Genomic DNA, 144,179 nt, shown 5'->3' on the forward strand with positions numbered 1-144,179 from the left:
CAGGTTTTTTCTGTATCTTTTTACCCATGTCATCTCTTCTTAACCGCACCTCAGACCTGTTTCAGTATTTACCTCCCCTGTTTTTCAATCTCCTTGATTTTTGTTCTTCCCTTGATTACTTACTGTTCTTTCTAAAGCGTACGAGGGCCATGTTAAGACTATTATATTATAGTGTCTTGAGTTGAAAACGATGAAAATTCTTCTTCTCTCGTAATGGTTCCATGGACGTCAGTATGCTTTTCGTAGCTTTGTGATCCTTTCTTCAGTGGATGTCGAGTTCAGTCCTGTTTTCTATATAATCTCTCCCAGGTATTTGAAACTTTCTACTCGTTTAATATTCTCATAGTTTGTTTTAGTAGGTATATGTTCGTGGATTTTGTGTTTATGTACTGCATTTTTTGTGCGAGTCTTGTAGTCCTATTTTGGCTGAGATTTCGTGTGATGCCTTTGGGGCTTCTTTCAGGTCTTCTGTGTTATTTGTTATGAAGGTTATATCATCAGCAAAGGCCAGACACCGTATGTTGACGGTTCTATCCTTGTGTCTCCCCGCATTGCGTCCTTTGTCCCACATACAGATTATTTTCTCCAAAACAAAATTAAATAGAATCGGTGCCACACCATCTCCCCATCTCACCCCTGCCTTGATTTCGAATGGTTCCGAGACCTCTCCCACGAGCTTCATTGTATTAGTATGTAAAAACTGGCGTGCCCAACAGTTGCGTATGTAGCGGATGCACGGCAGCCCCGGTACTGGTGCTCAGGCTCTCCTACCCACGCTGGTACAACAACACACCTGCAATTTGTGTCCAGGACCGGTTCGAGAACATTCCCCCCCCCCCCCCCCTCTCGCACGCTGCACCCCGTCCCTTTACCCTCATGGAGTTTCATCCGTGAAAATTATGTATTTGGATGCCACTGACGCCTCTCTCACCCTAGCGCCTCAAGCGGAAGCTATTGACTGTGATACGTTCTTCTTCTTCTTCTTCCGTCATGCATTAGGCTTTCCCTCAGGCTGTTGCAGCTGCACCTGGCCCTTCCATTGCTTTGCTGGTCTTCCAATACATCTTTTGCCTTGCGGACTATATCGCCAAAAACGTAGTGGTAATTTTGATTTGTCCATTCGCAACAGATGGGATATCCATTTTTGTCCTTTTCGTCAACCTTACTCTTTATATCGAAAGTATTTAATTCCTTTCTGATATCTGTATTTCTTTTATAGTCTAGCTTGGTGTATCCTGCTATGTACCTGAAGAATTTCATTTCATTAGCTTGTAATATTATTTTATGTTTCTTTTTCATTACCCACGATTCACTTACATATAGTGATGTTGGCACTGACATAACTTATAAAGTTTTCGATATGTTTCTCTTCTTACTTTACGTTGGAGGGCTCTTTTGAGAGTGCCATATAGTAGTTAAATTTCTCAATTTTGTCTTTTTGATCTAGGTCTCCCCTGTACGACACCGCAGTTCATAGAAATTTCGATCTATCAACTTGCTCTATAATCTTTTTGTCTACAATTACTTTTGTTGTTACTGGATTTTTTTTCCACAGAAAGCCACGGATTTTGTTTTTTGTACTGATATTGACATATTAAACAGGGTGGTCCATTGATCGTGACCGGGCCAAATATCTCATGAAATAAGCGTCAATCGAAAAAAATACAAAGAACGAAACTTGTCTAGCTTGAAGGGAGAAACCAGATGGCGCTATGATTGGCCCGCTAGATGGCGCTGCCATAGGTCAAACGGATTTCAACTGCGTTTTTTAAATAGGAACCCCCATTTTTTATTACATATTCGTTTAGTTGGTGAAGAAATATCAATGTTTCAGTTGGACCACTTTTTTCGCATTGTGATAGATGGCGCAGTAATAGTCACAAACGTATAAGTACGTGATATCAAGTAATATTTCTCCAGTGCGGACAGTATTTGCTTCGTGATACATTACCCGTATTAAAATGGACCGTTTACAAATTGCAGAAAACGTCGATATCGTGTTGTTGGTTGGCTGTTGTGATCAAAATGCCCAACGGGCGTGTGCTATGTATGCTGCTCGGTATCCTGGACGACATCATCCAAGTGTCCGGACCGTTCGCTGCATCGTTACTTTATTTAAGGAAACAGGAAGTGTTCAGCCACATGTGAAACGTCAACCGCGACTTGCAACAAATGATGATGCCCAAACACGTGTCTTGGCTGCTGTCGCGGCTAATCCGCACATCAGTAGCACACAAATTACGTCAGAATCGGGAATCTCAAAAACGTCGGTGTTGAGAATGCGATTGCACCCGTACCATATTTCAATGCACCAGGAATTACATGGCGACGACTTTGAACATCGTGTACAGTTCTGCCACTGGTCACAAGAGAAATTACGGGACGATAACAGATTTTTTGCACGCGTTCTATTTGGTGACGAAGCGTCATTCACCAACAGCGGTAAAATAAACCGGCATAATATGCACTATTGGGCAGCGAAAAATCCACGATGGCTGCGACAAGTGGAACATCAACGACTTTGACGAGTTTAGGTATGGTGCGGCATTATAAGAGGAACGAAATTGGCCCCCATTTTATCCTTGGCAATCTAAATGGTTCATATTATTTATGGTTCATATGTTGAAAACAATAGACTGGTTGGGTGAGATTAAGATATGTGAACACAAAATAATCAGTATTGCATATGCGGATGACTTAGTTGTGATCGCAGATTCGATTGAAAGTTTGCTAAGTAATATTTCAGAGCTAGATCAGAAATGTAAGGACTATGATATGAAGATTAGTATCTCCAAAACGAAAGTTATGTCAGTGGGAAAGAGATATAAACGTCAAATCGGAGGAACAAAGTTAGAACAGGTGGACAGTTTCAAGTACTTAGGATGCACATTCTCACAGGATGGAAAGTGGAAGCGAGGTGTAGCAAAGTTAATGCAGTGAGTGCTCAGCTACGATCTACTCTCTTCTGCAAGAAGGAAGTCAGTACCAAGACTAAGTTGTACGTGCACCATTCAATCTTTCGACCAACTTTGTTGAATGGGAGCGAAAGCTGGGTGGATTCAGGTTACTTTATCAACAAGGCTGAGGTTACGGATATGAAAGTAGCTAGGATGATTGCAGGTACCAGTAGATGGGAACAATGGCATGAGGGTGTCCACAATGAGGAAATCAAAGAAAAACTGGGAATGAACTCTATAGATGTAGCAGTCAGGGCCAACAGGCTTAGGTGGTGGGGTCATGTTACACGCATGGGAGAAGCAATGTTACCCAAGAGACTCATGGGTTCAGCAGCAGAGGGTAGGAGTCGGGGCAGACCAAGGAGAATTAAGAATGATTTTGAAGTAATAGGCTTAACATCAGAGGAGGCATCAGTGTTAGCACTGAATAGGGAATCATGGAGGAATTTTATAAGGGGGATTATGCACCAGACTGGACGCTGAAAGGCATAATCAGTCTTAAATGATGATGATGATGATGATCTAAGTGGTGCAATGTATGCTGATTTCCTAGGTAATGTTCTACCGATGTTACGACGAGATGTGTCGCTGCATAACATAATGGCGATGTACTTCCAACATGATGGATGTCCGGCACATAGCTCGCCTGCGGTTGAAACGGTATTGAGTAGCATATTTCATGACAGGTGGATTGGTCGTCGAAGCGACATACCATGGCCCGCACGTTCACCGGATCTGACGTCCCCGGATTTCTTTCTGTGCAGAAAGTTGAAGGATATTTGCTATTGTGATCCACCGACAACGCCTGACAACATGCGTCAGCGCATTGTCAATGCATGTGCGAACGTTACTGAAGGCGAACAACTCGCTGTTAAGAGGAATGTCGTTACAGGCATTGCCAAATGCACTGAGGTTGACTGACATCATTCTGAGCATTTATTGCATTAATGTGGTATTTACAGGTAATCAAAAAAACGGCTGTGAGCACTATGAGACTTAACTTTTGAGGTCATCAGTCGCCTAGAACTTAGAAGTAATTAAACCTAACTAACCTAAGGACATCACATACATCCATGCCCGAGGCAGGATTCGAACCTGCGACCGTAGCGGTCGCTCGGCTCCAGACTAGCGCCCAGAACCGCACGACCACTCCGGCCGGCTACAGGTAATCACGCTGTAACAGCATGCGTTCTCAGAAATGATAAGCTCACAAGGTACATGTATCACATTAGAACAACAGAAATAAAATGTTCAAACGTAACTACGTCTTGCATTTTAATTTAAAAAGAGCTACATGTTGCCAACTGTTCGTCTAAAATTGTGAGCCGTAGGTTTGTGACTATAACAGCTCCATCTATCACAAAGTGGAAAAAGTGGTGCAACTAAAACATTCACATTTCTTTACGTACTACACGAATATATAATTAAAAATGGGGGTTTCTATCTTAAAAAACGCAGTTGAAATCCGTTAGACGAGTGTCGTTCTTTGTAGTGTTTGCGTTTGACGGTTATTTCGTGAGATATTTGGCCCGATCACTATCAATGGACCACCCTGTATATCCTGGCATGTTTGGTGTAGTTCGTAGGCAGCTCTCTGCAGTCCATGTTCATTATTCGAAATTAACACTTGGTCATCTGCGAATAACGAATTCATACCGTAATTTTTTTGGTTGAAGCTATATGTATCGTTCTTCAGTTTCATTCTCCATGGCCGTTTAATGTCGACAGAGTATATATTAAAAAGTTGTGGAGAGAGGCTGAAACCTTGTCGAACTCCTAAATTAATAACCTTTGTTGTTTCTTTAGTATCTCCAACTATTTGGATTCTTGTATTAGCATAGATCTTTTGAACTACCTGTACAACGTGTATTGGTATACCTCTTCTTATTTAAATTTCCCATAACAGCTGTCTCTTTCCTTCATCAAAAGCCTTTACATAATCGACGAAAAGGATATGTGTTTCTTAATTGAATTCCTTTTGTTTTTCTATAATTTGCTGTAGCATAACTATGTTGTCTGTACAGCTTCTCCCGTTCTGAATTCATTTTGTTCTTCTGACAGCAGGCACTCCATTATGGGTTTTAATCTATCGGTTATTAATCTAGCCATAGATCTTATACGCTGCATTTAATAATTACATGCCTCTATAATTTTCGGGTTTTGATCTGCCCCCTTTTTTAAATATTCATTCCATAAGTGGTATCTTCCATTCCCAGCATTGTGATAGGTTCTGAACGGAAATAATGCAGTTAAGGCGCCTCTCTCGGCATGGCGCCTCAAACAGCTGCTTGTGTCTCTTGAGCCTTAAGCCGGCCCTGCTTGTATCCAACACCAGACTCAAGTGACCACTTTTATGTTAAACGTCCAGTGGCGCAAAGTGCGGGCCGAGTCTCCGAGCTTACGGTGACGGCGTGGTCAGAGATGAGATGAAAGAGGATCCCAATACCGAGTTGTCCGGAACCGTGCGACTGCTACGGTCGCAGGTTCGAATCTTGCCTCGGGCATGGATGTGTGTGATGTCCTTAGGTTAGTTAGGTTTAAGTAGTTCTAAGTTCTAGGGGACTGATGACCACAGCAGTTGAGTCCCATAGTGCTCAGAGCCATTTTGAACCAATGCCGAGTTCAAAGTGAGTATTCATAGCTTATTCCTCACCTCTAGTTAGCTGACGTCGACGTTACCACTCTGCACTACTAACATTTGCCTACTAACCATCCTAACAGTGGGACGGTTCATCTACATCTACATCCATACTATGTAAGGCACCTAACGGTGTGTGGAGGAGGGTACCTTGAGTACCTCTATCGGTCCTCCCTTCTATTCCAGTCTCGTATTGTTCGTGGAAAGTAAGATTGCCGGTATGTCTCTGTGTAGGCTCAAATCTCTCTGATTTTATCCTCATGGTCTCATCGCGAGATATATGTAGTAGGGAGCAATATGCTGCTTGACTTCTCGGTCAAGGTATGTTCTCGAAACTTCAACAAAAGCCCGTACAGAACTACTGAGCGTCTCTCTTGCGAAGTCTACCACTGGAGTTTATCTATAATCTCCGTAACGCTTTAGCGATTACTAAATGACCCTGTTACGAAGCGCGCTGCTCTCCGTTGGATCTTCTCTATATCTTCTATCAACCCTATCTGGTACGGATCTCACACCGGTGAACAGTATTCAAGCAGTGGGCGAACAAGTGTACTGTAATCTACTTCCTTTGTTTTCACAGTGCATATACTTAGGATTCTTCCAAAGAATCTCAGTCTGGCATCTGTTTACCGACGATTAATTTTATATGGTCATTCCACTTTAAATCACTCAGAAAGATGTTTGTTGATAGGATTTAACTACTCCTGGTGTGCATGCGCTCAGGACACTTTGGTGTTATTCTGTCCCTCGCCTCCCCGACAGCGGACATCTCGTTGTGCGACCGTGTGGCGAATGTACCTAGCTCAGGACAACAAAGTGATCGGCAGTTCAGCATGGAAAGAGGAGAGAACGTTGTCGTTTCGCAGTTAGGCGTAAGTACAATACGGCTCCATTAGCAACAGTAGAGTACGTTCATACGTTCCTCGTTAACGTGCAGCACTGACTTCGGTTTACAGGAATGTAATGGTGCTTACACTTTCCAAAGCAATCAGCGTAATACAATCCATAAAAAAAATATGTATAGGACAAGAACAGATCATAACAACTATGTTACAGATGACAATTGTCGTCCGTAGCCGGAATCTAAGGTAACACAACGATACAACAATTCACGAGACAGAAGATGTGAAAGAACTCGTACCCTTATGAAACTTGTTGGCAGATCAAAACTGTCTGCCAGTAGAGCACTTGCTCCCGAAAGGCAAAGGCCTGGAGTTCGAGTCTGGGTGCGACGCACAGTTTTAATCTGCCAGGATGTTTCATGCCAACGCATATTCCTCTGCAGAGTGAAAATTTCATTCTGGAACTCGTTTTTCTGACATGTTGTTGCCATATATAGCTGTCCCGTAAACAACTAGATGTCAGTCACTTTGTTGTTCTGATCCAGAATTCAGATGTATATTAGGGTCCATCATTTTTTATTTTTTGGCAGCCTTAAGTTAAGATTCTCTACCCATTTCTAGTTGTCCAACATGTGCCCAAACGCTCAAACCTTTCTATTTTCCGCCACATCACTTCCAAAACTGAAAGTCACTGTTGCTTGTCATCTAGTATCTAGGTTACTTAACATGGTCTCAAGCACATACTTGGTAAGCTAAGCAGACACAGAAGAGGAAGACTGACACTTTATGACGATTTGACATTTCATTGTTCCTGAGTGTGTCTGGCAACCTGTGCACTTTCTTGTATTACACGAGGTGGACAAAAATGTGGAAGCATCAATAACGTATTACCATGCCCCATATGGTGTAGGAAAATCTTTAGCAGTCAAAACGGTTTCCAGTCGTCTCCGAATGGATAAATACAGGCTAGGTATGGTTTTCAAGGGAATCGTATATCATTCTTCCTGCAAAATGGTGGTAACGATGGTAGAGGTGGATAGCGATCGGCCACCCTTGTATCGAAAGTTGACCACAAAGGTGCAATAACAGTGAGCTCTGGTGCCTGTGATGGTCAGGGGATAGGCGACAGTTCATCCTCCTGCTCATAAGGCCAGAAATGGACGATGCGAGGTGTCTAAACAGGGCCATTGTCGTCTTGGAAGACAGCACACCATTGGGGAACAAACATTATACCATGGGTTGAACCTAATCAGCCAAAATGCTAGCATAATCCTTGTCAGTAAAGTCATCTAGTAGAGTAAGCATGGAGCCCCTTGAGTACCACGATATGGGTCACCGAACCTCCGCCAGTTTCATTCCTGGAAGGTGAACTATGCCGGAAGTTGGAACAAGTGTGCAAAAAGACTCATCTGACCAAATGACATTCTTCCATCGCTCAATGTTCCAAGTTTTATGGCTTCGGCAACAGGTTATTGTATTACGGGCATTTACTTCACTGATGTGTGTGTGTGTGTGTGCTGTTCTTACCTTAAGTTAGTTTAAGTAGTCTGTATGCCTGGGGACATTACCTCAGCAGTTTGGTCCCTTAGGAATACACATACTTTATTTTTAAACATATCTAATCTTCAGCATTCTTCCGTGTCACCACGTGTCAAAATCTACTGTTCTATTCTTGTCTGTATTCCTAGTCGTCCATGTTTCACTTCCATTTAATGCGACATCTAAAATAATATTGTTGGAAAATACGAGAGCTGGCTGAAACGTAATGCCTTCGAATTTTTTATTCAGTTGTCAGTATCAGTTGAGGTGTTACATGTCATGCTTACTGTGCGGTCGACTTTCCTGCTGAGGCCAAGTTGCAACCATTTACTGCTAGAGGGCTCCGAAGTGTTGTGTGCATACGGGAGTTTGTGACGTAACAATGTCGGTGCGTGAGGAACGGCATGCTGTAATTTTGTATGGTGCAGATTTTCCTTTCGATCCACGAAGGAAACTGAGTTAAATATACGTTGTTTGGAAACTGCATAATACTTTTAGTTCTGGGCTGTCACAGCAGATCTCGTTGACACCAAAAAACCTTCTTAGAGCTTCATAAATAGGCATTCAGACACCTGACTTTAACGAATAAGTATCTCTTCATCACTCAAAATAATTCCTTTCCGCAAACTGTGTCCCGTTCGTTAATGGCCATAAATTTTCGCAAATCATCTGCCTAGTGTTTGGTTCCAAGAAATTAACCAGATGAAAGTGATGCTGGCTAGACTGCAGACTATTCCATATTACTTCTTCACGGCAGGTGTGGCAGTTATTGCTGCTGGAATGTTCTCCACGTAGGCTTCTACAGTTCCGTAGGGGCCTTTCACACATTTACTTATATGGATATGGTGTCTGTTCTTTCGGACAGTGATGACCTGTAGCCGTCTAGAACGAAATTAGAATTATATATTAATACCTACAGCTGCCGCCGGGCGTTGATATATCAATATATATGTGGATATGGTGTCTGTTCGTTATAAGTATATAGTTCTGGCAATACCGGCCATGACCTTCTCCCTTCTGTGTGAATGCACACATATAGCCCGAACTATTACGGGACCTGGTAAGAATGTCTTCCACGAGTAATGAGTGTAATGGGTAGGGACACTACGAATGTAGTGTGTGGACATACAAGGTGAGAATGTGGGTCTTGCGGGAGGCGTTCACGATATAGTCCCTGCAGTCGCAATATCCTCGGTGGGTCAGCTGGATGCCGGCACGGTAACTCAGCGTGTTCGGTTAGAGGGTTAGCTGCCCTCTGTAATAAAAGAACTGAGTTAAAGGATCAACCACGAACTGAGTCGGGTGTCTTTAGACGTCCGCCAAGAGCAGATACAACGAACGAAAACAAACAAAATGAGATTAAAAAAAAAAAAAACACGAGATGGATAGAGCATCTGCCATGTAAGCAGGAAATCTCGGGCACACATTATTTTCACTTATCCCCGTTGATATATATCAACGCCCGTCAGCAGCTGAAGGTATTAATATATAATTCTGATTTCACACATTTTGTCAACTATGCTTACACTTTTCTTGGTTTGAGAGAGTTCTTTTTTCGCAGAGATGCATCTTCTGTCGCGAAACTGGTCGTATCACTTCTTATGTGATATGGCAGGAGGATGAAGCGTCACATTTCCGAAACATCTGGTGCGTCGTTACACATTATTCAATAATCGAATATCACGTAATCCAGAACTCCGCCACGATGTTACAATAAAACAATAGCGAGGGCTGGCCCTTAACTCCCGACACCCTATTGCTTTTCTTATTTTAATTATATTTCATTTTTCCATTAATATTCTATATAGTTTCATGCGGCCCGCCACAAATTCCACTGCAGTACCAGTCTCTTCATCTCATCCCTTTGTGGCTTCCTTTATTATCGTAGCAGTTATTCTATGACAGTTGAACTTTTGACCCGTGATCTTTTTCTTCGGGTTAGTGATATTTACATACAATCTCACCGAGCGAAACATTGGACGCCCCAAGCGAACTCATTACAGCCATCTTTAATACAGTGTAATTCTACTCCTGGGCTTGATAATGCCCTAGATTCGGCAGTTGTGCAGGTGCGTCGTACCCAGGTTAAGTCACTCTGTTAGGATTTCATCGCGCAGTTCCACCAAATTGCGGGGATGCTATGTCAGCGTTTTGTTAGAACATGCCCCATAGATTTTATATGGGGTCAAGTCAGGTGATATTGCAGGCCATTCAAGATTTAACAGGGTGGTGAAGTGTTCAGAAAACCAGTCACATATTCTTTCATCCCAATCAACTTTGCTGTTGTCTTTAAGTGCCTGTGTGAGTGGTCCCTTGCGAGGTGACCGGCTCCATATGTCCATTGCATCCAAATCCCGTCCAATGTTCACTCACTAACAGGTTGCGATGGACGTTCATTCGTGGCTGCAGCAATCCCTGTCGGGTTTGAAAGCAATTTCGATTCACAGCCGTGAAACGCGTCTCCTGTAACTCTCTCACTCAGGATATTTCTCCGACCACAATTCTGATGTCGTGTTTAGCGGTCACGTCTATTACAGTGCTGCCTGTAGACACGCTGAACATTCCGTCGCTAAATACTAGCAAAACCAGCAGCTTCACACACCGCACGGGCACCGAAGCGGCCAAACACGATGATCCACTTTTGCCACTCTGTCACGTCCTTACATTTACTCATATTTAAGACCAATATCCGCTTAAAACATAAATGTCTCACGGCTCGCTAAGGCTTTATGCTCACGACGAGGCAGTGCGCGCGCAGTAGAGGCCGTGACTCGATGGCTGCGTCATCTGTAAAGGTTTGACGATTCAACTGTGGGTGCACATGGGGGTGACAATTTTTTTTCGGTGAGCTTATCTTTTCCTGCCAATTCTTTGCAGAATCTTCTCGTTTCTTATCAGTCTACTTATTTTTTCAGCATACTTCTGTAAGACCTTATCTTAAATGTTTCCATTCTCTTGCGTTCCGATTGTCTCTTAATTCACGAATCAATTACGTCCAGTATCATGCTGCAACAGGGGGTGCGGTCCGCACTGGGCACCAGCTCCGTGGTGGTGACAATGCTTGCTGGGTCCTGTGGCAAGAGTTTTGTCATTTCATTCCTCGAACTTAGACGATAAGAGGTACTTTACAGGAAATGTGATATAATATTGATTCATGTGTACTACCTAAATAAATGGACTTATTCGTCGATATTTTTCGTATATGCTTTTTTCTACTCTGTCGTTATGAAGGTGACAAGGAATTTCTTTTTTCTTTATGGAAAATCCTTGAAAATTCTTGCGGAATTACTCTGCGACGATGATGAAAGATATGTGAGACGTTTGTCTGAAACTGAACGTGATGATAACTTCCGGTGTTGCAGTGGCGTCACTCCAAGTAATTACGAACTATCCTAGGTCCTATATCAGTAAAACACGACTCTTTAGTATGCCTATTTCCTCAATCGAAGTTGTGTAGCTAAAGATACCGGTTCTGATGACGAAGTTTCCAATTTTACAGAAGGAACAGTTAGAAAGAAGATATTCTAAGTTGCTTATGTTAAACTCTCCTATTGCTACGAATATCTTTGTTCATTTGTTAAGTGTGTCATTCATAAAAATGTGTTTTACTTATGGTTAATATTAATAGTTAACATTCTACTTTGTTTGCTGAACCAAATGTATCAAACTATTTCTTTCCCAAAAAAGAATTATTTTATGCTTGTGTGGGGCTGGTGGGAGAAGGTGGTGGTGGGGGTGGGGGCTGGTGTCAAGTTAAATCTCAGCACCAGCTGGCGCTGAGATTTAACTACGAAGCTACCTAGCTACGCCACTGTGCTGCAGACCTGTTCTGTATTCTGTGAAATTCCATTCTTAAGTTAGGGCGTATCTAGGAAGCGAGTAGACTTATTTTAACGAGGAATGCCCTCGTTGCCTGTTCTAGTCTGCCTCTTACGTTCTCAGTGCTTCGTCCATCATGTATTGCTTTGTCTCCAATGTTCCTGAATTCCTTCACTTCGTCCATTACGTGATTTCTCACTTTCGACACTATGTTTATAACTAACCTCATTTGTGCTGTCATTGCGTTTCGTGTACACTGATGAAGCAAAACATTTTGACCACTGTCCATCACGAGACTGTATGCTGCCTTGCGGCGCCAAGTGAGAGTGACGCGGTAAGAGAAGAGCATGAGCGGAGCAGAGACGAATGCGGAATCATTCTGGTGACGATAAGCGGCACAAATACGGGAGTCCACTGAGTTATTGAGAAAAGCCGGTGAACCGTCATTTATTATCAAAGAATATTGTTAAGCATTTATTTTATTTACAAGCGATTCATCAAGAACATTAACACATTTAATCACACTCTGTAAGCATGGATGTAGTTGCCAGGGAGTAACTGATGAAATCATAACCAAATTCCTTTTAATAAATGGAAATTTTATACACTTTAATAGGGCCTAAAAACATTTTTTAAAAGAAGCAGATTTAAAATTATAATCAGAAATCACCCTCTGAATATCAAAGTTACAATTTATTCAGAGTCAGTAAGAAACAAGTTTTGACTGTATGAGCTTTCGGGGAGAGAACCATGCCGCTCCCTTTTGACACGGCTGTAGTTACGACCGCTCACAACAGCCTCTGAAAGACTACCTGGTGCAAATCTGCAACACACCAGATTACTTTAAACTAAGAGTTTTAACAATTTACTCAAGCACACAAACTATGCACCCCCCGTAGGAGGGATGGAAATGGTACAAAACATCGAAGGTGCAACTTGATTTTAACTTCTAAGAACAGTCTCACGGTGAAAGGGTGGCAACTTTATTTACTAAAATGATCATTTAAATAAAATCCCATGGAATGCAATCTTATATAAAATTCTACAAGGTTGGCCAAACAATAGTTAAGATGCTCTACAGGACACATACACAGATACCGCCTCTCAAGATCACAGGGAATAATATCAAAGTTTCCAAAGATCAAAACATATATCAGGTATTAGGCCGTTACACTACAAGCAATAAATTCGTTAACACACCAAATCCGAAAAAGATGACAGAGGCAACTACTAACGTACGTTAGACTGATAGAGAGATTACCGAACAACCCAACTGCAGGTTGCTCTAACCCGCTCCTAATCCACAAGGGAAAAACGGACCACCCAATTTATAAACAACCACCTTCCCGCGGGTGAGCAAACGGAGAAAAACGGTGGGACGACCTCAAAGCACAACGGCTGGTGAAAACAAGTAGAATTTAACAAGAGTAAATCAAACAATATACCACCAATCACTTTACTTCTAATAAACTGCGATTTCTCGAGAAGACCTGGCGCAGCACCCCCAAATCGCTCTCCCGAACCGTCCGCTGCCAGCCGCTTCAACGGACGCAGGAAGGCGCGCAGATCTCCAGTCTCCCGGCGTCGCACCTCGCACCGGCCAGACTGATGTGGGTTGACTCCTGATGCTCTCGTGTCGACCACGAAGTCACTACCCCTCGCTATACGCCGCGGTCCACTGAACTGACGTGGCGACCTCACATGCGCCGACGCTCAAGACGGACAAGTCATCTTGTGCGTCAGTGCGCGACCAACCAACCGATCGATCCAACCGCCAATGACCATTGCCTGAGCAAACTCGAGCAGACTGGCGGCCTAACGCGCAGGCTCAGATGCAGGAACTAAGTCCCGACCGGGCGACCACTCGCTGAGTTGTCTTACTGGCGGAGTGGAAAGACTCTCATTTTGCCAGCTTTAAAGGTTGATCCGAACGACAGACATACTAGCACTCCGAATGACAGACAGACACTAACTACCTAACAAATGCGAATGAGAGACAGAATAGCAAGCTGGGGACGAGAGTATGACCCAGACTGACTGACTGGCGAGCTCATAGCGCCACTTAAATGCACGTGAACAGGCAACCTTTCCGCTTTCCCACCAGAGGGAGACACCAAAGCTGCGATTGCCACAGCGGCGCCACTGCCAGAAACGGAGGGCGACTGCTTCACACTACGCGCTCTCCAAAACGGCAATTTTTACCACGGCTCAGCCAAATTGTTGTGACCCAGTGCTTGGGAGAGAGCGTAAAGGAAACGGCGACGCTGTTCGGCTGTTCGCGTGCCACTGTCGTGAGCATCTATGGGAAGTGGTAGGCGACAAGAAGTTGGAGGTCCATACCTCATCACAGGACATAGAAATCGGAGGCTTGCCCGCTCTCTAAAGCAGGATAGGCGGCGATCTGTGGTAGATCTGACCAAAGAGCACAGTGCTGGCGGAGGTACAAATGTTTTGGAGCACACCGTTCGGTACAAAGTGTTGAACATGGTGTTCTGCAGCAGAGGACCCCTGCGTGTTACCATGTAGAGCAGACAACATCGTCAACTATTATTACAGTGGGCACGGAATCATCGGGATTGGACACCGGATGAATGGAATCGAGTCACCTGATCGGAAGGATCCCGTTTGTTGTTAAACCAGGTACGCCGTCATGCAGGCGAATGGCCGCTCGAAACACACAGCTCGCCAGGCCAGTGGAATCAGTATTACGTTACGGTGGACATTCACCTGGGTTTCCACGGGACCTGCGGTAGAAAATGAAGGCACCGAGACAGCTGTGGACTACGTGGACGTTATTAGGGACCACCTGTAACCCCTTATACTTGATGTCTTCCTCAACAGCGATGGCATCTTCCAGCATGACACTGTCCTTGTCATAAGACGAGAATTGTGCTGCAATGGTGGGAGGATCATGATAGTAAACATGTCTTCTCCATCAAATTCGGCATATATGAATCCGATTAAATCCAACTGGGAGCCAATCGGACGCCAGCTCCGTGTCCAAAAACCAACCACCCGTAAATTAGGGCAAGTGTGTGCGTAGACGTGTGGTGCCACAAATTCTGGAAACCTGTCAAGTACTTGTCGAAGCCATGGTACGCAGAATCACTGCTGAACTGCGTTCCCAAAGTGGATCAACTCTCTTTCAAGTAGGTGGTTATAATGCTTTGGATCATCAGTGTAGGAGGATTATTCCATACGTCATGGAAACTATTGTATATCTTGAGATAATGCGATGACATAAGAATTCCAAGATGTGCTCTGAGCGAGTACGGCAGTGTGTCTCTGAATGCCAACGTAAAAAAGGGTTCCAATACATGAGGTCACGGTAAAGGTTGAAATGAAACGCACGCAATGGAACTCTTTGTAAATTTATTGCACACGAGTAAGAACGGTACAATAATGAATCAAAATCAACTACTGTGAGTAGAAATAGTCCACCAATGCATACACGCAACGCTGCCAACGATGGGGAAGGGCCGGCCGGAGTGGCCGTGTGGTTCTAGGGGCTACAGTCTGGAACCGAGCGACCGCTAAGGTCGCAGGTTCGAATCCTGCCTCGGGCATGGATGTGTGTGATGTCCTTAGGTTAGTTAGGTTTAGTTAGTTCTAGGCGACTGATGAACTCAGCAGGTAGGTCGCGTAGTACTCAGAGCCATTTGAACCATTTTGATGGGCAAGGTGTTGAATACCACTGGTATTGCCACCAATGTCTGCCACCTGTCACCAAAATCCTTCGAGGACATGCCTCCTGTTTGCAAAGGACCTCCCACACAATGTTATCCTCAGTTGTGGAGTGAGGTCGGAATCGCATGGACTGAGGGGTGAATGGGGAAGGATCCATCTTGTGTATGGTCAACTTCACATTAAATATTTCAGGCGCTGGTAGCGAGCCATCCTCGCATGCCGTAGGAATCTGTCGGCTAATTTTGGTAATTTTTGTAGTGGACTTTCGCAAGCCGTTGTTGCCGAGCGGTTCTACGCGCTTCAGTGTGGAACCGCGCGACCGCTACGGTCGCAGGTTCGAATCCTGCCTCGGGCATGGATGTGTGTGATGTCCTTAGGATAGTTAGGTTTAAGTAGTTGTAAGTTCTAGGGGACTGATGACCTTAGAAGTTAAGTCCCATAGTGCTCAGAGTCATTTGAACCATTTGTAGTCGGCTTTCGAATATATTTACTGCAATTATGATGATACCACACGTTCACTCGACGTACCATAATTTCCATGACTTATTTAGTGACCCTCTTATATGTGTCTACTTTCTGCACTCAGTAGTTTATTCATTCCATTCAACAGGTCCAGTAGCTCTTCCTCACTTTCACAGAGAAACAGGGTTAGCAGCGAATTTTACCAGTGATACTGTTTCACTTTGAATTTTAATCTCTCTTTGAATCTATTTTATTTCCTTCGCTGCATCTTCGTTACACACGCAGAACAGGGAATATGATGACACCCCTGCCTTGCACCTTGTTTTAATGCGAGCGCTTCTCGCGTGGTCTTCTATTTTCTTCGTTATCTCTTTGTTTTTATCAGTACAGTGTCTCAATCGTCTTCCCCTACAGTTTAAACCAATCTTTCTGAGAACGCAAACATATTTCACGTTCGATAAAGTCTCGATTTCGTCTGTAGCCATGACGCCTTCTCCACGTAATATAAAAAACCGTCAGTCAACACCTTGGGGTCTGACATATTCAGCCTGCAAGAAACCAATCATCGGTTGTCGTTAAGAGGTTAAGACAGCTGTAGCCGCCGCTCATACTGACTCAGCTCGTTTCGCTCTGCAGTTGAAATGACCGGCAGTACGAGCGGTATTGGGTAATCTTACATCTTACTGAGCAGGGACAACGAATGACCCACTGTCACGACAGAGCTACCCAAGGTCTATGCGCAAACGTTCTTCTGCGAATGACGCTCGTAAATCCACCTCGCCACCTGTAAACTTTTCGCCTTAGTAAACAGGGATCGCCAACGCATGCTAATTCTTTTTATGCTTAAGATTGTGTGTTAGAATCTCGGTTCCATATATTACGGCACGATTATTTGTCCCTCAGTTGGGAGAGACCACTGGAACAAGCGTTCATGTCATAATTTCATTTAAAAATTGCTTTTCGATTCCCATGAATTGGGTTCGTGACGTATCACATGTAACTGTGCATCAGAATGAAAAGCGTTGAGCTGCCTTCGTCACCATATCACTCTCATCGACACGCAAGTCGCCGAAGCGGCGTCAATTAATAAAACTTGCACAGGTGACCGGTCTACTCCACGGGAGGCCCTAGCCGCACGACATTTCATTTCATTTATCCTCTCACAGACGCCTTTTCCAGAACACAACGCTCGCGAATTACCTACGCTCGGGTAGAGGGTTAGAGCAACTGGTACGCTGTTAATGATGTTTAAGCCCGCAAGACAAAATGTCACCCTCTTAAAAAGGCAGATTGGTCGCATTGAAGTGCTGGAAATGGTGTAGAACTAGAGCTGCGATCTACCAAAACTACGGTTCAGTAATTTTGATACACCACATAAATGACACACTAAACGGTGGGATTACCGGCGGTAATGGTAGCTTTGGCAGGGAAAGAAACAAAAATTATTGTGTAAGAGACTTCTCTTGAAGCTTTCGTTTGTTACGGTGTTTGTTTTGCACGTAATCAAAACCGCACGACATTCAGTGTTGGTCCATTGTGTATTTTATGTCCTTACAAAATATGAATTCCATCTTTTAAATGATAAAAAATTAGCTGATCACGTAACTTCTACGTTTTATGTAAACAAAGCAATTACTTTTGATGCAAACGCAGTTAACGTGCGCAAACATAAAACATTATATATATACAGGGTGAATAGTATTTAAACCGACACACTCTGGGAGGTTGTAGGGGACATCAAAACAAATATTTTTCCCTAATGTCATTTTTTGCTATGAGGAGTATTTAAACTGGTAGAGGAAGATTTCTGTGGTGGTAAATTAATTAAACCAACAAACACTTTTTCAATTTTTTATAACCAAGAGACAACACATTAATACAACCAAATCTCAATTACATTAGATTTTCAAAAATGTCTCCATTGACACGTAAACAAAGGTTACACCGTCGGTTCATATTCTGTCTGACACGGGCAAAAACCCCACGAATATCCTGAATTGTTCCTGCTGCTGTTACTATACGGGCAACCAGATCCTATTCTGGTGCAACATGAGTTGCGTAAACAAGGTTGCGCACCTCTCCCCACACAAAAATGTCCAGAAGGGACATATCTGGGGATCGAGCACACCGCGCTACAGGACCACCTCTGCCAATCCACGTTTCTGGCAACCGTCTGTCCAGGAATCGACGCACACGATGACTGAAATGTCCCGGCGCCCCGTCATGTTGGAACCACATGCGCTGTCTTGTAGGGAGCGAGACGTCTTCCAGCAATTCTGGCAATGCTTTGGGACAAAATTGTAATAGTGCCTGCCATTTACTGGCCTAGGTAGCAGATACGGCCCAGTTAAACAGTCCCCAACAACACCGACTCACACATTAACGAAGAACCGCACTTGATGAGCGCTAGTAACTGTGGCATGTGGTTTATCCTCACTCCAACCACGCGAATTGTTCGTGTTGAAGACTCTATCACGCCTGAACGTTGCTTCATCGGTAAACAACACAGAGGATGTAAATGCAGGATCGATTCCCCACTGTTCCAGGTACCACTGCGAAAACTGTGCCCTGGGTGTATAATCAACTGGTTCCAGGTTGTGGACACGTTGTAAGTGAAATGGACGTAACAATTGCTCTCGAAGGACTGTTCTTACATTCGTCTGATTCGTCCCCATGTTACGTGCAGTTGCACGAGTGCTGATTGAAGGATCCCGCTCCACATGCTGCAGGACAGCTTCCTCAAATTGCAGCGTTCTTACTGTGCTACGGCGTCCCTGTCCAGGTAATCTGCTAAATGACCCTGTCTCACGCAGACGTTGGTACACAGCAGCAAAGGTCATATGATGCGGGATACGGCAATTAGGATATTGTTGTTGATAAACCCTCTGTGCAGCTCGTCCGTTGTGGTGCGCTACGTAGTACGCACCAACCATATCAGTGTACTCACTCCACGTGTATCACTCCATTACGAAACAGAGACAATGCGCTGCTACACTGGTGGACAGCAGTTGCCTACAACTGAAGAGCGTAATACCGCCTCCACCGGTTTAAGTAATCCTCATAGGAGGTTAGGTTAGGTTAGTGTTGTTTCACGTCCCGTCGACAACGAGTTCATTAGAGACGGATCACAAGCTCGGGTTAGGGAAGGATGGGGAAGGAAATCGGCCGGGCCCTTTCAAAGGAACCATCCCCGCATTTGCCTGAAACGATTTAGGGAAATCACGGAAAACCTAAATCAGGATGGCTGGAGACGGGTTTGAACCGTCATCCTCCCGAATGCGAGTCCAGTGTGCTAACCACTGCGCCACCTCGCTCGGTAAATCCTCATAGGAAAAAATGACATTAGGGGAAAAATATTTGTTTTGATGTCCCCTACAACCTCCCAGAGTTTGTCGGTTTAAATACTTTTCACCCTGTATATAATGATCAAAATGATAAATGCGAAAATTGTCTATCAATAATAGGAACACGTTTGATATAAATTCGATGAAGTATTGAAGCGATGACTGATATGGTTTTTTTTGCTTTTTTTATTTTACCTTTTTGTTGAGGTACTTGCGTTTTCTATCGCCATATAATAAGTCTATATTAGTTTCTTCATTTTTCCTGCAACGACCTGTTTCGTTACAAATCAACAATTTTCGAATAACACCTGAATTAAAATTGACAGTTTCAATTTTGTTATAAATACTGTTTGCTTGTAGGTAAGAGACAAGAGGATAACTATTAGATAAAAATATTTCCGTAGGTTACACGGCTCTGTATATATCCTCTAAGTTTCTAGACGGTTCACCGCATTCGGTTTTTAGGACGAATCTGCTAAATACTAAGTGCGTATGTAAAGAAAGCGATTGTTATGAGATAACGCCCTTTAGGTATGAAGCACACGTAATGTACAGTTAACACGGATACAAGCTTAACCGACCAAAGCTGTTAGGAAAACCGTCGAACTGATACCAAGTGTTCATGCGATGTTTCACCGCTGACGTAAGTTATGGCAGGGCAATATTGTGTATGTGCCAGTCAGTTGCATGGATTAAGCAGTGAAAACAGAATTTTTTTTTTTTTCGAACTTTGTGGTAAGTTCCTAGGGACCAAACTACTGAGGTCATCGCTCCCTAGACTTACACACTACTTAAACTAACTTAAGATAACTTACGCTAAGGACAACTCACGCCCGAGGGATCGGAACCTTCGAGGGGGGGGGGGGGAGAGAGAGAGAGAGAGAGAGAGAGAGAGAGAGAGAGAGAGAGAGAGAGAGAGAGAGAGAGGCACCTGAGACGGCGCGGCTATGACACGTTTATCATGATCAGATGTTGAACGAAGTTGCAGTATTTTCTGGTGTATCTCCGAGTACCGTGTAACAAGTCTCCAAGGAATGGTGTACCAATAGCAGTCACGTAACAGAGTGTGAACGGAGGATGTAAATAGAGACTAGCCGAAATTAATTGTACTTCCCTTGTTAACATATTGCCTAATGTATAATCGGATATTTTCCTGGGTTTTGTAATTTGGATGCAGTTCGTGAATAACGATGAACTACATGAAAATTATCATGTATGGACGCTTGGCCAGTAGTTAATGTCGTTTTTCGTACCTGAGAATAATACGTTGCTTGTCCAAGGCTTGTGGTTTTCAAATTATTTAAATGCTGTAAATTAACATTAAAGATCCCTTTTACTCTTATGAAGTGGATGTCTACAAGAAAGTCGCAAAGCCAGGAGGCTGTATCAGTTGGTAAAAGGAACTGCAGAGGATTGGTGAATGGTGCAGGGAAAGGCAATTGATCCCGAATGTTAATACGTGTAACGTATTGCGCGCACACAGAAGCTCTACTACTACTCAAATACAGTATTATGACAAATTGCTTTAAAGAGTGTGTACTGTAAAACATCTAGGAGTAACCACTCCAAGCGACTTTAAGTGGAGTGACCGCGTAAAATAAATAGTATGGAAAGCGGATGCCGGACTGAGATTCACAGCAAGAATTTTAAGGAAAAGTAAGTCATCCACGAAAGAAGTGGCTCACTCGACACTTGTTCGATCTATTCTTGAGTATTGCTCATCACTCGGGACCCTTAACAGGTAGGACTAATTAATAGATGAGGTAGAGATGATCCAACAAAGAGCAGTGAGTTCGTCACGGGGTCGCTTGATCTGTGCGAGACCATTACAGATTTGTTCCATTAAGTTTCGGGTGTGCAGGCGCAAGAAATCTCCTTCTTCTTCTCATATTTCGGCTGTATACCGTCCAGCCATCTTCAGAGTGAGTCGCAAGACTCACTTGCAAGACTCACTTGCGACTCACTCTGAAGATGGCTGGACGGTATGCAGTCGAAATATGAGAAGAAGAAGGAGATTTCTTGCGGCTGCACACCCGAAACTTAATGGAACAGTCTTTGCGCCGCCAAAACCTGAAGATGCACATTACAGATTTCTTCAACAAACTCCAGTAGCAGATGCTACACTCATGTTCAGGAAAAAGAGAACGGCTTGAACGACTAGGGATAGGGCGTTCATATTCACAGGACATGTGCATTAACATGATCTGCAGAAATGATTAGCATTTGAACCATGTCGGCTCATGGGTATCGCGACGCACACCACCCACTGGTAAAATGTGCCTGCTGCTCCTGTTGTCGCTATAAACCGAAGGCAGTGGGTCAGCGTGACTTGAGCAGAAGTTCAGGGTGCCTTGCAGACGGATGTGTGAACCGTACCGTCAAATCAGTGAGTTTGAAAGAGGGCGCATTATTGGCAAGAGAGAATGTGATGCATCCAACCGGGAAATTGCTGCTCGTGTGGGGCGAAGTGTTTTGGCAGTGCAACGGGTGTGATCAGAATGGTTCACGCAAGGACGTAGAACACGAGATTGGCCAGGTCACACCATCTAGACCTGCGCCCGAGAAGATCGACACCTCATCCAAATGGCATTGTAGGACAGATTTGCGTCCTCCTCGCCTCTGGCGCAACAGAGGAATGGTGTGACACGTCGTATACTACCAGGGGCGACGGTCCGTCGCCGTTTATTACAGCATAGGTCCACTTCTGTGCCTCCCTTTGACGAATGGGGACAAACGTACTAGACGGCAATGGTGTAGGGGACGATGTCACTGGTGACAGGAATGGCATCAGATAGTGTTTTACGACGACTCCACATTCTGTTTGTTTGAAGATGACGGCCACAATTTGGTTCGCTGCAGACAAGGGAAGCGGCATCGTAGTGACTACATTCGCAGAACTTTGGGGGACCAGGTGATACAGCATGAATGGCTATGCCACAGGACGCCATTCGCGCCTTACACGCACACACCGATGCCATCAAGCATGGAACAAGTCCTGTGTGTACAAACGACAGACACATGGTGAACAGAGATGACTGAAATGCTGACCATTTCTACATAGCATATTAATGTACGTGTCCCGTGGATGTGAACATCCTGTCTCTAGTCGTTGAAGGTGCTTTGTTTTTAGAACACGAATGTACAAGAGAGGCGTCAAGCAGCACGGAGTAGTGTACTACTGAAATTTCGTGAGAGTATGATCCGGGTCGAGCCGAAATACACATTAGTTCCTACCACATACCCCTCGCGAGGTGACCACAACGAGAAAATTCGAGAAATTACATCTAATACAGAGGTTTACCAACAGTCATCCTTTCCACGTGTCATTTGTGAATGAAGCAGGGAAGGTGCGATCAGGTAGTTGTACTAGAACTACCCTCCGGAGCACACAGTCAAGTGGCTTGCAGAGTATAGACGTAGAATGCAGTAGATGCCCTCTTCAACAGCAGAGTGACACCATTCCGGGGAGGGTACAACTACTTTTTTCTTAGCCGTGGGACCAGCTCTTATACTATGCACGGTGACAATCTACACGAGCTTGAAACCGGAATTATGGTACCATGGGTAAAGCAGTATGTGCTGTTGGATAGTCCAGTACCACGCTCCTGTGACGTTGACGTCGTGGTTACGATCTTCCTGCCTTCGTCTTGACTGCAAGCAGTCGATAGTAATCACAGTGTGGAAGGGACGTCGAAGTTTGTGCGTGTTGTTGCACGTTTTTGGCAAACTGCTCAGCGCGTTCGCTGCCACCTAATCCCGATGGCTGATGGCTCTCAGCACTATGGGGCCTAAGATCTGAGGTCATCAGTCCCCTAGAACTTAGAACTAATTAAACTAAGGTCATCACACACAACCATGCTCGAGTCAGGATTCGAACCTGCGACCGTACCAGTCGCGCGGCTCCGGACTGAAGCTCCTAGAACCGCTAGGCCACCATGGCTGGCCCCTAACACCGGTCTGATTCGGTATCCACTGGCAAAAGATCAATAAAGGTGGATCTTTCGGTGTAATGAGGTACCTTACGACAGTGGTCGTCAAACTACGGGCGGTGGGCCGCATGCAGCTCTAATCGGGTAATCGTTCGGCCCGCGGTTGTCGGCGGTATTTTATAATAATACGCGTTTCGCAACAACATCAGAATCTTAAAATGTCATATTGGCCTTCCAGCACTAATATTGCTTTTCTTCAGCCACATTATGTTAAAAATTTACCGCACACAATTTTTTTCAGTTGAAAAGATTAAAACTGAACTAGGCCCACTCATACAAATAATTAGGTGTAATATTTATTTTTTATTTTTATGAAATGGAACAGTCACCTAGAGTCAATCGTGGATAAAGCGTGTGCCAGACGTCGGCTCATTGTTAAGGTACTCGGAAAGTGGTTCGGTCTAGAAATGAGGTTACTTAAAAACACTAGTGCGACGCATCCTAGAATATTGTTCAGATGTGTGAGACCCGTTCCAAATAAGACTAACAGGGGATTGGTTGGTTGGTTGGTTTGGGGAAGGAGACCAGACAGCGTGGTCATCGATCTCATCGGATTAGGGAAGGATGGGGAAGGAAGTCGGCCGTGCCGTTTCAGAGGAACCATCCCGGCATTTGCCAACAGGGGATTATTGAACAAATATCCAGGGTGCTTCAAAAATACAACCCCAATAACACCACTTATCTATGCATCCGTTTGTAGCCTAGATATCATTGTGCTGCCAGGAAATCTTGTTTACATTCGTCATTCGTCTGTATTAAAATGTTCAAATATGTGTGAAATCCTAAGAGACCAAATTCCAAGGTCATCGGTCCCTAGTCCTACACACTACTTAAACTAAGACTAACTTATGCTAAGAAGAACACACACACTATTGCCCCAGGGAAGACTCGAACCTCCGGCGTGGGTAGCCGCAAGAACCGTGGCAAGACGCCCAGACCGCACGGCTACCACGCGCGGTCGTATGTATTCAATGTGTCCATTTCTTACTTATACTACAGGTAGTAAGGTAACTGAAAGTTTTCTGTCTAACATGGCAAGATATTCAATTCGTGAGGAGGCTGACATGGGTTTTATGTACAGCTGCGCGAATGGTATGGACATGAGATTGCATTGCTATGTCACAGCGCCGGCCGTTGTGGCCGAGCTGTTCTAGACACTTCAGTCCGGAACCGCGCCGCTACTACGGTCACAGGTTCGAATCCTGCCTCGGGCATGGATGTGTGTGATGTCCTTAGGTTAGTTAGGTTTAAGCAGTTCTAAGTCTAAGGGACTGATGACCTCAGACGTTAAGTCCCATAGTGCTTAGAGCCATTTGAACCATTTGTGTCACGCTTTTCTAGACCGAAGAGAGACGCGTTATCCAACCTTTGGTATTACGTATCCGCAACACCACAGACTATTGGTCATACGTCTGATCAGGAAGAGCACGTTCTGCAGGCTGACGAAGAAGAGCCAGGTATCAGCACAAGACAAGTGGCCTTAGCACATGGTACATCGCCAACTCCAACATGCAGGATACTTCCCGAGCAACACATGAATCCGTTTCATCTTCATCGTGTGCAGGGGCTTTACGACTGCCAGTAACCCACCACGGGAGAACTTTTGCTGATGGTTTGCTCCATAAACTGGCAGTCCGTTGCCTGTCTCTTCAGTTTTCTTTACAGACGAGGCAACTTTTGGCAGAGATGGAATATCAAATTTCCACAACTAACACATATGGGCCGATCGCAGTCCTCATGCTACAGTACAGGCCATACATTAGCATCTGTTTAAGAATAATGTGTTGACTGGAACTCTAGGTGACGACCTGGCATGGTCATACACTTTTCTAGGTGCTCTCCAGGTACTTGCTGTCTGTGGTGTCTAGGAAGCCTACCTACTCGGATCACTAGATAAACACTCAAAGAAATGAGTTTTATTACAAAAAGAAAATTGCAATACTTAACTTTGACAATATACAAATGTGTCGCAAGCAAAGGGTGACATACGAAATAATGAATCTTCTTCAGTATAGACACTTCCAAGTCTGTGCTACATAGACAGTACAAGCGAAGTAACTATAGTTGATGCTGTTATAAAACTCGCTAATCTTGAAGCTTCTATTCAACTGGGCGTCTCCAGTCGGTCTCGGCGCTTATGTCCTCTTCGCACAGGGGCCGCTGCTGTTGCATTGTCTTCCAGGAGAGGGGTCGGTAAGCGTGCGACTGGCTGACGTCTTCTCACAGCCCTCTCTTCTCTGCCGTTCCCGACTGGCGTGCCGGCGATTGACTTTATGCCGTAACACTGACTACCCGACTTTATTCAGAACATCCCCCAAGATCTACTAGAAGATGTGCCCCTGCAAACAATAAGAAACATGTAATTTATGCATAACGCAGCTCTAGAACATTTCAGTCTCAGTGTACGAGGTACACCGGCTGGTATCTAGCCTCACAGATGGATAGTAGAGGTCAACCGGTTCCATTGTCTGTACGTTTTCTCCACCTCATGTTTTCGGACTGTTATCTCTGGAGCACCTTAAGCAACTGGTCCATGCAGCAGACCATTCGGATGTAGAAACTCTTCATCGGCGTGCCATGAAAGCCCGCGAAACCAGTCGAAACAGTCACAGAGTATTTGAAAGGGTGCAACACCCCGTGAGTCGACAAGTGCATGAGGACATTTAGAGCGTTTATTATGAGTTTGTGTGTTCATGACTTCCAGTCACCTAAATTTTAGACTTTCGTTAACTAATCGCAAACGAAAGATTTTCGAAAATATGTTTCTGTGCACTTTTTTCTTGTTTTGTTGGTAGAAATGTAAAAGTGTTTTTGAAATACCCTTACAGGTCATCATCATTCGTCACAGATTTGTACAGCCAACTGGAGAGCATCACGGAGATATTGAAAAAACTGAACTTGTAAACACTTCAAGATCGACGCAAACAGCCCCCTGACATTATTTCGAACAGCGGGCAACCGCAGCCAAATGTCCACATTTTCATAAGAAGACCAAAAAAACTTCACTCGGGCTGTAAAAAGTTTCTTTTTAAAAACCACGACCCGTTTCAAGCCAATTTAGGTGCATCTAAGCAGGGTTTAGAAAGGAACTATTCTACAATCTTTCTTTTTACACTGGCTTAGTAAATATTGCTGTATGGAGTAGTATAGTACTGCGCATTAGGTACTTACACAAATCGTCTCTACAAAATTATTTTACACGCCGCCACGAAGCCTCTTCCCGTCCTTCATGCCACTGATAAATCAAAACTCCCTGGAAGCATTTGTCAAAATGATATAAAGGGAGTTCCCTAGAAAAAGCAATATTTGGTGCAGAGAGAAGAAAATGAGTCCTACCAAGTGTACGAAAATGTACATAAGCATCATTAAAAACACTCCATATACAGGTGATGCGGGCACGGAGATATTTTTGATTGAATAGGCGAATTCTTGGCCGGCCGGAGTGGCCGAGCGGTTCTAGGCGCTACAGTCTGGAACCACGCGACCGCAACGGTCGCAGGTTCGAATCCTGCCTCGGGCATGGATGTGTGTGATGTCCTTAGGTTAGTTAGGTTTAAGTAGTTCTAAGTTCTAGGGGACTAATGACCACAGCAGTTGAGTCCCATAGTGCTCAGAGCCAAACCAACTGCGAATTCTTGGTTTCAGAAAACATAATTCTGGCTTATGATATGCCTATGAATAACGGCTAAAAATGTAAACAAATGGAAAGTATGCTTCGGGATAGGTTTAAATTATCGGGTGCCTACTGCATCTCTTTTCAGCAACGTGACGCCAAATATATAGGTCAAAGCGACAGAAGTACACTCCTGGAAACTGAAATAAGAACACCGTGAATTCATTGTCCCAGGAAGGGGAAACTTTATTGACACATTCCTGGGGTCAGATACATCACATGACCACACTGACAGAACCACAGGCACATAGACACAGGCAACAGATCATGCACAATGTCGGCACTAGTACAGTGTATATCCACCTTTCGCAGCAATGCAGGCTGCTATTCTCCCATGGAGACGATCGTAGAGATGATGGATGTAGTCCTGTGGAACGGCTTGCCACGCCATTTCCACCTGGCGCCTCAGTTGGACCAGCGTTCGTGCTGGACGTGCAGACCGCGTGAGACGACGCTTCATCCAGTCCCAAACATGCTTAATGGGGGACAGATCCGGAGATCTTGCTGGCCAGGGTAGTTGACTTACACCTTCTAGAGCACGTTGGGTGACATGGGATACATGCGGACGTGCATTGTCCTGTTGGAACAGCAAGTTCCCTTGCCGGTCTAGGAATGGTAGAACGATGGGTTCGATGACGGTTTGGATGTACCGTGCACTATTCAGTGTCTCCTCGACGATCACCAGAGGTGTACGGCCAGTGTAGGAGATCGCTCCCCACACCATGATGCCAGGTGTTGGTCCTGTGTGCCTCGGTCGTATGCAGTCCTGATTGTGGTGCTCACCTGCACGGCGCCAAACACGCATGCGACCATCATTGGCACCAAGGCAGAAGCGACTCTCATCGCTGAAGACGACACGTCTCCATTCGTCCCTCCATTCACGCCTGTCGCGACACCACTGGAGGAGGGCTGCACGATGTTGGGGCGTGAGCGGAAGACGGCCTAACGGTGTGCGGGACCATAGCCCAGCTTCATGGAGACGGTTGCGAATGGTCCTCGCCGATACCCCAGGAGCAACAGTGTCCCTAATTTGCTGGGAAGTGGCGGTGCGGTCCCCTACGGCACTGCGTAGGATCCTACGGTCTTGGCGTGCATCCGTGCGTCACTGCGGTCCGGTCCCAGGTCGACGGGCACGTGCACCTTCCGCCGACCACTGGCGACAACATCGATGTACTGTGGAGACCTCACGCCCCACGTGTTGAGCAATTCGGCGGTACGTCCACCCGGCCTCCCGCATGCCCACTATACGCCCTCGCTCAAAGTCCGTCAACTGCACATACGGTTCACGTCCACGCTGTCGCGGCATGCTACCAGTGTTAAAGACTGCGATGGAGCTCCGTATGCCACGGCAAACTGGCTGACACTGACGGTAGCGGTGCACAAATGCTGCGCAGCTAGCGCCATTCGACGGCCAACACCGCGGTTCCTGGTGAGTCCGCTGTGCCGTGTGTGTGATCATTGCTTGTACAGCCCTCTCGCAGTGTCCGGAGCAAGTGTGGTGGGTCTGACACACCGGTGTCAATGTGTTCTTTTTTCCATTTCCAGGAGTGTATTTCAATTCGGTTTAAGGAGCATACCAAGGGCGCGTATTCACCGATCACCAATAAGCACACATTTACGCGGTCCAGGACATCAGATCAGGGATATACTCGACAGAATACAAATCATAATTTTGGAGAATAAAGGTAACATCGTTAATAATTATATCATTATAAAAACCTCCTGAGTTCACCTTGAAACCCACACAGAATTGAGGCACAGAAATATTTTAGGAAACTTTTGGTACCTGAAGAGACAGCCCATTGTTCTTGTTCTTTGACAATGTATTTTGCTGTTTATACGAGGTATAAACTTTTACTGTTTGTAAATTCTCTGCTGGTTTCCGAATTGCGTGAAATAATATCCATTGTAGACATCAGTAGTCTGCATCATATGGGAGTTACGGTATTAATTTTCCTTCCGCACATCATCCATGTTTCATATCACTTGCTGATTTAAATTGTAATTTATTTTTACAAAACCTCCCCCTCTTCCACGCTTCGCAGTTCGGCCCACTTGCCCCACATTCTCTAGCGTCATCTCGCCGGGTTATCGGATACCACAGTCAATGTAATTTACATCATGGCTTCTTGCTTAATTGTATTCTTATGGCTCTCCCCACATCGCTTCCAGCCGATAATATGTGTGTTTTTATTGGTGCTAATAGACATTTTCGTACGCTTTGAAGGGCTTATTTTATTCCGTCTCTCCAAAGACATGTTTTTAAGGACACCCACTTTTTATCAATTTGACAAACGCTTCTAGAGGGTTTTGTATTATCAGTAATGGGTAGGATGAGGAGAGGCTTCAGGACAGCGTAAAATAATGTTGTAGACACGATTTATATGAGTACCTAATACACGAGTCTAGTTTACTACGTATATAACAACATTTACTGATACAGTAGAAAAAGAAGGCTGTAAAATAGTTCCTTTTTAACCCCTCTATAGAGCACGTCAGCACTCGCATAAACTGGCGTGAAACCGATCGTGGTTTTAACACATAAAACTTTCTACAGCCAGAGCGGAGGTCTTTGCTTTCTTATGAAAATATCCCGTGAAAGCCTACTTACAAATTTTAAAGAGCGGGAGGAATCTGGGACTCACTAAGCCTCGCTAAGGTAAAGGTGGGCTAATTACCACAGAGATGTTTAAGAAATCATTCAGCCCACGCTCCATGTTGTAGTACCTCTGAAGTAGCGCGGTGTCACAATGAAAGCTTGCCGCCTACACGATGCACGTGATACTGTAGGTAATTAAACTAATGAGTTTATTACATCAGTATTATAAAGTGTTTGTTTGCTTTTAGTTGTTGCTAGTATTTTGTGGAGGTCGCGAACACTGAAGCCTGTATTTAGGGCAGCACAGGTTTGTCACGCCGACGGCCTTTCACCACAAAAAGTAGCCTGAAGCAACACCACAGCTCCCACGGCGATTACGATCTGTCAGCGAAATAAAAGAATGAAATTTGATTGTAGTGTATGTCTGGAAGAATGTATTCAGTCTCTCACAGGCCACTCCAGAATAAAGTTAATTTTTTATGGAATGACTTTAGCTTTAGTATTACGTAGCCTACCACTGTATATCGTTGGTGAAAATAAGCCCTATTTATGTAAAAAGCTACTATTCGTTGTATTATGCATACCACCTTATGTATCCTAGAGGCAGATTATTGCAGTTGTGGTTAATATGAAATTTTATATATGATAATGTTATTAAATTTTGAGAAATTATAAAAGTCGGTAGTATGGCTTTGGTTATACACTACTTCGACCTTGTTATTTACAAAAAAACATATCTTTGTGTTACAAGGACGTAAGAGATACCAGCTGAATTCTGATGAAAAGTCAAACACCTGCGAAATAATCCTATGGTACATTAATTTTTAAAATGTGTGGGAACAGTGCAGAAACCGATTCACTAATCTTGTCAAGTATCTGTTTAAACTGCATCACACACTCTCTGCAAGGCGGAGAAAATCAATGACTGAATTTTACGACAGTTTCTGGAAGTGACCAAAAATCTAAACTAAACTTCTTCCGAACAGGCCATGAAGGCCCAACGGGACAGACCGACCGCCGTGTCATCCTCAGGCGACGGGCGTCACTGGATGCGGAGATGGAGGGGTATGTGGTCAGCACACCGCTCTCTCGGTCCTACGTCAGTTTACGAGACCGGAGCTGCTACCTCTCATTCAAGTAGCTCCTCAGTTGGCCTCTCAAGGGCTGAGCGCATCCTGCTTGCCAACAGCGTGCGGCAGACCGGATGGTCACCCATCCAAGAGCCAGTCCTGACGGGAACCGGTGTTACCACTGCGGCAAGGCTGTTGGCTCAGGAAAGGACCGTAGAAAGGAATATTCCTTTCCTCGCCATATTCTTTCTCAAACGAGACGAACCTGCAAATAATCACGAAATCAACCATATATGGTCAATTTGTGTGTACCTAATTGTGCTGGTAAGTAGACAACATACACACAGAATATCACAAACTGTACGCTTTACTAGCTTCACACAGCTAGCACAAAGTATCTGTGCTGGATCACCTCTATATAATATGTAGTGAGGATCAAGATAACACATGACATTCTCGATCGGCGTTACGTTACACCTCGCTTTTGGAAGGAGTCTCCAAAGATCGATTAAAACCCTGATGTTCTCGAGCTGCAGCCAAGTCTCGCCTCATAAACTTCGCATAGTCTTCAGTCTTCTTAGGCACTGTAGTGCACTGAGGAAGACTCGACTATTTTCTAGGCAGATTTATTTCTAAACAAAACTAAATCAAAATTTAATAAGTAGCCATCCGAACCAGAAATCAAGCTCAATTAATTCGTTTTTCTTCTATTTCTTTTCCTTTGTTGTATTTCAATTCCCGGTTGGGGCGGGCTGGCAGCAGCATATGCGCTGCTCTTCAGCCGAAAGACATAGAACAAACAATAGAAGACATTTAAAAATAACAAAGGAGAAAACATGGTGAACATACATACAAAAAGGGGGAACATCATGGAACACAATAGACAAAAAAGGGGTCGACTGTAAAATGGAGATAACAAACTAAAAAAAAGTAGCACACACAAAAAACCACACACTGGGACAATTAAAAGAAAGAAGGCGCAGTATGACCGGAGCATAAAAGTATAGATGGATGGCGTAGCACATAACAAACACTGACAGTAATACTAAGTACACGGCCAGCACACAATTAAAATCACATCTCTCGACGCACAGGAGAAACAGCACTAAACACAACACTGACGTGGCACACTGACGATCATCAAAACGGAGGATCTGCCAGGCGCAAGGAGACGAGAGAGAAGGGAAGAAAGGATGGAGGGGAAGAGAGGGGAGGAGATGGGTGGGGGGCGCGCAAGAGAGGGCCAGGTAGGGTTTTTTTTCTAGCCAAGGAGTCAAATACAAATAAATTTTATCCAAAGTATCAAAGAGATTTTGTTAAGTTTTAAATAGGCATTGCGAAATCAGAAAATCTGTATATCCTAGCCAAGTAAATTCAGCGTTAGTTTGTATTTGTATATATAAGATTGCACTGATTAATTCTCTTACTGATGCAGAGTACCGAAAATAGTTGTCACTGAGGTATAAAAAACTAACAGCTTCATCGATTGGTTCTTTAGAGTACTAAGAAACTAAGAGTGTCATCTATTGACTCTTTGGCGTGCTACGACGTGATGATAGTGTCAATGAGGTGAACATTCGAACTACTAACAGTGGAAGATGGTTCAAATGGCTCTGAGCACTATGGGACTCAATTGCTGTGGTCATCAGTCCCCTGGAACTTAGAACTACTTAAACCTAACTAACCTAAGGACATCACACACATCCATGCCCGAGGCAGGATTCGAACCTGTGACCCTAGCAGTCGCACGGTTCCGGACTGCGCGCCTAGAACCGCGAGACCACCGCGGCCGGCAACAATGGAAGACAACGATGGTGGGATCACGGATTTACTTCAAATTTTGTGCACCTTTAGTAGGCCACTAAAACAACATAATGTGCAAGAAGTAAGGCGCACTATTGTGGAAATTCCGAGAAAATCTCAAAAGAAAGATTACACGTCTGTTACGTAACTGGTGTACCTATGAGTAGATGCTGGACGTTAGAGTTCATGGTGGTGAACCCTGCACGGTAGCTCAGCGTGTTCGGTCAGAGAGCTGACTCGTCTCTGTAATAAAAAAGCTGAGTGAAGGGATCGACATCGAACTTCAACGCATGTCATTTGATGTCCGCTACGACCTAACACAAAAAAAAATGAAGGCACATTCGGTCAGAGGGTTAGCTGCCCTCTATAATGAAAAACTAAGTGAATGGATTGACGATGAACTTGAACGGATGTAGAGGGACGTCTACGCCGAACAAATGCAACGAACACTAAGGAATACAAGAGAACATTTTTTTTAAAAAAATGTTAGCGTTCGCGCTACGTAATACGAACGAATACGTGGCAATGAATGGACTCTTGCTCAAGTTAAATTTTTAATCTAAACTTTTTTTCATCACTGGTCATATTATTTAATTTATATGACAGTAGAGAGCTAATATAATTAAAAAAAACTGCATTTGCTTGAAGTTTTAGTGAATTTTCAAAATTTGACTACTTACTATTTTCAATTAAATTTATTTACTAGAAAAACCTTCATAACTATAGACAAGTAAATGAAGAAACGTGCAGAGTTTTCCTGAAAATGCACAAGTGTCATACTCTGCTGCAGACACAGAGGCTGCTCCATTTTAACAGTTACCCTGCGTAACGGTGAGACGTTGCTAATGTAGCAAGAACCAACGGTGTAGGTGCAAAAATTTTTAATATCACAATATTTACACTTGTACTACAAAAACGAAGGTCTGAGTGGGAGTCGAACCGTCTGAAGGAACTCGAATATCAACCAACTTTTTCTGTTTTCTTATAAATCTCATTTTGTTCGTTGTTGCCCGAACACTCTGAGCTACGGTGCTGACTATAAACCACTTGACCACCATGAGCTCTAACGTCCGGCTCCTATGCAGAGCTGCATCAGTTACAATATAAATGCGTAAGACTTCTCTTGCAGATTTCCTTGGTGTTGCCAGAGTAGAGCACCTTATTACATGTTCGTTGCGTTGTTTTAGTGGCCAACTAAAGGTGTACAAAGTTTGAAGTAAATCCGTGACCCCAACGTCGTGGCCTCCACCCGTAAGATTATAGTTTTTAATTAAGACACCTTTTTCTCTGTGATACAATTTTGATCAAATAAAGTCTGTATGTTGTCCCGAGCTATATTCAAGTAACCTGTGAAAACCTCATGAAAATTCGTCTAGTGGGTTTGGAGACTTTTTTTTAAATAGTCTTATTTATTGTGTTACACTCTGTGCATCATCTACTATCAGTTTCTGACAAATATTTTTAATGTATACACATTACAGTTTCACAGTTTTATTACTAGTATGGTCATATAAATCAACGTTTGATATTCAAAAGGGGTAAATTTCACCTTCAGCTCTTCCAGTTCCCAGATACCTCCGTATCCCATTTCTTTGCGAATTCATTCTTCCTGACTAACATCTTAAACTTCAACCTACTCTTCATCATTGCTATATTGTGATTTGAGTCTATATCTGCTCCTGGGTATGCCTTATCATCCACTATCTCATTTCGGAATCTCTGTCTGATCATGATGTAATGTAACTGAAATCGTACCGTATCACCGGATCACCCGAACTTTTCCAAATATACCTCCTCCTCTTGCGATTCTCGAATAGAGTATTCGCTATTACTAACTCAAATTTATTAGAGAATTCTCATTCCTTGTCCAAAGCCCGCACTATGATGTCACTTTTTCTTGTACTGGTTCCCCTACAACTTCATTCAAATCCCCCATGACTATTAGATTTTCATGTCCCTTTATGGACTGCGTTACCCTTTCCATATCCTCATATAATTCATCTTCATCACGCAACGTCGGCATGTATACCTGAACAGTCTGAAGAAGATCTGAAGATAAGTGGAAGAGCTGAAGATAAGTGGTACTGTGAGAAGTACCGCCTACCATGCACTTTGCAGTGGTTTGAAAAATATCGATGCAGCAAATGGGATCAAAATACAATAATAATTATTTCTTTTGACGATTGTTTTATCAAAATGTGGATGACGAGGGTATGGCTGGTGCTAAGACAACGATGACGATGTTTCTGGCAAATACGGCGATGTCAGCTCCCAGTAAATCGTGTGTAGCTGGGAAGTAAGTGTGGAGGCGTGTTTGTAAAAGTATAAAACATGAAGGTATTTAAGAAATGAACAGCGATATTGTCATTCAAACCGTTGGAGTTGCATCTATCCGTTTGGTTTGGAGCCGCCCGCGAACTACACAACCTGTGTGGATCTAGTTTTGAGTTTCTCTTTGGCTGTATAGAGATGGGGCCCCTCCACGCCCGCACCAACGTGGTGACCAAACCAAAAGTTCTACTGTGACCTCCGTCAACATGTTAATTATCTAGTAAGTGGATCACGTCTGGGTAAGACTACGCAATAACACGGTCCATCAAGTGATAGATAGTGGACGAAACGCGAGTGAGGGTAGCAATTTGAAGAGCAGAGGGAAAAAAGTGCCAAGGCTCTGCGACAGCGGGATGGGTAGTAAGAGCAGTAGTGGCTTATTAGCTGCGATAGTTCCTGCAAGGTTGGATTTGTCAGTATGGGTATCATGCATCATTACCGTGGCAAGGGATGGCGATGTATCCCAGTTGCTGCAGCCGCTACATTCCTGGAACAATCAAGATCGTTATACAGTAGTGGGAGATCGGCCATAGATCATGTGATTTTTCAACCATTTGAAACTTCGCCGAGTAATTGAAAGTTTCAGTTTTCTGTTATCGGCATATCCGACGAGGAAAGTAAAAAGCACGTGACGCGCAGTCATCCGGACTACGCACTTAGTGTCAAGACTTGGCGCCTGGTCGATGACAGGCGCCAGTCGACCAGACTTCCGACCCGGGCCGGCTCGATCCGACGCGACCCGACCTGCTCCGACGGTCGCACCTCGGCCTGCGCGCCCCTCAGTCGCGCTCCGGAAGCCACAGGTGCAGCACGTGTCGTGCAACTGGTGCCACCTCAGCGGATCCGACGGCCGCCACGCCCGCCCGCGGGAACACTGCTAAAGCGCACAAGACACCGACCGACTTCAGACCGCTCTGCCACCGTAAGTTTCCGAAGGCTGGGCTACTTCAGCCAGTGACTAATGCAAGCTTACGTTCTGTCTGTAATAGCTTATGGTTAAAATGTTGTCTGTGCCGTTCCAGTCATTACACAGTACGTGGAAGAAACTATTTTTTTATTATAAAATATGTTCCTTTACTTTCCTTCCATTCAGGAATGGAAGGTGTTAAGACTGTATGCCTACATACTTGTTTATTAACGTAATTTGGACACATTTGTAGTATGCAAACCACTGTGAAGTGCATGATTGAGGGTATTTCACACTGTACAACTCATTACGGCTTTTCGCAGCTCCATTCACGTATAGAGCGCGGGAAGAAGACAGTTGAAATATTTCTGTGTGTGTATTATATTGTTTTAGATCCCTAAGGGAGCGATGTTTATACGAATGCAATATATTCCTAAATTCCTCATTTAAAGTAGGTTAAGAAATTCTTTAAGTGGGCCATCACGGCATAGCTTACGTCTATCTTCAAGCGTCTGCCAGTTGAGCTCTCTCAGCATTTTCGTGACACTTTCCAGTGCGTGAGACGAACGCGCGATCATTCGTACTGCTCTTCTCTGTATCCTTTCAGTATACCCGGTTAGTCCTGTTTGGTACGGGTCTCACACACTTGAGCAATATACTGGGACACCGCGAATATTTCGCATGTATTCTCCTTCTTGGTCTGATTGCATTTCCCTATTAATGTACAAATGAACCGCAGCCTGACACCTGCTTTGACTACAACTGAGCGTATGAGAGCTTTCCATTTCGTGTCCCTATAAATTGGTAGCCCAAGTATTTGTATGAGTTCACAGATATCAAACTGATTCAAATGGCACTGAGCACTATGGGACTTAACTTCTAAGATCATCAGTCCCCCAGAACTTAGAACTACTTAAACCTAACTAACCTAAGGACATCACACACATCCATGCCCGAGGCAGGATTCGAACCTGCGACCGTAGCGGTCGCGCGGTTCCAGACTGTAGCGCTTAGAACCGCTCGGCCACACAATCCGGCATGACAGATAATCAGTTGTGACTCGCTGATATTCTAGTCAAAGGATACAACTTTTTTCCGTTTCGCAAAGCGTTCAGTTTTACGTTTCTGAAGATTTAGAACAAGTTGCGAGTCTTTGCTCCACTTTGAATATTTATCAAGTCTCACTGATTATTTGTGCTTCTTCTTCAAAAATGTTTCAAATGGCTTTGAGCACTATGCGACTTAACTTCTCAGGTCATCAGTCGCCTAGAACTTAGAACTAATTAAACCTAACTAACCTAAGGACATCACACACATCCATGCCCTTGGCAGGATTCGATCCTGCGACCGTAGCGGTCGCTCGGTTCCAGACTGCAGTGCCGAGAACCGCACGGTCACTCCCGCCGGCTACTTCTTCGAGACAGCGCATCATTATAGATAACTGCATCATTTGCGAAAGTGAGAGTTTACTGGTCATTAATACACAACACGGACAATAAGGGTTCCAGCACACTTCCCTGCAGGACACATTTCTACACCTGTCGATGTGTCTCCATTCAAGATAACTTGCTGCCCCCTACTTACCAAAAAGTTCTCAATTTAGCCTCAAATTTCACTTGATACCCCATACAACTGTACTATTGTTCATAAACTTGGATCTGATGTTGACTTATATTCCTTTCGGAAACCGAGGAATACTGAATCTGACTGCCTGGTCCATGACTTTGTGTGTCATCTGAGAAAAATGCGAGATAGGTTTCACATGATCTGTGCTTTCGGAATCCATGCAGGTTGTCATGGAGGAAGTCCTTCCGTACGAGATACCTCATTACGTTTGAGCTCAGGATACGTTCTAATATTCTACTACGGGTGGATTTCAAAGACACTGAACGGTAGTTTTGTGCGCCACTTGTGCTACCGTTCTTTGCGTAGACGGGCGTGACCTGCGCTTTCTTCCAGCTATTGGGCATGATTCTTATATTCGAGAGATGTACTTAATAGTTGAAAGAGGGGCTAACAAAGCAGCAATTTGAGTACAGAATCTCATAGGCATTCCATCACGCTCTAGAGCTTTGTTTAGTTTTCGAGAACTGCCGTAACAGCATGTAAAGGACGCTGCATGACTTCTTTGAAAAATATCAAGTAACAGAATCTCTTTACCGGTGGGAATATTTCGAACAAAACTCCATTTTTAAACTTCCTATCAGATTAAAACTTTGTACAAGAGCGAGACTCGAACTCGAGACCTTTGCCTTTCGCTGGAAAGTGCTCTACCGACTGAGCTACCCAAGCACGCCTCACGCCCCGTGTTCATAGCTTTACTCCCTCCAGTACCTCGTCTCCTAGCTTCCAAACTTCACAGAAGCTCTCCAGCGAAACATGCAGAACTGACAGACGAGGTACTGGAGGGAGTAAAGCTGTGAGGACGGGGCGTGAGTCGTGCTTGGGTAGCTCAGTCGGTAGAGAACTTTCCAGCGAAAGGCAAAGATCCAGAGTTCGAGTCTCGGTCCAGCACACAGTTTTAATCAGCCAGGAAGTTTCCTATCAGGACATACTCCGCTGTAGCGTGAAAACTTCATTCTTAAAACTGCATTTTGCTTGTAATTTTTCATAAGTTAAAATTTTTGTCAAGTGGTTCGCTGACTCTAAGATTAATGGTAATTAACTTTGCAATTTTAATTTGTGCTGTATTCTTTTTATTTTTTGCGAGTTCATTGGGTGTAGCACCTAGAGTTCGTGCCACGAGAAGACACTGACTCACATTCGAGCGGACATTGGTTCAAACCATGCCGAGGCATCCACATTTCGTTTTTCTTTTTTCTTTTTTTTTTTCCTAAAATCGTCAAAGACAGAAGCCATGATGATTCGTTTGATAAAGTTACGAGGGATTTCTTTCCGTTTCTAATGATCCTAGCGTCGACAGAAGGATAAACTAATTTTCGTTAATGTGGTAGTGAAGAAAGTTCTAGACTCGCATTTGATAGCTGGGTTGAAATTTGCGGCTGGCTATTCGGGTATAGTTTCTGGCTGGTTTCGTTGAATGCCTTACGGGGAGTTTGAGGCAGTTTGTCCTCGGCCACGGTCGATTTCTTCCAGTTGCAATCTTTCCCAATTCAGATCGCCTTCCATCTCCATTGAAATATCTCCGGAGATTCTGAGCTCTCAATTTCATAGATTCCTTTCGCTTCCTGCAGACACTGGGAGCGCGCAACTTTATTACCCTTTGTTTGGTTGCGTAACTGTTATTGAGAAAGAGAAGATAAATTGACGAAGCCATTATGAGAAGTAAACCATACGTTAGAATGTGTTCTCCGCGAAATATTTAGCTGGTGTCATTAGAAACACGTAGCGTAAGGCCACACGTGAATAAAGTGTATCTCCCATTCGTCGGTCGGACCAGCGCATCGTTGCGAATGGCGTCACAGGATGTTCTGTGTGCGCTGCTCAGGAAGCAGTTCACGGTTCCCGACAACAGGCTGTTGCAACTTCGGTGGAGTGCTGACTACTCATCTAACTTCCCGTTTGGAATAAACGTACCAACCGTCCGCAACTGTACGTTTACCGAGAGAGATGGCATAACGGATAGCACACTGGACTCTTATTCGGGAGGACGACGGTTTAAATTCGCGTCTGATCACCCAGATTTAGGAATTCCGTAATTTCCCTAAATAACTCCACGAAAATGCGGGAACCATTGCTTTGAAAAGATACGACCAATTTTCTTCCCCAACCTTGAAACAATGCGAGTTTGTGTGCAGTCTCTAATGACCTCGATGTTGCGGGACTGTAAATCCTAATCTTAGTTACGTTCTGGAAGAGGTACCTGTGATGTTCTATAGAGACGATGCGAAAGAACTTGCTTATCTTCTAGAATCAGTTTATCGTATGTTACTGGAGCAGAGAAGGGTATCTAGCGACTGAAAATAAGCGCAACTCCTTCCCTTCTTCAATAAAGATTGTCGAGCAGGCGCGCATAATTATAAGTCTACGTCGCTGACGTTTTTAGACCTGCGGAACGCGTTTTGTGCGCACGGGTTATGACGTTCTTGCAGAACGAAAATCTCCTCCAAAACTTGGCCAGGTACGAGCAGGACTCCCTCACTGAGGGTTTCTTACAAACCTGATTATGTATCTAGACATTGCATCCATTCCAGGAATCGAGAATCGTCGCGATTTTTGCCTGTTATCGACACTGTTGCTGACAAGATATTGGTCCTAGGGATCTCAGGACTTTCGAGAATGTTTTACTTCGACGTTGGACTACAAATAACAAAAGAAGTACTTTTTTGTGCGATATAATTACAAATTAACAACTTTCAGATGCTTTCCCTTTACTCGTACTGAGAAAACGTTCTTCTTGCCAAATTTTATGATTATACGTCAAGGGGAAGTGCCCTATACGTTTTAATGAGTGAGTTTGCAAGCATCAAAATATATTATATAAATGAACTAATCTTTTGACTGCGTCAACTTCGACACTTAATTTTTTTTTTTTTGTTTTGCTTCTAGAGCACTATAGGCCTCAGTATGTGACATGAATTTAAACTTGATACGTCTACTCACTCCTGAGAGAAAGTGGTGTTAAAGATGGAGGAACAGAGAGTCGGATAACAAATGACAAATATTTTTTTTTCCGTGTGATGTAATTAAAAGTTAACAGTTTCGGATTTTCCTCTTTACTTGTGCTGTGTAACCTTCCATCTTGACAAATTTCATGATTCTAGACGAACGGGGTATAACTGTAGGTTTTGATGATTGAATTCGCGAATATAAAACTATGACATAAATAGCCGTGTCTCTTAACTGTATTGACCCAGAAGATAGTTATTTCGCCAAGGTGCATAGACCTTACTACGTGATACAAATTTCAACTTGATATGTCTAACTACTACAGAGAAAATGGCGGCTTAACAGAGGGACGGCAGGCAGTCAAATAACAAACGTCGGTTCTTTTTCGCGTGATTTAAATAAAAATTAACAATTTTCGGATGTTTCCCTTTGGTTTTAGTGTGAAACTTTGCTTCTTCGTAAATTTCATGGTTCTACATGAACGGGAAGTACGCTATAGACTTCTATGACTGAGTTTGTCTTGTCTTTTGATTGCACTGACTTAGAAGGTTCACTTCTTTACATCGCCAAGGAATCGTAGACATCAAGATGTGAAGCAATTTTGAACTTCATGCGTTACCTGAGGAAAAGGGTTCTGAACAGTCGGACAGGCAGGCAGGCGTACGGACGGACAACGAAGTGGTTCTTTAACGGTTACGTTTTCACCGATAGAAGTACGGATCCCTAAAAATCAACATCTTACGAAAATGAGTTAGTTCTCTCCGTTCATGGGATCCAGAGAAACGTAGACAAAAGGACTTAGTTTCATGCCGTGTTTATTGAGTTCGGGCAGCCATTCCACAGTTCCCACACAATCGTTTAATGAGAAGAATACGAGTATACCGAGTATCGGACCAGAGTTGTGACTGCAAACAGGACTTGTTGCAGATAGAACTCAACATGTCGTTCTCAACGGAACAAAACCGATGGATGCAACGGTAATTTCGGGAGTACTCCAATGGATGGCTGTACGGCTCTATAAACTACCACTTATATTCAGAATGAGATTTCCACTCTGCAGCGGAGTGTGCACTGATGTGAAACTTCCTAGCAGATTAAAACTGTGTGCCGGACGGAGACTCGAACTCGGGACCTTTGCCTTTCGCGGGCAAGTGCTCTACCAACTGAGCTACCAAAGCACAACTCACGCCCAGTCCTCACACCTTTACTTCCGCCAGTACCTCGTCTCTGGAAGGTAGGCGACGAGATAATGGCGGAAGTAAAGCTGTGAGTACAGGGCGTGAGTTGTGCTTGGGTATCTCAATTGGTAGAGCACTTGCCCGCGAATGGCAAAGGTCCCGAGTTCGAGTCTCGGTCCGGCACGCAGTTTTAATCTGCCAGGAAGTTTCATACCACTTATATTAATAATGTAATAACCCAGTGGAGAAAGTTGGAATCTCCGTGTGGCTATTCGCTAACGAATTTTCTATAAGAAGATTGCAACACATGCAGAGTAAGGAAATGCAGGAATCCGTCCAGAGGAGTGACGGACGATAGGTGTAGGGGTTGGCAGTTGACTCTGAACCAAAATAAATGCAACGCTTTGCACGCAAATAGGCGAAGGGGTCCGCTACTGTCCGATTACACTTTTGCCACAAATCAGTGTAAACTACAACTACCGTAAAACCTAAACAAAAGTGGAATAACCACTTAAAACAACTTGTACGAATACCAGATGCCAGCCTGCGATTCATTGGGAGAATCTTAAGGATGTGTAATTCATCAACGAAATAAGTGACTTAGTCTAGCTTCCCGTACCAACCTAAAGTGGAATAACCACCTAAAACAAATTGTGGGAATAATAGATGCCAGCTTGCGATTCATTGGGAGAATCTTTAAGAAGTGTAATTCATCCACAAAATAAGTGAGTTAATGTGGGTGCCCTTACCCAGGTGGACTAATGGAGGAAATAGACAGATCGAACGAAGAGCGGTGCGTTTCGTCACGGCATCGTTTAGTCGGTGCGAGTGCGTTACGGAGATGCTCAACCCGCCCCAGTGCATCGTGGAGTTGACTGTTGAAATTTCATCAAGAGCGTACGTCCCAACAAGAGTCTAGCACCATATTACTTCTTCCTGTATACGGCTCCCAAAATGATCACGAAGATCAAATCAGGAATTTTATGTGGTACCGAACTTTCGGCATTCGTCCCACACGTCATTAGCGAATGGAACGGAAAGTGGTGAACCAACAGCGGTACCAAAAGTACCCTCCGCCACACACCTTAAGCCATCTTTCGGAGTATGCAGGTGGGTGTAAACGTAAAAGTGTAAGAAACAAAGAGGAACTGTTAATTCGCAGAAACACTAGCTACATACAATGTCACGTTGAAACTTTCAAATAGAAAGTGTGGAATAGCCTAGTCATGTCTGCGATTTTTAATATTATTTCGGTGGTTCCTGTGGACCTACATACGCTGCATACTCGTTCCTGATGAAAATTTTAACTTATCTGCTACTGACTAGTTATGCGGGTTTGTATAGTAACTTCCGCTCCACCCCATAGCTTACAGTAGAGTTGGCAGATTTCCCTTATTTTACGGGGTCTCCCGCATTTTACCCACGTTTTGGTCCTGTCTCCCGTTTTTTCGACGTACCTCTCATATTTTACTGGTTTTCCCGTATTTTACCCATCTAACGTATTTCATGTTTTTCCTCGTGTTTCATAAAGTTTTATTTATTTGTGCTAATATTTCAGTACGTATGATACATTTCGCGTAGCTATGATTCTAAGGAAGCTGTTGTAATTAAAAAAATTTAACGACCATGTACAGAGACGAATTCTTGTTAATTTTCAGCTTCAGAGAACACTCATTATTCGTGTACATTTTATGTACAGTTGCATATAACTGCCTCCTAAAGGTAGAAAATGCTGATAATTCCACAGTCGGCCTATTCCAATACGTCCCGTATTTTCAGCTTGAAAACCTGGTATCCCTAGTTTATACTGTAATGAAAGTTCTTTGTTCCTTCAGACACAAAAATAATATATAACTTTGTCGCACTTTATTCAGCGAGTGAACCATAAGAAAAAGTTTAGATTGTAGCATTTAAAAGAATGAAAACGTTCTGGAAAGAGAAAAGGAATCAATTCCAAAACTCCTTTGTACAGTTTCCGCTTCAGTTTCGAAATGTCAGCGGAATGACGAAAAAGGTTTAATAGCTAGTGATCATATGAATAGCATTCTGCAGTGCACTTCATGCCAGGGACATAAAAAAAGGAAAACCAGTCATATCTTTAGCCTCATTACAAAACCCGCTTTAAACTGTGAAGCTCATGTCACAAGCACCTGAAAAGCATCAGTTGCAGTTTTCTCGATCTCTTAATCTGTCTTGCCGCTTTTGTGGCTTAGTATATCCACGTCCCGCTTTTGTAGCTTCGTGTATCCGCAATGAGACGTTCAGTTTTGACAATAAATAGGATAAGAGTTTCTAAGAAATGGAAGGCCAAAAATATTTTCTTCGGTGAAGCGTCGTTGCGAAGTCCACACGCCAAGAATCATCCACTACGTCGTGAGTTACGTTTTAGAGTATCCGTGCTAACGCGCAAGTCATGTTCAGCTACTCAGCCTTGAGTAATTCCATGTCAGTATCTAGCAAGGTAGAAGACACGTCTTCAGATACAAGAAATGTGAGTCCCCTAACATGTGGTCATACGCCACGACTGTTTGTTTCTAATGCCTGGTCCTCTTGTTTGAGGCGTGGTACAGTACAACATAGTATGCAAAACATCTGCAGGAAAAGTAGGCTCTTCTCTTTAAACCACTTAAGCGCTATCGTCTGTTTACAAAGACAGCGCTGGCGTAAACTGGTACTGTAGGACGGGAACAGAGAGAACGTAATTTTTAATTGCCTTAATTGTCGCATGAATCTCTTAATATACATTGATGTACAAAATCAAAGCAGCAGACCACTATTTCCCCGGCCTTTGCCTAATTCACAATATAATCATACAAGCTGTTCACAGATATCCGTACGATCTTGTTCTGCACGGAAGATGGCATTCCCGTCAAGGGGCAACCATGGCAGCGATGACGTCAGGGTTCCTATCAAATCTACATCTACATCCATACTCCGCAAGTCACCTGACGGTGTGTGGCCGAGGGTACCTTGAGTATCTCTATTGGTTCTCCCTTCTATTCCAGTCTCGTATTGTTCGTTGAAAGAAAGATTGTCGGTATGCCTTTTTGTGGGGGGTCTAATCTCTCTGATTTTTCCTCGTGGTCTCTTCGCGAGATATACGTAGGATGGAGCAATATACTGCTTGACTCCTCGGTGAAGGTATGTTCTCGAAACTTCAACAAAAGCCCGTACCGAGCTACTGAACGTCTCTCTTGCAGAGTTTTCCACTGGAGTTTATTATCATCCCCGTAACGCTTTCGCGATTACTAAATGATCCTGTAACGAAGCGCGCTGCTCTCCGTTGGATCTTCTCTATCTCTTCTATCAACCCTATCTGGTACGGATCCCACACCGGTGAACAGTATTCAAGCAGTGGGCGAACAAGTGTACTGTAATCTACCTGCCGGCCTCGGTGGTCTCGCGGTTCTAGGCGCGCAGTCCGGAACCGTGCGACTGCTACGGTCGCAGGTTCGAATCCTGCCTCGGGCATGGATGTGTGTGATGTCCTTAGGTTAGTTAGGTTTAAGTAGTTCTAAGTTCTGGAGGACTAATGACCACAACAGTTGAGTCCCATAGTGCTCAGAGCCGTCTGAACCATTTTTTTGTAATCTACTTCCTTTGATTTCACACTGCATATCCTTAGGATTCTTCCAATGAATCTCAGTCTGCCATCTGTTTACCGACGATTAATTTTATATGGTCATTCCATTTTGAATCACTTCTATTGTCTACTCCCAGATAATTTATAGAATTAACTGCTTCCAGTTGCTGACCTGCTATATTGTAACTAAATGATAAATGGTCTTTCTTTCTATGTATTCGCAGCACATTAAACTTGTCTACATTGAGATTCAATTGCCATTCCCTGCACCATGCGTCAATTCGTTGAAGATCCTCCTGCATTTCAGTACAATTTTCCATTGTTACAACCTCTACATGTACTACAGCATCATCCGCAAAATGTTTCAGTGAATTTCCGCTGTTATCCACAAGGTCATTTACATATATTGTGGGGTAGAGTTGTCGGGTAGTCTCACATCTAGAATCGCTGTGTGCACAGTCGCAGACGGTACCGTACGGTACAGAAGAGACACCTACCTCGGTGGGGCCATAGGAAAAATGGAAGCTGGACAGTCGCAAACTGATGTGGCTCCATGGTTTAATTTGAATCGTTCTGTTGTTTCTCGGATGTGGCGACAGTTTATAGAGAACAAAAGCATAACCGGAAGACCAGGGTAGGGCTGACCACTTGTGACATCAGAGAGATAGGATTGTTGTTTGGCTGTAAAGGCATAGCGGTACCGAGTTCGTACTGCTCGGCAACTGGCATCTGACCTTGCAGCATCCACTGGACGTGTTGTATGGAGACGAGCGGTGTACAGAAGGCTTCGGGAGAGTGACCTTCATTGTCAGGGACCTGCTGTACGTGTACCTTTAACGCGTCTTCACAGAATAAATCGTCTAGAGTGGAGTCGTCAACAAGCCACGTGGATGGTCGCCACAATGGGCCAATTTTACTTTTTGGAAATGAGTCCCGATTTGCTCTGGAGAGTGATTTTCTACGTATTTGAATCTGGAGGGAACTTAGAACACGATTTCGGGTCCAAACGGTGTGGAAAGAGACCGATATCGAGGAAGATTCCTCATGATGTGAACAGAGAATATTCTGGCTGCTCGAACACCTCTTCATGAAATTGTACTGGTGAATCGGCAGAGTTTAATCGCTGCTAATTTATAGGTGCTGTGGACCCAGATCTCGTATTCATGGTCGACAATGCTCGACCTCGTAGAGCACGGGTGCTTGATGTTTTCTTGGAAACTGAAGATATTGCACACATAGCGTGACCTGATCGCTCTCCAGATTTTAATCCCATAGAACATGTCTGGGATACACTAGAAAGACGGGCTGCATCACATCAACATCCACCCACCATTCTACAAGACTTTCGAGCAGCTCTGCAAGAAGAATGGGCGTTATTGCTTCAACATGAGATTGATGACATCATTCGCAGCATGGCCCGTCTATGTTACAATGGTGGTCACACCCTGTGCTGAGCACGTTAACCAGTTGTCGGAATGTGTGTGCAAATCCGTTGAAAAAAAAAAACTAACAACATTTTTGTCTACTGTTATGCATGTCGCAGTTGTTAATGTTCTTTATTTTGCACATTGTTTCTACTTTACTGTTACCTACTTATACTGTTTTGTGGTAAAACAAACACAACATTCCAAAATTTCCGTTTGTTGCTTTAATTTTGGACACCAGTGTATGTGGCTGTAAGTAGTGGGACCTGCATGGTTCCATCCAGTCACTGGACTGTCACATCCGACAACTGTCGAATCAACTACAGGTGCAAAAAGAATACAAAGCTCGTCGTGCTAAAGGTAATTTTAGACCAGATTCAATGGAAGAATCGCCACTTGCCAAATTGGGCTGACCAAGGTGAGTGTGTCTAAGTAGACTGTACTACAATATACGCACACAATTCTTCACAAAACCTCAAGTGAAAGGAATCAAAAAAGCATGTTCCATTTTCCACGCAAGCCAAAATTTATAGCCACCAATACTTTTCCGTCGCTCACAGCACGTCAGTAGATAAAGCAGCTTTAATCAAAAGTAAAGTGATCACAATATGCAGATTTTATGGGAGAGCTAAATCTCAACGAAGCACATGGCACGCAAAATGCACGAAGTGAAAGAGAGTTGTTACTCTGCAAACATGGTAGTTCGTCCGGATTTGTCCAGCAGGACTACAATAGTGACATCAGTTTTCTGTCACAGGCCTACTTGGCAAACGTAAAGAGAACCTGGCATGTTGTCCCTTGTATGTATCTGCAGCGTATTCCCCAGGGAAGCGTCCTGGGACCTCTACTGTTCCTGATCTATATAAATGACCTGGGTGACAATCTGAGCAGTTCTCTTAGACTGTTCGCAGATGATGCTGTAATTTACCGTCTAGTAAGGTCATCCGAAGACCAGTATCGGTTGCAAAGCTATTTAGAAAAGATTGCTGTATGGTGTGTCAGGTGGCAGTTGACGCTAAATAACGATAAGTGTGAGATGATCCACATGAGTTCCAAAAGAAATCCGTTGGAATTCGATTACTCGATAAATAGTACAATTCTCAAGGCTGTCAATTCAACTAAGTACCTGGATGTTAAAATTACGAACAACTTCAGTTGGAAGGACCACATAGATAATATTGTCGGGAAGGCGAGCCAAAGGTTGCGTTTCATTGGCAGGACACTTAGTAGATGCAACAAGTCCACTAAAGAGACAGCTTACACTACACTCGTTCGTCCTCTGTTAGAATATTGCTGCGCGGTGTGGGATCCTTACCAGGTGGGATTGACGGAGGACATCGAAAGGGTGCAAAAAAGGGCAGCTCGTTTTGTATTATCACGTTATAGGGGAGAGAGTGTGGCAGATATGATACACGAGTTGGGATGGAATTCATTACAGCATAGACGTTTTTCGTCGCGGCGAGACGTTTTTACGAAATTTCTGTCACCAACTTTCTCTTCCGAATGCGAAAATATTTTGTTGAGCCCAACCTACATGGGTAGGAATGATCATCAAAATAAAATAAGAGAAATCAGAGCTCGAACAGAAAGGTTTAGGTGTTCGTTTTTCCCGCTCGCTGTTCGGGTGTGGAATAGTACAGAGATAGAATGATTGTGGTTCGATGAACCCTCTGCCAAGCACTTAAATGTGAATTGCAGAGTAGTCATGTAGATGTAGAACCGGGAAGTCTTCAATGTGGTTTTGTGTTCTGTTTTCAGAGATCGTTTGCATAAAGAACAAACCATTGGTCAAACAGAACAAATACGGATAACAAATTTTTATCTGCAGATTCTATACTTTCTTGAAGCGATACTCCATAAAATTTCATGGTAACTTTTTGACGCTTACAAAAACGCACGCGCGAGGAAGTGTGTGTGTTTAATGGTGAAGTAAGGGAAACTGAGCGGTTCCTTGTGTCTCTACTCTAATAGCAAACCGTTTGTTAATGTGCTCAGTATGGGTATGTGACCACCTCTGGCAGCAGTACAGGCCTGACAACGACAGACCATGCTGTGAATGATGTCATCAATCTCCTGTTGAGGCAATAACGCCCATTCTTCTTCCAGAGCTGCTCGATAGTCTTCTAGAGTGGTTGGTTCAAATGGCTCTGAGCACTATGGGACTTGACTTCTGAGGCCATCAGTCCCCTAGAACTTAGAACTACTTAAACGTAACTAACCTAAGGACAACACACACATCCATGCCCGAGGAAGGATTCGAACCTGCGACCGTATCGGTCGCGCGGTTCCAGACTGCAGCGCCTAGAACCGCTCGCCCTCTCCGGCCGGCAGAGTGGTTGGTGGATGCTGGCGTTATGCAACCCGATTTCCTACTGCATCCCAGACATGCTCTGTGGCATTAAAATCGGGAGAGCGATCGGGTCACGTCATGTGCGCAGTATCTTATGTTTCCAAGAAAACATCAAGCACCCGTGTTCTATGTGGTCGAGAACTGTCGTCCATGAGTACGAGACCTGGCTCCACAGCATACATTGTCACGCCGAAAAGAATGTTTGATACGTTGTCTGATAACCATTTCTATCTACTAATGTAAAGCAACTACGAAAGAAGTTGCCAGTGTACCGGTGATAACACAGCGGTCAGTAAAGGGGAAGGTACGTCCGTATGACTGTTCAGTGTCCCGTAGCATCTAGCGGCCGAAGATCGTTGTGACAGCGCTGAAGTTCATCTTCTCTGCGAAGGCTGTAGCTTGTAAAACTCTTTCGCGACTCTAAGTCATGATAGATTCTCTACGAAAAAAATCACATATAGAACAACTGCTTGATTAATGAAAGCTATGAATATTCACTACTGGTGTGTGGAGCTCACTAAAATTTAGCCAGTCTGAATTATTGCAATAAACATTCAGAGAACCTGCTCTGCAGATTCTAAGAACCACGTGCGTAAAACGCAGAGGCCATAGTATGTAAAGAGTAGCACAGCCCATTCAGATGGAAGAAACATTTAAAGTTAAAAGGTCGAGCGACATTTAGGTCCTATTGAAAGGAGATAGTTCAGGGTTTTCTTTAAGCGTTTTGGGGTTGGTCGGACACTTCCCAAAGTCGGGTCCCAGAGTAGTATTAGTACCTCATTACACTAGGTCTTTCCTAAGATGCTGCAATCGCGAATCGAAGGGATTAATACTGGTGGAAGGTGCCAACTGATTACACCACTGATTTCTTGCAGAACCTGAATGTGCTAACAAATCTGCTTCAGTTCCACATCCTAACTGGTATACATTACATAATACGGGCACCACCCTTTCGTACGAGTTTATTTCTTATGTGCTGGGTATTCGCTGCCTGGTTGCTGAACACACATTAACAAAGAACAATGAAAACTCAAAGCGAGTCGGTTTGGAACTTTTCAAAAATTCTACAAATGCAACGTTGGAGAGAAAAATGCCACGCTATCAGACAAGTGATTAGGTACGAGTGAGTAGCTTAAAATAGCACCATTAGTCACAGGCTTGAGTCAGAACTAGTGAGTCAGATACACAGGCTTAACAACGGCAGAAGGGGGAGCTAAAGGGGTTACACGTCACAAAAAGGATTAGTCATCACATTAACACACACGTTTACGTAGCATTCACCGAATATTCGAAGAATATTCGTTGAAGTCATCACAATGCTTCGATTCCGCCCATCTCCCGAGTCCTATTTGTAAAATTGTATTCTGCCTGCCTGATAACATCTTATAGTGCAGCTGTGTTTAAATAAATTCTTAGGCCAGAATATAGCGGTGAGAACGATCTGCTGTGGCAGCTGTTGAAGTGTCTCAGAATTCTTATACTTGTAATCTGTACCTATATCCCATGGAATTTGCCGTTAGTAGCGTGGATTCGTTCAAAAGGAACTCCAGCGTTCGCTCAGTGAACGAAACAGGAAATCGAATAGCGTTTTGATAACAATTGCTTAAGCACTATATGCGCGAGGAATTCTGTTCTACCGACGTCAGTGGTTAACGTTACATTTAGAATTTAGTCAAAGCTTCCTTGAGACTCGCTCCTTGTATTCCGTGAAAGAGTCAACCGTGTGTTACATCCAACTACAACATACGGTTTTCACTTGAAGTTTTCTTAACCGTTTCAAGTAAACTGCTTCTTTAATATAACGAGGATTGTTCGTTTTCCATTTTTGTTGCCGTGCTACATGTTTAGTTTCTAAGAAGTTACCATTCAAATCTTTTGCCCTGCCTGATAAGAAAGTGAAACACCCATAAAGGGAGGAGAAGACGAAATGGAGCTCCACGGCTGGATAGGCTTATGTTACTGCAGTGCTTGCAAAATCGAGTCACATTCCCAAAGAACTTGGCAGTATGAGTCTAGTCATAAGTTTCATACACGAACAGCATTTGACCGGCGTTGCCTGGTAAAACGTTGTTGTGATGCCTCGTTTAAGGCGGAGAAATGCGTACCATCACGTTTCCGGCTTTGATAAAGGGCGGATTGTAGCCTATCGCGACTGCGGTTTATCGTATCGCGACATTGCTGCTCGCGTTGGTCGAGATCCAATGACTTAGCAGAATATGGAATCGGTGGGCTCCAGAGGGTAATACGAAACGCCTTGCTGGATCCCAACGGCCTCGTATCACTAGCAGTCAAGATGGCAGGCATCTTATCCGCTTGGCTGTAACGGATTGTGTAGCCACGCCTCGATCCTTGAGTCAACAGATGGGGACGTTTGCAAGACAACAACCATCTGCACGAACAGTTCGACAACGTTTGCATCAGCATGGACACTCAGCTCGGAGACCTGGCTGCGGTTACCCTTGGCGCTGCATCACAGACAGGAGCGCCTGCGTTCTGTGTACAGCATCATGATGGTCGCATCCGTGTTTGGCGACATCGCGGTGAACGCACATTGTAAGCGTGTATTCGTCATCGCCATACTGGCGTATCACCCGACGTGATGGTACACGTCTCGGTCACCTCTTGTTCGCACTGACGGCACCTTGAAAAGTGGACGTTACATTTTAGATGTGTTACGACCCGTGGCTCCAGCCTTCATTCGACCCCTGCGAAACCCTACATTTCAGCAGGATAATGCACGACCGCATGTTGCAGGTCCTGTACGGGCCTTTCTGGATACAGAAAATGTTCGACTGTTGCCCTGGCCAGCACATTCTCCAGATCTCTCACCAACTGAAAACGTCTGGTCAATGGTGGCCGAGCAACTGGCTCGTCAGAATGCGCCAGTCACTACTCTTGATGAACTGTGGTATCGTGTTGAAGCTGCATGGGCAGCTGTACCTGTACACGCCATCCAAGGTCTGTTTGACTCAATGCCCAAGCGTATCAAGGCCGTTATCCTGATTTATCAGGATCTGTGCACCGAAATTGCGTGAAAATGTAATCACATGCCAGTTTTAGTATAATATATTTGTCCAATGAATACCCGTTTATCATCTGCATTTCATCTTGGTGTAGAAATTTTAATGGCCAGTACTGTATGACGTTGCACTCCCTCTGCTGCATCCATGGATGAAGCCGTTGCATCCTCTCCTGAGGCGAGCAGGCCCACAACCGTTGTAACTGGTCCTTGATATTCTGGATGCAGTCTTTGTAACGGAGTTGACGTCCGACCCAGTCCCACACATGTTGTACAGGGGAGAGGTATGGAGTTCTTGCTGGCTATGAGAGTACTTCACCATCACGCAGACATGTTATAGAGACACGTCCCATCTGCGGACGAGAATTATCGTGTTGAAAACTGGTACCAGAATACTATAGCACGAGAAGCACGAGAGGTAACACTTGAGGACGTGCCTTTGTGCTGTAACAGTTCCCTCAGTCGCTACCAGCTGAGGCCTGAAATCACACCTCATGGCACAGCACACCATGACGCCTCGAGTAACATCGCTGTCCCTCACTAAGATATCGGTAGACTGGGATCGCTCCCCAGCAGAACAGCGCTCTACGAAAATAACGGTTTCGTTGTTTTAGTACACTTCAGAAATGACGTAGTAAATGGTAGTATTAACGGTAGAATTGGTTGTATTGGTAGGCAAAGAAACATAAATGATTGTGTAAGAAACTGGGATCGACAACTGCTCTTTGCTGTTTGTTGATTTTATTATTTTGCACATGACTGGAACCGTACGTCATTCAGTGTTAGTTCATTGTGTATTTTGTAACCTTAGAGAATATACTGAATTTTATAAGTAAAAAAATTAGTCGATCGCACAACTTCTGCGCTTTTACGCAACCAAAGCAATACGTTTTGATATAAGTACAGTTACGTGCACAACCACAAGACGTAAAGCGGGACTTATCACTGAACATAATGCTACTCCAGTCAATGAGATTCCAGGCTGAAGACGTGTCTAGAGACCCTCCGGATAATAAAGGGATACCAACGCGACAGTCGCCCACTATATGGCCCGACAGCCAGGTGTGATGGTGTGGTGCGATTTCTTTTCGTAGCAGGCCTCTTTGGCTGTCATCCGCGACACTCCTGCAGCACAGCGGCACGTCGGAGATATACTACGCCCCGTTTTATTGCCCTCCATAAGCAGGCCATCCTGGGCTTACATTTCAGCGAGATAATACTCGTCAGCAGACGGGAAGAGTTTCTGCTGCTTGTCCTTGTGTTTGTCAAACCCTGCGTTGGCCAGCGAGGTCGTCGGATCTCTCTAGAATTGAGAACGTTTGAAACATTATGGGCAGGGCTCTCCAACCATCCCGCACTTTTGACGATCTAACGCGGCAATTGGACAGAATTTGGTGCGGTATCCCTCAGGACATTCAACAACACTGTTAATCAATGCTAGCTCGTATAATTGCTTCCCTAAGGGCCAAAGGTGGACCAACGTGTTATTGACTTGCTCAGTTTGTGAAGTTCTTTCTCTTTAACTATTGATGGTTCAAATGGCTCTGAGCACTACGCGACTTAACTTCTGAGGTCATCGGTCGCCTAGGACTTAGAACTAATTAAACCTAACTAACCTAAGGACATCACACACAACCATGCGCGAAGCAGGATTCGAACCTGCGACCGGAGCGGTCGCTCGGCTCAGACTGCAGCGCCTAGAACCGCACGGCCACTCCGACCGGCTAACTATAGATCCTATTTTTATGAAATTGTTATCATATGTGTGTCTGTACATGAACATCACATCTACACATCGTCCCATCGGATAATTCCTTCGAGATACGTCGTTTTTTTTTTCTTGAGGTACGTCATAAGCTAACTTCGTTTTTTTTTTGCGATGATTCTCCTTTAATAAAGACGTACTGATTGCTGCAAACTCGGAGGTCTTAGACTGTTGCCCCTTTATAATACGGACGTAGATACGGTTTTAAACGTTAGCTAGACATTTTAATGCAACTCTACATGACTTTTCAGCGCGTATATACATTTATCACGCTAAATCTATGTATCTGTTTATGGTATTGGGATGGTAATGCTCGGTCATTGACCACACTTATTTGCCGAACTGAAGCACTTTTGCCGGCCGGAGTGGCCGAGCGGTTCTAGGTGCTACAGTCTGGAACAGCGAGACTGCTACGATCGCAGGTTCGAATCCTGCCACGGGCATGGATGTTTGTGTGATGTCCTTAGGTTAGTTAGGTTTAAGTAGTTCTAAGTTCTAGGGGACTGATGACCTCAGAAGTTAAGTTCCATAGTGCTCAGAGCCATTTGAACCATTTGAAGCACTTTTGTAAACACAATTCCACGTTTTTCTCATTGAAAAGGCGTGGAATGCCAGACAAGGAAGTATTGCAGTATAGCTCTGGGGTCGGTTTCCGCTTCCTATGTGAATGCGATCGCTGAAGTTACGTAAAGTGGCCAGCCGTTTTACCGGCTTTTCCTGCTGCCGTGCGCTTCTGACAACTGCGTGTTTCCTTTGTATCGGCTCGGCACAATGTTACTTCTGTTAACAACTGCTTACCTAACCTAGTCACGGCCTCACCTGAATTGTTTTCCCAAAGTCTCAAGTATCGAGTGCCCGTCAGCCTGCTTGTTTATCCATAGTCCTGTCTGTAAGACTTTTGGCTCTTGGCTCTACAACGCAAACGAATTTTGGTAATCATCTCTGGGAGCCTATGACTGAGAAAGCCGGTAAGTGACTGTGCTAACCCTATTTCGCTTTGAAATCAATTAGGTAGCTTGCGTGTTGCATCATCATTTGCCACAGCTGCTTCTCATTTGATCTCACGCGGTTGTTATTCGCCTTTCGAATCTCGTAATCGCACAAAATTCTAAGGAAGTCTACTGGCCTCGATCACAGAAATTGAGTTGTTGGCTAGCGTCCCTAACCAGTTTTTTGTATGTATGTCACTAAAAATGTGGTTCTTCGATACGGTATGTTCAAATACATCACAATATTTCAGTTCACTGAAATAAATAACAATTAGTGACAATGAATAATGAATATATTGGACCATCAGCTGTTTTATTGAAACCCTTAAGAATCAACCGGTTTCGGTGTTAGATCATCATCAAGCGATAGAACGTTAAAAACAATTAAAGTAAACAATTGTGTTATGCGTGATGAATTTCAGTATAGTAAATTCTGCACAGGACAGTTATGGGGCACTCAGTAGTGATATCAGATGACAGCAGTTAACAAGAGTCCGCAGCTCGTGGTCGTGCGGTAGCGTTCTAGCTTCCCACGCCCGGGTTCTCTGGTTCCATTACCGGCGGGGTCAGGGATTTTCTCTGCCTCGTGATGACTGGGTGGTGTGTGCTGTCTTTACGTTAGTTAGGTTTAAGTAGTTCTACGTTCTAGGGGACTGATGACTATAGATGTTAAGTCCCATAGTGCTCAGAGCCATTTGAACCGTTTTTGAGTTAACAGGACAGTATATACACTAATGAGAAGGCTATAAAAGCAAGTACGATCATGGTACAAACACTGAACTGTCTTTGGGGACCTCTTCCCTAGTGTTCTAAATTAGTGCAAAAATAGTATTGAAGGCCTAAAATATGCGATCTGAAGGCGTTTTGGTGATGTGTAGCAGTCCGTCACAATCAAGAAAAAATTCGTAATTAAAAAGAAAGTTCAGATATGCATTGAATTGAAAACAAACTTCACGTAGTCATTCATAAGCTCAATGCACGTAAAAGAAAAACTTTGAACTACTGAACACAAATAGCCTTCTCTATGTATAAAATACAATGTCCCGACCGACTAACTCACTCACTGCCTCATCATCTGACAGCCCAAACCGCTAAGGAAAGAAACCTGAAATTTTCCGAGGGTGTTGATTTTATACTGTAGGCGCCGTTTGAGAAAGGATTTTTTAATACTCCATCCCAAAGAGGGTGAAACAGAGGATGAAATATTTTTTGACATATTTGTTGCTCTAAAGGCAATTTGAAGCTCTACCTAAGAAGATTGTCATCTAGTTTCTCTGTCAGAAATAAAGAAGTAACTTTTTCGGCATTTTTGGAACTTAACTCCTGTAGGGTCAAAGTTTGTTTTGAAAATAAATCATTATTGAAGAGCTCCTTAGGTACTTTAAGGCTACATCTATGAAAATTGCCATTTGACTTCCACAGTTGGAATTTTTGGAAATTCAGCGAGTAGGAGGGTAAAATATTATGTGAAACTTTTTTAAAGTAAACCATTATTAAAGAACTTCTAAAACATTTTAAAGATACATCTTTGAAAATTGGTATTTGAGTGCTTGGATGGAAATGAAAAAAAAAAACGTTTCAGTGTTTATCGAAATTTAACCTCCCCAAAGGGAGAGAGATTGGGAATGAAAATTTTATAAAATTATTTCATTATGAGAGAATTTCCAAAGTTAAATCAATGAAAATATACATTAGGCTTCTCTGCTGGAAATAAAAAAATACGTGTTTCATTATGTTTGGAAATTCAACCCCAAGGGGGTGAAATAGGGGATGGAATATTTTAAGAAAATATTTCGTTTTCAAGAAAACAAAAAAAAATCTAAATGTATAAAAAGTTGTATTTCACTTTTGAATTAGACATAAAGAAATACACTCCTGGAAATTGAAATAAGAACACCGTGAATTCATTGTCCCAGGAAGGGGAAACTTTATTGACACATTCCTGGGGTCAGATACATCACATGATCACACTGACAGAACCACAGGCACATAGACACAGGCAACAGAGCATGCACAATGTCGTCACTAGTACAGTGTATATCCACTTTTCGCAGCAATGCAGGCTGCTATTCTCCCATGGAGACGATCGTAGAAATGCTGGATGTAGTCCTGTGGAACGGCTTGCCATGCTATTTCCACGTGGCGCCTCAGTTGGACCAGCGTTCGTGCTGGACGTGCTGACCGCGTGAGACGACGCTTCATCCAGTCGCAAACATGCTCAATGGGGGACAGATCCGGAGATCTTGCTGGCCAGGGTAGTTGACTTACACCTTCTAGAGCACGTTGGGTGGCACGGGATACATGCGGACGTGCATTGTCCTGTTGAAACAGCGAGTTCCCTTGCCGGTCTAGGAATGGCAGAACGATGGGTTCGATGACGATTTGGATGTACCGTGCACTATTCAGTGTCCCCTCGACGATCACCAGAGGTGTACGGCCAGCCAGAACGATGGGTTCGATGACGACTTGGATGTACCGTGCACTATTAAGTGTCCCCTCGACGATCACCAGAGGTGTACGGCCAGTGTAGGAGATCGCTCCCCACACCATGATGCCGGGTGTTGGCCCTGTGTGCCTCGGTCGTATGCAGTCCTGATTGTGGCGCTGACCTGCACGGCGCCAAACACGCATACCACCATCATTGGCACCAAGGCAGAAGCGACTCTCATCGCTGAAGACGACACGTCTCCATTCGTCCCTCCATTCACGCCTGTCGCGACACCACTGGAGGCGGGCTGCACGATGTTGGGGCGTGAGCGGAAGACGGCCTAACGGTGTGCGGGACCATAGCCCAGCTTCAGGGAGACGGTTGCGAATGGTCCTCGCCGATACCCCAGGAGCAACAGTGTCCCTAATTTGCTGGGAAGTGGCGGTGCGGTCCCCTACGGCACTGCGTAGGATCCTACGGTCTTGGCGTGCATCCGTGCATCGCTGCGGTCCGGTCCCAGGTCGACGGGCACGTGCACCTCCGCCGACCACTGGCGACAACATCGATGTACTGTGGAGACCTCACGCCCCACGTGTTGAGCAATTCGGCGGTACATCCACCCGGCCTCCCGCATGCCCACTATACGCCCTCGCTCAAAGTCCGTCAACTGCACATACGGTTCACGTCCACGCTGTCGCGGCATGCTACCAGTGTTAAAGAATGCGATGGAGCTCCGTATGCCACGGCAAACTGGCTGACACTGACGGCGGCGGTGCACAAATGCTGCGCAGCTAGCGCCATTCGACGGCCAACACCGTGGTTCCTGGTGTGTCCGCTGCGCCGTGCGTGTGATCATTGCTTGTACAGCCCTCTCGCAGTGTCCGGAGCAAGTATGGTGGGTCTGACACACCGGTGTCAATGTGTTCTTTTTTCCATTTCCAGGAGTGTATGTATTAGGGGATGAAAGTTTCTAAATACCACCTTAAGAGCGCAAAAGGCATGACTAACAAAAACTTTGAACACCAGCTACGAGAAATGCTTTTTGGTCAGAATTACATCCGGAGAAGACCATTCTTTTATGGCCTTAATTAGCGTAAAAAGTTTAGAAGATGTTGCAATGTGTAGACAGTATAAAAATTCGAGTAAAGAAAAACAGAAATATCTGTGCAGGCCATACATTTTACGTGAGTGAAGCAGCGGGCGCTAAGCTGGTTTGCGTATATTCTGCAAAAACATTTACAGTCGCCGAGCCTCGTAATATCCGATCGCTAATTGGACTTCAAGCGAAATCATGTAACCTTATTAGTAATAATAGAAATAATACGTCAGTCGGGAGTGCATACGGGACAAATGCTTAAAGACTTGTGTGCGCTTAGTCTGAATCATATCTCGTGGCACGACAACACCGTCTGCAGGCTCAGCGCTGTCCCGCCCTTTGGCGCTCGCCTCCCCCGCTGTTGCATCCTCCGTCTAGGTACGACATCCTCTCGAGGCTGCACCTGCTTAACGTCTGGAACCTTCACAACATGTAACAAATTCCTGAAAAACAAAGAATTTTCTCCCACATGTCGCCCTCATCGCACCATTCAACAAATGTTTCCAGTTCAGCATTCTACTTTTACGTTTAGGTGTGGGTAAGAATTAGAGTTTAATTGGATCTTTATACACCTAAGTTAATCTACCGTTGTGATCAGGTCTGTGTAAAGAGAAACATTGGGCAATATTACCAGACAACTCGATGCGATTGAAAATTTGGCGCTACAGGACTTGAGTTTACTCACCTGTCATGTGCCAACGACACGAAAAGAAGCAAAACGAATGTTTTATTTCTTCTATTGCTTTTACAGTGAATCAGTCTTTGACCTATATGCGATCCACTACCATAGATACCCAGTGTCGGAAACCACTAGTTAACCTTTGATATTGACTCGTACAGATAAAATAACACAGATAATATACAGTCAGATAACTGCACGCAGAAAGGATGTTATTATTTTCGAAAAAGGAAACAAATTGTGCTAACTTTTAACGTACTGTAATATCAACACCTTAGTTTTCTCTTTTTTTCGATACAGATGACTAAGCTGTTCCTCTGATGTTCTGGCTAAGACATTTCTGGTCTACGTACTTCAAACATCGACTGTGTGAAGTAGTCGACTTTCCAACTGTATAATGAAATACCGATCTCCCGAGATGCTGTGTGTCTACAGTGGGAGAATTAATTTTGTATGGTACATGTTATCTTTGTGTATAATGTCCAGTAGGTCAGAACAACAAATTTTGAGTTCAGTTTTGAACATATTTGTCTCTTATTTACTTTCGTTACTGTTTTGGTATAGTTCAGGATCACAGTACTGCTAACAAGTAGTACACTCATTATGACGTTATAAAATCAAGTGCGTTTTAAGCACTTGGAACTCTTCCGTGTATTGGAGTTTTGGGTGAGGACATTCCTGTCAACACCTTCCAGCTTAAATTGAAAATAACAAACCACAGCGGAAAAATAAAAGTTTGCATCTGTTACGTAAATAAACAATGGAATGCGCAATGTAAAAGGACTTATTTGTAGATTTTGCTAATTCACAATCAACTTATTATATTCCAAACTAACTTATACTTCGGGCTGCTTTAAATAACATGTACCATAATTTACATTACATATAATTTTTGGTCCACGACCCGCCAGGGTAGCCGAGAGCGCTAATGCGCTACTTTCTGGACTCGGGTAGGTGCACTGGCCACGGATCGAATCCGCCAGTCGGATTAGCGATGAGGGCTGGTATGCTGGCCAGCCTGGATGTCGGTTTTAGGCGGTTTTCCACATCCCTCTAGGTGAATACTGGACTGGACCACATGTTCCACCTCGGTTATACGACTCCCAGACATTTGAAAAACGTGCACACTATTCCATGCCTTACACTAGACGCAGACAGCTGGAGTACACTAATTCCATTGGGGAGGGGGGGGGGGGTTCGAGGTGGCGGCAGAAAGGGCGTCAGCCACCCTCTTCAATTAACACTACCAAATGAAGAGTAGCACGGCTGACCCCCATTGAAGCGGGATAAAGGCCCCAAGAAAGAAAGAAAGAAAATAATTTTTGGTGCGCCAGACCCTTTGATTATTTTGTATCATGTCGATATGCTTCCGCAATAGTTTTGCAGTATTTCATGAGGTCTTTTGATAAACAAATCTGTAGGCCAGGCCGATGTCGCTGCCTCCATGTCGTAGGGTCACTGTAGGTCGCGCAATCCGTGACGTGGCGCCTCAATATGCGCGTCCACTCCGTGCGACTCGTAAGAGTTGACGAACTACCGTTGTAGAAATTCTCAAAGGGTAAGGGCAGCTACTGGAAGCGATCTACGCACAGATGCAATTACCAAAGCGGCCCTGGTTTATTTGAAGTTCCAACACGTCAGGTGTTGTGCGGCCCCTTTTTTATAGCTTATTAGGCCCCTCTTCCTGATTATACGTACTTTCTGTACCATTTTATGGGATGATGTTGACCTGCACTCTGTTTGCATCATAGTCAGTAGCGAAGAAATCGCATAGCTCAGTGCTATGCGATAGCAGATGATGCATGTTCACTACACGATACCTAATCGGAAAGGGAAATGACGCTTTGAGGCTCATTGGCAACTGTGTGCCCGTGCGTGTGACGTCAAACGCTATTATTGGCGTGATTAAGTTCAAAGGTGTGAAGAAGTGTCCACTAACGAGTCAGTTTAATCTGAGACGCAGGTAACCTCTCTTGCTGCGCGTCGTAAGGCGGAAACAAACAAATCTGTAAGGGTGATGCTAAACCAGTCAGTCAATACACTTGTTATTCGGAGGAAGATAACCGCCCGCATTAGTTTAATCCTTTGGCCTACACAGCGGTTCACTGTGCTGGATCTAGCATGGGCCTGACACTCTGTGTCTCTGAGCCCATATGTCTTGCCAATGTTTAATGCCACCTGTTACCAGCGGTATGTGACGTCCTGCAGCGTCTTTTCTATACACGATTGTGTATAGTAAAAATGTAGTACCGTACTTTCCATGTTAATAACGACTGTATCCCTGAAACCTATGTCCGAACTTGGTGTTTCAGTGGATTGGGACTTTGGTCCTCAATTGACGCATATTTAGGTCGAACCCAAATAATCGGGACCTTTACAGTGCCGGCCTGTTCATAATTCGCTGTACCTCTCGGCAAAAGCGATCACGTACAGCACAGCTCAAAGCAGTGCTGAGATACCTCATGTCTAGCCAAGCTGTACTCAAGACACTGTTGTGAGACAGGGCAGCAAAAAAGGTACTTTTTCCTCACCGAGTATGTCCTTTTCCCTTGCGTGCTTCGAATGGCCACACCTCTAGAGCGCATATCCGACAGAAGCCGTTTAAACACTTCGATTTGCCTTACGTGACACTATGCAATACCTAGAGGTCTGGAAAAACGCACAGCGCAAATTGCAAATTTTCGCCGTATGAGTAACACTTCTGTTTCTGCGTGAGCTTTCACCTTAGTGCCTTACCAAAAATGTCTTACAATCTACGAAGCACCTCGTTCGGTTATACTTCTCCTCCGTAGGGCCTATGCAAGCTTCAGCATCTCTTTTACGATGTAGTTCTTACTCTATTAAACTGTTTACGTCTCTGACATCAACGTTATATTTCTGAGTGCCGAATCGCAGGGAAAACAATCAGATACCTCCACCTTTGTATAGAGATTTGTGTAGCAACGGTGTACTATTCGCAAATGCATAGCGGGCTGCCTACATCGCGATAGTTAGGGATCGGAACGTACCTCACGAATCCTAGTAAGCCGACTTTCATATCTCAGCGCTATGCACAAATCACTGCGTGTCTGCACTTTATACCTCACCTATTGTTTGATACTATGCATTGTATTTCAGTGCCAAATGTGTAGCATTGTTACCAGGAGTAGTCAGTCAGTTCCGTAGTATTTGTGACTACCTGGGGATACGAGCTCCAGAGTGCGACATTTTGCACCTATGTACAGCACAGTCGTTAACATTTCCACTCAACAGACAAATGGTTTAGAAAGTCGCTCCATAACACATTACGAGGAATTGGATTTCTTCAAGGATATCAAGTGGACTCATAATAAATATTCTCTGCAGTACCAACGGTGAAAAGAGTGTGGGAAACACTAAGTGGGAGTGACGGAATGATACAACATTTTGGAAATACTAACTGGGAGAGACAGGATGATGCTACATGGCTAATGGAAATAAATTTCATGGTCTTAGAACGGGCCGGAGAGTTAAAAATTACACAAACTACACATAATGTAGGACGTTCGGTGTAAGTGCTACGGTAAGATCAAGAGATTCCCACAGTATAGGAAATGGTGACGACAACACCAAACCAGTCAGAAGATAACAACACAAAAGCATATTGATTCGCCTGGTGACCTGTAACTTTGTCGTAACTACATCTTCCTCTGCTAACTAAATGACAGTGCATTATTCCACCGTGATGTAAATTGTCTTTGAGTCATGCGCATTAACGATATTGGTTTGGAAGACAGGTCTTAAATGTTGGTAGTGATACTTATCACCCTTCCTCTGTCCAAACGTTTGTCGTTCACTATTGCACTGTAGCCTAATGGCTTATTGCAGTAAGCGCAACCAATAAGTGTGTATAGTGGAAAATATGGTAAATTTTAAGTGTCACGCGTTATAGCGCTCTTTACGGGTCAGTAGTAAAACATTGACAGATTTTACATCACAGTGGGTTTTCACTGTTTTGCACTACTTCTGTATTTAAATTTTGTTCTCTTTGCTCGTCTAAATAAATTCCGTAATATTCAGAATTCTTTTCTGTAGTCTCTCCTTCGGTCTTCTATTCTGTTACAGTGTAACACCCATTGCTGCGTATGTGATACACCTCTAAAGGGTCTAAATGTGTGTGAATTCCTAACTGCTTACGTCATCGGTTTCTAGACTTACACACTACTTAAACTAACTTCAACTAAGAACAACACACACACTCATGCCCGATGGAGGACTCGAGCCTCCGGCAGAAGTGGTCACGCAGTCCATGACATGACGCCTCAAACCGCCCGGCTACTCCGCGCGGCTAAAGGGTGTAATTTCGACTTATAGCCGAGAGACCGCGAGATTCTATAATGTATGACCTGGTTAATTTCTTACTAGGGTCTTTACTTATTATCCACTAGCATATTACCTCTGGTTGTCTGGTATTTACACCCGTTATTTCACATGAGATAAGAGAAGGTACAGACACGTGAGTAAATACGGTATACAAATTATGAAATTAAATGTTAGAAGCTAATTGTAATATTAACGTAACAACAAACATTCGACTCTACATAATATTTCCGGTTGTCCCTCAAAGTTCAAGAATAAATATATCTTGGGCGAATCCATTTTTGAGCAAGCAAGACGCATTACTATGCATTAGAGAATAATATTGTATATATTCGATTATTCTTACGTGTTGGTTACACTTCGCCTATAGAGTGTGCAAGAGGTGCCTTGCCGAAAGAGTGTGTATTTACACGTAATATATACGTATACGTACCAAGTTTAAACTTACTTGAGTTCCATAGCTGTGCTGGAACACGGAATCTAAGGAACCCGTGGTCAGAAATTTACTGTTTGGATGTAAAACATGTTTGAGGATCAGAATCTCCCACTCCGCTGTGCACACACAAACTGAGAAGAGAGCGCCGTCGGTAAGTCCCTGTTGTAATTAAGACATCACGTACCGATTTCGTCCGACAACACCGGCAGTGAGAAATGGGTACGTTTGCAAATAGGATGGTTGATTGGCGATCCATGGGCGCACCCCACTCTAAAGTGGGCGACGACAAGGACTGAAAACATTACTCATTCCCTGTATGAAGTTGCGCCTAAAGCACATTAGTCACCAGTTACTTGCAACACGTTATCCAAACTACACAGTTTGCCTGTGCGTACTTGCATACCTACTTGTCTTTACAAGAGCACTTGTTCGACGAGTGTGGGCAATAAAAAATAGGTGGACACACATAAGTAGTTAACATAGTGTATGGGCGGCCTGTAGTTATCTTCGGTAGTCAGCTATAGGAATTTGCGTTTTTCAGCTGGTTCGCATCGCTCGCGCTATTATTTATTCGCCTTAACCTGATGTGGCCCTCGGGTTACGGTTTTGTGCCAATCGTCACCAAAAAAGCGTTGGTATTACAGACAGTCATCAGGAATTATTTCAACATAGGCTCAATAGCACTACTTATATAGTGTAATAAAACGACACTGACGCACTTACAGAGGTTGTAGGGGGTGTCTTGAGGCGCAAATTGAAACCATGTCCGGCCATCGACCGGCGCTACAGATATTCGACGTCTTTCGACCAACATTTCGAGGGCAAACTTGAGTCTGTGCACTGCCAGCAGCCAGCGGAACTTTTCGAATGGTCTGACAGCATTCAAGGTCGTATGATGTCGTAACGCGTCCACTCCTGTCACACCACGATTTAGAGCGTGCAAACTCAAGTTTCTGCCGAAGGGATGGTCTTAGTAACAGGTGTTGCTGCTTATATGGTGCAGGAGACGGTGGAAGTGGCCGTGTATCCTTAACAACCGATGTAAATATAATGTTCGTTTGTTCAAAATTGTCCATCGCCGAAAGTTCTCCACGCATTTGTTTGAAACTTTGAAACAACGTTGCATTCGAATACGGGCCTAAATTTATATATCTACTGGACCACCATACGCTATATAAATAAATATGTAGATTAATAAAAACGATACGTTGTTAACAAAAGAGTTCATGTCGTTTGTACAAAATCACAAACCTACGAATGTTCTTCACCGTTCCCTTGGAAATGTTGACACAATGTTGCATTCTAATACGCACATGTTTTATATACCTGTATTTAAACATATAATATATATGAATACATACGTTGAGTGTGAAGGGGAAAAGTTATTCCCAAAAAACTCTAAAACTTCTCTACCAGTTTACTTCATATTTTTATACAGTACTCTAATGAACATTCGGACGGATTTAGGATATATATTTTTAATATACACAATACATAAATACATATGTAATATGTGAAAGGAACACGCTGTTACCAAAAATCTCGAATAGTACTCTACCAGTTTAATTCAAATGTTTGTATGTTTGTTTAAACGTTTTGCTAAATAAAGTTCATAAATTTTTTTATATAATCGAGAAATGTTTTTAGCAAACAGGAAAGTGGTATTAATGGCTTATTAGCCTACGATTGGGATACTACTACAGAATTTGCCATAATAATAAACAAGGGTCAGGATCAGACAGTGGGAGTAAGAGAAGACGGAGAGAGTGATGGGCCAAAATGGACATAGAAAGTGGAAAGGAGGAGATCGATAGGTAGGGGGCAGGAGGAGATGGAGAGAGAGGCCGGAGAAGATGGAGATGACTAGGAGGAGGTGATGGACAGAGAGAGAGGAAGAGACAGGTACAGGAGGAGGTGTAGAAACATGTGTTTTCCACTTATCTTTTTCTTCCATTCCAGCAGACTGAGACACAGTAATGAGTGAACGGTAACAGCTAGTTTTTAAATGTATTTGTTAATCAAATTTAATAATTCCGAGCCCATAAACAAGGCGAACTTAAGTAAGAAATTCAGCACTCAAATTATCGAAATGCAAAAGTTAATATCTACAGAGCTCACGGTAAAATCAACTTTTATCCTGACAGCGGCACCCCCTGCTGTCGTACACGACCTGCCGTGTCCAGCAAAGTAAAAGATGCGCCTAACCCTTGCCACAGCAGGGATGCTTAACAAGCAGTGAAGACAGCTGCTAGGCTGTGCAGAAATGTAACTGTGCCACGAGTTGTAATTACACCGCACACATATTATGTCGACGGCATCGAGCGTCGTTGGAAAAAAGTTCCCACCCTCAATTCATTCTTCTCCACAATTAACTGGTATAAACCTACAGTACTCCATATTTAGTCCTTCCATAATTCTCAAGGAACTATTTTTGTAATTCATAAAATATTAACTGAAATATTATGGGTATACATGCTACAGGGGCTCTTAATTTGTCACAAGAATAGAATCATTAGTCACATACCCCTGCAAAGACGTTTTTGTTTCCTCCTCAGTGCTGCAACTGTACTTTACCGCTTTTCGTACTATTGATTTCCATTACCTGAACCAACCAATCGAGTGATAAGACGATACACCTAAAATTGTCAGTCAGAGAGGTCGGTTGTAACCCATGCGCCACTATCCTGTGAATTCAATAGTTCCTTCATGATCTATACAGCTTTGATTAAAACATTTCTTCATGCTTCATATATAGGTTTTGTTAAATTACTGCGAACTGTGTTGACGCTGTTGGTTTGCCGGCAGGAGGAGCCATGATTCGTCGGAGCCTTCTGTCTGTGACCGCTGCATTGGTGCTGCTGTCTGTAAGCTGCTCGGCGCAGGAAACCATGGGGTGCGCCGACAGGAGCGCCATTAATGACTTCAACGCCACGCTGGTAAGGCTGATCGCACACAACTCGCAAAGAATGCATCACCACGTAACTTATCTCTACCAAAAAAATCTCCCCTTCCCATAGATATACACAGAAATTAAATTTAATGATAACTACCTTGGGCGTGATGTCTTAATTGGTATTCTTAAATGATTCCAGTCGAGCTTCGTGACTGTGGATTAATGGGTCCTCTACTTCTGATCATATTGTAGAGTTCTTTCAACCATGGCAAAAAAAAAGAAGAAATGTAGAATGCTAATATTAGGAATATCTCGGAATTATCTGCTAAGTACTTTCATACACTCCTGGAAATAGAAAAAAGAACACATTGACACCGGTGTGTCAGACCCACCATACTTGCTCCGGACACTGCGAGAGGGCCGTACAAGCAATGATCACACGCACGGCACAGCGGACACACCAGGAACCGCGCTGCTGCGCAGCATTTGTGCACCGCCGCCGTCAGTGTCAGCCAGTTTGCCGTGGCATACGTAGCTCCATCGCAGTCTTCAACACTGGTAGGATGCCGCGACAGCGTGGACGTGAACCGTATGTGCAGTTGACGGACTTTGAGCGAGGGCGTATAGTGGGCATGCGGGAGGCCGGGTGGACGTACCGCCGAATTGCTCAACACGTGGGGCGTGAGGTCTCCACAGTACATCGATGTTGTCGCCAGTGGTCGGCGGAAGGTGCACGTGCCCGTCGACCTGGGACCGGACCGCAGCGACGCACGGATGCACACCAAGACCGTAAGATCCTACGCAGTGCCGTAGGGGACCGCACCACCACTTCCCAGCAAATTAGGGACACTGTTGCTCCTGGGGTATCGGCGAGGACCATTCGCAACCGTCTCCATGAAGCTGGGCTACGGTCCCGCACACCGTTAGGCCGTCTTCCGCTCACGCCCCAACATCGTGCAGCCCGCCTCCAGTGGTGTCGCGACAGGCGTAAATGGAGGGACGAATGGAGACGTGTCGTCTTCAGCGATGAGAGTCGCTTCTGCCTTGGTGCCAATGATGGTCTTATGCGTGTTTGGCGCCGTGCAGGTGAGCGCCACAATCAGGACTACATACGACCGAGGCACACAGGGCCAACACCCGGCATCATGGCATGGGGAGCGATCTCCTACACTGACCGTACACCTCTGGTGATCGTCGAGGGGACACTGAATAGTGCACGGTACATCCAAATCGTCATCGAACCCATCGTTCTACCATTCCTAGACCGGCAAGGGAACTTGCTGTTCCAACAGGACAATGCACGTCCGCATGTATCCCGTGCCACCCAACGTGCTCTAGAAGGTGTAAGTCAACTACCCTGGCCAGCAAGATCTCCGGATCTGTCCCCCATTGAGCACGTTTGGGACTGGATGAAGCGTCGTCTCACGCGGTCTGCACGTCCAGCACGAACGCTGGTCCAACTGAGGCCCCAGATGGAAATGGCATGGCAAGCCGTTCCACAGGACTACATCCAGGATCTCTACGATCGTCTCCATGGGAGAATAGCAGCCTTCATTGCTGCGAAAGGTGGATATACACTGTACTAGTGCCGACATTGTACATGCTCTGTTGCCTGTGTCTATGTGCCTGTGGTTGTGTCAGTGTGATCATGTGATGTATCTGACCCCAGGAATGTGTCAATAAAGTTTCCCCATCCTGGGACAATGAATTCACGGTGTGCTTATTTCAATTTCCAGGAGTGTATAAATTAAAGTGTGAAAGTTAAAAAAGGCTCAAGCTTTTCACAACCTGAATAGCCTCGTTTAGTGTCACAACTCATCATTATCTTCCCCCTCTCTCCCCCTCTCTCCCCCTCTCTACCCCCTCTCTCCCCCCTCTCTCCCCACTCTCTCCCACCTCTCTCCCCTCTATCTCCCTCTTCCTCCCCCTCTCTCTCCCCCCTCTCTCTCCCCCTCTCTCTCCCCGTCTCTCTCCGGCCTCTCTCTCCCCCTCTCTACCCTCCTCTCTCTCCCCCTCTCTCTCCCCCATCTCTCTCCCCCCCTCTCTCTTTCTCTCTCTCTCTCTCTCTTTCTCTCTACCTACCTATCTCTCTCTCTCTCTCTCTCTCTCTCTCTCTCTCTCTCTCTCTCTCTCCCTACCTCTGTGTGTGTGTGTGTGTGTGTGTGTGTGTGTGTGTGTGTGTGCCCCTGTCTCGTTTACAGGTTAGTGTCTTCTATACAGTCTTTCCTTCCTCTCCTCTCCCCCCTTCCTGGACCAAAAGGGCTGGGGATTCTTTTGTGTACTATGCACGAAGACTGCAGTAAAGAGAGGGCTGGAAGTGTCCTGGTCGGCTGGCGATAGCCAACTGAGGCCGCCACCTCTTCGGGACGATAAGGTGGATTCGCCCAGTGCCAAGGACCAGCAACTTAATTTTAACGAGCTGTACCGCCCATTAGGTTTACGACTTGAGTAGATGGTACAGCTTCCAGTCTAGCGCCATAGCCCAGAAACAGTTCTCAGGATTTATACGGATGGGCTTCTCTTGTGCACTCTGCCAAGGCTTCCTAGATTGTCGCGCTCAAACACGAGCCATACACGTCGTTGCACCACGGTCAACCAGAGCTCTTGATGTAGTCATACAGTCAAGTTGTTTCGGGTTTCCTCTTCGACAGTGAACTGATAGTTGCCCTGTATCCGTCAGCTCAAAAACGATTACTTTGTGAATTTTTGAAGTCCTTAGCAGTTTTAGACATACTTCTTGGGGTGCAAATTGCTTGTACAGGTTTATCTGTTACTAGTCTCCTCATAGAAAGCAACAGGTACCAAGTATACGGTTCACTAACACTGTCATCTTCAGGGCTGTTACACACAGTTCATCATTTTGGGGCATTGAGCATTCTCGTGAAAACCAGGATACTACCTCTACTATTTCGACGGCATCATTTGGTACTGAATTACGCAATTACAATTCAGCAATGTCCTAGCAATCCAAATTACCATTATTTTTCAACTCTAAGAATGGTTACACCATGCTCCTCCCCGTCTCCCCGACAATCGCCACGGAGTAGACTCCCAATTGACCACTGATGGAAGATCAAGTGGACAAGCCTCACGTTTTATAATTAGCTTCGACCATGCGATCATAGGTTGGTTAGGAGTGGCATAGTCGTGAAACTGATTGCCGCATATTGATGTTGAGCCCTGAAAGGGGGGGGGGAGGCTCAGGGAGAGGGAGAGCTTGACTATTTGTGGCCCACTTACGCCTCGCCCTACTTTTAGCGACCTAATTATTTCAGGGACAGACAGGGTGGACAGGTTGAAATACACGAAGAAAACATTTAAAATTTCGAATACTGAAAATGAGAACCTTACATATTGCTGTTAGCAGCCTTCACAACCTATAGTTACTACAACGAAATGACTGCAGAAAATGTCATGCAAAACATTGGTAAACACGGGGGGAAGAGGATGGGGAGGCATTATTGATGAGATTCTAAACAGGAGGTAGTAACAAAGCGGCAGGCAACGTGCCGTTACACTAGAGTTCTACCTCTGTCCTGGTAATACTATGCAGGAAAAACAGCAGGTCCGGAAATTGAACACATGATAAGGCAGGCGCGGTGACAAAGAGAGAGGGTGGGGAGGAGCCAAAGTCTTCTTATTAGATGGTGAAGCTGATGGTGGTTTGCAGCAGTCGATATCCAGCAGGCTGCAACAACGCTCCTGCGCGAAGTTGCTCTCTCAGAGTTAAGTGGCGCTTTACTGTGGGCGTCATTAATGTCTGTGACTAACGTAATGAACGGCGGTGCCATAACGAGACTCTAGGCTGCAAGCGCCAGGAGCCGATCGCACCAGGTACCTACGACGGCATAGATCCGAAGAGAAAATGGGCTGACGCGGCCATACTTCTCGCTTTTATGACCTCAGAATGACCCGTCCCCATAACTTTTTCTTTTTAAAGGACATTTCTTTTTAAAGGACATCATATTCGCCATTGAATGTATAAATTATTTATTTCACTATAGAATTGCAATTTCGGCCTGAAGATCATTACAAGCGGTACTGCAGAAGATTTTGTTACAGCAAATGTAAAAACTTTATAATACATACCTACATGCCATCATCAGCGGATATTGGAGGATTATAAAGTTTGATATGAGCAGAAGCAAAAACTTTATCAATACCACTTGATACTGGCCGTAAGGACGAAATTCCAACGGCGAAATAAATAATTTCCACAGTCAATGGCAAATGTGATGTCCTTTAAAAAGTTGTGCATGACTCGGAACCCCAACCGTGAGGAGTTATTGACATCTGAGTAACCTTCTGATCTCAAAAAAACAGTTCTCCTGCCAACTGCCGAAAGCGGCAGCGACATTGTCCAACCAGTTCAGATACAGAAATCAGGTCTCGATGTCAACCGACACCATGCCAGGCTTTTTTTCCTAACAAAGCAACTCTTTGAAGGAGAAAGGGTCCGTTCAGATTTTTAGACTATTTTAACGACTGTTGTATGTATAAAACACGATCTTTCGTTTTCTGGGGACATTCTTTTAATTGACTCTGAATAACACGCTATATCTTCCTTTGTATGATACGGTGAAGAATTTTGACTATGGTAGCAATTACATGGTGCAGGGTAGCGGAAGGTACTGCGTTCCCGTGGAGTAAAGTTTTAAATATAATAACTATATTTTGTTTTCCAACGGTCTCCACAAAAGAAATTTAGCACAGCCATTTAAAAGGCACATTTCAGTTGGTTAAACACAGAGTGAACAGAACACTCTGAACCAGCCAAAGTATAATTAAATAAGAAGAACTTTATTGTTGAAGCCAGCAATCAATTAAAATTAATAAAAATAATTTTAAAAATACTGCCCAATAAGGTTACAATCCCAAGTAAGCAATTACGAGTAAAATTAACAAAACTTTTAAAACAAAAAAATGAACAAAGTAAAACACTTCAGTTACAACTATAGTGATCTGATTATTAGCAATATTGATAGGCGGGCAAGTTTCAAATGAAATACCTCATTCGCGAATCCTCTGTAGTAAGGGAACACATCAAATAAACTTGTCTTGGTACAGGTGGTGTGCGTGTCTTACAAGTTGCGAACACCACTAGCAGCAATGGGCAACTTGACTACAATATACAGAAAGCAAAGTTACACAAAAGCCGTACTCTTAAATGTATAAGAAATATAACCACAATAAAAGATGAAATGAATGCCGAGAATAATTACTGATTAAGCTGAAATTGACTGCACACTGAACGCGGTAAATCACAAGTCCACAACTATCAGTGCCTGGTCGGTTTTTACTTTAAGTTAACGAGCTTCTGATAACCAACCAGAATATAAACTGGTTCCACAAGGAGAACATGCACTTAACAAAATGTTCCACAGAAATAAATTCCTTAACATCAAAGCACTGCCAGGGACAGTGAACTGAAAAGGGGTCTCCCACAGAAAAAGACACACTGGCTCATATTAACAAATAAGTGCGCACCAAATGGAACACAATCCTCCCTCACAGATGGGGAGGCCATAAATCATCAGTGCATATGGCTCAGCAAGCTGCAGCCAAATTTAAACCTTGACTGGTAGAAAACTTCAATGCAAGCCACGCAACATGCTGCCGTACTACATTGTTCGATAACATAGTTCCTCACGGTGCATCACACCATCTCTGCACTTTTCCATACCGAGCGGCGTACCAAACAAACAAGCACTGGAGCAACACGGTCCTTGACAGCATCCTACCTTTACCAGATTGCAACAGCAACTGCTACTGTGCTTCGCGCACCCCTACGTACGATCGATTCTGCCACTCAGGCAGCATCTTTGGTTCAGTGGTGTCAAAGACACAATCTCTTCCGCATATGATAACCATTTCATGTCATTTTCCATTAAATATATTACAAAATCGGGCTCCTCGTACAAGTGGACCCCTCACATCCCTAAATTCTGTTTGTTGCAGAATCCTTGAACATTTTATCAGTTCGAATACAATAAACTCGGGGCCGAACTCCACAACGACCCTAGGTTCGGTATTGGGCGGCGGTGAGGTGGGCGGACTGCTGTGGCCTGTTGTGGGGTTGTGAACCACTGAGGGATACGGCGGGACGAAGCCTCTTCGTCGTTTCTAGGTCCCCAGTTCACTACACAATACACACAATCCTTGTAGGTGCAGTGGCCAGATTAGATTATAATATTCACTGACAGGTTGAAAAAGCCGATCAACCATACATGGTCTGTCGTGACATCGAAATAGAACCAGTCATTCCCACTTTTAAACATATCATACCTGTAGTTTACCGCAGAAGCGGTGGCCATCGCGCAAATTTACCTGTTTGAAACGGCTCTTGATTATTTCTAACTCGTTAAGTATGCTATCAGCTATCAACGTCTGGCACTACGGAAGAATTACAACATACACTTTACGAAAACAAGGCAAATGGCGGCTGATGTGCAGCGGAATGCAATTGCGCTGAACATTTTCTGTATTCTATCGCACCAAAGATTCCATCAAAATGTAGGTACTTCAGAAAGTAATTTTCCTCAACAAATATATATATATATATATATATATATATATATATATATATATATATATATATATATATATATATATATATATATATATACTTGTTGAGGAAACGTCTAAATTGCACAGAGATTCACCGTGAAACTCTGTATTCAGGGGTATGATCATTCGTAGCACGAAAGTCTGCTAAACAAGCGCCCTAAAATGCATACCTTAAGAGCTATGTGCACTTCGCTACTGTGAAAGACGTCTTCTACTGAATGAGGGCTTATAGCTCATAAGATACTTTCATATTTACTAGACGTTTTTCTTGCTTTGGTCCATACCACTACTCCCAAATAAGGAAACTGAATAGCTTGCAATAGAAGAGATATTTTTCTCAGTATCAATGATGAAGCATTCTTAGCTCTTAAGGTACGCATGTTACAGCCCACATTTACTAGAGTTTCGAATGATCGTTCCTGTTATTTCCCTCAATATTGCCCATTCGTCCTGAGATACACTGTATGTACCAAATGCGATGTCGCGTCGAGACATAACGAAATGATGCCTATAATTTCAGCGTGGTTGCACCGATGTCAGAGGATGCTGATCGCTGCACAGTTCAAACTTGCACCACGTGGTTTCAATCTTTTAGGCACATTGGCAGAACATCTATTTTGCTATGACGACAATGACGTCGACGACGACGACGACGATCATGCAGTGGCTCTTGAATATCTCCGTGACCAAGGAGCGGATTTTTGTCATTGAGGAACGGAACGAGTAGTTCAGATTTCTCAACACAGATTTAATGACTGTTTGGAAGGCAGAGTCTCGCAATTGTTACACCGTAGTGCAGCATTCAATCTGCCATAGTATTGTGTAACTTACTTTCCAGGTCGGTTCATACATCCTCACAATGGATGAGTTGCACACTACAGCTACTTGTGCCAAATGACAGTTAACAGGTCGAAAGAAGAATGAGGTGTGCAGCCTCCTTCCCACCCCCTCCCCGCCATCCCCCTTTCGCGTCTCCCCTTTTACGTCGCCCCCTTCGGGTCGCCCCTTTCCCCTCAAAGATAGTGATTTAAAAGCTAAACATGTGACACAGTACCTGAAGATCATACGGACGTGTTTCCATCATGGGAAGTTTGCAACCATCTACACAGGACAGCAATCGGACTCACAAGCTTTTTCGCGGCACTCGCTATGTGAGGGTAATTCAGATCAATCTTTTTCGTGGTAGCGTCGTTTTGTGCAAGATATTAAACGAACTAAAACAGCAACTCCCCTCTTGTATCAACGCTATCTTACATCGAACAATACAATGTACAAAATGATCACCCACTTTTCAAGTCACTGCTTGATGTACAGACAAAGTCTGTTCCTACTGATTGTGAGAGCTTCTGGACAATACCGTCTGTACGCCAGGTGCCGTATCTGTGTGTTCCTTAATTTTTACTTTGCAGTAACCTGTGTAAAAACAGAGGATAATGAGTCAATATCACATCAGGTCAATTGTGCTTGTACTTTTACGTACATTTTTTCTTAAATCTGAAGTAACTGTTTAGTATTTTAATACCACCTAATATGTACACTGTTTGAGCTTAGATAAATTTGGTTTAGTAATCGCATGGATTGCTTTTCTAATTTGGTGCTGACTGTCTGATATGTAAACAAAATGATAAAAATAAAAGTAAAATAGTCCAGACATTGTTATGGGTGGGCCCTGTTCTAATGACGGTTGTCGAACACACATATTTTTCGTACCAAAACTGAGAAAGGATCTTCTGGACCAATTTAAACTTACATTTTCAAACAACTGCGCTTGCACCTGCAGCGTCATGATACTATACTATACACGTATTGACTAAAAACTGGAGTAGTTTTGATTTATGACACAGTAATCAGCTCCCACTGTGTCACAATAAATTTACATAAAGTAGCAAAGTTCTTATTGAAGCATTCGGAGTAACGAAAATCACTTGGTTCTTGCGACACTCGCTGCAAATAACATTAAAATTGGAAGTACATCCACAAAATCTTACTCTCAATCTTTATCATCCCATTGCGCGCTGAAGGTCTTAAAGTATTACTAATAAGTTAGTGTATACAGGGTCATTCAGCTGCCCCTATTCTTGCTTTTCAGCAATCCATAAAGCATTCACATAGTGCGTGCAAGATTTTCTTATTCTCTCGCACGCTATGTGTGAACTGTTAGTCCTACGAAAAATGAGCAGGACGTTTGTGGGAAATTTAGTTAAATCGTGTACTGGGATAAGTTTTCACTGGAGACCGTAGTTCTCGAATTATTCAAGAAAATCACACTTGAAGATCACCCTTGTAGGTTTTTCTTGAGTAATTCGAAAACTACAGCATTTAGCGAAAACGTATCCCAGTGGTATTTGAAGACGTCGCAGGTAGCATAATACCCAGCGGTAGAGGCAGCTGAATCAACCTGTTCATGAATAAAAATTGTGTGGCTAAAGATGGTGTTTGTGATTGATTTCGCAGTACATGGGGAAGTGGTACGAGTACGCCAAGATGGGCAGCATGCCCTTCGAGGAGGGCGGCGTTTGTGTAACGGCAGAGTACTCCATGGCGAGTAACAACATCACAGTCGTCAACTCCATGAAGGACAACACGACGCACGAGGTGAACTCCACCACGGGCTGGGCAGAGTTCGCGAGCGAGCTGCACAACGACGGGAAGCTCAACGTACACTTCCCGAACTCTCCCAGTGTTGGTGAGTTTACCCTTCCCCCCCCCCCCCCCCCCCCTGTAAACTGTCTCAAGCAAAATCTGAAATTATTTTTTATTGTTTGATGTTTTAGAGTTCAAAAACGCAAAGATCCCACAAACTAGGTATTGCTACTTGTATAGGTTTCGACGAGCTACTTCACCAAGCAATAGCCACTCCACGATCTGTGTAGTCGGCAAAACGATCGGGAGATCGGTGTGTTATCCACGATGACCCTGCATACCGCATCCGCAGGGCAGAGAATGACACAACGACCGGTAGACATTTCTTGGGCCTTCACGGCTTGGCGAGAAGATCCTTATTTCTATCTACATTTCAGGGCGGAAAACAAATCAATGAATAGTCCGAATGGTTCTCATCTGTCCCTCCTGTGGCAGACAAATAACGCAGTGGTGAAGGCATTCTGTTCGCATTCAGGAGAACCGCCGTTCCAATCATTACCCCGCTGTCCAAATTTGGATCTTCCCTAGTGTCCCTAAGTCTATTAAGGCACAGGCGTTGGCCAGTTTCCCTCTCCATTCTTAAGCCGTCACAGTTATGTTCCATTCTTACCACTTAATCAACATAAATTGTGTTGCGGTTGGCATGAGAGCCAACACCGTGTTACTAGAGGAGGCCGAAAGGCACGCGTTTTAGCTCACGCAGGCTGGCGTGAGGTCTGGAACAGGACAAGGAAATTAGAATTTAGAAAAACGGACGTAGCTGGTGGAATACTTAACTTTAATCCATTAATGATGAACGTCGGTCTTGACGGTACATGATTCACAATATCAGTAGTAACTGATAATGGCGCCTTGGTAGGTCGTAGCAGATGACGTAGTTGAAGGCTATGCTAAGCTATCGTCTCGGCAAATGAGAACGTAAGTTGGCAGTGAACCATCGCTAGCAAAGTCGGCTGTACAACTGGGGCGAGTGCTAGGGAATGTATCTAGACTAGACTTGCCGTGTGGCGGCGCTCGGTCTGCAATCACTGATAGTGGCGACACGCGGGTCCGACGTATACTACCGGACCGCGGCACATTTAAAGGCTACCACCTAGCAAGTGCGGAGACACCACAGATTGTTTTGGATCGATCTCTACAACAGCAGTTGAAAAATGAGAATACAAACTGTGCCAAACTATGTTGGTACGTCAGTCATAACGTAATATATTTAACTGAAATTAATATTTGCTGATTACTACGTCCCACATTACCACTGCAGAGTTCTGAGTTTCAATCACAGACTAGTACCAATTTTCTAAGGCAAACAATCTCACCTCTGGCATTGCTTCGTTTGAGGCCAAGTTCCATTGAGGATTTAAATTCTGCGTGAAACTAGACCTGACTAAATATGACTGTGTGTCTTATTATCAGATAGGATCCACGCAGGCATAAACCCATTTCTATGCGACTATGTACACTCCTGGAAATGGAAAAAAGAACACATTGACACCGGTGTGTCAGACCCACCATACTTCCTCCGGACACTGCGAGAGGGCTGTACAAGCAATGATCACACGCACGGCACAGCGGACACACCAGGAACCGCGGTGTTGGCCGTCGAATGGCGCTAGCTGCGCAGCATTTGTGCACCGCCGCCGTCAGTGTCAGCCAGTTTGACGTGGCATACGGGGCTCCATCGCAGTCTTTTACACTGGTAGCATGCCGCGACAGCGTGGACGTGAACCGTATGTGCAGTTGACGGACTTTGAGCGAGGTCGTATAGTGGGCATGCTGGAGGCCGGGTGGACGTACCGCCGCATTGCTCAACACGTGGGGCGTGAGGTCTCCACAGTACATCGATGTTGTCGCCAGTGGTCGGCGGAAGGTGCACGTGCCCGTCGACCTGGGACCGGACAGCAGCGACGCACGGATGCACGCCAAGACCGTAGGATCCTACGCAGTGCCGTAGGGGACCGCACCGCCACTTCCCAGCAAATTAGGGACACTGTTGCTCCTGGGGTATCGGCGAGGACCATTCGCAACCGTCTCCTGAAGCTGGGCTACGGTCCCGCACACCGTTAGGCCGTCTTCCGCTCACGCCCCAACATCGTGCAGCCCGCCTCCAGTGGTGTCGCGACAGGCGTGAATGGAGGGACGAATGGAGACGTGTCGTCTTCAGCGATGAGAGTCGCTTCTGCCTTGGTGCCAATGATGGTCGTATGCGTGTTTGGCGCCGTGCAGGTGAGCGCCACAATCAGGACTGCATACGACCGAGGCACACAGGGCCAACACCCGGCATCATGGTGTGGGGAGCGATCTCCTACACTGGCCGTACACCTCTGGTGATCGTCGAGGGGACACTGAATAGTGCACGGTACATCCAAACCGTCATCGAACCCATCGTTCTACCATTCCTAGACCGGCAAGGGAACTTGCTGTTCCAACAGGACAATGCACGTCCGCATGTATCCCGTGCCACCCAACGTGCTCTAGAAGGTGTAAGTCAACTACCCTGGCCAGCAAGATTTCCGGATCTGTCCCCCATTGAGCACGTTTGGAACTGGATGAATCGTCGTCTCACGCGGTCTGCACGTCCAGCACGAACGCTGGTCCAACTGAGGCGCCAGGTGGAAATGGCATGGCAAGCCGTTCCACAGGACTACACCCATCATGTCTACGATCGTCTCCATGGGAGAATAGCAGCCTGCATTGCTGCGAAAGGTGGATATACACTGTACTAGTGCCGACATTGTACATGCTCTGTTGCCTGTGTCTATGTGCCTGTGGTTCTGTCAGTGTGATCATGTGATGTATCTGACCCCAGGAATGTGTCAATAAAGTTTCCCCTTCCTGGGACAATGAATTCACGGTGTTCTTATTTCAATTTCCAGGAGTGTATATTAAAGCACTATGATGGCCAAAGAAACTCAAGCTTACTTTGTGTGACACTGAGTTCTTGTAAGTTTCTCCGAAGGTAACCCATGTCGAATTCCTAAAACAGCAGGATGTAACACGACTGAAATACGCATTGTTAAAATATGTAATTTATATTATCTATAAAATTGTTTCTACAATGAATAAATTTCTTGAGCAAATGACTGCGACAATTTGTCAATTTAGTACTTGGCTGCATTCTTGTGTATGTCGTTACAGGTATTCTGTCGTGGGTGGAAATAATTATTAAATATCGAGTCCTAGTTAGCGACTCTATGACTACTGAAGCCTTTTTTAAGATACAATTTTAACTAATCGGTTGACAGCAGAATTGCTTTGGCATTATATGACTTATGTCTGGCTGATGGAGAACGAAGACATCTAAATGTGCACTTGATAAACTGTTACTTCAGCTTCACATCTTGTGACCTATCTAAGTCTTCCAGGAGTCTCCTAAATTCACTTGATCCCAGTGACATTCCACTGTTAACGTATGACGACACTTTTTCCAGAATACACGAGGCCGTTTGCGGTACACAATCTTAGAAATGAAGCCACAAATTATTTTATGCTAGCAGTCATTTAAGAGATGTAAACGCTTCCCAATATGCAGGTCACGTCACTACGCTCCTATTTCGACGATTACCTCATCTGAACAAAATATTTTTCCTGGCGAGCCGTTTTTTATATTTGGGAATAGAAATTGCTAAGAGCCAGGCCGGGTGGATACGGGAGTGATGCAAGAAATTTCCCGATGATCGTACTGGAGCATTGTCGTGATAGAGCAGCACTTAAGTCTTTGATAAAAGGGACGGTATTTCCTCAAGTTTCTTGCCAAAGCGGTGCAGTATATCACAGCAGTACTCTATTGTCAAGTGATCGTTCTTTCCCCCCTTTCTTTAAGACCTGAGTATGGATACGATGTTCTCTGTTCTCAAGTCGCATCGACTGAAATTAATTTCTCGAGCTTCCTACAGCTGTCACCGCCATCGCCCTCAAGAATTGAATTCTGTCGGGAAAAGGGAGTGGACCGCCTTATATTTCTGAGGCGGTAGTGTCCAGGACGTTCCAGAGATCGTCCGAATTAACGCATGCACAGGAAGATGAGTTAAGCAGCCACCTTAGCTCCTGTCTGCCACGGGAACCACGACGGCAGTAGGTGACAGACAGAGGCGCCATACTGGAAAGAGCCACTGCCGCCGACACCCAACTGTCGAAGGTCTTCAAGCCGTCGGTGCACGGACCGTGCATTCAAATGTTAGGTGTTGAGCGTGCCAAGTTTATGCATCATAGCGTGGAAAAAACACGTTGGGGCATCTCTCCGAGCGCGCAGGGCAACTTCTTGCATGTCAGATATTCTGAACGTGCGTTTGAACGTCGACCAATGAGATGCATGAAGGCCACCTATGTCACCTGACGTCACCTCTTTTCAGTACAGAGTCGCGAGACACCATGTCGGCTTTCATTCGAAGTCTATATACAGTTTATAGGCACCAGAAAATTGAGGATATCACAAAAAACCCTCATTAATTGTGTAATTATTTGTGTTTTAGTAAAATGACGGGGAACGCCGCATTGGTGGTTAAAGAATTATTGTAACTAGCATATTATAAAAGTATGCCGTTTCAAGGCAGCAGCTCATTGAGCATTCCACAAAAGGCATTGTTTTGGTACAATTCGTTATAATTATTTAATAACACATTTACGGTTAAAGCTGCCAGAGATGATGAGATGCAAAATATGGTCGTAATACATTCATGGTCGGTGTAGCGCAGTGAGTAGAGAGGCAGAATTCTAGGGTAACAGGTGACGTGTTGCTGATTCGCGTCTCAGTGGCTCCAAATATTGTTGTACTGACCTATCCATTTTCAAATAGGTTCTGATTCTTTATTAGCTTAATAGCAGTATACCATTCGGTGTTACGCAAATATGAGTGCTCTCTTTCTGAGGAGTGAGTTTGTTAGACCGGCATTATGTACAAGACAGCTTGCACTACTTGCAGTAAGATATTTTGCACTTCCTTGTTTGAAGTTTCGTATTTCACATATAAAGATACTGATACTGAATAGGAACAGTGATCAAGTAAGTATGACCTTAGGATTTTGCTAAAAAGTGAGCAAGAAGAAATAATTTTTTCTTAACTGGAAAATTACTTGCAATGTAAGTTCCGTAAGCTGATGTTCTTATTGACTGCGCATGATACTATCCTTTTTGCATTATATCATGTTAATGGATAATGAAGTAATATTATATTTACGTATGCCATAGACTGAGCAACATAACAAATAGGAAAAAATATGGATTGCTACTTACCGTAGAGAAGATATGTTAAATTGTAGACAGGCAAAGTGAAGACATTTACACCAAGATTTTGGCCACAGCCTTCATCAGCAAAAGAGAAACACCCATCATTCATACACATAAATAAGCACAGCTCACACACACACATGATAATCCAGCAGCTCAGACCAAAATGCAACAAGGGTGAGGAGGAGATAACAGGACTGACGGGGTGGCGGAGGGGGTGGGGGGGCGGGACCTCTGTAGTATTAGTCTTCTCAGTATCCGATCTTCTTCTTCTTTCCAGCTTTTATTCACCGCCTTCCGAGCCACACTGTGTCAACGATCGTCCGTGCAAGACACAGGCTTCGTTACCGCACGGATTGTTCATACAGCTTCTGTTGGCCCATATCCTTTCTTCTGACAGAATAATATTTACTCCCACTGACCCCACATCATCCCTCATCTTATTTTCCACATCTGCCCAAGCCACAAGGTATTGTGATCGTCGACCTAACTCATCGCTCCCTTCCCCTCTCTTCACTTATTGTCAGACACACACACTCCCATATCTCATCCTTTCCTGTTTTAACGTATTATTTTGTATTTTTACGCGGTTTCACGCATTTTTGAGTACTACTACGAATTTTTTGTATTTGTGCTCATTTTTGCGCGTTTGTGCGTATTTCTTCGTATCTATATGTGTTTCTGCGTGTCTTTACGTATTGCTTAAGCGTCTTTTCTCTTACACAGCTCCTCTCACAACCATTAACACCTATTTTGCCCATTTCCGTGTCATTCTCGGTTTTTTACTCCGTTCCTCCACAATGGACCCCTGTTCCATCTTTCTACACCAGTTCAGAAAATTATCCCATTCCCTGGCTAAAACCCAGTCCCACATTCTATTTCTCAAATGCTGCCTAAACTATGAAACCACCCCCCCCCCCCCCCGCCTAGCCCTCACAAACCTTGTACAGTAAAAACACATCTCCATGGTACAGGCATCCCAGAACCACCTCCGCTCCCTCTGCAAGACACTATTACTGTGCAATTCCCACTCTATACACACATTTGTGAAATTTAGTTCCTTTCTGTCCAGCACCTGGAGGAGCATTCCAGACACCACCTTCGTAAGTTATCCAACTTGCTGGCATCCTACTGCCACCTCAGCACACCACTAGCCAGCCACTATCCTTCCCACAGTGTTCCCCCTTGTCCACCACTTGTAGTACCTAAGCTGTGCCCCAAGCTCATTTTTTCATATTGCCACGTCCCCCAAAACTCCCTACCAAACCTGCATCGAAACCAGAGCCGAAACGTTCCCATAGCACTATTGGTAATCTTTCTACCAGAACCATCAGCTCTGCAAAAGTTTGTCCTATCCAAGGCCTCACCTTTAGCCCTACAACCAAATTGAAACATGCTGGACTTGTCAAAGACTTACTGCGCTTCTCCTGCAATAGTAGCACTTCTTTGCCATCAATCCCCAACCAAAAACAAATTAATTCTAACACTGAATTGTGCCTCTTCCAGTTTACATCATTGCGACCTCCCCACCTCCCACATAATCCACCACTAGTCATCTTATATAAACTCCTTACTCCCAACTTAGCCTCACTATATTTCCCCAGGACCCCTCCTCAGAATACCAGCTTTCCAGCAGAAGAAAGAACAGCCCACACAACGAGAAAACAAACCTTGACCTAATCATCCAACCTGCAGACAAAGTTTCCACCACTGTTGTTATGAATTGCAGTGACTACCTAGAAGAAGGTGTCCACTAGTTGTCTGGTTCCTTCACCTATAAACTCTGCCAGAGTGATCCCATCCCAGTAGTCCTAGCTTAAGGCCTTAGGCCCTTCCCAGAACCTCTCCCCTGAATCAGTCTCACTCCTCACCGCTGATACCCCGTGCACCAACTCTCTATGTGCCCCCCAAAATCCACAAACCCAACAATCCTGGATGCCCCATTATGGTCAGTTATTCTGCCCCCACTGAAAGAGTTTTGGCCCTCATTTACCAACAACTCCAACCAATTCCCTGTAATCTAGCCTCTCACATCAAAGATAACAACCACTTACTTCATCAACTACCCATCATCCCCACCCCTTTACCTCATTCCTCATACACCTTACTAACTTTATCCTAATCCACAAGTACTTATTTTTTGAAGGGAAGGTAGACAAACAGAGTCCTTCTTAGCCTCCCAAAACGGCAAACCCTTAGTCTGATTCATTGATAATATCTTCATGGTCTGGACACATGACCACGACACCATATCTTCCAACGCTTTCTAACCTATCCGCTTCATCTGGTCTTTCTCAACCCAGCATGCCAACTTCATAGACGTTGAACTTCTCCTCTGATGGCTCAATACGCACTTCTGACCACATTAAACCCCAACAATAGTACCTGCATTTCGAAAACTGTCACACTTTTCACGCCAAAAAATGCCTCCCACATAGCCTAGCCCCCAGCGATGGTGTATCTGCAGTGACAAAAACTCCCTTTCTCAGTATGCTGAAGGCTTCACCATTGCCTTCACAGACACACACTACTGCTCAAACCAAGTCTGCAAACAGGTCTCCTATGCCATTTCCCCTCACACCCCCATCCTCCTACCACCTCCAAGAACTGGCCACTGAAGAGTGCCCTCTTTGTCACCCAGTACCAGCTTGGACTGGAGCACCTGAATCATATCCATCGCCAAGGCTTTGATTACCTATCATCATGCCATGACACAAGGGATATTCTACACAAGATCCTTACCGCCCCTCCTAAATTTATGTTCCATTGCCCAGCCAACCTCCACAACATCCTAGTCCATCCATAGGCCACTCCCAATCCCAATCCCTTGCCGCCAGGATCATATGCCTCTGGAAGACCAGGTGAAAGACCTGCCCAATCCACCCACCCAGCACTTCCATTACTACCACAGGTTTATTCTATCCCATCAGGCGCCAGGTCACCTGTGAAAGCAGCCATGTCATTATGAGTTCTGCTGGAACCATTTTACAGCTTTTATATTTGTATGACCACCAATCAGCTGTCCACCAGAATGAATGGGCACCACCAAACTGTGCGCAAGAACAAAGTAGACCACCCAGTGGCACAACATGCAGATGAGCATGACATGCTTGACGTCAATGGCTACTTCACTACCCAACCTATCTGGATCCTCTCCTCCACCACCAGCTTTTCTGAACTGCGCAGATTGAAGTTATGTTTACAACGAATTCTCTGATCCCGTAATTATCCCGGCCTCAACCTTTGGTAATATAATATCTCCAAACCCTTCACCTAACAGTTTCCAACCCTTCTGTCTATCATCTCCTCCCCATTCTCATCTTCCAGCCTCTTTGTTTGCCGCCGTCTGCCAACGCACCCGCCCATTTTTCCCTCATCCTCTTTCTTTCACTCCTTTTTTTCCCCCAACCTACCTGCCTCACTATCTCCTGATACTGCGCTTGTTTGAATTCTAGTCCCTGAAAACTTTGCCATTCAGTGTTCCTCTGTCTCCCCATCCGTATCCTACTATTCATTCCCTTTTCCCGCCCCCTCCGGATTTCTATTGCCATCCCACATGGTAGTAGCGTTGTAGACTGAGCTGCTGGAGTTGGTGTCATGTGTGAATGAGGTGTGTTTGCTTGTTTCTATGAATGATGTTGGTTTCCTTTTTACTGATGAAGGCTGTGGTTGAAAGCTTTACGTAAGTGCGTTTTAATCTTGTCTGTCTGCAACTTAACTAGTCTTCTTTTCCTAAATTGTTGAAATTCCTCCATGGAGTTTCAATCGTTCAACATAACACACGGAAAAACGGGGAAGTGTGCTTTTTAATAAAAGAATTTTATGCCCGTCGATTTCATAGTGTGATTTGTGAGCCAGATCGCTGGCAAATGCCACTGGGGCGTGCTGCGATAAGCTATACCACGTTGAGAGGCGCGTACCGTACGCAAAGTCGTATCGTTTCTGGGCATATAGCACCACGCTGACCTCGCCACACTCAACGTTGATGTTCAGAAGCATGGTCCGTATGCCGGTGGATTTAGGCTCATCTCTCGAAAGTTCTGGACGCTGCTGCTTGCCTAGCCCAACGTCAATGTTAATTCTTGAGAACGACTGCCGTGACGGCTGTCGAAAGTTCGAATGTTTTATCTCCCCAGGCGTCGCATGAGAAAAGGTCTCTTTATTTAATTATGCCGCCACGAAAGACTTGAAACACACAAGCCATTAGTATGATTTCCTTACTATCCCTGGCTGATGGGAACATTTTTATTTCCTTGGAGCAGGTTGACCAGAAGCAACCTGTAGCTTTCATTGTCACTTGGTTTCCGGATGTAATGTCTCACTGACGGTGACTACTCACTACAAAGTGTCCTTCGCATCTCACTTAAATGTCTCCAAACACAGGTATGGACTTGAAAGCCATACCCAACTATTCATTTGTACTCACGTCATCTGTAGAACCGAAAATTTTTTCATCGCCAACTTGTTGTGTAAAATATTGTCGTTTCCCTCGATGCACATGTTGTCTGCTTCTACGCGCACTCCTGTTAAACGATCAGTGAGAATCATGTCGTGGACTTGATGATTCCATCAGTAACCAGATATGCCGATGACCTGTGTGATTATCACCACAGAAGGATTGGCGACCACGTTTAAATTCGTTGAAGCAATATCTGTCATTGATGGCGAAGGTCCACCGTATACAGCATTCAATTTAGCTCTTAGCTCGTCATAAGTTTCCATCCAAAAGCGAATGGTTTCACTTATTCGGTGAAACAGACTGCAAACTTACACTCAATGAAAATTATATAACAAAATTTGAAATGGCCTTTTAAATTCAAATCGTGCCTTTTTGTGTTAATAAGAGATGGAGGCACAAATTATTAACCTCCACTTGGCTTAAGAATATCTGTCACCGAACAGGGGTATGTATTGAACCGACCTCGTACATATAGGGTGAACATTAAGGAGGACAAACTTGATGAGAATTCCTGACAGGAAAATGAATATGAATGTTGAGACTACTATGTATGATTCAGTCATGACATCAACAATAATTTAATTTCAGTGTTCAGGTAGGTATTTTGACTTCCATCCACTTCGACCGTTTGCTTTGCCATAACGTCATAAAGGACATAAGTATGAGGTCACCTCGATCATCAGACTTACAGCTCCCCAATTTTTACTGTGAGGGCATCTGTAAAGGGTATTGTAAGCTCAACCAGTTGCTGATGTGCAGGCCCTTCAACTGTGTTATAGCCTATGGCACTATTCGATTACAGCCTGGAACATTCGAAAGCGGCAATCCATTATGTGGCATGTGAAGACTTGCATTGCTTGCCGTGGAGATCACTTTCAAGGTCTTCTGTAACAAGCAAGAAATTACTGCTCTGTTATGTACTGGTATTGTTAACTGATTTACTGAGACTCGACATCCATTTCTAGAGGGATGCTGATATCAACGTTTGTTCCTTTTCCTGTTAGGAACAGTCTTCTTCACTTTACTTTTATTCACCCACGTATAAAAAAAGGCAAAGCAGCTTATTTTCATGATTATCAATAGGCTTGTTTTTTGACTGAAATTGCCATGATTTATAGTGGACTCCAAAATCTGGTCTTACTTCTTTCAAGCTAGAAAGTAAGACCACCAGTGAAGTTTTTAGGCAAATACTATCACGCAATAAGGACAAACACTGGTGGGACATCTGTCTCTCTGAGTAGTGAGATTATGAAGGAGGTATACTATTCATGAAGCTGACACTGTTGAATACAGAAGGTAATGCTAATGTTGCAGGTAACTACTGGATTCTGAGTACAGACTACGACAACTACTCCATTGTGTGGTCCTGCGTTAAGCGCCCGGACAGCGCAGCTTCTACAGGTCAGTCAGTTAGCTTTGTTGTTGTTGAGCACAGTCATGTTTCTTTCTCCATGAATCTCCTGGCATTATTCGTTTATTAAATGAAGTCATTTTTCCAGTATTAGTCATCCTCGTTTACAACTACACATACATAAACCACCATCCTTGTTAAAACACACATGCCACTTTAACCGAATTAATCCATCTCTCGAGTGAATAGTTATTGTTTAAAATCATATTTTCTGTTTACATTGTGTGGTCACCTGATACTGTACACACAGTGTGACTCGACATTTCATATGAGTAATGCTGGAAGTGGAGTAACACGCACAATTTCTGAGACACTCTCAAAAGTTCTTTCACAAAGTGTAAAACTACATTACATATATACCACATCTAATTATGCAATGTAAACAGTCTGGTGGGTTATTCAATAAGCTGTACTAATCATCCAGAAAAAATTTAATTTTTGTGGATGCAGGTATATGCGTGCAGTTTTGGTACCTGTTGAAATCACTGCACCAAAAATGTCGTGTCATTCTGCTACAACAATCCTAAACAAAATGGCACAGCCCATCTCCATTTAATAATTTATTTTGCCTTCTTAAGTGGTGTGCTACGGTACTGTAGCCAGGGGATTTCACTGGGTACCAGGATTCAAACAGAACAAAGAACTGTATTACGTACCATAATCTCGAAATATTTAAATTGAAGTTATGAATTTATAAGTTATCTTGCATTACTTATATACTGTAGCGGCTCACATACAACACACATAATTTTTAAGATTTGCTAGCACAATGAAGTTGGAGTAATTTCCTCAAAAGAGTTGTGTGTGTAAATGACAGCCTCGTATGTTTGTGCTAAAAACAGAACCAAGACTTTTTTTGTTCTGTGACTCAAGTGAATCAAACCTCTTCTTTCTCTGTGCAGAAATCTCATGGATCCTTTTACGATCACGGAACTCTTCGAATATGACGCTGGAGAGAGTGGAGGATGAGCTGAAGAATCTGCAGCTAGACTTGAACAAGTACACGAAAACGGAACAAAGTGCTAAGTATTGCGCTGGCGCAGAGCATATGGTGGGGGCAATGCTCAGTGTTGCGATTGCGTCGCTGTTCGCTCTCCTGCACTAGAGCCATTATGGTCAGCGAGTCATGACTCAGGTCAGCGATGCTGGCTCTTCGCTCCTGGACAAATACTGCACACGTCAAAGATAAACAACTGTGCAGCACAGGGTTACAATCTCCACTCTTCATGGTCTAGGGTTGCGACACATTCTGCATTCCAAAGCTCATATTGTTTTCCAGGTGAACAACACTGCACTCTTGTGAGATTTTCGATCCACATTACCTGGGGTACAACAGCAGGGACCATAAAGTGTATCAGACCATGAAACTTGTGATTTGAAGGAGTGGCCCGTGGATTTTCTCACTTTATTGTCCACATTGTTTCAGAAATGAGCATACACTGATAACATTTTCATTAAATAAAACACACAATAACTTCACTGTAATGTAGCACAATTCAACACAAATATTTGATGACTTTTTTCTTATTTTTGCTACAGAATGTGTCAAACTGATAATTCCTCTTCTTCATGATAAAGCATTGTGAAAGGTTCCAGTTTATTGTCGACTTACAGAAAATGTTTAGAAGCAGGTTATGAGTTATGTAGTCAACAAGGTGACATTGACTTGAAAATGTTCATGCATAATGTTGTCAATAAGTGTAATATCTAGTCCTTAGTATTGTATATTGCTCTTGCTTTCCTTCTCAAGATGCCCTACTATTTCCAATTAAATGTTTCTCATTTTCTTTTTATGATGTTTGGCTGTGGGTGAATATTTGTTCTGACAGATTTGTAATTCAAATTAATTTTCTGGGGCTGGTATTGAATCTAGTATTCGTCAACATCTTATCAAATGTGACATCACAGACGTTAATATTGAATAGCACAGCTCCTTACTTAAATAACAGGTGGAAGTCTGCCCTACTGTGGAGAACTCTTAATGTACTGAAAAATCAGGCGTTCAGAGATGTTATAATTCACTTCGCAAATTTTATAACTTTAAAACTTATAAATGTTATCTGCAGTGTAAATAATATACTCCTTCTCTGAAAAATTTCTTTAATTTAAGGATTACATTCTACATAATCTTATATTGTGCAAGAAGCTTATGAGGGTAATAGTTCATTTGGGAAGAATCGTCCAAATACGAACCTCAAGGGTGATGGTGCTTTGTAGGCACATTTAGTATCTCTCGTTTCCAAACTGATTCATCAACATTACTCATGCTTCATAATCTCAAATATACTTACTGTTAATTTTACTGCTTTTTGCAAGCCTTTCTTAGTCTCTTGAATTTGGCGAACTTTACCTTTAGAGGACTTGGAAATTATGATCGAAACTTATATGCTACAGTATTACTGGTTTTCTGCCGTCCTGTTTTGCTGTAATATGCTTCTAAAAGAATTGTGTGGTTAATAGTTTACATCACAAAACCAAAGAAAGTAAATGGGATCATGTAAATGTATAATGGAAATTCAGGCACGTTGAGTGATTACACAGCTATTTGACTGCTATCATTTTCATGAAGTGCGTCAAGAGTTATCTGGCTACACTAAAACTAGTTATAAAATCCTTAGAGAAGGGACCAAAAAGAAGTCACATTAATCCATAATGTGGCTTTAATTTTACTATAAAGCTCTCAACCCCACAATAGATCCAGAGCTTCAAAAGAGGATATGACTAAATTGTTAGAAGAGAACTGTGGCAGTCAAGAACCTGTGCAATCGCAGGGGAAAATTGTTCATTGATTCTTCTAGTATCCCATCTACTATTACTTTCTGGGAAAAAACTAAAAATAGTAGCTTTTTATTCATAGTACATGAAATAAATGATCATCTGAATTACGATAGTTCTGTTAATTACATTCTCTTGCATCTATTGTTGCAGCCACATATAAATTGTCATGGAAATAATTGAAATTTACTGAAAGACTTAAAATCATTTTCTGTTTCATCTTTTTTAAATGCATAAGTTACAATGTTTAAATAGTTAAATATTTCAACACTATATTAGTCATTATTTATTATGGGTAAAATTGTAAGGTTATCTTCAACAAACAGCTGCAGATTTTACAAGTGTTTTGTGTCAAAAATGTAAATATTTCTTTCTCTTCAAAGTTCTTGTCGATTCCTTGCGTTTATAGTTGTGCATTAGCAAGTGTTCTTCAGCTAATGTAGGTGTAATCGAATTTGTCTATATAGATTCAATTATTTTATTCAGTCATTTCAGTCCACATGTGATTACAGTGTATTTTGCACAAAGAGGAGATACATAATGCGTTAATTTATCTTTCATGTACAGAAATATAATAAAGTTCAAAGTGTAGTTCACTAAAATTTCTTCTACAAAAAATGTATTTCTTTTTCATATGATACATCCAGAACCCGTACATGCATCATCTTTCATTTGCATGAAGGTACAAAAAATCTCGAAATCTTGAGAGAGAGAGAGAGAGAGAGAGAGATAGAGAGAGAGAGAGTATTAAGAAGATTTTACAAACTTAAGAACAATTCATTATAACTGTTATTTACAGGTTTACATATATGTTCTACACGAATGTATCTAATTCATCGAACTATTATTAAAGTTAAGTAATCAGCAATCCAAAGTCTTGTTTGTCACGGTATCACAATGTGCTCAGCTTCTTGAAATAAAACTGTTCGGCATTGTCATCTAGGAATAGAAAGTTAAAGTGCATGTCTCGAGATGCTTGGTACATTTCTAGTAAATCATGAATCAAGGGACCAAGGAATATAATCACGCTTCTGACGTCAGTTTTCCGCGGCCCTCTGACAGTCAAAGGGTAATAATAGACTCGGATGTCGTATTGTATGGACCAATTGGCTGAGTCATAAACAGAGGTGTGGTTTCCAGTCACAGCCATAAACATTTTTGCGATGCGGTAGCTTCACAAGTTCAAACACACGAGTAATGTTTGTTCACTTCATTTGCTCTGTGTCATTCGTCAGGGGTGAGTAGGTAAGAGATATACTAAATTCAGTAATTTTAGTGCATCCTGAAGAAAATGGAGAGGAAATGTGCCTCGCGGAGTGGCCGCGCCGTTTGAGGCGCCATGTCACGGTTTAACCACGATATTTAATGTTACTTATAATCCGTCTTGATTGCAAAATGTTTATTCACATGACAGGTTTCGGTTCCTGTATAACCATCTTCAGATCTGCAATTTCGGTTACAGGAGTAACCCGTCCACACAGAGCAACTTTCACATACAGCGACGCAGCACATGTGAATAAATATTTTGCAATCAAGACGGATTATAAGTAACATTGTATAACCAGTTATTGCGGTATATCATCAGACATTATGCAAATGTGCGATATTTCTTGATGGCACGGTGACTACCGAACGGTACGTGAAGGTTTTGGAAGATGATTTCATCCTCATTATCCAAAGCTAACCTGATTTCTACAAGACCTGGTTCATGCAACACGGATGTCGACCCAGTCGAATCAGGAGAGTGTTTGATGTCCTGGAGGAGTTCTTTGGGGATTTCATTCTGGCTCTGGGATACCCAGATACTAGCATGGGCCTCTACTGGCCATCATATTCTCCGGATCTGAACACATGCAACTCCTTTTTAATGGGGATATATTAAAGAAAATATGCACAGGGATAACCCCGAAACCATTGCTGAGCTGAAAACAGCCATTCAAGAAGTCATCGACAGCATCGATGTCCTGACACTTCATCGGGTCATGCAGAATCTCGCTATTCGTCAGTGCCACATGATCGCCAGTGATAGCAGGACTATCGAACACGTCATAACCCAAATCCGAATTACTGTAGTAACATTTACATGTTGAATTAAGTAATTTCCTTTTTTTCATATACACTCCTGGAAATTGAAATAAGAACACCGTGAATTCATTGCCCCAGGAAGGGGAATCTTTATTGACACATTCCTGGGGTCAGATACATCACATGATCACACTGACAGAACCACAGGCACATAGACACAGGCAACAGAGCATGCACAATGTCGGCACTAGTACAGTGTATATCCACCTTTCGCAGCAATGCAGGCTGCTATTCTCCATGGAGACGATCGTAGAGATGCTGGATGTAGTCCTGTGGAACGGCATATCATGCCATTTCCACTTGGCGCCTCAGTTGTACCAGCGTTAGTGCTGGACGTGCAGACCGCGTGAGACGACGCTTCATCCAGTCCCAAACATGCTCAATGGGGGACAGATCCGGAGATCTTGCTGGCCAGGGTAGTTGACTTACACCTTCTAGAGCACGTTGGGTGGCACGGGATACATGCGGACGTGCATTGTCCTGTTGGAACAGCAAGTTCCCTTGCCGGTCTAGGAATGGTAGAACGATGGGTTCGATGACGGTTTGGATGTACCGTGCACTATTCAGTGTCCCCTCGACGATCACCAGAGGTGTACGCCCAGTGTAGGAGATCGCTCCCCATACCATGATGCCGGGTGTTGGCCCCGTGTGCCTCGGTCGTATGCAGTCCTGATTGTGGCGCTCACGTGCACGGTGCCAAACACGCATACGACCATCATTGGCACCAAGGCAGAAGCGACTCTCATCGCTGAAGACGACACGTCTCCATTCGTCCCTCCATTCACGCCTGTCGGGACACCACTGGAGGAGGGCTGCACGATGTTGGGGCGTGAGCGGAAGACGGCCTAACGGTGCGAGGGACCGTAGCCCAGCTTCATGGAGACGGTTGCGAAAGGCCCTCGCCGATACCCCAGGAGCAACAGTGTCCCTAATTTGCTGGAAAGTGGCGGTGCGGTCCCCTACGGCACTGTGTAGGATCCTACGGTCTTGGCGTGCATCTGTGCGTCGCTGCGATCCGGTCCCAGGTCGACGGGCACGTGCACCTTCCGCCGACCACTGGCGACAACATCGATGTACTGTGGAGACCTCACGCCCCACGTGTTGAGCAATTCGGCGGTACGTCCACCCGGCCTCCCGCATGCTCACTATACGCCCTCGCTCAAAGTCCGTCAACTGCACATACGGTTCACGTCCACGCTGTCGCGGCATGCTACCAGTGTTAAAGACTGCGATGGAGCTCCGTATGCCACGGCAAACTGGCTGACACTGACGGCGGCTGTGCACAAATGCTGCGCAGCTAGCGCCATTCGACGGCCAACACCGCGGTTCCTGGTGTGTCCGCTGTGCCGTGCGTGTGATCATTGCTTGTACAGCCCTCTCGCAGTGTCCGGAGGAAGTATGGTGGGTCTGACACACCGATGTCAATGTGTTCTTTTTTCCATTTCCAGGAGTGTAGTTCAATAACTGTCAGCATGACAGGGCACCCTGCCATAAAGCAGCGTCTGTGAGGTAATGGTTTGTAGACAGTAACGTTCCTGTAATGGACTGGTCTGCCTGCAGTCCCGATCTTAGCCCCGTGGAATCCTTTGAGGACTGAGTCGGAATGTCGGCTTGACTCCATACGCCATCGTCCAGCCTGCCTTCTCTGGATTCGGCAATGAACTGCCATTCATCAACAAACATCCAAACGCTTGAATGGAAGCGTTCCCAGCAGAGTACAAGCATTCATGAAGCCTCCGTAACTCCACTAATAGGTTTCTGGATACCTTTGACCAGATAGTCATTACATTATCAAATCATTGGGAATGCTCAGACAGCAAAATTTTGGTATGGAGGCAAAGTGAGCTTCCACACACGACACTTTCCTCGCTTAGGTAACCACAGGAAACACTCTTTGATCCTTCGCATATATGCAATGAACGGAAATTACAGACACCAAAGAAGTGTGCTCGATCACACTGCGAACAAGGAACGACACACACACACACAAACACACACACACACACACACACACACACACACACACACACTCACGCACACACACATTTAAGCGACACACCACCGGCCTCGTTGTCCGAACGACGGGACACAAGGTACTCTCTCCCGGCATATGCAGTGCTTGCGCCTTACAGCAGTTATCTGTAGTAACTGTAGTCACGTCACGCTTTGAACACAGTATCCACTTAAACCACTGAATGTCCCTGCAAAATTATATCGTTGCAGGAAACATAGTCCTGGACAAAAAAGTTCAATTGGCTCTCAGAACTATGGGAATTAACTTCTGAGGTCATCAGTCTCCTAGACTTAGAACTACTTAAACCTAACTAACCTAAGGACATCACGCACATCGATGCCCGAGGCAGGATTCGAACCTGCGACAGTAGCAGCAGCACCGTTCAGGACTGAAGCGCCTAGAAACGCTCGGCCACCACGTCCGGCATAGTCCACATCTTATGACATCATAAACATGTTTGAAAAACAAGCGTTTGCTAAAACGGAGTGCAAATTTGCCAGCCTATAGTGACAGCACTTAGCGATTTCCAGCAAATTTTAAACATGATTTCAAACCTTTTCCAAGCTTTTTCTAGGTTACATGTTTAACATCAGGTATTTATCAGATTAACTCATCTGTAAAGCAACCAAATGTTTCCAGTTGTTTTCAACATGGAAGTTCGATGCATCAAAGAGCAGGAGGTTTACTTTCCAAATATATTTTAAGAAATGGAAGAAGTTGTTTGACTCACAAGACTGATCGGGGATGACATCAGAAAAAATGTGAACACGGGAGGCCTTTCTCCAGTCTAAAAAAAGGCCAAGCTGCTTTGGAATGGTCATGGAGTAGTTGATAAAAGACATAAATATTTAGAAATTGTTAAGGACTTTTATCGGAAGCTCTACAGTCAGTCTGTGACAATCCAAAGCCTGCATACTGTATCACGAATATCTATTAGAAATGTGGGATTAGAATAAGTGGAACCTAAAGATAAAAATGAAGTGGAAAGAGCCCAAAACAACTCAGGAAGTGTTTGGCGCTCAGAGGAGATCAGGTCACGAGTGAGAATCTAAAATTGGAGGAGAGATATATGAAGAAGCACTCCTAATTTTGTTAAATAAATGTGTCAAGGAAGAGAAGAATTCAGAGTCACGAAAAACGTAGTCATTTCCTCTTCAGAAAAAAATGACAACACGAATATCGAGAATTAGAGCCCTATTAGTTTCAACGAAAACATTACAAACCGCGAGCCAGAAATTTGACTTTTACCAGCCAGTCGAATAGGTGGGATTCAGAAAAGGTTTCAGTACAACTGACTGATACAGAAATGTACGAATTGTAATATCCCACTTCACGTGGTCTTCAGAGACTACCAGAAGGCGTTCGACACGATTGAAACCTATTCAGTAATGTGGGCGATGAACGGAGCCTGCATTGACTACACAGATATACCAACATATCCCACTACATTTGCGAAAGTATTATTCGCAAATACCACTCTTCCCGTGAAAAGAGACACAACCTTATCTAAGTTGTGGTGGATGTCTTCAGAAGTCTATCCTGCGGACAGAAACGTATCAACACAGATGTAAAGTGTCTCAAACATTTCCGCTTTGTAGACGAAATACTGTCTCCGCAAACCCACTAAACTTGTACGTTTCAGTGGGAAGGTTTATGACCCTTGCATTCTGCCAGTAACAACATAATGGGTCGAAGCAATAACACTTTCAACAAGAAGCGTAAATCGACTCCGGGGCTGTCGAAGGAGAGTAGAGAGAGCAATGCTTGGATTGAGTCTGAGAAACTGGATCGAGAAAAGAGAGATAAGAAGAATAACGGAGGTCTTTGACGTTGGTAAGCGGACTGCGTGACTGATGTGCCACGGAGCAGGACGCGATGCCAGGAGCAACTTCAAATGGTCCAAAACACTCATGCAGTGGTGTCCGGGGGCTCCAAGCGAAGCGTCGGAGTCCTCTAGTGACATGGGAAATACGACAACCAACAACACGCAGAAAAAAAAACTGGATCCATACCCCCCCAGCAAAGATCCAAATGGAAATCTTTGTAAATGCCTACGTCCAGGAATGAATATCCAGAGACTGAAGAAGAAGCCGGCCGTTGTGGCCGAGCGGTTCTAGGCGCTCCAGTCCGGAACCACGCGGCTGCTACGGTCGCAGGTTCGAATCCTGCTTCGGGCATGGATGTGAGTGATGGCCTTAGGTTAGTTAGGTTTGAGAAGTTCTAAGTCTAGGGGACTGATGACCTCAGATGTTCAGTCCCATAGTGCTCAGAGCCATTTGAACCATTTGAACTGAAGAAGAAGAATAAAAAGAAAGAGTTTGGCACTAAGTGCAGCACTTCAGTATCGTATTACCTCAACATGAAAAACTGTGTGTGTCAGACTAAAAATCTAAAAGTTTAGGGTTCAATCTCCAGTCGGTCCTCGGAAGTTTTTTGGTATTGGTTCTTCAAAAAAAAAATGGCTCTGAGCACTATGGGACTTAAGTTCTAAGTTCGTCAGTCCCCTAGAACTTAGAACTACTTAAACCTAAGTAACCTAAGGACATCACACAAATCCATGCCCGAGGCAGGATTCGAACCTGCGACAGTAGCGGTCGCGCGGTTCCAGACTGTAGCGCCTAGAAGCGCTCAGCCACCCCGGCCGGCTATTGGTTCTTCCTTTCACCTGTGGTAAAGATAGAGTAATCTGAAAAATGCGAAGTTACACATTGGTTCAGAGACCCCTTAAAACTTCGTAACCGTGTAATCGCTTGGGTAAGTCCGTTATGTCGAAGAAAGACAAAGGCATACCACTGTGCGTAGGAAAGCAATGTGGTGTTCAACGTAATCTTAGATAAGAAGACAGCTTTAGTTGTTCACTGCATCATATGCGAGTTCAAGAAAACGAGAATGCAGATGAAGCTGTTGAGAATGCCTGCATGAGACACAGTGATCAGCAATATCCCTTCCCACTACATTTTGTCATCTCACGAGTGACGCGTGGCACCATTACTCGACTAAGGGAGAATGGAACTGAGCGACGACACATCAGGATTAGTTAAATCAGTGAGTTGACTACTGATCTGGTAAGTGAAAAACTATTATGTAGTTTTAACACTCCTCCGGAGGTACTAAGACACGTAAGTTATAAGTCGGGCAGGAAGAAAACCCGTTACTGTGAGTTTGCATATTCCACGTTGTAACACATTTTGACTACCAGCAGAACAACCTGTAACTCAGCTGGCAAATGAAGCGAATACGATTTTTTAAATATGACATCTTCTAAGCTTCTTCTACCAGTTTGTAAGATAGGAAATGTTAACGTATTTTGGTTCTTTCTTTTTGTGTTTGATGGACATCTGATGAGAAACAAAACATGTGAGAACGTACGTAGCTGACAACGGATCGTAGCAATACGTAAAGGTAACCGACAAATAATGCGATTCTTACAGATTTTTTAGAGAGAATAGGTAAACAAAGGTGTAGATAGAAGAGCTGCAGTAAAATTGCAACAGAATCTCCTAATTGGATTATGGCTTCCACAAGGTAAGCATTAAGCAATTGATATTGTTATTATCATACGTATCAATTATAACATATCCAATACACATTAAAACAAAAATACACATATGTAATTATTTACGCTAAATAAATATCAAACAGCCCAGATGACACATCTCCGTCGGAAGACTGAATCCAGTGTAGCGTCTCTTTGGATCTTTCGTGTAGACTCTTGGTGCTACCAGGGAAATGTCTGCTAGAACACTCATTTACGATGTAGTTTATTGTCTGAATGTCAGCACAGTCACACGTACCGTCAGTGCAAAAGCCCCACTTGCGCCTGTTGTATTTGCGCTTACCTTCCTCAGTCAGGTACCTGCTAAGCTGTATCCACACCTCTCTCGGAGGATGAAAGTCAGGAACCTGAACAGTTGGTTTGTCAATAAATTCGTGGTTCTGGATTTCCCTGGTTGCCACTCACTTTTCCAATCAGCATCAGGTTGAATCCAGTGAAGAGCATTTGGACTCCTTCATTGGCTGGTCTTCTAAATTTGAAGCGTTTTCTAGGCAGCTAGAATAAACCTTTCTGAAGAGCGAGTGGTTCATTTTTATAAACTTGTCGGCAAAGGTTGTACAGAGCCACCTTTCGACGAAGACTAGCTGGTCAGATGTTCGATAGTATTGGCTGCCAGCATGTAGGTGTAGATGTGACTGTGCCACTAATGGTTCTTATAGCTGCGTTCAAATAAACCTCAGCTTTCTTCACAGGAGCGCGGTGGAGCGAAAGTGACGCGCAATTTTCTGCTGCAGTGTATCGATGCAGGGGATGCTCCACGAATAACTGATCTATTTGCTCTGCAAGTGCCCCCTGCCGCCTTCTCGCCATGCTCATTTGCGTTTTTTCCTTCTTATCTGTGTTGGAGAGGTATTCATGATATCTCATCCTTAAGCTATATATGGGGGCGACATCATCACCTGTCCAGCAGCCCTTTGGAGAGTACAGAAGGTCCCTTTAGGGATATACAATCCATGATGATTCTGTGAGACGTACCTTGTGAATGGACAGTGGAAACACTATTGGCAAATTTTTATTTCAGCTTCGTAGTCTCTTTCATGGGGTATCTTACTGGTCGTGGTTCCTTTCTCACGAAAAAATGGACGCTTTGGATCACCCAATAATGTGGACCCACACGATCAAGTTGGGAAGTCTCCGACGCTTGTTGTGAAGAGGTGACAGGTGAAGTATGCCTGACGGATACGCATTGTGTATGTCATCATCCAGAAAAATTGTCGTGAGCTGTTCTTTCAAAATCTGTTGTATCGTGATGTTTTAACACACTCATTTCAGACAAAGATTACATTTATGTCTTAGTTTCATATGTTTGGTGGTAGACCAATGTACAAACGTCAGAGAGACCAGGAGAGAAGTTGCGGGTTTTTAACAGTTGTAATAATGATCACATCTTCTACTTATATTGTCAGAAGATGCAGATTTCGTCCTTTTTCAAATGATAAAAGTATAGCAACAAACAGTTTGACGAGGTTCTTCACTGGAGAGAAAGGATATCACAAAAAAATAGTTCTAGATAAACGGGGTATCATTAAATATTGGCAAGGGTCAGTAGGTTATTTTACGATTCAAAACGAGTCATTAAACTCCACTAGCTATGAAACAGTCTTAGAATTTCCCCTTGGCTGAAACTATTTCCGTTTTTCCTCTTGATAACAAAACACTTCTTACCTCTTCCCATGACTTGGTTTGGATACATTATCGATTTGAGAATCTGAATTTAATATAAATGGAATGACAATACATTATGAATACAAGTCCAAATGGTTCTCGTAAGTCATCTCATTATTTATTTCTCCACAATTATCTCATAAATGTTACACTGATTATTTTAAATGCTCACAGTGGTGTCGAACTTCTTGTTAGTTCGACACTAACCCGAGAGTAGTTCAATTCTCTCATTGCTTTCAAATCTCATTTATGATAAATGAAAGTGAGCCGGTAGCAGACGAACAAATACTCAAGTGATTTTCTAATTGACAGCGAAGTATAGCAAGACAGAAACGCCTAAACACACCTGTCAATCACAAAACTATACAGATTGATTTCCATCGTAGCCAGTGGAGGTGTAATATGTCAAGGCCCGGCGGTGTTATAAATCAGTCGAATAATACTGTAGCCCAGTTACACTTTTTCTTCACTTAATAGTGTGTTTGTTTGTATTCTAATTTCTTTGTTAAACAGAATTAAACTCGTTCCTTAACATTTGTCTGTTGAACAGCAGTATTCCTTTCTGATATTTCAATACACAACATCAGTAGCAACTCTTTAATGGAAACACAGTAAACAACGTAATAGTGATTCTCAATCTCAATTAATTCTGGTAAACGTGTGGTGACTGCGTGGAAATATTTTTTATGTATTTCCCACGAGTTATAATTGCAGTCGTCATTCATTTTAAAATATTGAAAGGAATAGAAGTGTAATACTACAAGAAATATAACAATAATTTAATTTAGGCAATTTTTCATTAATTTTCATGGGTCAGAATATTTTTTTGTAGTGAATTATGACGACTTCAGTGTCTCTTTCTTCCTAACATTTACCACTGCTAGCGACATGAAAGAGACCTCCAGAAACTATATCGCAGGATGTCATCTATCTGAGGAGATTATCTAGAGTTATAGTCTTGTACACATTTCAATCCTGGACAATTACAGATTCTATGAATACATACTAAAGTATTGAAAGAAAAACAAAGGAAATTACTTAGAAAAATTTTGTGGCCACAAGACAACTAAGATAACAACCGGACAAAGAGCCGAAATGAAGATCTATACAGAAACATAGAAACAATCACAGATACAATAAGGAAGAGGAGATTAAAATCTTACGGTCTTATTGGCACGAAGAATGACAACAGGCTAACCAAAAAAAAATTTGTTTCATTTTCAAAAATAAAAGAACTCCTCTGGATGGATGAAAGAGACAAAAAGGAACGTAAGAAGACTTAAAATCATAGAAGACTCCATACAGGACCGGGAAAATTTTACGCTACTGATCAATACTGCGAAGTTTGCTGTCCAACAATAGAAACCACAGCCTAGGAGAGTGAAGTCAACTGAGCAAAAACAGGCCATCAGCCAGCGCTCGATGTAGTTCTAGGGAGGTAAGAAGATAAAAACTGTAGCAAATTCTGTCTACAATTGGCCAAATTCCGTAATTAAAAAATAATCACAAAGCATTAATGACAGCCTGTTTTCTTCGTGCCATACAGTAAAAATTCTCTTCTCGTCACAGTTCATCATCCAAGGAAACTACACGAATTAGATCCATCACATTGAATAATGAGCACTATTTCATGAGAGATAAAATATCTACTTGGACAAACAACCTACCTCATTCATGTTAGGAGGATGGTCAGAACACGCTTCCATAACATAAACAAAAGCCCTAGCCACCTTTTGTGCAGAAACACACTCCATTTGAATGTCGAGTTCAGAGGTCGGTCGCCTATCATTTGTTACCATTAGTGCCGCCGAGTGGATTATGCTGCTTTGACTCTCACGTCACACTGGTAGTTGTGGGGATATATACGAAAAACTGGTCAAAATGTTGAAATATTTTGACACCATTCAGTTCCGTAGCGTGTCAAAAACATTGTCTGCAGTTTTGAGAGTTTAATACGTGCTACAAGTGATGTAAAAGCCACCCTGTGTCAATCAATGCGCAGTACCATGCCCCACGTTTCTGCACAACTGTATCCTTGTTTGCGATATTTTATTATTTCTGCCATCAAAGGGCACATCTGTAGAGTATAAAAGGCTGTGAGGCCATTTATAATGCGATTAATTATGATTTATTAAAGAAATGCACACTTGGTTGAACACACAACCCGAACAAAAGCTTCAGTACCCTCATTCATAAAATACGCCCAAAGACAATATTTTATGCAATTAGTGTTGTTAAAATGTCATCGTACGACGCTTGTACGGTGTTCAATGATGGTAACAGTGGAATATTATTGATGGAGATTGCTACACTGAAATCTTATTGAAGAAGATTGATGAAATGCATGAGTTCTGAAGTGTCAGTGAAAGACATTGACAAAAAGACAAACGAGAAGGAACAGACTAGAAGAAAAGAGCTAATGAAAAAAAAACGAATGGTCATGGCCAACATTAAGGGAATTGCTTCTAGCATAAATATTAATAAAATCTTTTACCTGTCTGTCCCACAACTTTCATTTTTCAGCGTGTAAGGAACATTTTCTGCTGAAGTGTTGCAAATAAAAAGTTGAAAGTTGCTACAGATTTCGTCGTTACAACCTTCCTATGTTTATAAGACACGCACAATTTTTCAAAAGTGTATTACTGTCTACTTAAATTTCTGTGAAAGAAAAATTGCTACATATCATATATATAAATTTTAAACACTGTTAAGAGAGTTCTAAGCGTGGTATTCAGAAACTAGTACACAGATTTGTTTATCTAATTACTAAGAATAACTTTTCACATTATGATAATGATGTAATGCCTCCTGTAAGTATCCAGAAACATCCTGAACAACTTATTTTACAGAAAAAATTGAAAAATTCGAGATTATAGCCAATAACATAATGACAACATGTACAGAATTTGGTTCATTTACCTCTCAAACAGTACAAGTTATATATAAACGTGTATTTTCTCATACGCCACCACTTAAGACACAAGCCCCCCAAGAGAAAGACAGGCCGCGGCGCTACTTCACGGTGGTAGGCCTGAGCTAGCAGACAAAATGCGTTTCTAAACCTGTTAACTCGCAAGTGTGTGTATACCTACTAACTAGAATAGCATCTTCTACTGGAATCTGCTATTATGAAGTCTTACTGATTACTGACAGCACAACAAAATTTAAGATCAGTTCTCGAAATAAATGGTATAAAGGCTTGTTTGTAGCATTTAGTTTCTTCTGCTTAACAGTTCTCATATCATACAAGATGTGATGTGATGACAATCATTTTGACATGATTTTAATTTTATTGTACCCCAGTACGACCGTAAGAAATTATCAATAGGCCTATGCACTTCCTATCGTTGCAGGACTAATAACAGTAAGATTCCATAATAATGGATTCCAGTAGAAGATGGAATTCTCGTTTGTACATACACATCCAGTAGAAACACAGTTTATCTGCTGAGCTGAGTGACAGAGAGAGCGAGCGAACCCAGGCTACCATCGTGACGTACGCGCCGCGGCCTATTTTTCTCGTGGGCCTCGGTAAGACAGCACCACCATAGAACTCGCCTAGTACAGCAGCTTGTACAGGGATGCGCGCCTACTCGTCATAAACGTTTTCGTCCAAATTTATGTTACATGCAGAGCTTGACCGGAAAATGAAAGTAACGGAAGTAAGAGCTACAGATGGCCAATCGTTTTTGAAAGGGAAAAAAAGTATATCTGGTGTGAGCAGGGCACGGCTTTAGCCCTGTATTCTAGGGCAGCGGGTGGCTCAGCGGGATGCGTACTGAACGGTACTACAACGGTCATGAGAATGTATCTCTGGGCAGATTTTATTTTCAATTTTTATGTTACTTTTACTGCAACTAAACTGAAATAATACTCAATAGTTTACATTATTAACATTTTCCTAAACGAGATATAAGGTAATCGACGGAATGAGTCCTAGCTAACGTTGTCCCCAGCGGCCGACGGGCCTATTTTACCTTCACCGGCAAGCTACTGTTCGTGTGCAGATGTCGAGGGGTGCTGGAAGGTACAAATGAAACTAACAGAATACGAAGTCCTCTACGCTTTAATTACAATCCCTTCTTGGAAAATTATTTGCGGAATTCTCGTGGACGCTGTCCTTGGAAATGTATTTGTAATTCCCCATTTTCCTTTACCTTTCCTTTTCCTGCTTTTTATGATAATATTAATAAACACAATACATCTAGCATTATTTCGAGATGCAATGCGTATTCCGAAAATTAGGTCTGATCGGTTGTGAAATGGAAACCACGGTGAAAATAAAAAGTGTTTTATCTGCAACAGTGAGCTATAGCTTCCAGCAACGTCTCTACATAGTCGCCGCTCCGTCTGAGACATTCGTCGTAGCGTTGTACCAGCTTTAGAATATCCTCGTCATAGAAGGCAGCCGCCTGCACTTTTCGCCAGTTGTCTACGGTGATCTGCAGTTCATAGTCTGTGCCAAAACGTCGACTTCATAGCCAGCGGTTTATGTCAGCAGAAATGAAAATCAGAGGGGTCAAAGTCCGGGCTGTATGGAGGGCAACCAAACACTACTCATCGAAAACGCTGCAGGGGTGTCTCATTGCCCCTGCAGAGTGTGGCCCAGAACTCTCTTGGAGGAGGAAATGCATGAAAGTTGTGTTATGTGGTCTGCATCTAATCAGGCGAAATCTCTCACGGGCACTCATACTTGGCGGGAGAGAGAGTTTTGTAGCCATCTTCATGTGCTCACTATGCGCTCAGAACTGAAAAGACAGACGTGACGCAATCAACAGACATTCTAGAGACACTGTCCAACACCTATGCAAAGATTTATCGGGTTTTCCCTGTGGTTTTCATTTCACCACCGATCGGACCTTACTTTCGGAATACGCCTCGTGTTTGCAGTATAAAAGTAACTTAATAATTGAAAATAAATAAAGATCGGCAGTGGGATTCGCCCCATGATCCTCGGATTACCGTTCTGTACTCGTTTCGCTGCGCCAGCCGCTGCCTGGAAATTACGCTAACTAATTGCCTCATGCTTCCCCTGACCCGCACCAAAAGTGGTTGATTGGTTGATGTGGAGGGGGGGACCAAACAGTGAGGTCATCGGTCCAACGGATTAGGCAAGGTTGGGAAAGGGAGTCAGCCGTGCCCTTTCAAAGGAACCACCCTGGGATTTGCCTGAAGCGATTTAAGGAAGTCACGGAAAACCTAAATCAGGATGGTTGAACGCGGTTTTGAACTGTCGTTATCCCGTATACGAGTCCAGTGCGCTAACTATTAAGCCACTTCCCTTTGACGCTAAAAATCCTTTTTTTTCTAATCACGTGGCCATCTGGAGTTCTCACTTCAGTTACACTGGTTACTGGTCAAACTCTGCACGTACAATAAATTTGGAGGAAATAGGTGACGATCAGCAGTTGCGATCCCCTTGTCAGTTTAACAACATTCAGTATGCTGCAGTTCAACTGTTCACTGCATAGCTTTTACGTGTGGTACTGTGTTTGTCGTCGTTTAATACAAAGCATTACCGCTTTCCGTGCGAAACTACTCGCCTTCCCTAGGACAGCGTCGTCAGTGTGCTGCAACATTCTGCTCCGTGTACACCTTATGTCACTGCTGGTCACCCAGGTAAGTAGTTTGCACTGCACTGCTATCGCAATGATCTTGCAATTATTCACTGCGAATCAGCGATTAATCGTTCTGAAAAAATCATCACCAACTCCTCAGTAGTAACAGCAGAACACAAATACTAGATAAGATGTCTTTAAATTTATAGCAGAATTTAATTTCGCTTCTTAAAGCAAATACTGCGCTTTTAATGCAAAAAACTGAAATATTAATTTTCTGACATTAAGCATCTTCTGCTACATACACTCAAATTTTAGATTCATCTCATAGTTGATTTTTACATTGTTAACTATACTTGAACATGCTTAGTCAATCTCTAAATTACCCTTGGCACTTCCATTCTACCTCAGGAAATCATAAAAGCGGAACTAAAAGACGTCTCCTTTATGCTTCTAATTGTACCACAAATTTTCCCTAAGAAAAGTCTTAAATAAAATTCCAGTGAGTCATATGAACTATGTACACATTGCAAAGGAAAACAAATTACCTATGTGTGATAGCGTGTATTTCCATCAACCTAAAAAGAAATGCATTATGGAACACATATACTATAATTCTTTGCAGCCCGACGCTTTAGACGAAAAGGTTGCAGTCAAGTCGCGCCTGGATACTGTGACATATTCCCGAAAGCCACAGGAACCGGACAGGTTTTCAAGTGTTCTGATCCGGTCTGTAAGAGGTATCTCATTTAAAGTATGACTGCTCAAGGACGCAGCCGAGTTCTTAGGACCTGAGACTCTTGAACGACGGTGTAAAGGCCTTCCAGCAATGAACAAACGGGATTGTGTTAAGCTGCCGTCTTCTTTGCGGCTCCTGCGGCGATCTCAATTTTTTTTTCTTCAAGAAAATGTGGCATTTAAACTGCTAGGAAGCTAGCCATAAACGCTAGCAGTTGCCGCAGTGGGAGACGGCGTGAGAACGTCACTTAAATTCTCGTGATACACGGTAGCCGCCGTCCAGGGTTAACAAAATCGGAAACCTTGTCAACTTGTACCGTTTCAGAGAGGAGGTGGTACATAAGCCCATCATTCACTGGATGACTTAGCATTTGAGCACACTAGTGATAAGACAATGTAATAAAAAATTCAGCACCCTTAAGGACAGATGGACGAAAAGAAAAAAAATTGCATAGCAGGTGCAACTTGGGGTCTTTCAAAGTAGATTGAAAAGTCGCTCGAAGGCCATTCATAGTTCACAGTGCGGTCATGTGCGGTACATTGTGAGTTCACACTCCGAGTCTAAGTGAAGAGCATTCTAACTGAAAGAATATTCTGAGGCGTCTGAGAATTCATTCACTACTGGTTCAACAGTCGCACTGCGGGCCCTTCCCATAGATTTTCAAGCGTCATGCTAAGTGATTCAAATGCTTTTTCGCGAAGCGCAATCTTTTATCTTCTGGGGGTATGTCAGCCTTTTTTCTACTCAGTTTTCAAGGTTTGCCTTTGATCCCTGTGTTCATTCTCGTGCACTCTATCACTTGTGTCGTTCTCATCTACCATTCCATTTTGGATGGCCTTTCTGCTGCTTCCATGCATGAGTAAACATGTGACTTTATTCCCACGATCGTATCCCAAATTCCTTGGACACTGCCTCTGCAGTGTGATTACTGCAGACAGCAGATGTTGCATGTGTACTGGGAACTGGCGAGTAATTTAAGGTAATATAATAGCTTTTTTATTTTTTTGTTTTTTATATTTTTTTCTTTTTTTCTTAATTTATATCTAAAAATTCCTCTATGGAGTAGAAGGAGTTGTCATTCAGAAATTCTTTTAATTTCTTCTTAAATACTTGTTGGTTATCTGTCACACTTTTGATACTATTTGGGACGTGACCAAAGACTTTAGTGGCAGTATAATTCACCCCTTTCTGTGCCAAAGTTAGATTTAATCTTGAATAGTGAAGATCATCCTTTCTCCTAGTATTGTAGTTATGCACACTGCTATTACTTTTGAATTGGGTTTGGTTGTTAATAACAAATTTCATAAGAGAGTATATATACTGAAAAGCTACTGTGAATATCCCTAGATCCTTAAATAAATGTCTGCAGTATGATCTTGGGTGGACTCCAGCTATTATTCTGATTACACGATTTTGTGCAATAAATACTTTATTCCTCAGTGATGAATTACCCCAAAATATGATGCCATATGCAAGCAATGAGTGAAAATAGGCGTAATAAGCTAATTTACTAAGATTTTTATCAGCAAAATTTGCAATAACCCTTATTGCATAAGTTGCTGAACTGAAACGTTTCAGCAGATCATCAATGTGTTTCTTCCAATTTAATCTCTCATCAATGGACACACCTAAAAATTTTGAATATTCTACCTTAGCTTTATGCTTCTGATTAAAGTCTATATTTATTAATAGCGTCATACCATTTACTGTACAGAACTGTATGTACTGTGTCTTATCAAAATTCAGCGAGAGTCCGTTTACAAGGAACCACTTAGTAATTTTCTGAAAGACATTATTGACAATTTCATCAGTTAATTCTTGTTTGTCAGGTGTGATTACTATACTTCTATCATCAGCAAAGAGAACTAACTTTGCCTCTTCATGAATATAGAATGCCAAGTCATTAATATATATTAAGAACAACAAAGGACCCAAGACCGACCCTCGTGGAACCCCATTCTTGATAGTTCCCCAGTTTCAGGAATGTGCTGATCTTTGCATGTTATGAGAACTGATTATTTCAGCTTTCTGCACTCTTCCAGTTAGGTATGAATTAAACCATTTTTGCACCGTCCCACTCATGCCACAATATTTGAGTTTGTCTAGCAGAATTTCATGATTTACACAATCAAAAGCCTTTGAGAGATCACAAAAAATCCCAATGGGTGGTGTTCGGTTCTTCAGATCATTCAAAATTTTATTTTCTGGAAATCACACTGACATTTTGTTAGTACTTCATTTTTACAGATTTGTGAAGCTACTCTTGAATACACTACTTTCTGAAAAAATTTAGATAAAGCTGTTAGAAGGGAGATTGGAAGGTAATTGTTGACATCAGATCTAGCCCCTTTTTTATGAAAATGTATAACAATAGCATATTTGAGTCTATCAGGGAAAATGCCCTGTTCCAGAGAGCTATTACCAGAGAGCTATTGCACAGGTGGCTGAGAATCTTACTTATCTGTTGAGAACAAGCTTTTAGTATTTTTCTGGAAATGCCATCAATTCCATGTGAGTTTTTGCTTTTAAGCAAGTTTATTATTTTCCTAATTTCAGAGGGAGAAGTGAGTGAGATTTCAATTGTATCAAATTGTATGGTAAGTATGGTAAGTACATCTGTTAAGATTGCTCGCAATAGCGATGTGATTGACCTACTACTATGCAACAAACTTTGTACTTATTGCTGTTTATACTGTTACTCTGTGGACTGGGAACAATACTTCTACCCACATACACACAATGAAAAATGAGGAAAGGGTTTACTCATTCGTTATTGATCTTTACTATAGTACTACGGTAACGAAAATCCGAATATCACCGACCAGGGTAAACGTAAGTAATGGCTGACCAAGGATGTAACAGAGGGGTAAATGGTAGATACATGTAATTGGGTGACTGGACTTCTACACTGATTCCAGTCAACTGAATAACATTGTAAACAGCAGTAGGTACAGCGTTTGTTGCATTTTAGTATGTCAGTCACATCGCGATTAAGAGCAACGTGAGGTTCACACTTTCATCTCGGGATGTGCAATAGCTTTTCAATTATTTCAAGAGGCAACTTCACTTTACAATTTCTCGGGATATAATTTCCGTATTGCAATGCAACCGACGCCATTCTTTTACTAATTTTTCATGTTACTGATTGCGTAAGAAATAATACGTGTGTCCATTTACAAACAACATAAGTTTGTCTTGAAAACAGTTTTTGCTTACGTTTTAGAATGGCTCATAATATTTATTTTCATGAGATCCAAGCCGTTTTTCAATGCCTATTGTTGTTCCAGAGACATTTGCGCTGAAAGGTTTAAGAGTACCACCCAGTCCTGAATAGCAGCACCCGTAGCACGCTGGAGCGGCCAGGTGTCACCACTGGGAGGCAATGACTTCATTTGTCCCAGTTTTTACATCACCTCCTCCAGAACTCCGGTCCTACGTGTAATATCCCAGAACCTCCCCTTTCAGAGAGGCTAGCTGGCGTCTCTCGCTTTGTCAGGGTCCTGAATGAGTGATCTTGCATTCTCAACACATGTTCTTGCCCAATGGTGGTTGGCCTTCAGACTGATGGCCCCTTCTCCCTCTCTGACGTTGCCACACTGACCGACACACTAACAGTTTATCACCACAATGTATGTGACGTCTCCTGGAAAGCCCATAGAAATTAAACTAAACCTATAGGGGACGTGTAAATGCGAAGCGTAAAGAAAGCACTAAACTGAGTATGTTTCTGTCGATAAAAACCGTAGCTAATAAGACAGATAGCTATAAAATCTACAACACCTTAATACGATGTGTTTTGTGTTAAAAAAATAATAAAATGTCTATTTTAGTATCAGAGAGTAACTATACAATGCTAAGACATTCTTTGTAACCGTGGAAATCCTCGTTAAGGTTATAAAAAGACTTGATTCAAAGATGGAATTCTATTTTTTGTCTCTGCTGTTGAAGAATTAAATCGCTTAGCTGTTCTGACGCACTAAGTATTTTATGTACTTATTTTCTGTTACAATATATGGTAAAAAGTCAATTTCTCCTATTCTTATTCAAAACCTCACCCTCTCTGTGGAAACATTTAAGTTACAAATAATTATTTAAACTGAGCTGTGTAGGAGATTGCTCATCTGGCTTTCTTTTGTCGTAATGGCGCACAGGTGGCCCTTAAGCGTAATTTAATTAAATATTAAATATTGGGCTTCACCTTCAAGTTAACATAAAAAATACTTTGAATATTGATAATAATTTTCAAGCCTTAATATTTGCAAAGTTCAATTCATCAGAATTGCATGGATATATTTAGTTGCAAGAGGCAACAAGGCTTAGGTTTATTTCACGACGCCTTTGAGTTTGCAATTAAATTTCTATCAAAGATCGTGAAGAGAGTGAAGAGGCCAGAGAGAAAGTACGGGATGAGAACATCACCCGTCAGTTAAATAACATTCTAACAAAGCGTGACGAAGCTCTGTTAACAAAACCTAGATGAGCAGCTAGAAGCTCTTAAAACCGAAGTGACTGCTATGAATGCAGTGGCTCACCTGAGGCAGTACCTAAGGTTATTAAGGACGTTAAGAAGTGACAGGGTGCACAAAACGCCATGGACACCAAAGTAAAAGAAGTGACAAACAAATGAGACCAGCTTTGTTGAGAACTAATTGAGCAGATCGAAGACTAATCGAAGGCACAATCGGAAAAGACTGAAATCTGAATAACTCAGTGGTTAAAAAATGGCTCTGAGCACTATGCGACTTTTGAGGTCAACAGTCACCTAAAACTTAAAACTAATTAAATCTAACTAACCTAAGAACATCACACACTTCCATGCCCGAGGCAGGATTCGAACCTGCGACTGTAGCGGTCGCTCGGCTCCAGACTGTAGCCCCTAGAACCGCACGGCCACTCCGGCCGGCGAATAACTCAGTGGTGGGAGCAAAAGGATGTAGAGATTAAGGAGCAAATGACCCCTGAGCTACAAAATGCGATGCAAACAATTACAAACGAAATTGCATTCGGTAGTGGCGAACCCGCAAATGAATAGCGAAACGAAGTAAGCCACATTCAATAAACCTCAGTGGAGGTACTTCCGCGATGGCAAAGAGATATACACGATAGAACTGCACTACTAGAAAGTAGCGAGTCTAGTGTGCAAGATACCGAGTGAAATATGATTCCAGGTCATAGGCGTTACGAAACGAAGGTTGTTATCAGTGCATCGTTGTTATCAATGCATCCGATCATTTTCATCAAAACTTTTTGACACGTTATGCTCAAGATTTCGACCGCGCCACAAAAATAGTTTATGACTGCATATTATAGGTGAAGCCTCACTATGGGCAGCGAACAGCTATCAAACACTCGAAAAATTTGAGAAAATGTACTTAGCAAAATATTGGAGTACTTGAACCCAAGAACGTCTAAGACAAGAGGTGTACAATCCTACTACGTACCGAAGTCAGGTAGCGCGAGAAAATACATAGAAAGTTATATTAGTAAAACCTGTTACAAGAAGGAACCCATGAAAACGATAGAGGTGCTAAGAATGGAGTGCTAGATATGGCGCATTCACTAGATTTGATCCACGAAGATAGAAGAAAGGTTAGCTCCAGTAACGGCAATCCCCCTCCGCAGAACGGCGGAAATAATAATAATAAAAACGGCAATAGTAACGGAATCAGAAAAACGAACGATTACCATAACAACAGTGACCATAGTAACGGTGGTTGCAAGAAACTACAATAGAATGCGAAGTACACGAACTCAAATAGGAACGGGTACGTCAATAACCAGCAAGGAAATAATAAAAAGAGACGCGGAGACATCATGGGGGACAACTATCCCAAATTCCAACAGATAAAAATAGTCGATATAAGACCGACACGTGGGGTGGGCTAACCAAAAGGCGGCTCAAGCGAGTCGAAACTGGGGCCCACCTGGCGGAAAAGTCCAACACAGAAATAATTCCGACCACAATAATGTGCACGAACAAAAAGTCGTATGATACAGCAGCATCACGATGAACGAGCTGGGATAGTAGGGATTGTGGGCGAAATCCAACCTGGCCCGTGCATTCCGTTAGTGGCCAAGAAGAAAATTGATGGCACCTGTATAAACTCTGTCAACGTGTTGCGTTACAACAACTGCGTAGCTACTATAATTGTGGTCGGCGTATGTGTAAGCCTCATTTACGAGCGTGCAGAATGTACGTGACATCAACAGTCTAATGAATATCCTTTACCCTTTTCCCCTCATTTAAACACGATACATTAAAATCAAAACATTTTAGTAGCAAAGAAGAGAGGTCGACGATATTGAATAGCTGTGCAACAGCCCTGTGATTGTTCTATTAACGATTGTGCATAATCATGATAAATGAAAATGTTCCCCTGCTTTTTTGGATTGAATGTGTTTCATTTACTTACCAGTTACATGTCACTTCCAACTCAATTTCCAATTTGTTACTTCAATACAAAGTTATTGTCTCTGCTTGGCAACTTTCTTTCTCTTCTTCTTAATTGTAAAAACATTCCAAATCTTGATAAAGAAATCGTAGTTTAATACAAGCTGAAGTTGATTAACACACTTAATACGGCCCAGCGTATGATGTGCAAGCAATCCTATGCGGTACATTTAAAACATTTCCCTTTTTTTATAAGCCTCGCTATGAGTGGTGGCTTAAGTAATTCTGTATACGAACTAGATCTCCAACTGTACTTGTGTAATATTTTCCTGTCATAATGCTCCTTTCCTACCTTCGCCAACGAAATATATATTGGATTTCATTACTTATATCCGATCACTCGGCCCAAGTTATAAGTAGGGAGGCAGTAACGTTCTTATAGCTTCATGTTAAGATGACATCAAAATACAAGTCATTCTGCAAATTTATCCGAACAGCTACATCGGGCGTCATAAGCTCTTACTTGAATCAGAAAGCCGGCCGAAGTAGCCGAGCGGTTCTAGGCGCTACAGTCTGGGACCGCGCGACCACTACGATCGCAGGTCCGAATCCTGCCTCGGGCATGGATGTGTGTGATGTCCTTAGGTTAGTTAGATTTAAGTAGTTCTAAGTTCTAGGGGACTCATGACCTCAGAAGTTAAGTCCTATAGTGCTCAGAGCCATTTGAACCATTTGAATCCGAAATATAAACAAGCTGGTTCATTCTTGTCCGTTTTTGTGAGTTCCTTTCCATTCAATTACTCGTTTTCTTCCTGGTGCTCATCTTGTAGTGGTCCATTTTTATTATCTAGTACTTGTACTTAAATCTGATTACACAACACTGCTGGGCATTGTTAGGTCTTAGTAAATCGACATCTGTTTCTTCTCCCTCAACGTACAATTTTAACTTTCCGTGCTGAAGTCGATCTATGCATCCTTCTTCCTTGAAAAAACGAATCAGAAAATCCAGTCACTCTTAAAAACGGGATGTTCCATTATGTTGCTATTCAGTTCCAATTCCATACGGGCTTTCATCTTAACTAACATCGCGTTGTGATTAACGGATGCAATTAATTTAAAGCTACATCTAAAAGGTCATTATTTCCTCTTTTCCCTGTATTTTGCTTAAATAAATCAATAGAAACAATACTAAAATCCTCACTTGTGTTGATAACCGCTACCAGCTTTATTCCTTTTACGGTGATTTCTGTAGCTGATTGCTTCGTCTTTTTCACTATACATTTATTCGTTCTCGTCCCCTGCTATCGTAGAGCAATAGTTTTATTTCTCTTCCTTTGATCATGCCTGTAGCTCCAGTTATTGTTTCAGCGCTGACTCCCCTAGTTTTCCAGTCCGTTAACGTCAGTCCTCTTTCTTGTTTTCATTGTTCTGATCCTATTCTTGTTGGTTGTGAGGCTCACTGTTCCGCGGTCTTATTTTTTGTTCATTCCTCCTTGATTTCCATTTATATATCCTGGGTGTAGCTGTTGTACTACCACGACTTACCAATGTCACCTAGTGTTATCTGAATTGTGAACTTGCCTAGAGAGTAAGTATAGAGAAAATGGTCAATGGTGATACAGACACTGATTAGCGTAGAGCTCAGAAACCCGTATTTTTACCTCTGTTGTGTTTACTGTGGCTGTAGTTGCTATTGTAGACCAATTATAACGTTTCCAACACCTATTCTGAGGCATAATTATTTGTAGGAAGAAATATGGTAGATCTTGGTGACTTATGAACGTCCTTCGTTGGTTCATTTTACATAAGCTCTCATCTATAAAGTAATCATGTGTACAGTCGAATCAGCGTCGTTGATTGTCGTATTAGCTTCTGACACCATTTTTGTATAAATTTTGATGAATGTAACTAATAGGGATCACGCAGTGTTTAAGGACAGTACAGAATTATTCCACGCTGCTTCGCCTTCGACTGTGTTAAATCTAGTGAAAGTGACTTCACGTCGCTAGCATTTCCGATAAATGAAGTAAGACGCAAACAATGGGCAGATATAACTAACCCAGAAAAGTTCGTTTGACGAAACCGACAAATTACTCCTTTCTGTGTAAAATACGTATTATGTGCTGTGATATGCCGTTAGTAATGCCTCGCCGTTTACATTTCTTTGTGATTACTACAGCTACAACGCCATTAGGTGTTCCAGTGTATAATTTCTGTGTTGCTTGCACAACAACGAACATAAAAGCCATGCTTTACTGCTAAAGAGTTGTCATACGTTTACTTTAGTAGTTGTTTACAATTATACTTAGAACTATTCATTTAGTTCATAGCACACCGCGACTAACAAGCGTTTGACGTCATACATTGGTGTGTGTCTTGATGGCTAAGTGTCATGGTGTGTACTTAGTAATTCAAAGACCTTGGGGTCAGTCCTTTGTTAATTCCACAGCTCCATTCATGTCTGGCAGTGATTTAATGATGTAAGAAATTTGGTTTGAGCCATATGAGGCATACTTGTAAAAATACATACAATTTACAGGCTGGACATCTCTTTTTGTTTATTAACATACACAGAGGTAATTATTTTTCTGGTAAATAAAATGCAAGGAATATAAATCTGACAAAGCGTATTTTGCTAGTGTGTATAACACTGGTACGCAAATCCGTATTAGGTCTAGAATGACTCACTGAAAAAAATTTACTCGGGGACGAAAAAAGATATTCAGATATCTTCAACGATGAAAATCGCAACAAGAAAAACTGAATGGCTTCAAAACATATGAAATAAAACAAATGAAACGTACCTGATCGATTCTCATTGTTCCCAGAATGTCAATAAAACTGAAACAAATGGCTTCAATATCCCTACTCTTGGCGTTTGCCTGACGTATACATGTTCAGTATACCCCACTTTAAATGCGTAACCATTAGGAAGGATATTCTTCTCAGTCACGTACCAAATAATAAGCTAGCAGTGCCGCTTTGGTGTTTTTATTACTGCTGATAGGCGACTGAACTTCAACTTCCGACGCTGCCCAGTTGTTCATTCCTGCAAGCATTCTCCACCCGTTCTCACGTCGTCTGTCACTACGTTTCAACTTCGCGATTCTCGCACTTACACTGTTCCCATCGTCTATGACGTCATTTCACGTCACTCGACAATTCTAGCGATTTGCTGCTCTTCGGTTCTTCACTGTCACGTCTATGTTGTCGAGAACTACAAAAAAATCACGTTATTAATACTTATCACGAGAACTGAAGTACCGATTTTTAACCTTAGAACTGGCGCGCCGTGTTTTAAAACACGAGCGGGCGCGCGGTGCACTTTGTACACATATATAGAATAGGTTTCCTTATGTTACCAAGGTAAGTCACGTATCATCAACATCACAGTTTAATCTTAGTTTGGAAGGAGAATCTGCATTGGTCGTCTTTTTTGTTTTTGTTTTATTATCCGCAAAATCGATTGTCGGTCAGTTAGTGACCATCCTCAGTGCTGTAATATAGAATTAAAATTGGTAGGCACTGGTATCAACACATAAATGTGATCGCTCTAAGCTTGTTGATACCCGTGCCTACCAATTTTAATTGTATATTACAGCACTGAGGATGGTCACTAAGTGACCTAAAATCGATTTTGCGGATAATAAAACAAAGAAATACGACCAATGCTGTTTCTCCTTCCAATTACATCCATTATCTTGTCATGGTGCACAGAACACTCCATGGAGTCGTCAATCAATAATCTCAGTTTATTTCAACAAGGAGAAAATAAACTTGTATAATATGAGCTAAACTGCTGTTTTATTAAACAATAATGAAATAAATTTTCACTCCAACTCTCTGTTGCCTAGGACAAGTGATAAAGAGACAGTAATGACGCATTCGAAGTATTGAGCAGTGCAATTGCATCAGATCTCGGTCAGCTGCTTATTCGATCACTAATAATCTCGTAGACAACTGCCTCAAGGTGGGATTATGTTGCTAGTTCGTAACTGGCGTCATTTTTTTGAACTGATCTTAAATGTTTTTCTCGCCTAGCTCGCTTTGTATTATGTATTACTGCTGCTCACTTGGACGTACGACAACACAATTTATCGCTGTGTTACCTGAAGCAATACTGAAGGAATAGATATAGGTTTGCAGTTGTGAAACAAAAACGTTTTATTTTAGCTTGGTGCACTTTATATACAGGTGCGCCCGCTCGAGGGTTAATATGAATGTACAAGGAGGCCAACGGTACTTATATAATTCGAAAAGTACTTTGCCATAGTTGTGCACAAAGACAAAATCATGTGTGTATGTAGCCGCGAAGAGAGATAAACGGACGTAGACGTTTCTGTATTTGTAACTCTGATGATACCTACTCTATCACGCATTAAAATCTCCCGACACACGTAAGTAACAAAGTTTCGTGGATCGCAATCTAGGGACGTTCATGTTTATTTGGTTCATTTGCAGTAACACAACCATACTGGGCAGCTGCAATGTGACAGCTGCTAGGTCGATGAAGTCAGCAGTGCAAATTAGATATCGTAGTAACGACGTCTGCAAATAAAGTTGTATATACACTCCTGGAAATGAAAAAAAGAACACATTGACACCGGTGTGTCAGACCCACCATACTTGCTCCGGACACTGCGAGAGGGCTGTACAAGCAATGATCACACGCACGGCACAGCGGACACACCAGGAAACGCGGTGTTGGCCGTCGAATGGCGCTAGCTGCGCAGCATTTGTGCACCGCCGCCGTCAGTGTCACCCAGTTTGCCGTGGCATACGGAGCTCCATCGCAGTCTTTAACACTGGTAGCATGCTGCGACAGCGTGGCCGTGAACCGTATGTGCAGTTGACGGACTTTGAGCGAGGGCGTATAGTGGGCATGCAGGAGGCCGGGTGGACGTACCGCCGAATTGCTCAACACGTGGGGCGTGAGGTCTCCACAGTACATCGATGTTGTCGCCAGTGGTCGGCGGAAGGTGCACGTGCCCGTCGATCTGGGACCGGACCGCAGCAACGCCCGGATGCACGCCAAGACCGTAGGATCCTACGCAGTGCCGTAGGGGACCGCACCGCCACTTCCCAGCAAATTAGGGACACTGTTGCTCCTGGAGTATCGGCGAGGACCATTCGCAACCGTCTCCATGAAGCTGGGCTACGGTCCCGCACACCGTTAGGCCGTCTTCCGCTCACGCCCCAACATCGTGCAGCCCGCCTCCAGTGGTGTCGCGACAGGCGTGAATGGAGGTACAAATGGAGACGTGTCGTCTTCAGCGATGAGAGTCGCTTCTGCCTTGTTGCCAATGATGGTCGTATGCGTGTTTGGCGCCGTGCAGGTGAGCGCCACAATCAGGACTGCATACGACCGAGGCACACAGGGCCAACACCCGGCATCATGGTGTGGGGAGCGATCTCCTACACTGGCCGTACACCTCTGGTGATCGTCGAGGGGACACTGAATAGTGCACGGTACACCCAAACCGTCATCGAACCCATCGTTCTACCATTCCTAGACCGGCAAGGGAACTTGCTGTTCCAACAGGACAATGCACGTCCGCATGTATCCCGTGCCACCCAACGTGCTCTAGAAGGTGTAAGTCAACTACCCTGGCCAGCAAGATCTCCGGATCTGTCCCCCATTGAGCATGTTCGGGACTGGATGAAGCGTCGTCTCACGCGGTCTGCACATCCAGCACGAACGCTGGTCCAACTGAGGCGCCAGGTGGAAATGGCGTGGCAAGCCGTTCCACAGGACTACATCCAGCATCTCTACGATCGTCTCCATGGGAGAATAGCAGCCTGCATTGCTGCGAAAGGTGGATATACACTGTACTAGTGCCGACATTGTGCATGCTCTGTTGCCTGTGTCTATGTGCCTGTGGTTCTGTCAGTGTAATCATGTGATGTATCTGACCCCAGGAATGTGTCAATAAAGTTTCCCCTTCCTGCGACAATGAATTCACGGTGTTCTTATTTCAATTTCCAGCAGTGTAGAAGTCGTTATTTCGCTTCCTTTTACTCGTATGTAAGAGTAACTTTGTGGTCATTTGCCACCTTAACCACAAAATTTGAAGTAAGTAACTGGCTTTTATCTTCTTCATTTTAAATAACAATGACTTCCAACTTCCCTTATTATACGGAAACTATGTTTGTTTGAGGCTATGGCTAGAAGAAAGATGCTGACAGTTCGGAGTAAAAACCGCAGAGCTAGTCTGACAATTTTTGCGCACCGAAAGAAAGAGTAATGTGGACACTTATAATGACAGTGCATCTAGTTTATTGAACGATCACAATATTAATACGTGAACATCAGAAACTAAAGAACTGATTTTTAAACTAAGTTATAGAAGGAGGCCAATGAAATTTATATAATTCAAAAGGTACTTTGCCATGTGCATAAAAAATTATGTGTGTACATGAACATTAAGACAGGCAAAAGGAAACGTTTTCCTCTGTCTCCCACATTGCTACCGGTTTCTACCAAACGTACCAATCAGGTTTTGAAAGGTTACTACTTTCCTTATTACATGGAACTGTACGTATTTGTTCTAGGGTGCGCCTCGAAGAAAAACACAAACGAGTCGGAATGGAAGACAATTTCTGTGTACACAAAGTAACAGGAATAATGCGGACATTGGTAATGATAATCCTATAGTTATTTTTACAGATACATTTAAATGTGCATTGAACGTAACTACAAATAATTTTGATTTTTGTGTTTTCGGTCTGATGAATTTGTGGTCCAGATAAAGTAATGCATATCAGTTCGCGTCTGATGTTACTTTGTGCGACGACAACGGCATTCACATTGTGTTGTCATAAGTTTTGTTGCCGCTATTAACACAAACTTTATTTTTCAACGCACTGTATCAAGTACTCACTTCGAATGATCAAACAATTAGAGAGAAATCAAAGAATTATTTCAAGAATACTCATAGCTAACATGCAGCATTTGCTATGGGTTATTTATGATAGTGAAATTTCAGAGATCTGGGTGTAATATATCACTGTAAGACAAACGACGTTTTTTTTTTTTTTTTATCTCTGATGAGGCGCACTGACTTAGTTGGTCGAATTTCGAGCGTAGGCGATACTAGTCATGTTGTTGTTGTTGTCGTCTTCAGTCCTGAGACTGGTTTGATGCAGCTCTCCATGCTACTCTATCCTGTGCAAGCTGCTTCATCTCCCAGTACCTACTGCAACCTACATCCTTCTGAATCTGTTTAGTGTACTCATCTCTCGGTCTCCCTCTACGATTTTTACCCTCCACGCTGCCCTCCAATGCTAAATTTGTGATCCCTTGATGCCTCAAAACATGTCCTACCAACCGATCCCTTCTTCTAGTCAAGTTGTGCCACAAACTTCTCTTCTCCCCAATCCTATTCAATACCTCCTCATTAGTTACGTGATCTATCCACCTTATCTTCAGTATTCTTCTGTAGCACCACATTTCGAAAGCTTCTATTCTCTTCTTGTCCAAACTAGTTATCGTCCATGTTTCACTTCCATACATGGCTACACTCCAAACAAATACTTTCAGAAACGGCTTCCTAATACATAAATCTATATTCGATGTTAACAAATTTCTCTTCTTCAGAAACGCTTTCCTTGCCATTGCCAGTCTACATTTTATATCCTCTCTACTTCGACCAACATCAGTTATTTTACTTCCTATGTATCAAAAGTCCTTTACTACTTTAAGTGTCTCATTTCCTAATCTAATTAACTCAGCATCACCCGATTTAATTCGACTACATTCCATTATCATCGTTTTGCTTTTGTTGATGTTCATCTTATATCCTCCGTTCAAAACAGTATTCATTCCGTTCAACTGCTCTTTCAAGTCCTTTGCCGTCTCTGACAGAATTACAATGGCATCGGCGAACCTCAAAGTTTTTACTTCTTCTCCATGAATTTTAATACCTACTCCAAATTTTTCTTTTGTTTCCTTTACTGCTTGCTCAATATACAGATTGAATAGCATCGGGGAGAGGCTACAACCCTGTCTCACTCCTTTCCCAACCACTGCTTCCCTTTCATGCCCCTCGACTCTTATTACTGCCATCTGTTTTCTGTACAAATTATAAATAGCCTTTCGCTCCCTGTATTTTACCCCTGCCACCTTTAGAATTTGAAAAAGAGTATTCCAGTCAACATTGTCAAAAGCTTTCTCTAAGTCTACAAATGCTAGAAACGTAGGTTTGCCTTTTCTTAATCTTTCTTCTAAGATAAGTCGTAAGGTCAGTATTGCCTCACGTGTTCCAACATTTCGACGGAATCCAAACTGATCCTCCCCGAGGTCTGCATCTACCAGTTTTTCCATTCGTCTGTAAAGAATTCGCGTTAGTATTTTGCAGCCGTGGCTTATTAAACTGATAGTTCGGTAATTTTCACATCTGTCAGCACCTGCTTTCTTTGGGATTGGAATTATTATATTCTTCTTGAAGTCTGAGGGTATTTCGCCTGTCTCATACATCTTGCTCACCAGCTGGTAGAGTTTTGTCATGACTGGCTCTACCAAGGCCGTCAGTAGTTCTAATGGAATGTTCTGTCAAACTCTTCACGCAGTATCGTATCTCCCATTTCGTCTTCATCTACATCCTCTTCTATTTCCATAATATTGTCCTCAAGTACATCGCCCTTGTATAAACCTTCTATATACTCCTTCCACCTTTCTGCCTTCCCTTCTTTGCTTAGAACTGGGCTACCATCTGAGCTCTTGATATTCATACACGTGGTTCTCTTCTCTCCAAAGGTCTCTTTAATTTTCCTGTAGGCTGTATCTATCTTACCCCTAGTGAGATAAGCCTCTACATCCTTACATTTGTCCTCTAGCCATCCCTGTTTAGCCATTTTGCACTTCCTGTCGATCTCATTTTTGAGACGTTTGTATTCCTTTTTGCCTGCTTCATTTACTGCATTTTTATATTTTCTCCTTTCATCAATTAAATTCAATATTTCTTCTGTTACCCAAGGATTTCTAGCAGCCCTCGTCTTTGTACCTACTTCATCCTCTGCTGCCTTCACTACTACATCCCTCAGAGCTACCCATTCTTCTTCTACTGTATTTCTTTCCCATATTCCTGTCAATTGTTCCCTTATGCTCTCTCTGAAACTCTGTACAACCTCTGGTTCTTTCAGTTTATCCAGGTCCCATCTCCTTAATTTCCCACATTTTTGCAGTTTCTTCAGTTTTAATCTACAGGTCATAACCAATAGATTGTGGTCAGAGTCCACATCTGCCCCTGGAAATGTCTTACAACTTAAAACCTGGTTCCTAAATCTCTGTCTTACCATTATATAATCTATCTGATACCTTTTAGTATCTCCAGGGTTCTTCCATGTATACAACCTTCTTTCATGATTCATAAACCAAGTGTTAGCAATGATTAGGTTGTGCTCTGTGCAAAATTCTACTAGGCGGCTTCCTCTTTCATTTCTTAGCCCCAATCCATATTCACCTACTATGTTTCTTTCTCTCCCTTTTCCTACACTCGAATTCCAGTCACCCATTACTATTAAATTTTCGTCTCCCTTCACTATGTGAATAATTTCTTTTATTTCATCGTACATTTCTTCAATTTGTTCATCATCTGCAGAGCTAGTTGGCATATAAACTTGTACTACTGTAGTAGTTGTGGGCTTCGTATCTATCTTGGCCACAATAATGCGTTCACTATGCTGTTTGTAGTAGCTTACCCGCATTCCTATTTTCCTATTCATTATTAAACCTACTCCTTCATTACCCCTATTTGATTTTGTGTTTATAACCCTGTATTCGCCTGACCAAAAGTCTTGTTCATCCTGCCACCGAACTTCATTAATTCCCACTATATCCAACTTTAACCTATCCATTTCCCTTTTTAAATTTTCTAACCTACCTGCCCGATTAAGGGATCTGACATTCCACGCTCCGATCCGTAGAACGCCAGTTTTCTTTCTCCTGATAACGACATCCTCTTGAGTAGTCCCCACCCGGAAATCCGAATGGGGGACTATTTTACCTCCGGAATATTTTACCCAAGAGGATGCCATCATCATTTAATCATACAGTAAAGCTTCATGTCCTCGGGAAAAATTACGGCTGTAGTTTCCCCTTGCTTTCAGCCGTTCGCAGTACCAGCACAGCAAGGCCGTTTTGGTTAACGTTGCAAGGCCAGATCAGTCAATCATCCAGACTGTTGCCCCTGCAACTACTGAAAAGGCTGCTGCCCCTCTTCAGGAACCACACGTTTGTCTGGCCTCTCAACAGATACCCCTCCGTTGTGGTTGCACCTACGGTACGGCCATCTGGATCGCTGAGGCACGCAAGCCTCCCCACCAACGGCAAGGTCCATGGTTCATGGGGGGAAGATACTAGTCATAGCAATTCTAAATCATTGTCCGGAAAGGTTCATAATTTTTCCTGAATTTCAAACAGTTTCAGTTTGCCTTTCAGAATCAACATATTTTCGTCTCAGCTCTTTTCTTTATTCAGATATTTCTCTAAGTAGCAACGAAACCTGTCTTGCTCCGTGTTGTACGTTTCTGGACTGGAGACCTACTGCACTCCGCGTGACCAATATGTCTATAGGTATGCACTGCCGAATTCGTCATGTGTCTGTCTTGTGTCCACGGCTGTTACTACCCACAATGCAGCATCTCTTTGTATACACTATCCGATCAAAAGCAGCCAGTCATCTATTAGTGGACATTAATACGGGCTGTGTTCAAATCTTCGCCTTTACGACTTCTTGAACACTGCTGGACACACTTGCAGTGCACAAAAAATCTCTTGTTTTGAAATTCTTCCCCATACTTCAGCAGTTCGCCATAGTAAGATTTTTTGGAAACCGCTGGAACTACTTCAAATTTTCCTAATACTAATGTGCAAATTCTGACGATAACGCAATGTACTGCCTTATAAGACGTCCGCCTTCACAACTGGCTCTTGAAAATTTCCTCCATTGTTTTGTGAGACTTCCTTAACTACAATATCAGCTGAACACTCAACAGATACAGGATTTGTATGGCTTAAATGGGCAATTCTGACTAGATATATCTTATGTTGTCGAATCATCGAGTTTTGACGTCTGGGAACTTATTTCTTTCACTTGGACTTTAATTCCACTAACACCCTGGTTTACTTTGGCCGTGTCATCAAATTGGAAAGTTGTTCCTTACCGGACAGAGTCAGGGTTTGATTTGTAACACAAGACGCGAACATGCACATTCAACACGATGAAATATAGAAATTAGAAACCAAGATTACTTTTCGAGCGAATATGTGAGACACGATTAAATAAACAAGTGATTTAATCCCATCCAAAGAGCAGAAGAAGAGGATACAGTCCAAGAATGGTTAACAGTGATTTTTCCATCGCATTAATCATCGGCGGAGAGGTGTCAAATAAAGTTTTCAGCAAGCACTTATCACAACACAACATCGCACGTTCTTCGAATGTGGTCTAATCACAGTGTGACAAAGCTAATTATAGGCAGAATTAACTGCGTCGTTAGCAGTGTGGGCAGCTGGAGGGCGTGGTGCGCGTGAGGTTCAGATCGCGTGCCGCCCTCGGCGGATTTCGTTACGCTGTCCCTACATGGCAGGCACATCTTCCATCACCACGCGCTGTGCACGCCAGCTCGTGCGCGTCAGCTGTTAAGCCTCTTACCTCTCAGAGCCGGTTTTGGTTCATTAGCGACTGATTAGCCTGGCATTATCCAATTAATGGACACGACCTCCAATGCCACTCGTCACTAAAATGTAAAATATTCTTGAACCGTGAAGCTCAATGCAAACATGTGTGAATGGAGTTATAATGACGAAGACCTAGGAAGGCATCCTGTGGCGTCTTGTGCAAATCTTTATATTCTTATTTCTTCATTTATTTCGTGATATCATTAAATATGGTTTCCTGTAACACTGCCATTTTCTCATACAACGCCATGTTTTGGGAACTAACCCTTTCACAGCAGCTGTTAAAATTCTGAGGATTGCGAAGTTTTAGTTTTATCAGTGACAACTAGCTCACCGATAGATCTGTACCTACAGATTGGAAAATTGCGCAGGTCGCACCAGTGTTTAAGAAGGGTAGTAGGAGTAATCCATCGAACTACAGACCTATATCATTGACGTCGGTTTGCAGTAGGGTTTTGGAGCATATACTGTATTCAAACATTATGAATCACCTCGAAGGGAACGATCTATTGATACGTAATCAGCATGGTTTCAAAAAACATCGTTCTTGTGCAACGCAGCACGAAGTAATGGTCGCTATCGACAGGAGATCTCAAGTTGATTCCGTATTTCTATATTTCCGAAAAGCTTTTCACACCGTTCCTCACAAGCGACTTCTAATCAAGCTGCGGGCCTTTTGGCTATCGTCTCAGTTGTGCGACTGGATTCGTGATTTCCTGTCAGGAAAGTCGCAGTTCGTAGTAATAGACGGCAAATTATCGAGTAAAACTGAAGTGATATCAGGTGTTCCCCAGGGAAGCGACCTGGGACCTCTGCTGTTCCTGATCTATATAAATGACCTGGGTGGCAATCTGAGCAGTTATCTTAGGTTGTTCGCAGATGATGCTGTAGTTTACCGTCTAGTAAGGTCATCCGAAGACCAGTATCAGTTGCAAAGCGATTTAGAAAAGATTGCTGTATGGAGTGGCAGGTGGCAGTTGACGCTAAATAACGAAAAGTGTGAGGTGATCCACATGAGTTCCAAAGGAAATCCGTTGGAATTCTATTACTCGATAAATACTACAATTCTCAAGGCTGTCAATTCAACTAAGTACCTGAGTGTTAAAATTACGAACAACTTCAGTTGGAAAGACCACAAAGATAATATTGTGGGGAAGGCGAGCCAAAGGTTGCCTTTCATTGGCAGGACACTTAGAAGATGCAACAACTCCACTAAAGAGACTGCTTACACTACACTTGTTCGTCCTCTGTTAGAATATTGCTGCGCGGTGTGGGATCCTTAGCAGATGGGATTGACGGAGGACATCGAAAGGGTGCAAAAAAGGGCAGTTCGTTTTGTATTATCACGTAATAAGGGAGAGAGTGTGGCTGATATAATACTCGAGTTGGGATGGAAGTCATTAAAGCAAAGACGTTTTTCGTCGCGGCGAGATCTATTTACGAAATTTCAGTCACCAACTTTCTCTTCCGAATGCGAAAATATTTTGTTGAGCCCAACCTACATAAGTAGGAATGATCATCAAAATAAAATAAGAGAAATCAGAGCTCGAATAGAAAGGTTTAGGTGTTCGTTTTTCCCGCGCGCTGTTCGGGAGTGGAATGGTGGAGAGATAGTATGATTGTGGTTCGATGAACCCTCTGCCAAGCACTTAAATGTGAATTGCAGAGTAGTCATGTAGATGCAGATGTAGATGTAGAACTTACAAAATAATTTTAGTGATAATTAAAAAACTTTAATGGACACATCACTACTTCACTTTTTTTATGGCGTGGGAACTCGTTTCGCGAAAATATCTTAGATATAGTCGATATACACTCAAGGACAACTTACTTATGCATCTATATCTAAACTCCAGAGGCCACTTTATGGTGTGCGGCGAAGGATAATTTTGTGACCACTTAAATATTCCTGCTTTCCTGTTCCAACGGTCAGCCGTTGTTTGTTATTGTGGTCTTCAGTCCTAAGACTAATTTGATGCAGCTCTCCGGGCTACCCTATATCCTGTGTGAGGCTCTTCATCTCTACATTGCTGCCACAGCCTACATCCGTTTGAACCTGGTTACTGTATTCAGCCTTTGATCTCCCTCCACAGTTTTTTCCCGATCCATAATTCCTAGACGCCACATGTCGTGTAAATCAACGGGCTAGATGTCCTGTCAATGAGTTATGCCAAATAGTTCTTGTTTCCCCAATTCTGTCCAGTGCCTCCCCATTAATTACTCGATCTATCCATCCAATATTCAGTTCTCTTCTTGCCTGAACTGCTTATCGTCGACGTTTCACCGTACGCGGCAAGATTCCAGACAAATATCTTTAGAAAATATTTCCTAGACTTAAATGTATATGAGATCGTAATAATTCCTTTTTTTCATAAATGCTTTTGTTGCTGTAGACGATCTGCATATCTTATATCTCCTGTACTTGGGTCGTAATGTTATCTTGTTGCTCAAGTAGAAAAACTCCTCTACTAATTTCAGAACCTCATTTACTAATCTAATTCGCCCAGCATTGCTTCATTAAATCCGATTACGTTCTACTAAACGTATTTTACTTTCGTTGACGTTCATCTTATAGCCTCATTTAAAAACACTCCTTTCAGTTCCTCTTCCGAGCCGTTTGCTGTCTCCTACGTGATTAGAAAAAACAACGAAGTGGATTATGGGTCCTCGTCTAACATAAAGTCATCCACTTGTCCACTTTCACACACTCGCAGCCGCGTAGCACGCCGTGTCCTCTTCTTCATGTGTGGGTAACAAGCAAGTCCGCTTGATGCTTCTCCTGGTATCCAGAGGTAGTTGCGAACTGCTATGCCCGAGGTACCACTGTGCATTCTCAGCTTGCGAATCAGTTACTATTAACGTGGTTAAGGACAAATAATTATTCCTGGCTCGTACAATATTCGCTATCTTTCATCCGGAAAATTGGTGATATTCAACGTAGAAACACAGAAAATCAGCTAAAACCACTCAAGAGTGGAATAGAAATTAACACGTAATCCGCAACCGGAGATCTTGCAAAATCCAAACGTCTCTATTAGTCTATCAGATCCAAAGCACCGAAAACAATGGCGCCCAGGCAGAGGCCGTGTTCTTTGATTCCACACGATATTGTTTACAGTAACGCAATGTACTTTGGCGCTAGAACTCAAAACGTGGATCTTAACGGAACGAAATCGGCAAATACAAAAGATAATTCGGGAGTGTTATGGGGCCGTCACTGTTTACAACACACAGGCTATCACAAAAGAGTATTCAGTAGACTCTAAGACACAAAAAAAAACGACGAACCACGAAGGAATTATCCGAACGGGGCGACTTTCGATGGTGGACATGTACACACAAACAAATGACATCAATTTCAGAAAACTCGTGTGACTTATTCAAAAGAAAGAGCTTCACAAATTGAGTAAGTCAATATCTTCTGCAAGCAGTTATTCGGCTTTTCATGGACTGATAGTGTTGTTGGTATCCTCATGAGGGATCTCGTGAAACATTTGTTTGTTAGATTGTTAAAATCACGATCTGGTCGGAGAGCGCTGCTCGTAACGCTCCAAACGTTCTCAATTAGGGAGGGTTCCGCCACTTCGCTGGCCAAGGCTGGGTCTGGCAAGCACGGAGACAAGCAATAGAAGCTCTCGCCATGTGCGTGCGGGCATTATCGTGCTGAATGGCTTGTGATAAACGGCAACAAAACGGGGCGTAGAAAATAGTCGACGTACGTCTGTGCTGTAAGGTTGCCGTGGATGACAACAAAAGACGTCCTGCTATGAAAAAGAAATGACACCCCAGACCGTCACCCGAGGACGTCGGGCCGCATGGCGCTCTCCGGGACATCTCCAGACATGTCTTCGACCTGAAATCTCACTGACTGGAGTACAGTTGTCTTCAGTGACGAGTCCCACTTCGAATTGAGCCCCCATAACCAGTGTTCTTTGTTTTATTTGTACCAACACTATTTCTTCTAAGTAAATCGGGGACTTTCTTCCAAACACCCGGTCTAAACTTGTGTTTCGTATGAAGTTTTGCCATTGCAACAATTAATTGGAAAGCCTCTTTAATTACGAACTACTTTTATTTTATTTAACTCTGTGGTTGAAGAGACACGTCTGTATGCTTCTGTATGACTATTAAAAACTCATATGTCAACCAGCAAAGGTCGAGGGGATGTATATATGCGTTAGACTATGGATACGAAAGTGAATACAGTTATTATAGAAGGCGAGGAGGAAGTGAATGAAGATGAAACGGGAGTCATGATACCGTGAGAAGTATTTGGCACATCGCTGAAGAATGTAAGTCGAAACAAGATCCCTGAAGTAGACGACATTTTTTGATAATTATTGTGATTCCTGGAATTGCCTACCACGATTCAGGATTTGTGAGAGAAGCGAAGTAGCTTTGGGCTTCAAGAAGAATGTCACAAGTACAGTTTTTCCAGTTTCGAAAAAGGCAGCTGCTGACAGTTGTGAATATTACTGAACTATAAGTTTAAAAACTGTGAACTCAAAATACTTACACGAATTAATTACTGAAAAATGTAGGTTCTATATATATGTTGGAACATTTGAGGCAATACATATCCTATAACACATGGGATGAACAAAGTCAAACCTACGTTTAGAGCACTTTTGGATTTAGAGAAATCTTTGACACGGTTGACTGGAATACACTCTTTGAAATACGGTAGGTATCAAAAATAAAATACGGGGACCGAAAGGTTATTTATGATATGTACATACACCACACAGCAGTTATAAGAAGTTGGCATAAAAGGGAAACAATAATTGAGAAGGGAGTGAGACAGTGATATAGCCAGTCCCAAGTGCTATTCAATCTGTACAGAGAGTAAACTGTGTCGGAAACAAAATAGAAATTTGGGTTGGGGTTCCAAGTTCATACGGAAGTTGAAACTCTGAGGTTTGCCGAAGGCGTACTAATACAGACAGAGGCGGCAACGAACTAGGAAGAGCAATTGAACGGAACATATAGGGTCTTGGAAAGAGCTCATAAGGTGAAGAACAGAGCAAACAAAACTGGAAAAATGGGATGTAGTCTAATTAAAAGATTCAACGTCAAGAATACGAGAGTAGGGAAAGATACACTAAAATTGGGATGCGTTTTATTATTTGGGCCGAAGAAACTGACGATGGTCGAAGAAAAGAGGATACGAAATTCATAGTGGCGATAACTAAAAAGAATTTCGGAAGAAGAGGAATTTGTTACTATCGAATATAAATTTAAATGTTGGGAAGCTTTTTCTGAGGATTTTCTGAAAGTCTGGGAAGTAACCTTGAACGGAAACGAAACAGAAATGAAAACGGTAATCAGTTTAGACAAAAAAGAACAGAAAGTTTTAAAATGAGGTGCTACACGAGTATGTTGAAGGTTAGACAAATAGACCGAATAATTAATGAGGGACGATTAATTCTAACTGGGAAGAAAAGGAATTCTGTTGATACGACACATCTTGAGCTATCAAGAAGTTGTAGTAAAGGAGGAAAGTTGATGGAAGTAGAAGCTGTAGGTGCGAACCATAGCTTGAAGGTAAGCAAGTTCAAATGGATGTAAATTGTAGTAGTCATTGGAAGATGAAGAGGGTTGCACAAGATAGAATAGCGTGGCGAGCTGCATCAAACAGATCTTTGGACTGGAGACCACAGTATCATCAACAAATAAATACTCCTCAAAATATTTCGGGTAAACCATTTCGTAATATTAGCTACCTTAAAAACTGATCACATAAAAATGTTTTGATGTGATCAACTTTTAAGGTGACTAATACTGCAGTAGTGATTGAGCCGAAATATTCTCTTTAACTGTTTAATTAGTGCCCTCACTTCCATCTAGTTATGAATAAAATGGAAGTACAAACCAGTACTGTTTACGACGCTCTACCGTCCGTGACTGTTAATGTTTTCAATAGTAGATAGCCACGCAGTTATATAACGTCGTCCGTGACTCTCTGATGTTCTGTCCTGACGAAAAGATTTCCGACTCTTCACGTGTCGAGGTTCATGCATTATGGAACGCGTGCAAATTTTGGAGAGCAAGTTAGGGCCCTGCATATCGTTCCTTTCCCTTTATATTGACCGGACGCGTTTGCTGCTTTGCGTGATGGTATTCCAGGCACTTGATCTGAACACGTCAGATTATTTTGTGAATGGGCTGCTGAAAGCGCACATATTCTAACAACCCTACCACAACAAAGGTCAAAATTTAATAATGACTGTGGTGTTGCTCACGCTGCTAGATACTGCATTTTCGGGCAACAACAAAGTTATTATGTGGCAGGTGTCATTAGAGCACAGTTAATAAAGTCATTTCATGTAATAATGAATTAACTAGGCACTCATCTTTTCGTGTTTCCCACGCTGGTCTCGTTGTAAAATCATGGCTCAATCGTCGAAAATCTAGGTGGTGATGATTCCAAGCTCGGATGCAAAGAGGCCTACGTTTTATTCTACTATATTCAAAAGTTTTATAGACGTGTTTCACAAACCGTTCTTGAAGATTACACTTTTGCAGGACAATGGTAATGTAAAAACATAATCAGCACTCCGAATTTAAGTTATAGTTCCTTTTTATTGCTTTTATTGCAATATCACGTAACACGCAAAACATCACTTCACAATACAAAACATACTTGAAAACATCTTCCTCACTGTTAAAGTTCACATTTTATAAGCTGACTACAATATACGGCTTTCCAACATGACGTCCAAGACTTGACTTTCTCAAGATCCGACGACTAACTAACTAACTAACTAATAATCGCTTACGCGCCCAAAATTCAGAGTTACAAGTACAACAAAGATCACAGTGACAAAAGAAAGAATACACATAAGAATAATATCATTGCAATATAAACATATCGATGTATCAAAGTACCTCTACATGAATGAAATAAAATCTGAATGTTGTCTCAGAAATATGTCAACTACTTTACAGAAACACAGTAGAATATTGCTGGTATCGAGAGGTTCAGTTGAGGTGCCGTAATGGTTACGTAATTCAAGCATCATTATAATATCTTCCAATATTCACTTGACGGTATCAAGTTTTCCACCATATGATAGCACTGGCACACAGCACATCAACTTCGAACTAACCCGCTGTTCTTTTGTATTTTCTGTTTACTCCATGCTTATATTTTAATTATCCATAGTAATATGAAATCCTTGGTAATAACTGTCAACCATTATATCTTCGTGTTATGGAATACAAGATACAGCAGCCCGCGGTTTTTATCTTAACTACATGACGAAAAGGAGACAGCACCGGTGCCATGTCGAAAACGTAGCAACAATTAGAAACAATCAGACATGGTCGACCATAGGTCTCTATGTTGAGTCGTCTGTTGTTTCTTATATACGAAACTGGTCATCGGCATGTATTGTCGGAAGAACCAATTTTGTCACGTACGGTGTATGAGTACATATAAAAAGGTGTACCGCTCCTCTCACTGGAAAGGAAGCTAGTTAAATATTCGAAAACGTCAACAAGTGTTTCAAATCAAATGGAGTAACATTAAATTCTGATAAGGCTCCACACACACAATCCAGCAGGTGTTACTGAAATCCTCTGCCTATAAAAATTATATTGAAGCAATGATATACATGAAGTATTTTTGGGACTACAGTCAGATCTCACAACCTTAATTCGAAAACGTATCCCTAGAATTAGTCAAGCGCTTTGGATGAGATTCATTTGCAGTTTCATATGATTCATGCTACAGGTCATTTAGGAATGAAGAAAGTAGTTTCTTCCACATATTTCTAGTCACTATTGAGTTAAAGAACATTCCTTTTTTATGTGAAACTCATCTTACAAGAATGGTATTTTCAGAATACAGAAGCATATTTTATTATAAGATTTATATTTTGTGTTAGTTGCAGAAAACCCTGTGAGATGATAAAGGCGCGGGACACAGACGTGTTTCAATTACGTCGATTGTACGCCGGATGCGACAACCAGCTTTTAAGATAATTACATTCGAGAAATTGTGATGGGTGACAAACGTTTCACTGAAGTGTTGAATAATTAACGGGCTTAATTATCGAACTTTTTCAGATGCCTTCTGTCGACAACTAACCTGCTATACTCATTAATGCGGTTTCTGTGCAGTCTGCACCGACTCAGAGCATTAAGAAAATTGTAAATCTTTTGTTATTGATATCTGTGAAGGCGTCTTAACGGTATGCTGATTAAAACAACCAAAGAATATACGTAGCTTCACAACATTTCATGACTAAATTGGTGATCAGCAGTGTTTAAAACCAGTGAAAGAAGGCTACACAAACACGCTCACATCTAAGACACACATTAATTTGTGAAATGTAAGCGTATTGTATTGTATTAAACAGGGGACCTAGAAACAACGGAGAGGTCCGTCCCGCCATAGCCCTCTGTGGTTCACAGCTCCACAACAGGCCACAGCAGTCCACCCACCTCGCTGCCGCCCCACACCGAACCCAGGGCTATTGTGCGGTTCGGCCCTAGTGGACCCGCCGGAAAAGTCTCATACCAGGCGAGTGTAACCCTAAACGTTTGCGTGGAGAGTTGGCGACACTGTTTGCACCACAATCGCCAACACAGTGTAAATGAGGAGGAATAAGGGGAACCAGCTCTCATTCGCCGAGGCACACGGATAACCTCCTTAAAAACCATCCACAGGCTGGCCGGAACTCCGGAGCTCGACACTAATCCGGCAGGCGGATTCGTGCCAGGGACTGGGACGCCTTCCTGCTCGGGAGGCAGCACGTTAGACCGCGCGGCTAGCCGGGCGGGCTAATGTAAGCGTAGGTTATCGCTGTCGCCATTACTGTCAATAAAATTCTTCATCGTATGTGACCGAAATTTCAGTATGTAAAATTCTCCAACGTTTCGGCCACTGTTGCAAGTGGCCTGCCTCAGGGTGTTATCCTGACTGCTGAATGAGAGAAACTAAAGTTTTTGTTTACTTTCGAAACAGCCTGTTTTCGTAATCTGATAGGGTATTGAGGAAGAGAAGGAGTAGGCGTGTTATACGTCCCAGTATTAACGGGACTACTGGACGACAGCATTCGCAAAGCAATCTACACAGGCGCGCGTGAGACCGCAGCGTCTGTAGGTACACTGTGTACTGGCACGCCTCTGCTACGGTCGCAGGTTCGAATCCTGCCTCGGGCATGGATGAGTGTGCTGTCCTTAATTTAGTTCGGTTTAAGTAGTTCTAAGTCTAAAACAATGGTTCAAATGGCTCTAAGCACTATGGGACTTAACATCTGAGGTCATCAGTCCCCTAGAACTTAGAACTAATTAAACCTAACTAACCTAAGGACATCACACACATCCATGCCCGAGGTAGGATTCGAACCTGCGACCGTAGCAGCAGCGCCGTTCCAGACTGAAGCGCCTAGAAGCGCTCGGCTACAGCGACCGGCGGGACAGATCATTTGAACCATTTGGCACGCCTCAGCCGGCACTAGGCAGCAAGTAAGCAGCGCTACGTCACAACTGCCACCCGTTTCTCATTCATCTGTTTTCACCAGTGGCCAGAAATAAAGCAAACACCAATAAAGAATGTCTTACACTCGACACTGAGGAAGGCCATTTGCAACAGTGGCCGAAAGGCTGAAGAATTTTGTATATTGGCAGTGCGGTCACATACCCTCAAAAATTTATTGATAATAATTCGTTTATTCCAAGGCCTCAAGGATAGCGGCATCGAAAAAACCGAAGCTGTTAGCAATAGCATATTGGCATTCGTACTGAGATCTTTAGTTAAGTTTATCTGAAATGGCAGTAATGTGGATACCCACCAATAACGTAGAATCCCAGTTTCACAACTCATGCGGATGTACTTATTTGGTGGTCGCTGGTTATCCAGGGCTGCAGGCCCACGGATCCACTTTATGTTTACCGTGATCTTAACTTGATAACAAATAAACGAAACCGTTGAGTAACGTTGGTTTATTGTTGTTCAGTACAAAAAAAACCAATAATGTGAACGAGATGCACTGAAATATCTCAGTGCATCAGTGTTGCCTCGTTCATACCAGGCAAAAGCAATACAGCGCCATCTTGCCGTACACGCCCGCCTGCAGCTGTCAAGGCGAGTGCTTGCTGCTACCGTCGGTAGCGTGCCAAGACTAGACGTGTCTTGTGAATCACATTAAGTTCCATGTAACTTTAAGCTACGCCGATGGTTAGTTACGTGGATAGTTCACTGCATCTAACTGACATTCGGACTCCCTAACAAGTTGGCAGTTCTCTTCACATGTAAATCCTGTTGATGATATATCCAATGAACCACACTGAAACGGTATGGAAGGGCTAAAACACACAAACACAAAAATCACTAGAAAACTGTCAAAATGAAAAACGAACAGAATGTTATTGTGATGTAAATCGAACGATTTCGTTTGGTCAAGAGATTGTGAAACTGCAACAGGGATTTATATACGCAAAAGTATACTGGGATTTATGTAGGCAAAGTATTACGAATGTTATAGATGTTTGAATTAATTAACAGTAATATGAACAGTGTTCTCATTTCAGGCCTGGTACGCTCAGTTCAGAGACTGTCGCCCTCAAAACGTTTTGTGAATATGAGATAATTCTGACTTCCAATACATGTTAGTACAGGTCGAGATGATTTCCAAAAGGGGACGTAACGAGAACCTCAACTACACAGAGACAGCTGATAAGGAGAAAACAAGGGGAAAGGCACAAAAAAATCGCCGTCGACCAACGGCAACACTTGGGGCTATTACAACCCCCAAATGCAGATATTACAGTACTAATGTAATACCTCAGTTCTGGGAGAAAATGCAATTTAGGTACTTCTGCAGCAGCGACTACATAGACGATTTGTAGATGCAGAGCGCAATTGAATATGAAGTGGCCAGGTATCCGAAACACCACATGTTTGATTGGGCCTTCTTCCAAGCTGGTCTTCTTTTACGAGATGACAAACTGGCAGACGAAATACTACGAGATAAAACAGAGAATTGTAACGACATCCTTGAACATTCTGCGAATGAACGTGTCGTAAAGTTCACAAGAAATGCAACACCACTGGCAAACACAAACAAAGACCATTGCACACTACCAGCACACCAAGTAGAATATGACACAACCAAATGCAGACCCTATATTACTCTAGTTCGCTTTGTCTACGGGAGTAGTACACACAGTCACTATGAAAAACAAAACAGATAGGTAGCTGAACAGAAAGACACAACCTGAAACGGCAGAACACTAGACAACACCCCAGAAACGGACACACAACTGTCAACTTTTTACGAACAAGTGCCCAGTACAGATCAAAAACAACAATTCACTATCAGCGGAAACGCTCAACGAAGACACATCATTCTCCATACTGCCAGAAACCATAAATCAGGAAAAACATGTACATTACTGAATTTCCCGAAACCGGAGCGCCGGCCGGGGTGGCGGTTCTAGGCGCTACAGTCTGGAACCGCGCGACCGCTACGATCGCAGGTTCGAATCCTGCCTCGGGCATGGATGTATGTGTCGTTTTAGCTTAGTTAGGTTTAAGCAGCTCTAAATTATAGGGGACTGATGACCTTAGAAGTTAAGTCCCATAGTGCTCAGAGCCATTTGAACCATTTGAAACCGGAGCAACAAACGAACACTCAAGAACACCAACCAGGCACATTCAAGGACCCCAAGCTGAATACCGTTAATCACGTAAACTAAGAAAACTTAGAAGCTAATTTAAGGCTTAGCAGGCTATAAAAAAGGATATATTTCAAGCAGCTCTTCGCTATGTAATATGATCTAAGCCTGATAAAGGGGATAAAATCTGCTATACAACTACAGAACCAACTGACAGGATGATCCTAAGAGTTGAAAATCTCGCAATGACCCCAAAAAAACATTGTAAACTCTTAGGGGAGGCATGGGCGCGAAGGGGAAAGGCGAGAAGATTGCAGGGCCCATCTTACGTCACATCGCAATAGCGGGAAAACCAACACGAAAGCCACGATAATAGTTGTTAATAAAAACGTCTTTGTAACATAGATAACCTAGTTTTGCTCTGAAGACATCGCCACAGCAGAAATAACAGACGGACAGGATGTATGACTCAGGTCATCTATATACGCTCAATACTCGTATGATATCGAACCTTTCCTAGACAAAATCAAAGACATTGCATGACACTCAGAAAGTAAAAGGCTTCTCATTCTAACCGATATCAACGAAAGTTCCAGCTTGTGGAATTCAGATAGAACGGACGACAGAGGACAACTAGCGCTTGGCGTCGTACATGAATGCAGCCACTTCATACTCAATGTGGGGCAGCCACGTGCTTACTGCAGGGACGCCGGTGGCTTAAGTAGCGTAATTGTTCTCAAGTTAACGCAAAATCTCTTCCCCTAGTATACACATGAAGGGTATTAGAACCACACAGAGCTATCACAACGCAATCGTCATAGCCACAGACAGATAAGTCAACACACACAACATTTACCGCGAACATCAGCATCCACTCATAGGAAGGACCGACTGCCAAAAAGTTCGAGACATTGTTGAGGTGTCGTCACTACACACTTCACGGCAGTATACTTTACAAAATGCTTGTTGTGACAGAGGTCCTACAAAGAGCTCGGGGAGCAGCTAGACCATGGGCAGAAATTGGGTGGGGACAGAAACAACCGTGATCGACAGAACTGGTAAGAAGTAGATAGTTTCTGTGACTTAATATGGGCAGAGGTCATTGTTGGCAACCAGATGAAAATAATAATTGGATCCTTTTACCCACCTCTCAGTTCAGAATATACAATTGCTGAAAAGTTCAAAGAAAAATTGAGTTTGATTTGAAACACGTACCTGACTCATACGATTATGGTTGGTGGTGACTTTAATTTACCCTCGACATGTTGGAAAAAATACACGTTTAATTCCGAGGGTACGCATAAAACATTGTCCGAAATTGTGCTAAACGCATTCTCTGAAAATTATTTCGAGCAGATTATGAGCCCACGCGAATAATAAACGTTTGCGGAAACACACCTGACCTCTTAGCAAGGGATAATCCTGAGATAATAACGAGCATCAAAACGGATACAGGGATAAGAGAACGCGGAGTTTTCGTAGCGAGATTGAATATTGTAACCCCAAATCCACCAAAAATAAACGAAAATTTACAATGTAAGTGTAACCTGATGTGGCTCGAATTAAAAAAAATAGTATCGGGTGAAATTGAGAGATTTATATCAAATAAATAAACAAACGACCAAGCTGAGCCTCCTTGGTACACAAAACGGGTCAGATCGCTGTTGCAGAAACAACGAAACAAACATGTCAAATTTAAACAGACGCAAAATCACCAAGATTGGCGATCTTTTACAGAAGTTCGAAGTGCAATATGCTTATAATAGTTTCCCCAACGAAACTGTGTCTCGAAACCTGGCAGAAAATCCAAAGAGATTCTATTTGTATGTGAAGTACGCTAGCGGCAAGACACAATCAATGCCTTCTCTGGGCGATATCAGTGGAGATACTGTCGAAGACAGTGCTGCCAAAGCAGAGTTACTAAACACAGCCTTCCGAAATGCCTTCACAAAAGAAGACGAAATAAATATTCGAGAATTCAAATCAAGAGCAGCTGCCAATATGAGTAACGTAGAAGTAAATATCCTCAGAGTAGTGAAGCCACATAAATCACTTAATAAAAGCAAGTCTTCTGGTGCAGACTGTAAACCAATTAGTTTCTTTTCAGAGTATGCTGATGCAATAACTCCATACTTAACAATCATACACAATCATACACAATCTCACCATAAGATCCGTACCCAAAGACTGGAATGTTGTACAGCTCACATCAATATCCAAGAAAGGTAGTAGTAGTAATCCACTAAATTACAGGTCCAAATCATTAACTTCGATATATAGCACGATTTTGGAACATATGTTGTGTTCGAACGTTATGAATTACCTCGAAGTAAACGGTCTATTGACACACAGTCAACATGGATTTAGAAAACATCGTTCTTGTGAAACACAACTATGCGAATGTAGACGAGATGTGGCTCAAATTCAAAGATATAATAGCAACAGCAATTGAGATATTCATACCTTATAAATTGGTAATAGATGGAACGGATCCCCCGTGGTACACAAGAAAGGTCCGAACGCTGTTGCAGAGGCAACGGAAAAAGCATGCGAAGTTCAGAAGTACGCGAAATCCCGAAGATGGGCAAAAATTTACAGACGCGCGAAATTTGGAACGTTCTTCGATGCGAGATGCCTTTAATAGGTTCCACAACGAAACAATTTGGTAGAAAATCCGAAGAAATTCTGGTCGTATGTAAAGTACACAAGCGGCAAGACGCAGTCAATACCTTCGCTGCGCAGTGCCGATGGTACTGTTATCGACGACTGTGCCGCTAAAGCGGAGTTATTGAACGCAGTTTTCCGAAATTCCTTCACCAGGGAAGACGAATGGAATATTCCAGAATTTGAAACACGAACATCTGCTAGCATGAGTTTCTTAGAAGTAGATACCTTAGGGGTTGCGAAGCAGCTCAAATCGCTTGATACGGGCAAGTCTTCAGGTCCAGATTGTAGACCGATTAGGTTCCTTTCAGATTACGCTGATACTATAGCTCCCTACTTAGCACTCATATACAACCGCTCGCTCACCGATAGATCTGTACCTACAGATTGGAAAATTGCGCAGGTCGCACCAGTGTTCAAGAAGGGTAGTAGGAGTAATCCATTTAACTACAGACCTATATCATTGACGTCGGTTTGCAGTAGGGTCTTGGAGCATATACTGTATTCAAATATTATGAATCACCTCGAAGGGAACGATCTATTGACACGTAATCAGCATGGCTTCAGAAAACATCGCTCTTGTGCAACGCAGCTAGCTCTTTATTCGCACGAAGTAATGGCCGCTATCGACAGGGGATCTCAATTGATTCCGTATTTCTAGATTTCCGGAAAGCTTTTGACACCGTTCCTCATAAGCGACTTCTAATCAAGCTGCGGAACTATGGGGTATCGTCTCAGTTGTGCGACTGGATTCGTGATTTCCTGTCAGGAAGGTCGCAGTTCGTAGTAATAGACGGCAAATCATCGAGTAAAACTGAAGTGATATCAGGTGTTCCCCAGGGAAGTGTCCTGGGACCTCTACTGTTCCTGATATATGTAAATGACCTGGGTGACAATCTGAGCAGTTCTCTTAGACTGTTCGCAAATGATGCTGTAATTTACCGTCTAGTAAGGTCATCCGAAGACGAGTATCAGTTGCAAAGCGATTTAGAAAAGATTGCTGTATGGAGTGGCAGGTGGCAGTTGACGCTAAATAACGAAAAGTGTGAGGTGATCCACATGAGTTCCAAAAGAAATCCGTTGGAATTCAATTACTCGATAAATAGTACAATTCTCAAGGCTGTCAATTCAACTAAGTACCTGGGTGTTAAAATTACGAACAACTTCAGTTGGAAGGACCACATAGATAATATTGTGGGGAAGGCGAGCCAAAGGTTGTGTTTCATTGGCAGGACACTTAGAAGATGCAACAAGTCCACTAAAGAGACAGCTTACACTACACTCGTTCGTCCTCTGTTAGAATATTGCTGCGCAGTGTGGGATCCTTACCAGGTGGGATTGACGGAGGACATCGAAAGGGTGCAAAAAAGGGCAGCTCGTTTTGTATTATCACGTTATAGGGGAGAGAGTGTGGCAGATATGATACCCGAGTTGGGATGGAAGTCATTAAAGCATAGACGTTTTTCGTCGCGGCGAGACCGTTTTACGAAATTTCAGTCACCAACTTTCTCTTCCGAATGCGAAAATATTTTGTTGAGCCCAACCTACATAGGTAGGAATGATCATCAAAATAAAATAAGAGAAATCAGAGCTCGAACAGAAAGGTTTAGGTGTTCGTTTTTCCCGCTCGCTGTTCGGGAGAGGAATAATAGAGAGATAGTATGATTGTGGTTCGATGAACCCTCTGCCAAGCACTTAAATGTGAATTGCAGAGTAGTCATGTAGATGTAGATGTAGACTCGCATGAAGTGTTGAGCACTACTGACAAAAGATTTCACATTGGGTCCGTATTTCTTGATTTCCGGAAGGCTTTTGGCACTGTACCACACAAGCGGCTTGCAGTGAAATTTCATGCGGACGGAATACCTTCTGAGTTATGTGACTAGATTCTTGATTTCTTGTCAGAGAGGTCACAGTTCGTAGTAATTGACGGAAATACATGAAGTAAAACAGAAGTGATTTCCGGCGTCCCCCAAGGTAGTTTATAGGCCCTTTGCTGTTCCTTGTCTATACAAACAATTTGGGAGACAATCTTAGCAACCGTCTTAGGTTGTGCGCAGATGACGGTGTCGTTTATCGACTAATAAAGTCATTAGAAGATCAAAACAAATTGCGAAACGATTTAAAAAAGATCTCTGTATGGTACGAAAATTGGCAGTTGACACTAAATAATGAAAAGTGTGAGGTCATTCACATGAATGTTATAAATAACCCGTTAAATTTCAGTTACACGAAAAATCAGTCAAATGTAAAGGCCGTAAATTTAACTAAATACCTAGGAATTACAATTACGAACAACTTAAACTGGAAGGAACACACAGAAAATGTTGTGGGGAAGGCAAACCAAAAACTGGGTTTTATTGGGAGGACATCTAGAAAATGTACCAGACCTACTAAGGAAACTGCCTACACTACGCTTGTCAGTCCTGATTTAGAATACTGCTGCGCCGTGTGGGATCCTTACCAGATAGGATTGGCGGAGTACATCGAAAAATTTCAAAGAAGGCCAGCACGTTTTGTACCATCGCGAAATACGGGAGAGAATGTCACAGAAATGATACAGGATTTGGGGTTGACATAATTAACACTTTGGCTGCGGCTGACGCTTATAAGCGTCACGAGAAGCCACGAGGCAGTGCCGCTGACGCTCGTAAGTGTCCGCGCTCACTGTCGGATTACTCAGTCTAGTTGCAGCGTCTAAGCTAGCATAAAAGCGTGTACACCTTTGTGTGGTCTGTTATCGAACGTATATTGTTTGTAATGGCGGCTAATGAACCGACACCTGGATCTTCGCCGGCCGTGGTGGTCTAGCGGTTCGAATCCTGCCTCGGGCATGGATGTGTGTGATGTCCTTAGGTTAGTTAGGTTTAAGTAGTTCTAAGTTCTAGGGTACTAATGACCACAGCAGTTGAGTCCCATAGTGCTCAGAGCCATTTTGAACTGTGGTTCTCACAGAGCACAACTCTAAAAGTAATCAATGTCTGCCCTCTTGGACGCTAGTCTCTTGAGGCGGTGGAGATCCTGCATGACGTTAACCATGGAACTCCTCAACCGATCAATTCTGCATTCGCATGACACTCGTGGGATCCCGGCCATCGCGAGCAGTAATGTCGCTGAATGATGAAACGAAATCTCGATACGCCACAGTCCAGCTGCTGTTGAATCTTGACACGTGCTAATAGACGTTCCTGTTTCTTACGTGAGGCGTAACACGATCATCTCACAAACATTCAGCTCTGATTTCAGAATGAGAAACCTGCTGCGGGATGTTTCATTGTATAAAGAATGTAGATAGCATTATCCTAACCTATTATGTGCGGTAGTTGTGAAATGCTAGTGTTGCATATCCAAGTATGTAGTATAATTATCCCAATTTGACATTTGTTCCTGCAACCATCACGGAGTTCCAGTTTTAATGCCAAGCAGTGTCATTATAACCATCGGCCTTGCCGCAGAGGTAACACCTGTTCCCGTCAGATAACCGAAGTTAAGCGCTGTCGGGCTGGCTAGCACCTGGATGGGTGACCGCTCTTGTCTCCCGAGAGCTGTTATCAAGCGGATTGCACTCAGAGCTTGTGAGGACAATTGAGGGGCTACCTGATTGAGAAGCAGCGAAAACTTACAATGGCCGGGAGAGCAGTGTGTTGACCACATGCTCCTCCTATCGGCTGCAGATGACAAGGCGGTCGGTCGTTCCAATTGAGCGTTCCGAGGCTTGTTCGGACGGAGTCCCCTTTTCTGTGAAGTTGTAGAAAATTCACCCAATTTCGTTTTGTGATACAAAACCATCTTGCGTTCTTGTTTCTTTCTTTTCTCTAGTGTCGAGTTCGGTTGGCATGGGACACACATTTCCAGGTTTTGACAATTCCATTTTATTATTTAACTTTGTGGTCAGATGTGCTTCCTGCCGTCACAGACATCAAGGGAGGGACGTCGTGTGTGCCATCTGTCTGTGATACTTTGTTCTGTGTGTTAGCGTATTTTAACTGTTTGTGTATGCTATCCTCTCAGGTGGAATGTGAGAACCAGCCGAGCATTTCCTAAATGAGCGTGAGGAAGCGCTTAAAAGTCAGAACCCAGGCTAGGCTAGGCGGTTTATCAGCCGGACGTGAGTCAGCCGCACGGATTCATTCCGTGGCTGCCTCACCTTGTTTCGCCATGTAATCCGCCGTGTATTCTAGCATACGACCACGCCACATAATCATCCTCCATAACGTGGCTTATGCAGTATAATTATGAATATTCCAAAACAGAATTAATACTAGGTTGTAAAATTTTACTTGGTCGCAAGCCACTTATTAAAACAGATTACTAGTTTCTGCCTTCCAGTCATCATCAGACCTTAAAAAAGAAAAATGACCAAGTACGAGTAGGCCCTCCGCACTGAGGGTATATATACACTGCCATAAACAAATTATAAAATCCTTTTAAAGTTTTTCAGTAAAATCAAGATTTATTGTTGCAAGAGGGCATATGGAGTACGTGAAATGATTATATTTACGGATCAACAGCTCAAACGGTTCTGATGTATCAGGTAAGCATCCATTATGAAACTCCCATGTTAGTACACACTGTAGTCTGGACGGGCTGCCATGCAGTAGATCGCACAGATAGCAGATACTGTCCTTGGATACGTTATGAGACGGCTGTTCGACCTGTTCACGTAGTTCCGTAACAGTTGTTGGTTGAGGAGTCACCCGAGTCACTTCTCGTTCCGTCGTATTCTACACGTGCTCGATCGGAAATAAGTCCAGAGATCGTGCTGGCCAGGGAAGTTGCTGCACGTCTTGCAGAGTATGTTGAGTTTCACGGGCAGTTTATGTCGATCATTATTCCACTGGAACGACACATCACGTTCCTGATGCAAGAGTAGCAAAAGAAGGGGTCTGAAAATATTCTGCACCTACCGAGTGCTGGCTAGCGTCCGCTCCAGAACCACCAAAGGCCAACGAGAACCGTAGCTTATCACATCACAGACATTAAGGCAAGTGGTGGGGCCCGTGAGACCTGGACACACGCACTCCACGGACAGTGCTCACCAGGTCTACGTTGTATGCGCAAACAACCGTTACTTGCCTGCAGTCAGAACCTACTTTCATCACTGAAGACCACGGCGCGTCATTCCGTTTTCCAAGTTTTGCTTTGGCTGCACCAGTCGTGCCGTGCGCGTCGATGCTGTGGCGTGAGTGGAAGACGGGTTTGAAGTGTGTGTGCCCGCAGCGCCACAGCTAATAACTTCGTGTTGACATGACTGGACTCGAAAGCCCACTTATCTGTGCTGTGGTAGCTGTAGGATCTGCCCCTGCTGTCCTTTCAGTGCGACGATCGTGGCGGGCGTCTGTGCTGCATGGACGTCAAGAACCTCGTCTGTGGGTGAGAGAATTTTCACGCGATCACTGACAACAGCATCGTTGCACAGCTGACACATCATGTCCAGTTTGAGAGGCAATTCTTCACAAGAACCATTCCGCCGCTCGGAAGACCGCTTCCGTTCTCGCTCAATTGGCTGTCTCAATGGTATGGTTGAGAGCTTGCTTCATATATCTTCACCACACTGAGCCTTCTGGCTGTGAGAATTCCTTATTAAAGGTTAGACACAGATGGCGCCCTGGTAGCTGGCGGACTATGCTACGTGTTGGGAGGCGACGTTGAAACAATTATCAATGCATCTATCACCCAGGTGGCAAACGTCGTCATCTGGTCAAAATCGATATCGCCTTTCCAGGTGTAGTGTATATATAGTTCATCCATCCTGGGAATCCAGATCTCAACGATGTCTGTCTGTTATCGGTTTCCATACTGGCAAGATATTGGTTCTGGGAATTCCAAGAGCATATCAAAAACTCCCTGTATTTTAATACAGATGAAACGTCCCCTTAGAAAAATTTTACACCACTGTGCTTAAACTGGCACAAAATAGTTTTTAGCGCAACGCAATCTGACTTTCAAAAATCCCTACGAAAGAATGGCCCTGACTAACATTAACCTATACGTTTCACAAATCACTTACCTCACAAAAATCTTCGTTACTCAAGCTACTGCAATACAGCGAGCACCACTACTGCCAGCTAAATAAAATATTCAAACTACTGAAGGCACTAACTACTGACAGGCATAGTTAGCAAATGAAAGATTTTAATACAGAACAGACAATGTATTTACCTTAATAGTCATAATATATAAATCAGTTCGTGACACCAATTCTTACAAATTTCAAAACTCCGCCATCTCTCTCCCCTCGTCCACCACTGCTGGCGGCTCACCTCCAACTGCGCAACGCTACGCGCTGTTAGCATCCAGCTGCCGCTGCCCAACACTACAATGGCGAGTATTACAACAATACCAACCAGCCACAGACTGCACACGGCACAGCCAGTGATTTTCATACAGATCGCTACGTGGACGCGGCGTTACCAACAAAAAAAAAACCTAAACAGCCTACTTACACAGAGAGCGAAAGGCTATTTACAATTTGTACAGAAACCAGATGGCAGTTATAAGAGCTTAGGGGCATGAAAGGGAAGCAGTGGTTGGGAAGTGAGTGAGACAGGGTTGTAGCCTATCCCGATGTTATTCAATCTGTATATTGAGCAAGCAGTAAAAGAAACAAAAGAAAAATTAGGAGTAGGAATTAAAATCCATAGAGAAGAAATGAAAACTTTGAGGTTAGCCGATGACATTGTAATTCTGTCAGAGACAGCAAAGGACCTGGAAGAG

At 43.1% G+C, this 144,179-nt stretch overlaps 1 protein-coding gene across 1 annotated transcript; it reads left to right on the forward strand.

Moving 5' to 3' along the window:
• The first annotated feature begins 35,406 nt into the window (after positions 1 to 35,406).
• On the forward strand, positions 35,407 to 89,321 carry LOC126355265 (lazarillo protein). The gene is made up of 5 exons (XM_050005556.1): positions 35,407 to 35,675; positions 66,320 to 66,450; positions 75,429 to 75,660; positions 86,614 to 86,700; positions 87,613 to 89,321. The coding sequence occupies exons 2-5, from the start codon at positions 66,328 to 66,330 to the stop codon at positions 87,813 to 87,815; spliced, it is 645 nt and encodes a 214-aa protein (XP_049861513.1). The 5' UTR covers positions 35,407 to 35,675; positions 66,320 to 66,327; the 3' UTR covers positions 87,816 to 89,321.
• Positions 89,322 to 144,179: the final 54,858 nt, after the last annotated feature.

This window comes from Schistocerca gregaria, chromosome 1, assembly GCF_023897955.1.
Source record: "Schistocerca gregaria isolate iqSchGreg1 chromosome 1, iqSchGreg1.2, whole genome shotgun sequence".
NCBI classification, from domain to species: Eukaryota; Metazoa; Arthropoda; class Insecta; order Orthoptera; family Acrididae; genus Schistocerca; species Schistocerca gregaria.

Excerpts from the sequence above, each read along its gene's own strand:
- LOC126355265 (XM_050005556.1), top strand. The coding sequence starts at position 66,328 with ATGATTCGTCGGAGCCTTCTGTCTGTGACCGCTGCATTGGTGCTGCTG. Across the intron at positions 66,451-75,428 it reads ATGACTTCAACGCCACGCTG|TACATGGGGAAGTGGTACGA; the intron begins GTAAGGCTGATC and ends TTGATTTCGCAG. Across the intron at positions 86,701-87,612 it reads GGACAGCGCAGCTTCTACAG|AAATCTCATGGATCCTTTTA; the intron begins GTCAGTCAGTTA and ends TTCTCTGTGCAG.